Raw genomic sequence first — 143,742 nt, forward strand, 5'->3', positions numbered from 1 at the left:
AACACAGTTTTTGTCTGCCTTGATTCTTTTATGTTTTATCTAATGTTTGTCTAATATAAACTAGAAAACTAGATGGCAGCACATAGAACCTTTTTCTCTTAATTTATTCCTTTCTCTGTTTGTTGGCCTATGTGTGTCACATGCTGAGCTTGGTAAACGTACATAGCATAAATGCACCACTAAGTGGTGCCCTTCTGCCATTTCCTCCCTGGAGACAGACAGCGTTTTTCATGGTCTGTATATAGATTCCAAATCAAGGCAGTGTTTAAAAAAAACTATATCCAGCAGCAGTACTACTGATGAAATGCATCCTTAACAACAAATCTCAACAGGATATTAAAAGATCCAAGCCTTCAGTCAGTAGAGGAGGTCAAAGCAATCAAAGGATGGTTAGGGGCTAAGGGGTTAGGGGTTCAGGGGTTAGGGTTAGGGGTTAAGGGTTAGGGTCATGTAGCAGCTGCGATACAAAGAATTCAATCTGGACAAACAGGTAGAGATGATCTCTTGTTGTAAAATATCTATGATTTTATTCAATCGACAGCAGCTGTGTAAGAAGAATACATTTGTTGTTGTGTTTTTAAAAAATAATACTTTATAACTGTAAACAATAAAAACACCTAATACATTTAAATAACAAAAAGAGGATCAAAGTGCCAGGAAATTCAGACATAAAAAATGAGGGGGGTAGGGGGGATAGGCTATGTGCAAGAGATTTTAAAACATTCAGTAAAAGAAAAACAATACATAGGAGGAGGATTAACAAATTAAAGGACCCAGATTAATAACGTTACATTTTACTTTTCACTTTTTTTAAATTACACGAATCAACAATTGTATATGTTTTAAATGTAATTTGGGTATTTTCAGATTTTTTTTCTTTTTTCTTTAAATGTCAACGTTTCATACGTGATGACGTCGTCCAAGGATTAGCTGTCGATATCCGCAAAATCGAACAAGAACGGAAGTGAAGCATGAGAGAAAAAAAATTACATTTTCTGTGTGAAGTTAGTTAGCAAACGTTAACTTATATTATCCCTGTTAGAGCGGTTATTGGCTGAAGAACGTGTATCTGTTCGGTAGCCTACGGAATTAGACAGTCCTCCTGGACTAAGCCGTCACTTTCTCCGAGAACAGGAACAAAGTGTCAGGTAACGCTCACCAGGATAACGTTGAACAAATCGGCAAGCTAACGCTAACTAACTACGATATCTGTGTTATCCAAATATCCAATGTAGTCAGCAACGTTTGTAGATAACCTTAACCATGGCTGTTTTGCGGGTTTACATTATCACAGTAAAGCAACAACGCCAGGCGAACAATGCCGACGGTAACGTTACTGAACCGTGGCTAGTTACTTGCGACCAGGTGAACGAACTAGCTCATGTTTTGCTAATTTAGCTGAAACATTTTGGGGCAATTTAATCTCCAACGCCAGTTTATCGAGGTGCACCATCATTGGTGATCAGAGAATAATCACATGTGTTCTCTGTTGAGCTGCAGTTGCTGTTTGCTGGTCGAGTGGCACCAAAGGAGATTTCATTTTTAAATTGCTTTAAACCTTTTACAGTCAAGGCTGGGTTAAGTTTCCAACCGGTTAAAGCAGGCAACTACCCCGGAGAGCCTGACCCCTCGGGCCCCCTAAAGGCTCTGGTTGTCAGAGGGTTGTGTCTAGGAAAGGAACCCCTTTGTCAAAATACAGACCTTTTTTAAAAAAAAATATTTTAGTATTGTCCTCAGGTGGTTCATATTCTTTAAAAAGTATGTCTCAAATCATATTACAAAAGAACTGGTTAATATGAATAGAGCTCCCATGTGTAGTCTGCTGTGTGCGCTGTACTATGTTTACAGCATGACACCTATACAATGCACAGAGAGGGACCCTACACTTTAAAACGTTAGCATATTACACAACCATCTCAGCTTTTATTTTGTCTTATTCAGTTGTTGTTTATTTTTATTGTTGCTGTTTTTGATATATATGTTGTGCTCTGTCAGCCAGGATGGATCCAGCTCTACTGAGGGAGAGGGAGCTGTTCAAGAAAAGAGCTCTGTCCACTCCGGCTGTAGAGAAGAGACATGCTGCTTCAGACTCAGGGTCGCACAAGAAGAAGAAGTCCAAAGTTGACAAGGAGAGCTCATCAGGGTCCAAACACGGTGCGGGTAAGTGAAGAAGAGATTTTAAGAAATGAGTAACTGTTACAGTAAATGACCTCTTCCTGATGTTGTAGGAAGGAATACAATGTCTTTTAATCCATGATTCAGGTGCCCATCACCACTGTAGAAGTATTAGTACAGCTCTAAAAATAACCTTGTATTCAAATTCAAATGGCTTTATTGGCATAATGTAACACTGTACATTTTCAACTGCCAAATTGTTATATATTGGGCAATTTATATTATATTCTTAGCACTAATATTCAATATCTGATAACGGCCATAAATTGCATTGTTCGTCATTAATTTACCAGCTTATGTGAAGTTGGTCATTATTTTATCGCTTTAATACATGAGTGTTTTTCCAAACATTCCCACATACCTTGCATCTTTAGCAACCCGGCACTTTAATAATGCAGTTTACAGTGCTTGTAGACAGTTTGGGAATTGTGGTATTAACAATAACAAACACACAAAAGGAGATTTTAATGAAATGAATGAAATTTTTTAAATCATTTATGGATGTCATACAATGTGGTTTTAATATATTTCAGTATAGCTGGCTATATTTCATGTTTATACTGTACTAACACATAGGCTACTATAACTTCTCATAGATTGAGACCTACCAGACCCAAATTAGTCAGTACAGTAATCACAAATCAGGCACTTGCTTGTGGCAAAAGTGGCATCTCCAGCATTTTTCTGGGAGTTCCTCAGTTTCTGCCTCTTGATAGTATCTATCAGCTCCTGGAAGGTGGCATCTCTTTCCCCTTTTCCAGCCATGGCCACAACAACTTAAGGCCTAGCTTTTCCTGGAAAGTGCAATGCCTGTGAGATCTTCTGGCTTCCCAAGTTGGACATTTTCCCAAGAAAATTACTTGTATGTTAAAAGCAATAGGTTTGAAGCAACTATACAAGTTTCCCTCATCAATCATAACCTCTCGTTGGACCACTACTTGTCCCATTCAGAGCTCATGTCATCTGAGGTAGCTTTGTCATTCTCATGCTCCAATTCTGCTTTTAAAAAAAATTTGATTTATAAATGGCACAAAAATAAATTTCGCCTCATGAGCAGCGTCGGGTACATCTTCATTGCTGGAGCTACTCCAGGAGGGTTTTGATGTTTTACGTCATGAAAGAAAATGCTCTGCACTAAACCTGACATCTGGGTGCTTGCACCATCATGTTACTGTGACCGTAACCTAGTGTAAACAAACTTTATCATCATTGTGTTTGTATTTATTCATAGTAACAGTGAAATAACAGAGCCATCATGAGGCCAGTCACAGAAACACATTACCCACCATCACTTGCATCCAGCACACAGTGAATAAAAAAAGTAGCACTCGTACGGACAAAAAAACAATGCTTTTTATTTATTCAGGCATGGTTCTACCTTTCATATCCTTACTTTTCCTGTTCACTTTATTTGTCTGTTCTTTTAGCAGGAAAAAAACTCTTGTATGTAATTTAGTGACAATTTATTAGGCATTTTGTGGTAAGGCATATGAAATCATACACTGTGCTCAATATGACATGATAAATTACATCACTGTGCAGCAATCAAGTGTCACTTGTCATGAGATAATGTTGCAATGCTAAACATGTTGACAACACTGGCATACAATTTACTAAAGAACAGAGAAACACAGGCTTTATCCAAATGCAACGATGCTGTCCAAATAAGCTTGATCATATTTTTGTTGTTTGTTAGTTTCTGTTGGAAACGAGGATAAGTCTTTGGATTTGGACAGCTTTTTCTGTCTGTATACAACATTTTACATGTCTCATAGAAGCTCATTTGCATAAAGCAGGTCACAAGTACGTGCAGTAATAACAGGGCAGAGTCACTGAACAGGAATACTTGTTTTTTAAACAAGCTGTTATTGGGTCTGACTATTGTTTATTATGTTAACATGTTTCTCCGGCCACACTGTAAGTACTATTTCTAGTACTATTATCATTAGGCTACTTGAGAGCTCTGTCTTTCTTCTGGTAGTTTTTTTGGTGTAAAACGTGGCTTTCAGGGTCTGCCCTGTGTGTTAAGTGGTAGTGAAAGTAGATGTGTGAAGACTCCCTCCTAACTGAAATGAAAAGTTAATTAGACTCACTCCAAATCGGTGACAAACCGCCCTCTTCCTTTTTTACGTTGTTCTGTTAACTTATCTCGCCTCTTCCCTCCGTATCCTCCTAACTGTGAGTATTTGAGCCACTGTTGGGCAGATTTAGAAGTTCTTTTCTCAGGGCGTCAGGTTTAACGTTGTGGCATTGCCCATTTCAGCAATGAAACCCGAATGCTCTTCCTCATTTTCATCCTGGCAGACCCTATACCACCTCAGTGTGGGATTCTGGCTCCTTGCAAATGCTGGTCATGAGCTTGCTGCAGCTTCCCGGCCCCTCCTCCTGTAGCTGCTGATGTGTCTTCCCTTTAGCGCAGCACCCACAGTCCAGTAGCTCATAGAGCACAGCCAAAGCAGCCAGAGACAGGACAGTGAGGATGAAGAGCAGAAGGATGACGAAGCAGGCCACATTCCATCCGTCATGGAAAGGGTAGACCTCCTGGACCTGCAAGGAGACGTGGGAGAGAGGGGCCGCGTCTGGGTGCCATGGGAGATTACTTGGGTGTATAGTGGTGGTGATGTTGGCCATGATTTCTGGAGGAGGAGAGAGGAGAAAGACAGATTGTTAATGTTTGCGACAGTCTTTGGTCCACTGCTGAGAGGTGGTGACAGCTTTAGGGAGACCAAATTAGAGCATGATGGTTGTAAAACACTTGTTTCCATGGTGAGAGAAGGATTAGAAAGTGAAAGCAGTAAAAGAATTGCTCCTTAGGGCATAATATTTAGGAATCTGATGTACTAGGCTCCGTAGTGCCAGAATCTTAGAATAATAAATATTAAAAACAAAAGACTACAGACCATGTCCCTGAATTTCATTTTCACTTTTACGCAGCTAATGTATGACAAGGATAGAGCTTCACTAGAGACCACAGATGGAATGGGAAAGCCATTTCCTCTCCTGAAACCATCAGGGGTTCTCTTAGGTAATCTGCAGTAATGTGATTATGATAGTACAACATCGTTAACGGTCACAGAGGGTATCATGTTGTAAATGAGAAACTGTAATGCCAGTTTGTATACAAAATAAACCTTGGCAACAGACAGTGTTTTTAATTAAATAAGAAGACAATGAGTTATTAGAGGGAAGAGGTTACATTGCAAAAGAGCATAAACTCTACTGAGGCCATCTGCTCAGAACAAAAATAGACTTAAAAAGCCTGGTAGAAAAGGATAGCTGCACAATAAAATGTGGCACCTACACTTGGTTTGCAACTCTTCAGCTGTAACACCTGACAAAAAGAAAGAAAAAGAAGTTACAATCTAGTAATGAAATTAAAACCTGTTCTGCAGCACGCACATTGTCAAGCCATTTGTCTCTCTTCAGCTTCCCTTTCACATTTTCTGCTAAAGCCTACCATTTCAATTCCCCAGAGAACAGCATGCCAGTATCTCTGCCCACACACACACACACACACACACACACACACACACGTGCACATACTACATGATCTAAACACACACACACATATATTCCCAGACATTTTATATTACACACTGAGGCAGAGAAAGCTGACCCAGATTACTTGAGTGAACCACAGAAAAGAGTTGAGGAAAAGGGGCGAAAGTGCTTCTCTTAACACAAAGCTAAGCCTGTAAGGTTTCATTTATTTTGTGTGTATTTCTTTTAAGATCGTATTTAACTGGGTTTACTTTGTGTAAAGACAGATGCTTTCATGTATGTTTGTATGATAGATTTATGGCATCTTAGGGACCTGAGAGTGTATTTTAGTGCACTAGAAGAAATAGGTGACTACTCTTTGTGTGGTTGTAACTGTTTCCGTGTTACCTGAAACTGTAATGTGATAGAACCCGCTGTTGTAGTGGCTTCAATGCCTACGTTATAGTCTTGCTTTGGTGACCAGACTCAGCATAATACTGTATGCTATGGCTCCAATGATGTGGGAAAGGCCACTATCAATTGTAGCTTTGTGTGTGTATTGTTCTGTAATAATCTGCTTGGCATGAAGTTAAGTTTACCTTTTGTTTCAAAACATAATTAACAAACACTATTCCTGAAAATGCATTTGCTTTAGTCTGTTTTTGTGGCGTTGTTATTTAAAAAAGAAGAGAAGTAAAGGTTGGATTTGGTTTAGTCTCAAAACAGTATACATGTGTTTTATGTAATTGATGAATTTGTATAGTGTAGCTTCATAGCAGTATGATTTTATATTAGGTTAGTAAGCGGTCACACACAGTTAACTACATTTACTGTCAGCTGGTAATTGGTTAATGGAAGCAGACTGAAGCACATCTGTTTACAGTGTTTACAGAATATGGTGAGCATTTTGTGGTATTTTCTTCTCAGATGGTGCAACTTGACTCTCCGTTCCCTCTTTAGCATCCTCTAATCGCAGACCCAGCTCATAATATCAACTTCACTTCAACTCATTGCCATGACAACAACCTCTTTTACTAATTTGTCTCGCCTAATAGCACCCCCCCCCCCCTTTTCGTCCCACCTTTCTTTTGTAAGGGCAGTCACACACATGAGGACAGATTGGCTCCCTACAGCATCTGTTATCTCACCCAAAAAGAGCCCCACCCCAACCAAGCTCTTAAAGGTGTTGAAGGACCAGATATTGCTCTCTGGCTACACAGTGGCTGCCTCTCTCTCACACACGCAGACACACACGCAGACACACACACAAACACACACACACACACACACACACACACCAAACACATTTATACACTCCTAATGCCCCTGGCTGGCACCTCACAGCTGTCGGTCCCTTTATTGATTTTGTCTTGAGAGCTGCAGTTTGCACCGAGTCATGCAAGATGCACATGAGTACAAATACAGAGATAGAAAAAAACACACACACATAGTTTCTGGTGAATTTCGGTAATTAAGCTGGAAGAGTGCAGACAGCAGATCCATGTTTATTTAATCCGTTGCATCTTTGCTCCATCTTGGCCTAAATATTACAGTTAGCAAGATCTTTGCTCACATAGTATAAATGACATTTTACATACATAATTGCTAGATGTGGTGTGAACATCACCAGCTGTTTCTCTTATACATAATTAATTGGCTTCATATAAAGATCTGCTGCGTTTAGAAATGTGTGATTTATCCTGCTGGATCATTAAAAACCCCTTATAGTCATAGCTACACAGTGAGACCAAGAACAACCTACAGCCTGTAGCTTAAATTAATGCTGTGGATTGTTATGATCTGTTGATGCTGAACACACACACACACACACACGCACGTTATTCTGATGATGCTGTTAAGAAAAATCTGCAGACTCACCTGTGTGTCTAGGTTCAGTCTTCAGAAGATGCGAGTCAACAGATGCACTCTCCTCTTCTTGGTGCTCCACCTATTGCTCCGTCTTCCACTCTCTCCCTCCTCCGTGTTCACTCCTCGACCTGTTTTCCTTCTCGGTGCTCTCATGCACTCTCAGCCGTCGCTCGTGCACCAGCTCGCTCCCTCCGCCACTCCTTGCAGCTCTTCATGTCTTGGGTGAACAGCAAGGGCTCCTTCTCCGTCATTGGCTCTTTTCTTTTAGCCCTGCCTCTGCACCATTCGTTAACTGGCCTGTCACAATCCCAGTGTCCTGCCCACAGCGAAGCTCACGACAGCAGAAGCTCCCGCCCACACCATGAATCATTCATGAATCAGTGTCTGTTTTCAGCTTTGATTGGCGAGTGCCGAGTCCAGACCTCAGACAGTCTGCAGGGGGGGAGCAGCATTATTGGACTCCCACAGAGAATAGGAGCAGTATGCTGGACTTTAAGCCATTCTTCTCAGATTACTCTCTTAGTATCTCCTGCAGTATTTTTTGGTTATTTTTGTTGAAGGGTAAGGCTGGTGATTATTTTTCTTGTCAACAAATCCCACAAAACAGAAAATTTTATTCTGCGTTATTTAGATAGTCCGGCTACTTGTAGGCAAACTATCCTAATAAAGTGCTACCCTAAATTGGTCCAACTAACTAGTTTTGAGCTCCATTAAAAATGATTTTAAAACACATTAACGAGCAACATAGCGGCATTGGGTGACATGAAACCACTGTAATTTATTTTGAGTTAATCCCACTCTCACTGTCCTGCTGCCATAAACACTCACTAGCACACAAGTGTGTGTTAGTATGCAGTTGGAAATGGTCAACAACAAATAAACAAACATGACAGTTTGTGTATTTGTGGATCATGTACCTGTTTATTGAGATCATGTAATTTGTTTTAGTTCTTATTGTAGTTTTTCGACACCATCTGATGCGCTGATCATGTCCACTGATTTTAAACCATTTTATCAACAAAAAGCTATGGGTTCTGTCCGTCTATATAGTTCACTCACTCTTACATATAAATAATGTGACATTTAAATATTTTGCCTTAGCTGCTCTTTCTGTTTTTCTCCACAGAACCTGGTAATGGCAACTTTAACATCAAGACAAGCTCTGGGTACAAGTTTGGCTGCCTGGCCAAGATAGTCAATTATATGAAGGTAAGCCTCTGGAGACGTTTTTTCTTTACAGAAAAAAAAAGAACATTCTCCAGCAATTGAGAGGTGATTGTATTCATCCTTATTTTAGGTAAAGGTGTGTTTTAGTCTCATGGATATTGTTCGTTTCCAAGTTGATAAAAGCTGTCACAACAGCTTAATTACTAGGTTTTAAGTTTGTCGTCATCTCCATCAAAGCTCTTTAAAAGCTCGACTTATTGTCTGTTGTGTCAGTCCAGTGAGTCAGTTGTTTGTCATGCTGTGGCTCTGGAGAGCGGCAGCCAGGCCCTGTCACACTAGCTGTCTGACTCATCCCTCGCTGCAGAACTCGCACTCAATTTGACAGATTTTCTTTTAATGTGTGCATTTTTTGTGCCATCTGTTGAATACACAAAGGGGGAAAAAAAGTTCTGACAGTTGGATGCAAGGCATAAAATCACTATGGGCATTTAGCTATAACTGTGCTAAAGGTGTGGGGCTAAGAATTGCTGACACTCTAAAATAAGGAGGATTTTATACTTTGTTGATTCTGTATGTGTGTATGTTAATTTGTTTGCTTTTCTGTCCTTATCTCTCAGACAAGGCATCAGAATGGGGACACACATTTCCTGACCCTGGAAGAGATTCTGGATGAGACCAAACTTCTTGACATCAGCATGAAGCAGAAACAGTGGCTCATGACTGAGGTGTGTATACGTATTATATTACCTATTATTTATCATCAGGAGTACATTTGTCCATGTCCTACACCATTTCTTACACCATTGCCCAGAACAGTTACTTTCCCCGCAAGTCATCTGTAGGCTGCAACCACACCCTGTATGTTGCAAAAGGAGGAAGCCATTAATTAGAAGCTTGATAATTGGGTGAGATAACAGATGGATGATGATGCTGATAATAAACACACATTATACAACATTCGATACCTTGTGGAAGATACTCTTGTTAATAGTAGAGAACATGAAGCTAAGCAGAGTGACTATAGCTCAAAGCACAAAGTGTGCATGTTTCGGAAAGTGAACACAATATTTATCCTTTTTAATTTTAATGAGATAAAAGGCACAAAAAAGGTATTTCTTTTTGATTAATTATTTTTTCTTATTCACAGAACATCAAAGATTCATTTAACTGCGTATGCACATCTACTATCTGGTATCTGGTCACATACAAGAGACTTAAAACAGCTGCTCCTTCCCTTTCTGTGATTGTCAGGCCTTGGTCAGCAACCCAAAAATTGATGTCCGGGATGGGACGTACGGCTTCAAGCCTAAGTACAACCTGAAGGACAAGAAAGCCTTACTGAGGCTGCTGGACAAACATGACCAGCTGGGACTGGGGGGAGTGCTGCTGGACGACGTAGAGGAGGGGCTGCCTAACTCAGCCAAGGCCATCAAGGTGATACACGATAAATACAATTTATGCTAAAGCACACGAATGTCCGCGCAGCAGTGCAACCTAATGCATACAGTACATGATTGCTGATTTAATGGAAGGGACATACACCTCTGTCTCACACCCTTGTAACGCTGTGGTGACTGAACAGTATTAGCAGAGACGTGAGCTCTCGTGTGTTTTGCAGGCTTTGGGGGATCAGATCATCTTTGTGACAAGACCAGATAAGAAGAAGATCCTGTTCTACAACGACAAGCACTGCCAATTTATGGTAGATGAAGGTGAGCACAAGTCAGCTTTGTCAGTCAGCTGTGATACGGATCGCTCTGTCTCGCTCTCTGTGTCTGTCTTGGCTGTCTTTCTGATTGTTACTGACTCTGCATTTAAAAGATTTGGCTGCTGTAGGTTTTGATAATGAATGAATTATTTAAGTAAGTCATATAAAATGAGGTTTGAAACTGATTTCCATCAAGCACAGTCTGCATGCCCACTCAGCCCTCATCCCGCCTTCCTGTCATATCACAGTTGACAAAATGATTCCAACTTATAAATATTGTTCATGTCAACACCCAAGTTGTAATGATGACTGGGAAACCAGCTGTTGCTGAAGGTGATTAAACCCATATTGAATGGATATGGTGTTAAATTGACAGTGCACAGTATTTTAGACCCTAACTCAACCAACTCTTTAATCGTATAAACTGTTTTTAGCTTCAATGTGACGTAAACTTGTAAGTTGTGAACAAAGGAGTCTTTCCCATCTCTGCCATACATTACGTGTGACATGAATGTGGCATCAGACCAGGTCTGATCAAGCTAAATAAATGAAAACACTAGTCGGAGTGAGCCATAGAGGTGAAGAGCCTTTTCAAGTACATTTAAAAACAGAATGAGAAAGCTTCACAAAACTTCAGCTGGGTGCCAAGCATCATAATATATTGGTGTAATACAAAAATAATAACTCACTGCAGCCTGCTGTTGGCCGAGGACATACATCAATGTACCTGTCTCACATTTAACAGGATCAACAATCACTCAACACTGACTTTTAATCGTTGTAGGTTGGGCCATTTAACATTCTGGCATCAGACTGCAGATGAAAATCAGTCGACCTTTCCTTCTAGCATACCGACATTGTAATTAATGTTTATTAACTTGCTCTGTCCCTGACACATGAATAATTAACGTGAAAATCTGAGATATTTTGATATTAATTTTTTCCATTTCTTCCCGTTTGGTCTGTGTTATTTCATCATTGGTCAAAATCACCAAATAATTGTGTGCAGCTGTTTGATCAATGTGTTTCCATTGCAGAGTTCCAGAAACTGTGGAGGAGTGTTCCAGTTGATTCCATGGATGAAGAGAAGATTGAGGAGTACTTAAAGAGACAAGGCATCTCCTCCATGCAAGAAACAGGACCAAAGAAAGTGGTCAGTGTCCCCTGTCCTCCCACTTACTTGAAATCCATTCGAACTATTTAATGTACTTTTTACATGTACCTGCACTGAATTGTTTCACTAGAAATAAGGGCTATAATGTGCCAACACTGATTGTTCACATTTACACTTTATTAATCAAGCATGTTAATCAGTGCTGATTGTGTTTCTGTGCTCCCTGCAGTTACCGGTTCAAAAGAGGAAGAAGCAAGGTGGGCAGAGAAAGAGACACTTCAAGACTCACAACAACCATTTGGCAGGCGTCCTGGAAGACTATTCCGATGGTGTTCCTGCTAAGAAGTGAAATCCTTTCCCCAGTGGTTTCATGCCCTCAAAAGGAGTGATGTAGAATCTGTAAATCAGTCATGGCTGGAGACGGAGACCCTGGCCACACTACGATACAAAGCTAACAAACTAGCTTCTTTTCCTTTCTTTGCACTCCTCCCAGTGATCAGTGGTCTTGTCTTACATGGAGTGAATAGAAACAGTGTTGTAGAATCCTTTTTAGTTTGTTTATTGATCAGTGATAACTGAAGGAGGGGAAAGAGTAATGAGACCATTAAGGACGCTGACTGATGCAACCTTACTGTTGAGATGTAAATGAGGTTAAAGTGTGTAAATATGTTTTTCTTCATTTTATTTAGTATATTGCTAAGAGGTGTGTGTGTGCGTGTGTGTGAGAGAGAGGTTTTATTTGAAAGACCACCCATCTTTTCAATAGGAATTGCAAAAAACAGGATTGTGCTGTGCAGTCCATCTCATTGAGGTCTCTCATCAAGCATGAAACATCTCGGACATTACTTCTTGTGGAATTTCAAAATATTTAAATCCTCTCACTTTGCAGCACAGAGGCATAGTGGTTTAAAATATAAAAACTTTTGCAACTTATTTTAATAAATTACAGTGTTACAGTATACACGTTTGATGCTTGATTTACATGCACACTACTGCCAGTTCTATTAGTTGTCATTTTAAACGCTAACATTTAGGCGTTTATCAAATTCAATTTGAGAATCAATGAAAATACTTAAAATGTTACGTTTACTGTTGGTGTTTCTGTGTGGCTATACACTGAAAGCATTCTACTAATTCCTATGAGTCTCTTATTTTCAACCCAGTGTTGAAATTAGAGGGAACCACTGTGATCATAAATTACTATACAGTAATAATAATAATAATAATAATACATTAAATTATTAGAGGCGCCTCTCTGGGCACTCGAGGACACCGTACAACACACAAAAAAAACAACACACAATCAGCATTTTGAGGTTATTTAATTAATCATAGAAAACCTGACATCAGCTCAGCAAGATAAAGATGAAATGCTTAATCAGCTGTTGCAGCTCTAGTAGAAAATATTTATCAGCAAGTGAAAAAAAGTACTGATCAAGCTAGGTCCATATATTATAATTATATACATTCATGCTTCCTTCCAGCAAGATCCATGTAAATAAGGGTTTGGTAGCCATTTACAATCTGCCTTAAAATGTATTAAGTTAAACTTTAGCTAGCATTGTGGCCTGCTTTAACAGTTTTCTTCAGATGGTGGTAGTTTGGCAAAATCTTCATCAGGAAGTCGAGCTGAAGGGTCTGGGGCTGTAAGAATGACAAACATGTCAATAAGCTCAGGAAAGATAAGTGGTCTTTTCCAAAATGGTTTCAAAGTCAGACATTGGCTATGTTTAAAAATCTTGCACTAATACTTGAGACCACAGTTGGCTGGAAATGCCAAGATTTAAAGTGTTTGTTCTGAACCGGCTGAGTAGACTATGAATAAAAATACCCAGTTGAAATAAAAACAATTCAGAGCAGGGTTTACCCATTATGCACAGTGTTTATCTCCTAACAGTTATATTACGCATATTGACAGTCTGCGGTTATGTCTTTCAACAAAAATATAAATAAGCTTGACAAAAAAAAGGGTAACACATTTGACCTCTGTTCACAGTGTTGTGTCATTATCAGAATGATTATGTGCAGCCCAGAATTATGAAATGGACATTACCTTATCTATGAGATGCTATATACAAGAAGTGGATGCAATAGAACTGAAATCTGTACCAAACCTATGCAATCTACTAAAATACCTCCACAGACTGCAGCGAGTTACCATAGAGTAAACCTGTTAACAAGAAAATCTACATTCTAATGGTCCACCTGTAAGCAGAAATGAAATTGCAAAAGCTAAACACGAGCCTGTTTACACCCCAAACGTGTGCATCCATACCTGTGGTCTCTCTGTCTGAACCCGCCTCATACATCCAGAGCCAAAGATGACCGTGTTCTCAGGTATGACTTCACAGGTGTTGACCTGACAGAAGGCTCCAATGATACAGCCACTGGTGAGGATCACATTCCTACCGACGTCAGCTAGACGACAAAATAGAGGATATTTGATACAGTGAGTGACTTTGCTCATCTGCATATCCATCTTCTCTGCAGACACGTGAACACACCCTGAAAGCCAAACAAAGATGCACACATCCCACCTTTAGATTCAATCACGTTGTTGTCCCCAATTTTCAGGGCCTGTGATACTGTTAGTTGTCAGTTAAGGCTAAATGTATTTCTGATGGTTTAGACTCATAAAATGGTTACAATATGAAATCATTTGACTTATAGAGTGAGACTGGTCCAGCCACACTCAAAAGGATACCACAGCCAACTTCAAACACATTGTTCAAGCCAATGGTCATCGTCTTTGGTTCCACCTCAGAATCTGGTGTGATGTTTTCTGGATAACTGTAAAAAAAAAAGGTAAAACAAGCAAACTTAATAGTTATGATGATGCAAGTAAAGCTTGTTCGTGTAACAGTGATGTGCGTGTTATACACTGGAGGTACAAGGAATCTTAAATCACCCATTAATGATCAGAGCTTGCTCCTCGATCAAATTGCCTTCTCCGATAACGATGGGCCCTGCCTCTGCAATGATCCGAGCTTTTGGGTGGACTACTGTCCTAGGGCCTGAGAAAACACACAACATTTAAAAAGGTAAAGTAGATGTAGTGTTAGTCAAGCGTCTGATCGGATTTGAGGTACACAAATGTTCTGCCAAGTCAGCAGTATAAAGCAGTAACTTCTTGCAAGTGACCCAAAGCGAATTATCTTACCTATGGTGACATCTCCTCTAATTTCACTTTCAACACAAACGACGGCTCCGGCGGCTATTTTGACACTGCAAAAAATAAGTTGAACAGAGACAGAGGACTTTAGAGAAAACAGGGTGAAAATGTTAGCTAACGTTGCTAGCTAGCCATTTCACATAGTCGAGTCGTCTAAACTAGCGACATCGTTACTTCCTTGTCGCTTTCTGGTTTGTCATTTTGTTTATTAATAACTTGTGGGTGGCGGTTGAACTCGTCATTAACGGGCTAATATTAATATTACCTTTTCTGAGAACTTTGTTTATCTGCCATTGTGATAGATGGAGTCCGGTGGGAGGCGCCGTTCATTCACTCGATGATCGATTTTGAGTCCTTACTATGACTGTATATGCGCATGCGTCAGTGGACATTAAAAAACATGGCTCTGATGGCATTAGCGTGGTTATGAGGTTACAGAAGGGGGAACAGTTGAGCTCATTTGAAAAACTAGTCTGTAAAATAAAAATAATCAGGCAGACAAGCTTTTAAACCCTGAGGTAAAAAAAAAAAAAAAAAGTTAATTTATTGGGTTGGCTGGAAGTATGGACGTTACCATAGCAACAGACAGTGTGCGGACCCATTTAGGACCTGAGCAATCCATGTAGTGTGTCTGCCATGATCCCACATAGGTTTCCGTCCGGAAAGATAAAATGGTCTCAGGGGCGGAAAAATCCAACATGTCCGCTGCGGCTGGAGTCCGTCCATTGCCTTAGAGCTGGCTAAGGGGGGGTAAAAGTAACGTTTTAATTATTCCCCTAAGGTTGGCGAAAGGTATGGGACCAAAAGTACGGAGTCATAATTGGGGCAAACGTTACCATAGCAACAGAGTGTATAGAGACGAGACCTGCAAGAACGGTTGAACGTCATTACTTTGCGATTTCTTTCTTTCTTATGCGGCCAAAAGGGCGTCAGTCAAACTGGCAATTACAGCAAAAGTCCGGTTATCGTTCACCACACACCCCCGCCGAGGGCAACAAACAGGTAGCGTTCACCTTGTACTTTGTCCCTTATGGCTCCCCCTACAGTGTCAAAACAAGGAAGGGTCGGAAGTGGGAATTGCTATGGCAAAAGGGAAACTGAAGAAATCAAAACACTCAGCTTCTGTCGTGAAGTCAAGGCAGAAAGAAATGGCAGAAACAGATAAATATATGTTTTCCCTTGCTGCCATTGCTTTGGTTGTAGCTGTTTGCGTGGTGCCACTGACAGCTGAAATATCTACCTGTAAGTATAATGTAAAACACTTACAGGATTGTTGACAAGTGAAAAAGTAGTGGCAGGATAGCGCTTCGTACGTTAGCTAGGTTAGCTACAGCTAATTACCCAATGTCCAGCACAATTTATACATCACGTTCGACCCTTTAGGTGTTTAAAAACACCTTGCATCAATGGCACTGGCTTTCTCCAACCAGCAGAAGATTTGCCACGATATATATGTTGTTTAGGTATGTTATTTTAGGATTATGAAGTCGTAAAATCTGTTAGCTCGGGGCTAACTGCACATAAACGCAAAACAGCACCAACTCAAAGAAACAGCTGATGGTCCAACAATGAGCTCCAGTCGTTTGAACTTCCCTCCTGGGGGTAGTTTACGGATTAATTCAGCATGTGACCACGGGACTCTGCAGCCATAACTTCAGCCCTCTCACATGCTTTCCTCTCCCAGGCAGCAACGTTAGCTGACTGGCTGTAGCTCGCAGTCAGATCGGGCAGTTTATTGTTTTTTTTACTCTGGCTATCTGTCCAGCTACCACACACTTTGGTATGGAATAGGTTTCTCGTCCCTAGCGATAGCAGTGAACCATAGGATTGAGGTAAGTTACAGAAAGCTAGTTGCACAGCTGTAGCCTCTACGAAGGCATTCAAAAGCAAAGCCTCCTATATGATCTCTCTGGCTGGTATGTTAAGGTTGTCAACATGTAGCTGGGATTATTTTATCCATGTTGTACTCTAAAGTGCTGTAATTTAGCAAACAGTGTTATGGGTCTTTCTGATTACATGAACAATGGTCATAATGTGTGTTTCACTGAGCAGTGGCTTCACAGTTGGGTGTGGTCAGCTACACTGTTTGAGCATCTTTTCTTCATGCTTCCTCTTTGTGTACATCAGATTCATTTGCTAATGGGTTTCGACTGATCTGCACAATCGTGTACTGCTGATTCTTTCTCCAGCTGGCTTCCCTCATCATAAGCACATAGCCCTGAAGATGGATGAGGCATTACTGACAGTCAACAATGAGCTGGACTCTGAGGTGGTGGTGTCCTGGATGTCAGAGCGCTGCTACCAGGTAGGCTCACACATACCAAATAGTCTCCTCCAGTTGAGTCTGTGGCTGTATGACTTGTTTCAGGACAAGGATGCTGGTCTAATCTGGACCCTTGTTTTCCTTGTGTGCTAGTGTTTGTACCAGCAGCTCGGGGTGGTACCTGCAGGGTCCAGTCCTGGCCAGCCCGGTTCAGTAGACTTTGTTGTGAGCACACAGCATGAAATTACACTACAGCTCAACAGCACTCCTGTCAACCTGGAGCTCTGCACGTAAGTTTAAGAACATGGACATGTTTCATATACACCAGAAGTGGGAACATATATATAAACACATACAGTATAAATACAGGGGAATATTACCTTGAAAGCCACAATTACACATCTTTAGCTTTACCAGACAGACCTAGATATGTTTTACAAACACATTTCTTAGTTGTATATCTACCTAAATATTTCTCAAAAAAAATAAATAAATAAAATTAAAAAAATAAAAAAACAATAAATATATATATATATATATATATATATATAGTATATGTGTGTATATATATGTGTGTGTCTGGTTCGCTGTCTGGTTAGCATATCATTTTTCATTTCCAGGCTTCCATTCCACTTTGGGGAGCATGGGAACTACTCTGTGTGGGTGAAAAACCTGAATGACTCATCAGTGGTCAACTGCTCCCTAGTGACCCATGCAGACCCCGTCAACAGCTACATACGTGAGTCTCACTCACATAAACACAATCATAAGCTTGTATGACGTGGAAGTTTAAGTGTTTTGATAATTAAAAACAAAGAACATGCTACATTATAATAATGTGCCACTCTCTCCACACAGCGATCTTGGTAGCTTTTCTTATCTTTGCTGGACTGGCCGTGGTTTCTGCTATTGGGAAAACAATATTAGGGTAATGTAATTTTTTTTGTTCTTCGTTTTATACTAATCTAAACATCTTGTTTAAATGTAAAAACAAACTTAATCTACACATGTTACAGTGAAACAATAGCCTGATTTTCTTTTATTTGTTGCAGTGCTGTGGTATAAACATATCTTGCTAAGAGTACTTCCAAGCACAGACAGCCCCTGCTGCTGTATTCTTGTGTCTCAAGTGTGAACTGTGAGCTGAACTATATATATTACCGAATGACTCCTAAACTAGTTGGTTGCTTCTTGTCCAGGCTGGATGCCGTGAAGGGTATCCTCTTCCGAATTAGTGGCACCATGGAGACCGAGAGGCTCATCAACTCTGTGAGTGTTTGTGTACACAGCATTCTTCCTGTTTAACAAGCCTTTTGAAAACTTTTCAAAACAGATATTGAGTAGAAGCACAAAATTCATCTTAACCATTATTTGTATCTGTGTGCACAAAGTGAACTGTGATGATATGCAACTTTTATTATTCAGGAGCTGGGATCCCCGGGCAGGACAGGGGCACCACTTACTGACAACATCCTCCCTCCACCACCCAGCCCCAGCAAGAGGCTGCGATCTCTGGACACATTCAGAGGGTAGGCCCTCGTGCCCCCCCCCCCCACCACCACAGCAGCTAAGCTTGCTTAAAGAACGATATTAACTATACTGTATCATGTGATTCCCACTGCATTGTGACATTTTGGCATCTGACGCTGGAATTGCCACTCATTAATCAGGCCTTACTGATAATATTAACATGGATCTGGTGACTTGAAGGAGATTTTTTAACCATTTTAGCTGTATTTCTGTTACATTTTAACTTTGATGCATAATTTGAAAAAAATATTTCAGTGTACTTTTGCTTGTTTTGTTTGGCATAATCTCTTGCCTACAGTGCTCAATGCCTTTCAGTAATGAGAGATTTTCTGTGTTTCCTGTCAGTATCTCCTTGGTCATTATGGTGTTTGTGAACTATGGAGGGGGAAGATACTGGTTCTTTAGACACGAAAGTTGGAATGGTGAGCCGTACATTGTTCTGCTTTTAATTTTTAAATGTCCAATTATTCACAGATCTTTGGAAACTGCCTTTGTATTATTGTGAATATTTAAGCCTGTGCTTCCCCTTTGTCTCCTTATAGGCCTTACTGTTGCAGATCTAGTCTTCCCTTGGTAAGCTCAATTTCATTTTTCTTTCCTGACATTTATTTGTTGCAGATTAGTTGGCCCCACAGTTGATTTGGAAAGATATTTTAATACTTTATTATTATTATTATTATTATTAGTAGTAGTAGTAGTAGTAGTAGTAGTAGTTAATTTTTATTAGCTTATTCTGTCTGCAAAGTGAAATGTTCTTAAACAGCAGTTAAGGTTTAAACTTTCTTCATGGCAGTTGGACTCCATACTGAAACATACTCTGTCTCTAAAAAGAAAAGAAAATAATAAACCTTATCAGTTTTTTCCTTTGCAAAGCTTTCAGTCAAGAAGTATACAGCTAATGCTCATATTTTGAATGAAGCCTGTGTTTTGTACTCCTCTTTTTGTCCAACTTTTTCACACCTTGTATTTCCCTCCCCTACCAGGTTTGTGTTCATAATGGGGACATCCATCGCCCTGTCAATCAACGCCATGCTCCGTGCAGGCTCGACCCGCCGCTCATTGCTGGGGAAAATTCTTTGGAGGAGCCTGCAACTCTTCATCATTGGTGTCTTTATCATCAACCCAAACTACTGCCAGGGACCATGTAAGTATAAACAGATTAATTTATAGTTATAGATACTGGTTATAGATACTGGTCTTAAACTGGACTGTTCCTGCCTGCATATGTGCTCACACTCCTTAACCACTCCACAGTATTTTGGAACAACCTGCGGATCCCAGGAGTGTTGCAGCGGCTGGCCTGGTCATACCTAGCTGTAGCCTGCCTAGATCTGTTGGTGGCGAGAGGTCATCTTGATATCATTACAATGGTCAGCCAACAGCTCCATTTTACCCTCATTCTTTAAGTTTCTATTCAGTGTTCAACAGGTACAAGAGTTACCTAAAGTAAAATTGATAAATATTTCTGTCTCTGTTCTGACTGTAATCTCTTAATTATCTAAAGGGGAAAGTGTTTATATCTACGTTTTCCAGGATGCTTGGTGGTCTCCTGGTCTTGACGTCTTGCTGTACTGGCCGGCCTGGCTGTGTGTGCTTCTCTTAGAAATGATCTGGCTCTTCCTCACTTTCGCACTTCCTGTGCCAGGTTGCCCAACGTGAGTCGCATGGGTCATGTTTGTTTGTTTTTTTGTAATCATGCAATAAGGGCAATGTTCAACAACGAGCAAGGTTTTACACTTCTGAAAAGTATTTTGTACGTGTGTTTGGTCCTTATGTTTGTGTGAAGGCTCTGCTTTACCAGTGTCTATCAATACATTTTTTTATGTTCAGAGAATTGCACAGCCTTGGCAGAGATATGCACTCTAGGCAATGTGAGATGCTAAATGGCTGTGTATTAATGTCTTTTTTTCAGTATGATTGTTTTCCTAACAATCTATTGTAAAAGAATTGATAAAAGAATTAACAATTGAAAAAATAAGCAGAATCAAAACTTTGATTAAAAATCCCTTGCATGCTTACTTTTGTGTTTGTTTTCCAACCTTAATCTTGCTCCCAGTACCCTTTAACCTACAATAATTGATACCACTGATGTCACCCCACTCTCCTGAACAGCGGCTATCTGGGTCCAGGTGGGATTGGGGACATGGGCCTGTATGCTAACTGCACCGGTGGAGCGGCTGGTTTCCTTGATCGATGGCTGCTTGGAGAAAACCACATCTACCAGACACCCTCGTCACGGGTTAGTGACCAAGAAAACAACCCAAACATACTGACCGTAGTCACATTTAGTCTTTTTATCTCAATCTCATGGGCCCTGAACCCCAGCCATAGCTACTACAGGTGATGCCAAGGTAAACTATGTCAGAAATTATTCACCAAAATCCACTTTTGTGTCCATCTGAATTAAGGTGATCTATGCAACTCATATGCCATATGATCCAGAAGGTGTTCTTGGCAGCATCAACTCTATCCTAATGGCTTTCCTTGGATTACAGGTTTGTAATATCTATTTGTGTGGTTCTCTGCTGTTTATCTATATTTCTGATGTCAAAAATATATATATATATCTCATTGGAATAACCAAAAGGAACCCATTTCATATGTTTTAATTGTATTTAATTGTTCCCAGGCAGGAAAAATAATCTTACACTACAGAGATCTCCACACAAGTATAATGTCAAGATTCCTTATATGGGGTCTGGTATTGGTAAGCACATTAACTTGTTTGTGTATGAATTTGTTTGTTTTTGCTGAATAGGATCTCAATTTTATTACCCACATTTATTTCACGACATGTTTTTTTTCCTGAGCAAACAATAAAGTCTCATGTAACACACAGGGAGTCATATCAGCAGTTCTGACCAAGTGTTCCACAGACCAGGGCTTCATTCCTGTCAACAAGAATCTATGGTAAAGTTTGCTTTTCTGCACCTTCAGATGGAACAATGTTTGCTCAGCAATTGCTTTTTAGAATCTGTTGACTGAATATTGGGGAAGTTGCTGCAAGGAATAGAGTAGTTTAGTTTAAAAGGTTTTTTTTTTATGGTTGCGTACCAACCTGTCTGATATATTTGTGTTCACAGGTCTTTTGTTTTATGTGGTTTTTACTACTTTTGTGCTGGAATACTTTATTATATCTATGATACTGTTATTTTTTCTGCTGTATGGTGCGATTTGTTTGTGCCTACTTTTTTTATGTTTTGATGGACCAGTGACAATTTTCCAGACAATACATCCTGTAGTTCCTCCTTTCCTCACTTTGTTTTTAAATGTTTTAAAACCATGATATCACACTCATGTTGTATAAGTCACGTAATTTCAGTACTGTGCAGGTTTTACACATTGGTTTAATTTAACACACAACCATTTCACAAGAAAATACAGTCCAATATTGTAACTAGCTTAAATTTGAGTCACCATCCACGCTGGTGCATCGGATCATCGGCATATTTGTTAACCTTTAGCAAAAGCTCCTGTGAGTCACTTCAAATTACAGATGAGAAGTTGTTGTGCCATGTATCAAAGTAGTTTTGTGCAGTTAGACTAGAAAGCTCCCGTACACCTACAAGGATATCCTATGATGAATATTTGCAGTAGGATGTCTTTAACAATGCTGCATATGTTTGTTCATTTTACTTCTAGGTCTCTGTCCTATGTGACAACACTGGCCTGTTTTGCATATGTGCTGCTAGTGCTGGTCTACTACACAGTGGATGTGAAGAAGTGGTGGTCTGGAGCACCTTTCTACTACCCCGGTGAGATTTCTTGTTGTCAGCCATAAACTCAGGATTAGTAGACAATTTTAACAATAAGATTTCATTTCATTTCTGCCAATAGAGCCTTGTCAGTGATACTCACTGGACCTTTAACCAGCTGAACCTTCCATTTGTCAGTCAATCTGTTATTTGTTGAGGCGTAGTTCAATATTAGCACATACATGATTATTAAGTCTATATAATCACTGAACTTCTGGCACGATCTGCCTGTTAGGGTACAGAGAAATTACATCTAACAAGTTGACCACCTTTTGAGAGTATAGAGACTATTCGTTTGAACATCATTGTGGCCTTTGCTTCACTCTGACTTATGTGCTTGATTTCAGGTATGAACTCCATCCTTGTGTACGTGGGCCATGAAGTGTTTGAGGAGTACTTCCCCTTCCGCTGGCAAATGGCAAACAGCCAATCCCACACAGAGCACCTCACCCAGAACCTAGTGGCTACTTCCTGTTGGGTCTTTATCTCCTACGTACTCTACAGAAAGAAGATTTTCTGGAAAATTTAGAAGTGAGCCAGACAACAATACCAGAGGACATTGTTTACATCTGAATTGCTGGAGTTCTGAAATCACTTGGAAAGCGGGAAACAGGAGACTGATTTATTTTGTCAAAACTATGTTGATTCTCTGTCTCTGAACATCTATAGGTTTCTTCTTTCAAATAGCAGGTCTTTTTTGTTTTTCAGTGTTATCAATTTGTAGCTACTACTTTATAGGACCAAAGTGTTTAAAAGCTCAGATATGGAGCAACTGACCCCTGCCAAATATCTTAACTGACTCAGGAAGAACTTGTCCAAGAATAGTTTTAGCACTTGAGAACTATGAAGACTGACGTTGTCCATCTGTTGTTCGACTGTGTGTTATAGATGCTGGTTTTCATTCCGCATATTACAGCAGCGGGGTGTTGCAGTAGTGGTTTAATAAGCCCCTGTGGACTTCCCCTTGGGAGAATCCCTTACTGCCATCTTAAGCACTGTTTCATTACTCTGAAAAATGAAGTGGGTTTTTTTGTGAAATTGAGTCTTCAAGACCCACAGAGAAAAAGGCTACCAAGAATGATTGTGATCTTTCGTCATTTCGGAAGTGATATCTCAACAAGGGGAAACAATATGTTGGGGTTTTGAAATATGAAAGTTAAACTTCAATATATCAGTCCTCAATTGTCTGTGCAGACTTAACCATTGTTTATTATTCTCAGTGTGTAGGCTTGCTGAAGTGCAAGTGTTTTCCATTGGCAATCCACTGCCCCCCCCTCAGCAAGTGCCCACTTTGACATATGATGCTTCGTGTTACCAAGGGGAAGTGAAGAAGGTCATGTCAGATGACTATTGAAAGCAACTGGAGGTTGCTTGTTTGGCATTTGGTTAAATTCAAAGAATGCATGAATGTTTCTTTTTGATTAGGTTTTCAAAAACAGAAGTCACAGAACTGCCCTTTTCAGCACTGGCAGAAATTATTTGCCTTCTTTTGCCAAAAGCTGGTTATTTTTGGGTCGCCATTTTTTCACATTTTGTCAAATGTGTCATGAATTTAGAAAGAAATCTGTTCTACTGTATGTTGCCTGAGTACAGTAGTTTAATTGTAAGGAAAAAATGAGAAAATATATATTTGATGATGTCTTATCTCACCATAAAACTGTCGCCATTACACCCTAACTGTGCCCCTTCTACAATTGATGGTTAACATAAATAATACTTTTATTAACACATTTTGCGAAAATATGTGTTCAGTCTATAAGAATATCCGAATGCTGTTCGAGATTTTGGAGTAATTGCTCATCTAGTAATATCTAAATTGATGATATTCATATAGTTAAACTTTTATACATTTATTTTTTTATATTCACCATGTGATTTTGTTTATGTAATAAAACATATTCCAAAATCTTATTACTGTTCTTTAAGTTTTATTATAATGTTGTTCTAATCATTTCTTGTCTTTCAAATTCATGTCTTAAAGCCTTTAGAGCATACTGATTTATCTTAAAGAAAATAAATATTAGTCTTATAAAGGCCATGTGAAGAATTTATAAGTATATTTCTTTCTGTTCTAGTTCACGTAACCCTTGGTTATCTCACTGCTGTGTTTCTTAGCTCTTCTATGTAGAGAGGTGTAGTTTGCTTTATTGCTCAATAAGGCGTGGGAATCGAGTTACAGTGCGAGTGCCTTGAGAAGAAAAAAAGCAAGTTGTGAGGTTTCCTCCTCATCTCGCGATATAATCGGCCCATCTCCACTCATGTCTATTGTGAGAGTTTTTCCGTTCTCGCGCGACTTTGTAACTTTCCCACGCCTGTTGTTTTGGCGTCTGCCCTCTGCCCGTCGCCACTCCCTCCCCCTCTTCTCACCCCTTTGCCCCGTCACACCTCCCCCTCTTTCTCTCCCTGCTTTTCCTTCCAGTATTCCTCTGTTGTGCCGTTGGCTTTGGTTGAGGGGACTGGGGGAGGGATCTCGCGATTGTTGGACCTTTTCTTTTTTTTCTCTTTTTTTTCTTACGGGGGGGGAGAGTTATTTGGAAGATGGCGCCCGTTGTTACGGGGTAAGTGGTGAAATTCAAAGCATAATTTAATTTAAAAAGTTTTGTTATCTTGTGTTAAACCGTTGCCAGTTTGTACTGTTTATGAGTGATGTTTTATGTGTTCGCACTGTTGCCCTGGACTCAGTTAGCTCACCCCACACAGTGCTACTTGTGGCTGATGTGGGGTCACTTGTGCAAAACTATTCTTCGTAGGATCGCCTGCTTTCTCTGCCATTTGTTGAGCTGTCCTTGCGATATTGACTCTGTTTCAAACAAATTCCAAAACTTTCTGTCAGTCAGCAGTGTTGCGTTTTGGCTTAACTACTTCTTCTGTGCCTGTTTCATTTCTGTTTCAACAAGCCGAGTACAGCAACAATGTAATATTTTTTTTTTTTACAAACTACTCAGGCTGTTGTTGTTAACGTACATTACCGTCACAGCAGTTGCTTTCAGTAGTTATAGCAGATTATTGCAAGATTACTTTAATTTCCCTATCATTAAAACGTAGCTCAAATAGAGAGTGATCAGTTCATAATATGTTACAGTACTATTTATAGTTATGGCACTATTTACAGTGTATAATAGTGTAGTATTGTTTTACAGATGTACTTTTAAACTCTACATTATTACAATATTATATACTGTACAGTAGCTCCATTAAACTAAACAGTGTACACAAAACCGTGTACCATGTGTGGATCTGTGGTTTTACACCTTTATGTTTGTTCTTAACCAGCTGTGATAGTACAACCACCCTGGTTTAAAGATAGTACTGACATTATACACTCTGCCTCATTTTTTTCTCTTGCTTTTAGTCAAACTTGTTGTTTTAATCTTTGCTACACTAACTCAGCACTGAAACTACCCGTAAACACCTTGCACCCTGATGTTTTTGTTTTGCAGGAAGTTTGGTGAGCGACCTCAGCCTCAGCGTCTGACAAGGTAAGGAGAAGTTGATTAAAGTAGATGTTGAAACAATCTGTACTGTGCTGTCAAAGTGTTAACACGTGTTTCCCATTTTAGGGAGGCCATGAGGAATTACTTGAAGGGCAAAGATGATCAAACAGTGCTCATACTACATGCAAAAGTTGCACAAAAGTCATATGGCAATGAAAAAAGGTTTGTTAAAAAGCTGCATACCTTCAATTTGAAGGTGTTTGATGGAGAATTATATGCTGTTGAAAACACATGCTTCGGAATCCCTGTATGTTTTTTGACCTCTGCTTGTCTCAATTAGGTTTTTCTGCCCTCCACCATGTGTGTATCTGATGGGCAGTGGCTGGAAGAAGAAGTTGGAGATAATGGAGAAGGAGGGTTGCACAGAGCAGGAGGCCCAGCCATGTGCGTTCATTGGGATAGGCAACAGTGAGCAGGAGATGCAGCAACTCAATCTGGAGGGGAAGGTGAGTAGGAATTTATAATATAATGCCACAGTACTGCAGGAGTTTTAATTATATTTCCATGTGATAGTGATGGAAATCTTCACTGTTCACATACTCTTCCCATACCCGACTCGAATTTCGCAATATACAACGTACTTGTTCTGCCTCACTACTACCGTACAAAGTAACCACAACATGAAATAAACATCTGCTTCGCTTTGCAGTTTGACTATATCCTCTGTTTGTTGCTGCAATACCCTGTTTACAATGTTCATGCCTCATGCTTGTTTTCTTATTACATCAATGCCACTAATGAACTTCTTCTCAGAAGGGCACAAAGGGAAGTGAAAGGGGGACAAACAAACACACACACTCACACAAAATCCCCTAACCACTATCTCTTCCCTGCTTTAGCACTTCTGTACAGCTAAGACACTGTATATCAGCGACTCAGATAAAAGGAAACACTTCATGCTGTCTGTGAAGATGCTGTATGGAAACAGCGCCAACATAGGAGTTTTCCTCAGCAAGAGGATCAAGGTCATCTCCAAGCCCTCCAAGAAGAAACAGTCCTTGAAAAACGCAGATTGTGAGTTCGAGGATGTGCAACACACACAACACACACGTACACAGTAGCTCATGTAGTCGTTCGCTATCACTCACTCTTCCTGTCTTCATCTCCCCAGTGTGTATAGCTTCAGGGACCAAGGTGGCGTTGTTTAACCGCTTGCGTTCCCAGACGGTTAGTACCAGGTATCTTCATGTGGAGGGGGGAAACTTTCTCGCCAGCTCCCAACAATGGGGTGCCTTCTACATCCACCTCTGTAAGTCACACAGTATCTTCATTCCCATTGTATTTGATCCTGTGTGCCAGTTTCCTTTGTTTCTGTTTCTATTGATGTTAAACCTTACCTGCATAAAAGAGGATGCATACATTTTAATGGTGTAGTTATCTTATTTCATGTGTTTGTTGACTCTTTGCACTGACCTGTAGCACTTATTTAAAGGTACAGAAGGTTCTAGACATTTAATTCATTTTTGTGTTCTGTGTCTTTTTGTTTAGTGGACGATGAAGAGTCTGAAGGAGAGGAGTTTGCTGTGAGAGATGGCTATATTCACTATGGCCAGACGGTCAAATTGGTCTGTTCTGTTACTGGCATGGCCCTGCCGAGACTGGTATGAATATGTCTATAAGTCAGCAGACATGCTTGTAACTGTGCATATGTGTTTGTGTTAAATTGCACGTACATTATTTGTTTCTGTGTATTTATGTTGGCTGTGTTTGCCTCCAAAATTCCTCAGGTGATTCGCAAAGTGGACAAGCAGACAGCATTAATGGACGCAGATGACCCAGTGTCCCAGCTTCACAAGTGTTGCTTCTATCTGAAAGATACAGACAGAATGTATCTCTGTCTCTCACAGGAGAGGATCATCCAGTTCCAGGTGTGCTATCTCACACACTCAAACACACTCACATAGGTTTGAGTATAACGGGTTGTAGTTTGACAGGGTAGTAATTCTGCTTTTTGAGTCTGGTTCTTGTGAAATATCAGTTCCGTTTTTTCATATTGACAAAAAACAGTAGATGGTTTAGATCAGAAGTACGCAGTTTGTGGCTCCTGAGCTGCATGCAGCTCTTGAGCCAATCTCCAGTTGTTGCAGGCCTAAAGTGATTCTTACATTTTCCAGTTCTAAACATGTGTAGCAATCAAATTAAAAGAGAAAATGTAATCAACTAAAATGTGCTTCATACATTACGTCCTGACCTGGCACATTTTCCATTATATTTTGGCAAAAATGGATATTAAGGGTTGCCAATACTGTTGTTGCTGTGCACCTGTCTGTCTGTCTCTCGCTCTCTCTCTCTCTCTCTCTCTCTGCCTCTCTCTCTCTCTCTCTCTCTCTCTCTCTCTCTCTCTCTCTCTCACCCCAACTGGTCGAGACAGACGACCACCCACCTAGAGCCGGAGGATCTGTCCTAGGTTTCTGCCTTTTAACAGGCAGTTTTTCCTTGCCCTTGTCACCAAGTGCTTGCTCATGGTGGTACTGTTGGGTCGCTGTAATTAATGTTTTAAAGAGTTCGGTCTAGACCTACTCTATTTGAAGAGTGTCCTGAGATAACTTCTGTTATGAATTGGCGCTATACAAATACAATTGAATTGAATTGAATTGAATTGAATTGAATTAAATTGATCCCTGGTTAAGATTAAAATCTGAACCAAAGGTGCGAAGTGGGAGGAGCTGCTTGTTCCAGATTTACTCCCCCATTTTGTATTCCATTTTCAATTTTATTTTTTTTCGATAAACTTAATGCTACTTATTGGTATTGGAAACATGGGACTCTTCCAGATAATGTCATGTTGTCTCGGGTTTATGTTGTGGCTATCAGTTTTAGTTAATTCAACTTTGTTTCTGAGAAATCAAGTCAGATTTGCATGACAGACCTCTCTAAATCTAATACTCATGAAACTCAACCACTGTTGCTATGGAAAAGAAGCCTGCCAGAGGCACAAATCAGAGCTGTAGTATATTTTTCATTGCTCTTGGTAACAGATCACAGCATCATAGTTGCCACATTCATTCAAAATTTACCCAGAATTCGAACATAAATTGGTTTAAGCTGCAGATTGTATTATTAAGCTGCTGCTTCCGCCTGCTTTAAATGGTGTACGTAACACATTTTTGAGCTCGGTGACTTGACACTCTTGGTAGTGGTTTTAAGGCAACATAACCTGAATGACATAATGTCATTCCTGACTAGTTTAGAGAGTCAGTTCCATTTTTATGTTCCACCTGCTGAACAAGGTAGGTAGAGAGAACAAACTAGGAGTTTGAATCTGTACAAATCATCACCTTATTGCCCAAAGCAAAAATGCATTTTGGGAGTTGTAGTCATTGTACGTTTTTATGTAAACAAGCTTGTACCTTCAACTTTTTATCCAGATATTTTCTACCATAGTTGTTTATCTTGAAGGGTTTCATGCTGATTCATGCCAGGATAAGTGCTAAGTCACCTAACATTGTTTGTGGCGGAAATTAATTGAATTCCCACTTCACAGGTTTACGATGAAAATTCATGATAAAATCCACAAGATTAAACACATGCCAAAAAGGCACATTTTATGATCTGAAATGTGGCTCACTTTTTAATATTCAGCTTGTTTAAACTGTTTTTTGTAGAAAAGGAAATATGGAAAGTTAATATTGTTACAGGCAATTAAGAATGTATAAGCTTTCAGTATGAAACCTCTGTGATGTTTCTGTCGGTGGCTTTTTTCAAAAAAGTGTTATTGTGAGCTGGGATACTGCTACTGTTTCTGCCTGTTGACAACAGGATAATAACCTGTTTGCTGAGAGCATTGCCTACCAGCAAGTACGTGTTGTGAAATTAGTACTCACACAAGAGGTCTAGCCAATTGTTTTAATGAGCGTTCCAGGGCAAGAGAGGAGAAGTCTAATCTGTGTCCCTGTCATTGGCAAGCTCCTACCTGACACTATGCTAGCTAAAGAAAGAAGTGTTTTTCTCCCTGTTACATATAAATGTGGAAAATGTATTGCTATGTTTTTTTGTTGTTGTTTTCCAGGCCACAGCTTGCTCCAAAGAGACTAACAAGGAAATTATTAATGATGGGGCTTCCTGGACTATCATTAGCACTGACAAGGCAGAATACACCTTTTATGAGGGTATGGGCCCCGTCCTCACACCTGTCACACCTGTCCCTGTGGTGGAAAGTCTACAGGTACGCACACAGCCTATCCTTTGGAAAATATGCTTGTAATGTTTTTTTTTTATCAACAAACATGAGTGCCACTGATTACCAACTACTTCCTCTTTAAGTTTTTACTCAGCTTGTGGAGACCTTTTAAAGACACAAAACCTCTTCTCTATGTCTGTGTCAAGTTAAACGGTGGAGGCGATGTAGCAATGTTGGAGCTGACAGGGCAGAACTTCACCCCTAACCTCAGAGTGTGGTTCGGAGATGTGGAGGCTGACACCATGTACAGGTGAGGTGTTTATGTCCATGAGCGCAGATTAGTGCGTACTGGCTCGAGTACTGAAACCCTCGTCTCATCCGACTGTCCCCTTAGGTGTGGCGAGAGTGTCCTCTGCGTGGTGCCAGACATTTCTGCCTTCAGGGAGGGCTGGCGCTGGGTGAGACAGCCGGTTCAGGTTCCCGTCACACTGGTCCGCAATGATGGGATCATCTACGCCACCGCCCTCACCTTTACTTACACCCCTGAACCGGGGCCCCGGCCCCACTGCAGTGCCGCCGGAGCCATTCTGCGCTCACATAGCACCTCTTCATCGTCACCAGCATCTTCATCTTCACCGTCATCCTCGTTGGGCGGGCTCACGGACGGCCAAGGGGCTTACAACAGTAGTGACTCAGGCATGTCATCGGGGGCATCCAACATGTCAGCGCTGTCATTTGATTTGATTTGACTTTATTATCAGAATATTCTTCAGAAATTTGTCTTGTGTCACAGGGCATACACTGTTTCACATAAATAACAAAACACAAGATTTACCCAGACAGCAAAACAAATATTGCAACATATATTACATTAGATGTTACGAATAAGTGGCTGCAGTGCATCAATTTAATCACTCCCTTTAGCATACAGTGCTTTGTCCGCACAGGAACACAGAGGCCTACTCAGAAACCCAAACTCTGATGTAACAGTTTGACAGACGGAGAAACAAAAGAGTTCTGCAGTCTGTCCTGTTGAGCCTGTGGGATCCTAAATCTTCTGTTCGATGGCTGAAGCCGATATTCAAATAAAATACGAGAGAGGTCGGATGCATTACTCGCCAGAGACAACGTGCAGCTTAAAAACTTGACTCAAGCGTTTGACCCACAATCTTGAGCAGATACGTAGCAGTCTAGCCGGTCGAGCTTTAAACTGAACAGAGACAGCCGTACAGCGCACTGATTCCACACTGCATACCACTCTGTATTATAGATTGGGGGGAAAAAATAACAGAATCTGTTCGTTTGCTCCAAATGACCCTAGCCTCCTAAGAAAGTAAATGCGTCATTGTACCTTGCTACAAATATAATCTATATGTGCACTCCAGGAGTGATGGTAAGACTTATTCTGTATATGTGTTGTATGTATGCTTTGAATGACTGAGTGGGAAAATGTGTACATGTACTTTCCAAAGAGGCTCATGGACCTGTGAGTAATTGCACACACACTGCAGACTCAGAAACTCTTTGATCAGAGAGCAACTGTGATCAACAGGAATGCTAAAGAGAGATGGGGGGGGGAGGTTAAGGACAACACTTGACTGAATCCTCTCTTTAGCTCCCTCTCGTGGCTTGTTGTGGACATGTCAAAAGCCTCACTAAAAAGGACCTTGAGATCCAAGACCTTCATCTAAAAGAAGATGAATCTGCCGTCTAACTCTCACAACATGCCTGATTTGTACAATTTTTGTACTTTATTTTTTTTTTTATATATATATATACGCCTGTGGGTTTGGAAGCTATTTCACTATGCTGTCTTTCTACCAAGGTCATGTTTGTACTGAAGAGCTTGTTGATTTATCTGTTGTGTGCAAGGGAAAATTTGTTGTAAGAGTAACATAGTTTTTACGGACCAAGGAATATTATTATATTATTTTATTCATATTATATTTTATAAGCTTTTGCCGAGGTACATTTTGACATTTTTGTATGATACTGCATAGTAAGGTTCACTTTTGTTACCAAATAGAATTTTTGTCATGTTGACTCCTATTTGAGTTTTGCCTCATTGGGGTGGTAGAGGTGGAAATGGCCTGTTAGTACGTCTCTTAATAGTCCGACTGCAGCTCTTCTGTTTTTCTCATCTTTCTTTGATCTTCACTCGTGTTTTGGAACTAGATTTCCAAATTACTTAACAGTCATTACAGCAATTTTACATGGTGTATAACAATGGAAAAAGAAATGACTGAACTACAGTTGTTGGGAGACTCATCAGACATTTAAGATGTGGATATGTGCCCGCAGTTATTGACATAGCTACCTTAGCTGATCAGTCACAAAATACTTTTTATATCAAATCACATTTTTAATGAGTGTAGTGTATGTGTGGGATATTATGTAATACACTTATCAGTGTATTCTGGGAGATCAAGGCCTGTGTTTTCTAATCAGCATGCTTTTTTTGTGCCTAAACTCAAATCTAAACATAATCACTACCTATTTTACCATAGCTATGTACACAGCAGTGCAGTTTATGTAGAAATCACTGCTAAGTCGAGGGACAAAGAGAGAAAGTTAAAACTAATATCTTGTCTAGTCATGTTCAAGACATCAGTCCGTGCAAGGGGCTTTACATTTCCTTTTTGAGTTTGAGCTTTTTTGTTTGAGGAAGAGCTTTAATAACATTGTCTCTGCCTTTTAGCTCGTAGCACTGTCCTCACAGTCCACCTACGCTCAGTAACGTCAGATACTTTGGATTTAATCTTGGTCAATCTTGTTTTGTCAAACGTGCCATCTGACTGCAATTACAGTAGAACTCACTGTAATACAACCAGCAGTGGTTGTGCTTTGGGTCTTATGCAATAAGGTGATGATTTGTACAGATTCAAACTCCTAGTTTGTTCTCTCTACCTACCTTGTTCAGCAGGTGGAACATAAAAATGGAACTGACTCACTAAACTAGTCAGGAATGACATTATGTCATTCAGGTTATGTTGCCTTAAAACCACTACCAAGAGTATCTGACTGAAAACTTCAGATGTCTCCTGATCCTGATTTCCATCATGCTTTTTGTATCATACTGTATATCATGTTTCAAGATTGAGTTTTGAGTAAATTTGCCAGGTGGATGCGTTCATGATGATGATGTATATCACTTAATTTCTTGTGTTTTCAGCATGTCTAGGAGTAGATTTATGGTCGTATGGCTAAAGTATTTACATCACAACAAACCAGCGACACCTCTTTGTGGTACCATTGCGTCCCATCTGAACAAGCTTTGTGTCCATTTACAGTGCACAACAGTGAAATGCATGCATCATCTCCAGATTTAATTCAGTGTTTATTACATCTGATTCTGCAGAGGTGGAGGGAAGTGGCATTTTGGTCACCTGGAAAAATCCCAAATTGTACTGTAACTGTATCTACAACTGTGCAGCAACTGTGCCTTACTTTGATGTTTTGGTCAGTCATTATGTACCACTCACAATATCTACAAGGACATGTGTGACGCACATTAGAACTGTCATAAGGTCAACTGTGAGCTAGCACGCTAATTCAGCCTCATGTTGTCATACCGGCAGCTTAATGGGCATTTTCATTGCTCTTCAGTGTTTATGAAGTGTCTTTATTCTCATATCCTGCCTTTAGTTTCTCACTGCTCTTTCCCTATATGATGCCAGTCTTCCATCTTTTCAGTCTTGTTCATTGCTTTTGAAGTTTTATCTGCCAAGGTTCTTCAGTGTCATGAAGGTCATTAATAAAAACAAGTTGAAGTTGAATATCACTTGTGTTCTGGTGGCTGTTTGTTTCATCGAGTTTGGCATTTTCTTCTTCTCCTTTCTCTGTCTCATAATCACCAATGAGGTTGGATGCAATCCTGTAAAATGCACATATATTGTATCCTCACTCGGATACTGCCGAGGCCTTTTTGGACACTCGCCACTTGGGCATGCTCCACTGGGTAGAGGTCAAATCTGCCCCACTATTTTTAAACTGTGAGCCGAATTGCTGGAATGAAAGCTGACACTTGGTTACTGTTTAAGTCTGTGTGTGTGTGTGTGTGTGTGTGTGTGTGTGTGTATTATGTGTCCCTCACTCCTCACGTTTTAATAATTTAGTTTAATTTAGTTAAAAGAGGCATACTGTGTGTCTGCGTTTGCAAGTGTGATGAAGAAACCGACACCCACACCAGAACCCCCCATGAACAGGTGCACAAACATTTACTAAGTCCCACCATGGTTTGAAGATCTGTGAACAAGGATACAACTGTCAGACCCAGACAGCCCGGCCATATGACATGCTATTCCTGGCATGATAGTCTAGATCTCAAGCAACACAGTGAGGCCTGAGGGGCTTTAATTGATCCCCCCCACCCAAACCAGAATCAGCAAAGCCACAAAACCAGAAAGGGTAGCAAAAATCAAGTGGGAGAGACTGTTTGGTTCCAGTATTGCGCACTCTGAGCAGTTGCTCAGCTCTGTTACAAATGGTCGGCCAAACGTATCCAAAAACTGCATATCGAGGTCACTGGATCAACGCCGTAGCAAAAAGGAATGTTTGATCCCCCGTGCGCTGGGGTTGGGGAGTGGGTTAGGAAACATAATAACGTGTTGGGGGGCCCTGTGGTTAGAGAGAGACAGGGGGAGAGAAAGGGTACGGGTGGGGGAGAGACAGCGGACAGTTCCGAGTAAGAACGTCACATCTCGACGTCTCTGTTGGGAAACCGGTAACAGAAGAGAGAACAGCGCGCTAGACCAGTGCGATTAGCTGGTTTATAAAGAGACCAGAAGGCGACACAACACAGACTCCAGCTGGAAAAAGAGGAACAGAGGAGCAGTGCGAGCCCTCAGCGGGATTATGGGCCTGTGTTGCCTTCAGTTAAACACCAAACGGTCCTAAATAGGGTGTTTCCATGCGCCCTTAAAACGCTGAGATCTGCTGTGCGTAACACTGGATTGTATTAATGATGGATGACCTTTTATCCTAACTTTTTATTTGTTTATTTTTTACTAGTATGGATTTCTAACAGTAATTTTTTTGCCGGAATACCATTACCCACGTTTGGAGTATTTTTACGCACAGCCCTCTTGTGTTCGGATGCCTCTGCAAATCATTTCCCAAGTCTATTGGGACTTTCTGCGCACTACAATCCAGTTTATCTGATTTCTCAAGTGAATCATCGGTATCACATCTCGCTTCTGGCTGTACCCGTAATAGCAACAGATCACTTAACACAGACTGACACTGGTGCCTCCTGAACGGGGGTTGGTACATGTTATTTCTCCATCTGTTGTGAAGAGTTTCTCAACTCTGGACGACAACATAGTCTGCCACCTGAAATGCTCCCTCTGTCCCCTCTGTTGCTCCTCGTTTTCCCCGCTGCGCTCTTTGTGGCCGCGCAAGGCGCCGGGGACCTCCAGGGTTTCACCTTCCGCGCTGGGAACGCAGGTTTCGACCCAACAGGTATGTGCTGAATGATGCGTCGAGCCAACAACAGAGAGACTGAATCTGAAAATAGGAAAGCTGGACATCACTTCTCACACAGTTATCACTTATGCTTGATAAAGTGTTTGCATCGTTGAATGACAATCTGTTTGTTGACATTTGCTTTCCAAATTAATGTATCATGATTTGTGGTTGACTTTTTGCATTCTAATGATACAAACTGAAACTACAACTTTTAATCTCTCCTTTTTTTAAAAGTGTTTTTAAAGAATAACCTTGTTTTTTAGCCCAGTTTGATTATAATAAAAATTTAGAGTTTAAAGCACAATTATTCCACAGGAATAAGAACAGCTTAAATAATCAGAACCCTTGTTGGTACATTTTTATTAATCTTGCATATGCCTCCAAAAATAAATTTAGGAAAAACAAGAAGAACAAGGACTTTTCTTTCTTGTTACATTTAATTTAAAAAAAAATAAATAAATGCTTCTGCTTTTGTGGTCCAGTCTTGTGTGCTCAGGACTCAAACAGCTTCAGCTCACCTGTGGAAAGGGTTAAACTCAGGTCATATGTGGAGTTCCCACACACACCCACACACAGGCCTGCCTATGCATACACCATTTATATTTGATATCCCATCAACCTCAATGATGAGAAATGTAAGTTTCATCAACAACCAGGGGATTGATGTCTTTGCTTTCTCTACAGTGATCTCCTGGCTGTGGAACTGTTCTCGCTCTAACATGGATCGTTTTATAGATAATTACTCTTAAATGTCTGAATATTTCAGGATGGCCGTACTGACTGTCTCGAGTGAAGCATGAGATTGTCAGGACTATTTTTTTTTATTATTTTGAAAGAACAGCTCACACCTGTCATGTATCCGATGCATACATCAATCAAAGAAATGATGAATCATTTTAAGCAATTTCGTCCCCAAGTGTTCAGTTTGGGTTGTTCTTGCTGTATCTATAGAAACTTTCTCCAAGCAAGCACACCTGATGCTTATAGAGCCCTATGTCAGCGGATAATCTTGCACTAGCATACCCCAATGGTCCTGCATTGACTTGCTGAACATGGACAAATTGTAAGAGGGGTTGCCCCACATGAAAAAATACTATTACTAACGTCAGAAAATAATTAACTTTTTTCCCAGAAGTCTCTGGCTTTACATACATCTTAATGGAGAGCATCTAGTGTTACTGGAGCTTGTTTTGATAGTGGATTTTACCAGCAGACCTTTGACCCCCAGTCCCTTCAGCTCCTTGAAGCATCAACTCTAGAGTCACAGGGACAAAAATGGGCTCTGACTCAATATGACAGATGACGGAAAGCTGTGTGTCATCATCTCATGCATTTGTGTTCCAGTATTTAACTTAAGCCTGGAACATACTGTAAGATTTAAAGCCTAATTACAACAGTTGTTTTGTCCATGATGCAAACACTGAACCTGAAACTTGTTTGTTAAACCAGTCGAAACTGCTACAGTTGTTTTATTTTAAAACATGTTTTATTTTTATGACATTAAACTGGACCATTCTGGATGGCATTCTGCAGCTTGAGCTGATTACTGACAAGAATACAGTGTAAAAACAGTGTTTCTCATTGACAATATGTGTTGCCAGTTCACAATTGGTTAAAATTGTAACAGTCTACTTTAGTACCCATAAGACATAGATAATTAGTTTTATTGTGCACTGTCCCTGCTCAAATAAAATAAATAATAATAATAAATAGATAAGATTCCTTTATGTGTCCCACAATGGGGAAATTCCAATAGGGGCATCCAAAAGGGCCCCTTTATGCCAATCTTCTTCTCGGTTGTTGTTTTTACCTCAAAAAAGTGCAAGGTCCATATAGTGGCTACCTAGTGCTTCTTGAGGTGAGATTGTCAACAAATGCATTATACACTTAATTTATTGTCCATATTTCCCTAATGTAGTAAATGTAGATTGTAATTGTCATATTTCCATAATGGAGGAATTTAAAGCGTCATTGACACAGACAGACAGAACACATAGGGAGATGAAGGGGGATACAATGTTACAAAGGTCCCTGTCTAGAATCAAATTAGGGAGGCTGAGATTATATGTGTCTTATTATATTGAATATTGAGTCTTAGCCACTAGTATAATTAATTTTGATAAACGTGAAATTATTTATTATTAATATATTATGATAAAAATTAAATAATTTATGAGGATCTATTGGCAGAAATTGAATATAATATATATAATATTCATAGGTATGTTTTAGCCTACAGTAGCTGAGAATGGACAAACCAAACACTGGCTGTAGAAAGAGCCTTTTGCCTTTTTCACAGATTTTGTGGCCAGCGGAGTTTCTCTTACACACTTCACAACCCTTTCTCATTCCCAGGTCCTTAAATACAGACGACAGTAGTGTTCAGTTAGTTACAATCTGAAACTTCATTGCTAGATGCCACTAAATCCTACACACTGAACTTATAATAATTGCTGGCCCAAAAATTGTTTGAAACCATGGCAGTTAGACAATAGACAAACAGAGGAAAAGGTAAATCAATGGAATGATTCATTGTGCATTTATTTTATAAGCCAAAAGAGTAACAATCTCTCAGCACTGCAAATATTAGATGATCTTTCCTTGTATCTCCACTGTATGTTGAGCAGTCATCATACAGTGTTCGGCTAATTAAGTGAGCAGAAATAATAAATAAATGAAAGGTACTCCCTGGATATAGTAATTTGATTGAAATAATGATTAATATAATGTCATCCCCCTCCTGACCCATGTAGACCCCTGCATGGTGGTGTCTCCACCATGTATGAGCGAGGCGGATCGCTACAGCCTGGAGGCTCTGCGGAGCATCCATCACATGATGGATGATGACCAAGATGGAGGGATTGAGGTGGAGGAGAGTGTGGAGGTACAAAACTCACTCTTCATGAAATGTTTACACCATTTTCTTAGCTGTTTTGAATCCTTGTTAGGAGGGTATGTTCTTGCATGCAAGAGACAGACCGGCTAAAGCAATGCAACAACAGCTGTCTTGGCTGGTGGAAGAGTCAAATGCTACTTCAAGGATAGCAACGGTATAACTTTGTTTTTGGCTCAGTGACAAAATTGGTTTGCACTAATAGAATACTGTAACACTGGTGACCTTCATATTTATACTTAAGGGTATAACTCCTCTGACTGTTTCCTGACTCCAGCTCTCCTTATACTTCAGCCAGTTTGTTATGGCTGTTACAACAACTTGAAGTGATATGCTGCCTCTCTTAGTAGAGTGATATATTATCCAAAACCAAAAGAGGAAATATTTCAAGTTGATGAAACTTCAGTTATTTGTTAATCACATTCATTTCTTTTTAGTAGTAGTAAGTAAAAAATGAATACATGTTAATGGTGAAATTAATTCCTAAATGTAACAAAATTAGTTTTCAAAGAAAGGTTTGACATATTTATTTGCCGCTTTTCTTTTGTAGACGTTTGATATATTACCAGTATTCCCTGGAGAAAGATATCTTGTATCTCAGTGGGACCTTAACAGGGCTAAATAAGAATAGTAGACCCAAAAGTAGAGGCAAACATTTTTGTTATGAGCCAAAAACAAAACACATGTTTCATTTTGTCAAGTAAAAAAGTCTTTCATCTCTGCACGTGTGTGAAAACATATTTATTAGATGTACATGCATGTTTGTGATTTTGTATATTCTGTTGCACATGTTTTTTGGTATTCAGTTTAAATTTCAGAATAAATCACATCCAGAGTGAGTAAAGAGGCTATTTTGTCCAAGGAGTGTGTGTGTGTGTGTGTGTGTGTGTGTGTGTGTCTGTGTGTCTTGGTTGTATGTGACATTGGTAGTAAATCCTGAATTCTAGAATGCATTTGCCTTCCAGAATGCAGTTCAGGGATACAGTATCCAGGGGCTCGGGTTGCGGTTGCCATAGAGATGTCAGGGGAGGGGCCTAGGCTCATAAGAACACAGCCTCAAAATTCCTCTAGCCATCATATGAAGCTCCAGTTTACAGCCAAGGGCACATTCCAAGACACACACACACACACACACACACACACACACACACACACCTCTCATAATCCTTGAAGTTTGCAATACACACTCATGCTGCTGCATTCATTCTAAATAAAAACAGTCTCAAAACACCCACTCCTTATTCCTAAATTTAAATACAAGTACATAACACACTGCTACACCCACTTAATTTACTTTAGACAGAGACATGGAGAATTCGTGCTCAGCTAATGTTATGCTCTTGTTACACCTAAATTTGCTCTTGAAAAAGTCTGTATTTTCACTTCTTCTTTCCATCCCTCTCTGTCTTTTCAGTTCATCATTGAAGACATGAAGCAGCAGCAGACCAACAAACACAGCAACCTGCACAGAGAAGACCAGCACATCACAATTGAGGAGCTCTGGAGGGGCTGGAAGTCGTCTGAAGGTGTGTGTGTGTGTGTGTGTGTGTGTGTGTGTGTGTGTGTGTGTGTGTGTGTGTGTGTGTGTGTGTGTTTGTGTCCAACGATGTCCAGCTCTACTTTGTCTTTCCATGTATATTTGTCTCACGTTTTGTCTCACTTTGCTTTTTTTTCCTTGTCTCACTAATCAGTACATAATTGGACTCAAGATGAGGTGCTTCGCTGGCTGAAGGAGTTTGTTGAGTTGCCACAGTATGAGAGGAATTTTAAAGACTTTAGGGTCAATGGAAACACACTCCCCAGGTGAGAATATCCAATGACAACGCTTTAGACAACCAACACTGCCTCACTTGTGTGCTCTTGGTCAAGCACATCACTGTAAAAACAAGTCAGTTGTTGTTAAGAGTCATATCAACACGCTGAACTGCCTATGACATATTCGCGCAGGATTGCAGCTAATGAGCCTTCATTCCTGAGTGGCCATCTGAGGGTTCAGGACCAGAGAGACAAACAGAAGCTCAATATCAAAGCTCTGGATGTCGTCCTGTTTGGACCACCTACACGTAAGAATAAGTCCTCTCCCTCTTTCCCCTCCCTACTCTTATTTCTCTTTAATGTATCTATTCCTTTTGTTTGTGCATACCACCAAACTTTTCCAGTTTCCTCAGGTTTTTCCTGTATTTGAAGGAAAACTATTGACATGTTCACATTAAAGCTCCTGTTTGTGTTTTTGGTTTACTCCATTTTGCTAACTTTATGTTTAATTAAAATAGCTCTTTATAATCCCATCATTTATGATGTATTTACTATCCATGCACAATTAATAACTGTTTTCAATCCACCATAGGTCCCCCTCACAACTACATGAAGGACCTCCTGCTAATTGTATCAGTGGTGATGGGAGTTGGAGGCTGTTGGTTTGCTCAGGCCCAAAACAAAGCCAGTAAAGTTCACATAGGCAAGATGATGAAAGATTTGGAAAGTCTGCAGAGGGCTGAACAGAGCCTCATAGAGCTGCAGGAACAGTGAGTATTCACTCTTTAGTGTCTCTACCTCACAGTACATTTTTGAATTGACTTTGTTTTGTTTGATTGCACTAAAAACATTTCACTTTCTCAGACTGGAGCGAGCCCAGGAAGAAAAACGAAATGTTGCGGAGGAGAAACAGAATCTCGAGGAGAAGATGAGGGATGAGATCATTGGGGCACAGGAGGAGGCTCACCGTCTGCACAAGCTGAGGCAGGGAGCTGTCAGTGAGCTCAGCCGCCTCCGATATGCAGAGGAAGAACTGGAGCAGGTAGACACACTGCGTACCATACACAAGAGGACACAACTTTGCAAATGCTGCACTAGATGCATGTCATTCTTGCTATAGTTTGGAGGATTTTAGGGAAAAGCTTTAACTACAGTTTTCTCTCTTCTGCACACTGAACTGAACATTTGACTGATGCTATCCACTCAGGTTCTTGGAGCACTGAAGCAGGCAGAGGAGGAAATGCATGCTAGCTGGACTGCCTCAGAGGCCCTCCAGCAGTGGCTGCAGCTGACGCATGAGGTAGAGGTCCAGTACTACAATGTCAAGAAGCAGAGTGCTGTACTACAGCTTGTCTCTGCCAAGGAAGAGGTAATTCAAGAAAAAAGGGAGACACAAATGAACAGTGGTCAAGAGTATATTTAGAATGACATGATGCATAATTGCAAAAAAAAAAGGCAAGGGGAATGTTTAGACACAGGTCTATAAATGCAGCATTTTTTTTATTAACTGACCTGCACTTCCTTGCAGGCAGAGAGGATCAAGAAGAAGAGAAGTTCTGTATTGGGGACTCTCCATGTTGCCCACAGCTCCTCTCTAGACCAAGTTGACCACAAAATCCTGGAGGCAAAGTGAGTCACAAAATTACCTGTGCAAGATTTGTTAGTGTAATGTGTGACATATGTCACAAAGGTCTTTGTATCTCCCAAAGGAATTCTCTGTCTGAAGTAACAGCCTGCCTTCGGGAACGCCTCCATCGCTGGCAGCAGATTGAGCGCCTCTGTGGGTTCCCCATCATTAGGAATCCTGGCCTAGCAAACCTCACTGCTCAGCTCTACTCAGATTCAGTTGCTCTTGGATTGCCCCGAGTGCCCCAGCCTTCTTATTCATGCCACAGCTCCGTCCATGGATCTATAGAGGATCTGTTAGAAGAGTCTGCTTCTCCAATCTTACCACAGATGCCAGGTAGGTAACAGGAAAAATTAGGTTAGGTTGAGTCTTTATTTGCATCCCCATGAGTGTCCATAAAGTGATCAGTCAGGTTCAGACCTGGTAACTGTGTAAGACAAGGCAGGTGATTTGTATCAAACCATTTAGTGATTCCATGTCTTGTATGGAATGATCTGCAACTGTTGTGTTTCTCCACTCATAACAGAACTTTATTTACATTTTTCATTCATCTGTATGTTCAATGCATATCCAAGGGATATGTGGTATCGGTCAATACAAAGGAGTAAATTCAGCAAATTTAGTGTTGATGCATATTTAAAATCAATGTTGCAGTACTGTGGTCTTGGTAGATGCAGCTCAGACATGGCACACTATTTTTTTTGTTTTAAATTCTCAGATATTCTTAATGTCACAGTAAATTGAAAACAGAAATGTAAGGGATTGTCTCAAGTACCCCTGTCTTTTGGTGTTGATCTACTGTATTTGTGACAGCACCATACCCAGTTCAGTAAGGCAAAGTATACATAACTAAATAGCTCCTAAAAAGCTGCTCTAGTATCATTAAGGCCTAATAACACCAGCATCTAAAATAGCAATCCGGTTAATGATTAATCCATACCTACACATTTAATTGCATTTAGTTCAACTTTGACATGTTAAACTTGTACCACTGACCAACTGAAAGCTATCTTGACAATGCTGACCATTGAAGGAATGGAGAGCCAGAGATTCCAAAATGGTGGAAGTTATTAAGGCTTATTAGCTGTGTTGTCCCAGTATAAACTGCTCCACAGAAGAAACATGGTTTTCAGACAGTTATGAACCAGAAGTCAATGGCACAAATACATCTTTAACAAAAAACTTTAGCTTATTATTCATTGGCCGAGCTAAGCTTGCAAACTTAAACTTAGCTAAGAGAGCTTATTTTCCTTATTCAACAACTCTTTATAGGGTACAGAAACAGTACAGAAAATAGGAAGAAGCTTGAAAGTCTACTGTGACTGTAGCACTAACATGTTCCCAGGCAGTGAGCATTTCAGTGGTTAGCTCACTAACTACAGTAGTTGGCCAACAAGCCCTGTTCATAGTGTCTACATCACCAAGCTACTAGCGAGGAAGCATGGTCAAATATTGCTGTGACAGTTTCTGGTGTTATTAGGCCTTTAAGGTTGAAAACTAGGGGTACATATTTATTGCTACAACCATATCACTGTCTGTTATGTATGGATTGATCAGTTTTACTGGTTCATATTTGGCCTTCCTTCATTTCCAGTTCCACCAATGAAGCGCTCTCCTCAAACACGGGGATCCACCTTATGTCGGGCACGTCGTCCTGGCGTCATTAATCAGCCACAGGCTGGCATAATCTCCCAGGACCCAGACCTTCTCATCCCCATCCGAGCCCCATACCCTTGCTTTGATGAGGAAGAGGAGCTCTTCCTGAAAACTTTAAAGAAACAGTATGTCTCCCTGTCCACAGCTTTTAGAGACCAATTTGTTTTAACACACTGCTCATGTTTAACTACTGTGTTTCAGCAACACCATTGTTAATGCAGTCATTGATCATTCCTTTCTTCTTGTCCCTTCCTTCCCTTAATCTTCCTATCCCTCACTAATAGAGACTCCCAAGAGATGTTTTCAGACACAGAATATTCGGCTTCACCTCCTCTCAGCAAAATGTTCTCATGTCCCACTGTTGACACTTCTTCTCAAAAGCTCTATGATGATGAAACTGAGCTGCTTTCAGACAGCTCCATTACAAGGCATTTGAGTAAAGAAGCGGAAGCTGCGGTTGAATCTCCAGTTCGCAAAATTTCTGTACAAGAACTTGAATCTTCAGTAGATGTTTCCTGCAGGATGATGGCAAAAGAAAAAGTGCTGCATAGTTCTCTTGAAAACCCTTCTCTGAAGATGTCCAAAGAAGAACAGTCTTTCATGGAGGCTACATCAAGGATGATATCCAGAGACAGGAGTGAAGTTCCCATGAATATTGCAGTTAAAAAGGGGCATTCCAATGAGTTGGATGCAGACTCTCCAGCCAGGAAAGTAGAGAGAGATACAATAGGGGATTTGATGGACAGTGCTTCAAGGAATATATACAGAGAAAGAGGTGATTTACCTCTGGATGTGAGAAAGATGCTTTGGAATGAATTAGAAGCAACAACAGATGTGGCACATAGGAAGATATCAAGAGATATGATGGGGGCTTCAATGGACACTGCCTCAAGAAGGATGATACGAGATGATGAGCGTCAGTTTGACTCAGTATCAATAAGGATTGCAAGAGATTCAATGGGAATGTCCCTAGACACAGGTTCTAGAAAGCCTCCATGGAATAAAGGAGAATGCCAGCTTGATTCCTCTATGAGGGCATTGGCAATGGACAAAATGGCTGAGACCACTAGAACACCACAAAGAAAGATATCTAGAGATGAGCTGGAATATTGTACGGATACTGCTTCTATAAGGATGCTACCCAGAGAGAAATTTGAAGCACTAATGGATACCTCATCCTCTACAGAGAAGCAAGAGTTTGGTTTAGACCCATCAACAAGTAGGAGGATACAGAGAGATGAACTTGAAATGTCTTCTGGTTCTCTCAGACGGAGAATACCAAGAATGCTAAGAGATGAGATGGACAGTTCCATAGACACTCCCACAGGAAAAATCCCCAGGGATAGAGTTGATCTTCCAATGGAAATACCTAAACAATCAATAATGAGGGAGGAGTTGGGATCATCCGAATCAAGTTCATCTCCAGGTCGAATTGGACAGCCAGACCTTATGGTAACCTCACAGGGGTCATGGAAGTCATCATCAGACTTTTATGCTGTTGGTCCCTTGAGCCAGCTTGTGTACGATGGAATTCTTGAGAAGTCCTGCAACTCCATGGCTACGACCGCAACCAGCCTCTCTGCCTCAACACCCAACCTTCCCCAGGGCAGGCTGCTAGCAGAGGTAGAGCCACAAATGTCACCACCAAGGATTCCCTTATCATCTCCTCCATCACCCGGTGACAGGCACAAGAATAAGGAAAAGAGCAAGAAATCATTAAAGCTTAAAAATCTTTTTAAAAAGAAAAGTGAGTCAACTCCAGATAAGCTTCAAAGTGGTCTTCAGAAACTCTGACAATTAACTTTTTTTTATTGATAACATTTTATTGAATACGAGAAAAGTAGTTAGACCTCATTGAAGAATTGAAGATATTTTTTAGTGAAAAGTTTTAGAAAGCATAATCTTACCAAAAGCTGGACATTTACAGCCAGCGGTGTCTAGAATGACAAAACAGAGTAAGAGAAACAAAAAACATATTAATGTTTCCATTCTTTGAGTTTGATTTTAAAGGCACGGACAGAATCACAATACATACTTGAAAGTCAAGAAAATACAGTACATTCGGACACATAAGTTAGTTGCATAATGTGAGATCAATATGACTGTCAGTCGAAATATTTGAAGTTGATTTTTTTTAATGTATCTAAGTCTTATGTAAACATATGGTTGATACCATATTTTATTTTAGATGTATTTTTTTTTAGACTTTAGTAGAAAACTAATGTATTCTTTTCTGAGAGAAATGTAGCTTAATTTAGGAATGTCCCAATCATACCTCCCCCATTCCCAATTTGAGGCCTGTGGTATTGAGTATGAAACAGTCTATCCTGATATTGTTGTTATTTCTTCCATACTCACAGCTTGTGCACAGTGTACACATCAAAATTTGTAAGACAATTTAAAGGATCTGAAAAACCTATTTTGTCAATAAGCTTCTGTGAATAACACGGCCCTACATTTAAACACTATTTACTGCCAGAGTAAGAACACTCACTGGTTTTAACTGTGTGGGGGACATCTGGAAAAATATGATGTCACGTATACCCAAGGGTTCAATCAGGATTTAGCATTTCACATTTACATCAGAATCTGAGAACAGTTGTGGGTAGTTTGATCCTAAAGTGATTAAACAACACCTACACAGCCTTGATGAAGCAGATTGGAGTTTTTAGGCTCAGACTCTTAATAAATAATACCTAAGGATTTTTTTTTTGCTTAACTTTATATTTGGGAGCTGCTTACTTTGTCTAGACTATTAATTGTTACTAAGGATTGATTTAGGATTTGAAACCAAGTTTTCAGGGGCCTTAAATATGTGTGACAGTTTAATAGGTCTGCACTAGGAAAATATAGCCTGTCCAATAATGTTTTGTATATTCATGTAGAGGTGTGTCAGAGTGGATCTATTGTAGCAGGAAGCTTCAGATCTAAATTTCTAGAACTATTAAAAGTTCAAATGCCATTTTTAAACATCAGCACTTTTAAGATGTTGCTGAAGTAGACACAATATATATATAAATGACCGTGTTCCCTGATTCACATGTTTCGTAACTGAGACTGCTAGCTACTTTCTATTTATATTGTGCACTCTACCATTCACATGTCGGTACCTCGATCACAGCTGTGGGCATTTTTAACACAAGGAACAAACAAATAACCCACAGGTTTGGAAATGTGTTAAACTTAATATAGCCAATATTGATCCATTTAAAAAAGGATCTGTCCTGATCTTGATCCTATGGATCGGGACATCCCAAGTTTAATAAAAAACTTATTGCCAAATGCTCATGAACAGTTTGTTTGCAAACTGTTTTTTATTTATTTATTTATGGGGAAATAAGAAGTGTTTGCATTTAAATGCATATTTTGAATGCTTGAATTGTTGATGTTTGTGGAGGATTTACTTATATTGTTTACAGGCATACTGTCAGTACCTTAAGTAGTTTATTTGAATTAAAATAATTCAGAAGTTTTTACTTGATTTAAAAAATTGCTTATTGGGATTTTTTCACGTGATTAATGTATTTGTTTCAGTGTTAAGTAAGGAATCTATGGCTAAAATGTTTTCCCTTGTCTTAGACAAGAACAAGCACTGAGTGATACAATGAATGTAATATTAACTGATGATATAGGAAAATAAACATGGTGAAGTTTTGAAAAAGGAAATATTGTGCAGTGTTCTACAATAAAGAACTTAACATTGACAACATAAATTCTCTCAATCCTTTGTGAAAGAAACTTAAAACTTAAAAAACTCTTGAATATGATCTGAATGCATTATAAATTATCCCGTGTATGATATATGATTTATAGCCTGCAATAATGCAAAACTAAATGCAAAAATGGCAAGAATTAGTTAGAATAAGTTAGAAATAGGCTACCACAAAACACTTACCACAGTCAAATGATAAATCTTGTTTTTAAGGTTCTCCAGCACTAAAAGGGGTGGCTGGCATTTTATTATAATGCCTTTACTCAAGCAGGCTATATCCCAATATAAATCCCAGCAGCCACCTTTCCTCTCCTCGCAGTTAATGTTTGAGGGTTACTGTCCTATCTGAAGTTTGAGATGAATTGAACCTTCCTGTACAGTAATTAAACTTGATGGGTAATGTTCTTACATTTAAAAAGAACTGATTTAGAGCCCTTAAATATTCAATAAGCAGTGCTGACTAAGACATCTTTCATATACCATATATTTCTTATTTAAAATAACATAAGCAGTTATTTTTAAGTTAATGAGTAACATTTAGAAGAAGCCCATTACAAATTGCATTTCATTAATTAGGTTGTCACAAATAACACAATAATGTGGTTTGGACTGTTGGAGTCTCCGCTACGGGTGTTTACGCAGCATGTCCACTAGAGGTCAGGAGAGTTGCCAACTGCAGCTTCAATCTACAGTCATATGAGGGGCTGTCTGTCACTTTGGGTTTCCTGTAAGCTTTACTGATCACATAAAGCACATGGTGTGGTTGGAATTAGCTTCATTGTGCACTCTGTTATCCTTCTGTAACTTTTTGGAATCATAGCATAAATAGATAAAGAGCAGAAATATGTAAAAAAAAAGAACAAGCATTTATAACCACTGTGGTTCATGTTGTTAACAGTGTGGACACTGTTCACATTAAAGGTTATCTGTTGCCTGCTTTCAGATTTGATCAGCAGTGAGTAAGTCATTCACCCACATTATTCTTTCCTGATAAAATGTCTGTTAATGGATTTATGGTCAATAAAGCTTTTTCTCCTGACATGCTGTGGATCTTTCTGGATCTTTATGCTGTGGAAACTGAACTGCTATAAATGTTATCACAGAGAATCTCTCTTTGCCAAGGGGAATATCTGATATATATGTATAAATACATTTAGCACACAGCTTAAAAATGAGAATTCAGCAAGTGTGTGGTACTAAAATATAATAATGACAAGAGGCAATTATATTTAGAAATCTGTGTAAAACATTTAATACTTTCTATGTGTAAAACAGTATAACTCACTCTTGTTACTATATATACTCAAAATTTTTATTTACTCAAAATAAAAACAAGATGTAATTAAGCTTGAACACAGGCCTAACATGATGAGAACGTTACTATAAGAAAAGTATGTTTCAAGCAGCCTGTGAAAATGTATATATAAGGCAGAAAAATAGATTGCTGTTGCTGGTTGATAACAAACCACATGTGCACACAAGCCACAAATCACTCACTTGCAGCAGTGTCTTAAACCACAGGACATTACCTACATAAAAAAACAAGAAGAAAGGACAACTGGTCCTGAATTTGAACAATTTGAATTTTAACTCATTTCATTCTGTGTGGTTTCTGCATGAATAAAGCTAATGTGCCTGTGCGCTCCATTCTCTGTCGTTGTGTTTATTCTTCCTTAGCCCGAAACACAACTTGTGTTGAATACACATCTTCATCCTGAGAGACAATGTGACATATATTATTTATACATTAATTTAGAATTATTATAATGAAATGTGTATTGCTCCGCTATTGTATTGTGACTGTGATACATTAAGACCGCGGTTCTCAAAGTGTGGGGCGCGCCCCACTGGTGGGGCATAGAGACGTGACAGGTGGGGCGCGCCAAATGGGAGGACATTTTTCTTTTTATGCCTTTATATCTTTATCCAGACATCCCAACTGTCCCGGAAGTTCCGGGAGTCTCCCGCATATTGATAGCGGCTCCTTGACGCCCGCAAATTAGATCCAATCTCCTGGAATCTGGAGCAAGACCGCGCACTAGACTAGAGAGTGACTGCGCACGTGTGTGTGTGTGTTTGTGTGACTATAAATGCAGCGCATGTGAGAGCAAACCGTTCTTATAGCTGTCTGTAGGGCTGGGCAATATGGCTTAAATATTAAAATCTCCGATTTTTTCACACCAAACCCGATTCACGATTAGACTGTTTTTTAGCGGGTGTTTGTGGGCTGCTATATCTCGCAGAGAGCAACATTTCTCCCACTCGGCTGCATGCCTCTGCTTGAGGTGCTAGAATAAATTGGTCGTACTGCTACCTTTGGTTGCAACAGCTTTCAAGAGAAAACCGATTTTAACTAAAAATAAATCGTGTTTAACTACGAATTCAAATTAATCGTTAAAATCGATTTATCGCCTAGCCCTAGCTGTGTGTTGCCGCTTATTAGACCAATCACCCCCAGGGGGGGGGCCCAAGTGTCATACATGAAAATCACTCACCTTTCGGAGAGGTTGAAGATCGGCAACATTTCCGTTTAATCTTTTGTTTACACTGTAGTTTATTTTGAGTCAATCCGTTATACATCGTTCTTCTGCTGCAAATACTCACTAGCTCACCAAATCCGTAGCTGAAAGTCGTCCCATTACAAATACACTGTTTATTTCTGTTTCTGTTTCTCTTTTGCCAGAAACTACAGTGCCCAGCTGTTTTAGGAGTAGTATAGTATAGTATATTTTCATGACCTGTTTTCATGACCTTACCACATTGTGCCTCATATACTGTAAATGTTAGACCCAGTGACAGGCTGGCATGAAATGGCTTGCATAATACTTAGTAAGGAGGCCATAATATTTTTGACTCATGGCTGAAGTTAAGTTTCTCCAGCTCTCCCCAGGTTGGCAATAAATGCACCTCAAAATGCATCGGATTGATGCTTTAAAATATGGAATATTCAAAATGTTATACCCCCTAGAGGGGTCTCACCTTTTTCACCCCTGACCCGTTTTCATGCCTGAAGTGTAACAGGAATTTATTTTATTTTTGAACTTGCTGTTATTTGATGTAGATAGTTTGTTTGTATTTAGATACAACTTGTTACTATACTGGTACTACTTATTACTTCAATAAATTGGAACATTTTAAGCCTGTTGCGTATTTCATTAGCATTGTGTTGGGGCGATGGGGGCAGGTGGGGCTTGAAAATTCCCCCCTTGTCCAACCACTGCATTAAGACAACTACAAAGAAGAAGAAATAGCAGCTAAAAGTGTGAAATGTGGATAAAAACATATGTACATGATATGAAATTCCCAAATTCCAACTTATTACCTTATTCCAACTTGTTTGTGCCCAGGCGTCAGGTCTTTTCTGGAGAATTTGACGTTCCTTGTCTGCAAAAATGAATGCAGCATCATCACAAAGTAGCACCCAACTGCACACAAGCAAATATAGTGATAATGACAGCTTCCATAAATGTTTGAATAATTGTAAAGTAAAACATGGAAAAAATATTAAGTAAGCAACACTAGGTACCTGCTTTCTGACAGAAGTGATGAATCAGAATAAAGGAGAGGAAGGAGGAGAGGATCATGAGGGCTGGAGTGAACACCATCACCCAGGACACAGAAGGCACAAGACTTGAGATGCACCCACTGGAGTCAAGGCTGGAATCTGTATTAATTATGCATATAAAATGATAATATTAATGTATAGGGTTCCAGTGTCTCTCTCTCTCTTTCTCTGTGTGCTGTGTTAACCGAGATACAGAAAAAAGAAAAGGCAGACAAGTACATATTGGGCAGGAATACAACAAGAGTAAAATTAAAAGAAAGACAATAAATAAATGAAACAAAAAATAAGGAAAGGAAGGAGTCAGGAGAGAAAGTGAAGAAAAAAAGGAGGATGCACTGCATGATGCCCCATGTCTATCTTTTTATTGTTATTATTATTTTATTTTTCGCTGTATTTTATTCTAATTTATTTTACTGTGGTTGTTTTCTTTTGGTGTAGTGACAGCTTGAGCATTGATGTTTCCTCCGTGAACTCTTGATAACACATACCATCAGTTGAGCTGTTACCATTTACATGGTAACATTGAGTCTGGCAATAGCTGTATTTTCCTTGCAGTCTATACAGTATATTTGGTCATTTTTATACAATGTAGGGCTGCATCCATGTCTTACAATTAAGACAGAAGACTTGAAAAATAGAGTCCACTCTTGTCTTGTATCAATTACGCATATAATATGATAATATTAGTGCTGGACAATGATAAATAATTTTAATCGCAGTTACGCAAAATTCAATAATGAATTAAAAAGTAGTGCATTGCGCACTTTTATTTTAAAAGTACTGCTATATGAACAAAAGTGCAATAACATTTGGTTTGCACTTATACACAACTTTACACTTTAAACAAATAAGTTGCTTTTTAATAGCAGTATTCCCTTCCATGTGAATGCAGCTCCCACTGTCCATCAATATAATGCACTTCAACTCGGAGGTAACTATGGTTACCCAGCGATGTCCAGTAGTCTCCAGTGAGAGCAACAGTTGGTACACGTTGTAACGCCGTCGCTTTTGTAGTCCTCTCCTTTTCACACAACTTGTGCATTCTTCTTGTGATGGTGCGTCTTGAGGGGGTCTCATACATGCCGTCATTCGTTGTGATCCTATCTTCCACCATACTAATCGGCCTGCAGTTTGACCCATGGTTGTCTGTGTATTCAGAGCCAGTGAGCAACGGACTTTCAAAATAATAATAATGGTTAAAAAAAAAAAACTGTTATCGCGAGATAAAATAATTGTCGGTGTTAATTAATTAATACGTTAACCCGATAATAACGCTTTAACTTGCCCAGCCCTAGATAATACATTTTGTTTTCTTCAGCTTTTCTCGCAGGTTTGGCTTCTTTTCCTTTCACATTCACTGAAAAAAACAATCGTATATGTTTTAGGGACAAAGTCAATTCAGACCACAATACTTACCTAATATGATTATTGGGTGCACACAACAGATAAACTAGGGTCCCGTATTTGGCATGCATTATGTATAAAAAATGATATACACTTCATTGATGCACATACAATATGTTGTATGTATGCTGTTGTGTGGTAGACTTTATGATGGTTCATCTATTTGATCATTATTAGCAATATTCATTATTATATAGTCAAATGATTAAATTCACTGTAACCACAGTCACACAGATATCTCGGGCACGAAGATAATTCAGACAAGCATACTTACTGACTATGATCCCGATCCTTGTTGTGACGTTGCCATATCTGTAATCATATCTGGGAGTGATGAATTCTTTGTCCTCCACCTTGATCTGTTTAGTTCCACAGTAGTAGAGACCCTCATCTGCATCAGTGACGTTCATGATCAAGAGGTCATAGGAGGCAGAGGAATAGTTTCTCACAAATTGAAAACCAGGGAGAACGGTGAACACATGTGAATTAGCTTTTAATTCAAGGACAAGAGAAGGCTGGTTCTCGTGAGAGCAGTTTCTGTACCACACTATGTATACTCCACTTGATAATTTGCAGTCACAGTAGAGAGTGATGTTGTCTCCTGGTCTTACTGTCACCTCCAACACTGGTCCAGAAATCCAACCATGACTGTAAGAAACAACTCCTGGAATACAAACACCATTGTAAAAGCAGATTGAAATGTGCTCAGTGTTACAGGATTTCACATTACAGCAGATCCAGTTTTCTACTCAACACAACAGCGATGAGAACGTAGGTACAAAAAAAAATTATTACCTAAGAGAACGACCAGAAACATGCGTAGCCCCTCCATGTGTGATGATGACCGGGGAATAAAAGACAGTGAAGCTGTTCGTACTCACAGATATCATGCAGACTTTTCCATTAAAGGAAGTTGATTGGTGATTGGCTAATCAGGTACCACCTTTTCTTCTGTGGTTGTTGTCTTTCTTGTTGTTTTTTTTATTTTGCGAGATTAGACACAGACAAGTGAAACAAGACATGTCAGACCTTACGCATTGTGTGACCAACCCCCCCCAAAAAAGTCTCTCTCTCTCTCTCTCTCAGGACAGAAGACGTTCATTGCAGCTATGTAGCTTGTTGCCATTTTGAAAGATGGAACAGAACATATTTTCAGAAGCAGCTGTTGTAGTGTTGCTCTTGTTACCAAACTCAACTTCGACGGCCCTTGATGATTGTACATTTGTTCTTTGTGTCTACTGTGGTGAGAGCAGTAAGTTATTTTTATACAAATTACAATATAAGAGCAATTATACATTTATATACATTATTATTATTCAATATAGCTTATTGTAACTGTGTCACTTTCATTATCTCAGGACAAGCATCTTCAGTTTTACGTTTTTGAATAATCACCTTGAACCACTCCACACATGTCACTGGTCAGACGATAACACCAAAAAACCCCAGAAAGATTTAGTACAATAATGACAATGCATTTTGAGCAACATCCAATCACTAGACAAAACTAGAACAAATTGAATTGAAACATCACAAACACCACAGTGTTGTCATACATTACATCCATTCTATAACCCAAAAAGGGACAAAAGTTTAAATTAGTCAAAAACAAGAAAGAATGCATACAACAACATCCATATAATAGTCACATTCTAAAATCTATTAACAAGTAATAATATATTAATAGTAATAAGTATTGCAGGGGACCACTAGAGTTAATCAGTACATATGTAAGTCCACAAACACTGATTGGCTTACCCTGACATTCTCACCCTAACCCTAACCAACCTCCTCATCGTGGCTCATTTTGTATGACTGTATGACTGTTAGGGCTGTATGTGTTTTCTGCAATAATATTAGGAAATGTGGTGTTATGCTGAACACAGATTATATGGAAATGGTCGAGACATATTACCTTCAAAAGAGTTTGAGAGCATTTTTGTATTTTGTTATTGTTCATTTTGAGCAACTTAAACATAGAAGCAGAAAACATTGTGTAACCATTGTCAACCTAGCAACATTTTTATTTGAAGAAAATCTTTATTAAATGTGTACCACCAGATTGAGTCTGCTTGACATCATTCTGTGCACTACTGTACTTGTCAGTCATAAACATGGGAAGCTTTGTCCACTCTACCATCCATCCCATATGACATGAGTATTTTCATGCAGAATATATCAGGTTTCTCAGTGACTATGTGTGCATTTATTTTGTTATTCTGCTGCTGTGTTTTGTTTCAGATGTTATCTGACAATTTTCAGCATTGCAGTTTTCAGCTCAAGCATCTCTGCAACATCAAAGGATCGACTTGGGCCTTCAGAAACCACAGCTAGGGGCCTGTACTAAAAGGTGTTAATCTGTTCATGCATGTGTGTGTACGCGTTTATTTTGGCAACTAACCAAACAGGAAACTGTATTCAGGCCTCCAGGGAAGTGTGAACATTTAGACATTTGTTTGACACATGTAAGTTATTGCCTGCAGAATCTGTCTGTAATGATGTTGGCTTTATTATTGTGCAATTATTTATTTTATTATAATTTTTTATAGGGGGGGCTTTCTTTAATTGATAATGACAGCTGAAGAGTGGAAAGCAGGAGAGAGAGGGGTAAACACAGCAAAGGGCCACAGGTCAGAGTCTAACCCATGGTTGTGCAGCAAGGATTGGTCAGAAGTAATACAGGGAGATAGATCTCATTTCATTCATTCATTTTGACTGCTTTTTTTTCTTGTGTTATCACAACCAGATACAGGTATGCATCACCTCTATCACCACCCTGAACACCAGCGTCCCACAGGACTGTGTGCTGAGCCCCCTCCTCTACTCCCTCTTCACCCACGACTGCACACCTGTACATGGTTCCATCATCAAGTTTGCGGACACCCAACGGTGATTGGGATCATCTGTGACAATGATGAGTCAGATTACAGGGAGGAGGTCCAGCACCTGGCGACCTGGTGAGCCAACAACAACCTGGCCATCAACACCAAGAAGACCAAAGAGATCATTGTGGACTTCAAAAACACAAACAAATGGTTTGCCCTCCTGCCCTGGAGGTGCTACAGGTCTCTCCGTTCCTGAACTAGCAGGCTCAGGAACAGCTTTTTCCCATTAGCTGTCAGCCTGCTAAACTCTGCATCGAGGAGACCCCCCCTTCCCCCTGAACTCCCACTGAACTGTCTTTCTTTCTGTGTTTTTCATATTTACCCATAGTGTATAAATAACCACCTATAGTATAATCACATCTAGCTGTCTGTATATATATACACTTATATTTAATTACTTGTACTTACATCCGCACTATATATTCCACTGCTAATCTGTTCATACTGTAAATATCAAAACTTAATAGCTGTATATATCTTAGTGTATTCACCTCACTCGGTTCATTCTGTTAATACTGTTCATACTGTAAATACCCTGCTAGTAATTTCATATATATATCTATAAAGTTATTTTTACATATTTTTATATACATGCACATTACTCTGCACTTTTCTGCTTTGCACTTCTGGTTAGATGCTTAACTGCATTTTGTTGCCTAGTACCTGTGCCCGTGCAATGACAATAAAGTGGAATCTAATCTAATCTAATCTAATTTGGGATCAGTCTTCTTGCAACAACCATAGAAATCTTTAATTTTCAGTGGGACATAACATATTATACTGATGCAGCCTGTTACTGTAGCATGTATGAGTATTACTATGCAGGTTACGTGCAAATGTTTGAGGTGTGATTTGCTGGGAAACCACCGACTATTTAAAAAAAGGTCTCTGCTAACCACTGATGGGAACTGTTGGGTATCTGTAAATAATTTTATAAGGAGTTCGGTCTAGGCCTGTTCTATTTGAAAAGTGTCCTGGGATAACTTCTGTTATGAATTGGCACGATACAAATAAAATTGCATTGAATTGAATTTAATTGTTGCATCACACCTTCTTTACAGAGTTTGCGGTGCCTGAATGAGAGCAAAATATATCTTCAATGAACAAAAGCTGGTTTTGTTTCTGCTTTTGGTTTGGTAAAGAACAATTCTTCTTGGTCAGTCCGCTGCCAAGGTTTGACATAATATGACACTTTCCATACACAACTGACAAAGTCATCTGTCATAAATCATTGCAAACCCATGGACCATTTTCAGATGGAATTCAAAAGATTCAAGCAAATATGTGTTGAACCATTCATGTTTTTAAATCACAAGCCTGCATGCATAGACCTGGCCTCTGAGGCCACTTCCAGGAAGTTATACATGTCAGCCTTTCCTTACCCTCAAAACAATTACAGAGATATGATAAATGTTACTTAAAATATGAACTTTTCACTTCACATAATATTTTATTTGGTAATTTTTTTTTTTTTTTACATTATAACAAATACATTTCAATACATTTCAATAACTGATACTCCCTCCCATGGGGAAGTGCCCCTCACTGTTGGAAACTGTTGACACAGATCCCCCTCCTTCACAACCATCTGCTTTCTCTGTCCAATAAGTATGAATACTTTTCTGGTCTCAAAATCTTATATTTTAGATGTAACTAGACTGAGTATTGACTGTCTAATACACAGGTCTGCAATACTCTCTGCACTGGACTTTGTTTATTAATTTGCTTGTCTTATGTTTGGGTTTATGGTCTTGACGCTGGACAACCTTTTATCTCATTGTGGTGCTAAGTTTGAAAAAAAAGCAGGGAAGCTGTGTTTGTTAAAGTTCCTCCTGAGTTTCTCAAATGTATGTAAGGCCTATGTTGCACCTATTCTTCCTGTAGCTGTTTTTACAAAGGCACAGTTGGGTAGCCACAAGCTTTTTCCTTTGGTGTCCATTCACCTCAGTACCTGTATCAAGGCATCTGTCCTCTTTGATTTGCACTTCTCAGTCTAAACCCTTATATTGTCTCTGTCTCTGATGTCTTCCCATTTAAACTTGATGTTGCTGTCTATGCATACATGTATAAGTTTGTAAAAGCTTGCACTTCTCAAGCTTATATTTTTGACCCAATGACTACATGTTGTCTCATAGAAGGAGCTGTGCTTCTGTCTGTACCATTATTTTATCTAAAGTAGGTGGTGTTTATAGAGTAAGTTAATATTCCAGGCTGAAAAGCAGTGTTTTACTACCCTCTCTGGTTGAACGTTTCAGTTGGACCTCTGGCCACACCCAGCACAGCTGTGCATCTCCCTTTATCAGCGAGCAAGATGGTGATATTCTGGTCCTTCCTCATTGATGTCAGCAGTGATGCAAATGAGACTTTCACCCAATTCTGCCACTGTTTCTAGTAAGCTGTTTTTGATGACTGGTCACCAATATGTCTAGAAGATTCTCAGTTATGCTGTTAGTTAAATCATGGGATGCTGAGAAACATACTATACTTTATTTATATAGCACTTTTCTTAACAATGTTACAAAGTGCTGTACAAAAAAATAAATAATCAAAACCAAACAATGCAGATAAAATGAAAATAAGGAACATGAACCCAATAAAACAACAGAATGAGCAAGGACAAATTGGGGTTAGGGGGCCTTGCAGGTGGCCAGGAGGTCGAACTGGCACCTCTCTAGCTACCAGTCCACACACCATACTGCCAGCCCTGCATCATAAGATAATTCTCAAGTAACGAAAGTGAAGGCATGCATAAAAACAGTATAACACCACTAATCTGCTGCATCAGTCCGCCTGCATGATGTGCTGTTTTGCAATATGGGTTTCCTGTGGGCCTGATCACAATGGCGACACCTTGCGGCTCCTGTAACTTCATTGTCACTCTGTATTGGGTTGTAACTTCTTTGAGTAATAAGTTTAAAGTGTAGCAATCTTGCGATGAGTTTAATTCTCATTCAGTTTCAAAATAACAAAATATTAATTATTTAATTGAATAGTTATATATATATATATATATATATTCCTATATAGATCTTTCAACACAGGCGTATTTCAGAAGTTTCACCTAACACATTGTTGGAGGCCCTTCTCTCTATGGGCCCCCACAGGCAACTGCACTGTCTATATTTTTGCCCCTGCACACAAAATCTAAATCACTCTCAAATCAAATCCTGTCTTTGTTTTCGTTTGCCACTCTTTATCTTCCTTCCCACTAGTAACACTGGTGGCTTCATTAACTACTAAATACTGTAAAATGTATATTTGTTCTCAATTAACAAAGACAAAAGAGTTTATGATCAACTTTTCAAACACATCACTGCTTTTTAAAAAAAAAACCAACCTTAACTGTATGCCATGTTTTCATACTGTATATACCATCAGTGTTATTGGTTGTTGCTGTGGTTTGCAAGGGAAACTAAATTACAGAAACATCAGCTCTAATGAATTCATGTTTGTGTAAATTGTTAGGCTCTTTACATCCTACAGGCTATTGATGGCAGAATACGTGGTGGAGTCAGAAATCTGTGTTTTCTTCTTCTTTGGTCTTCTGATTTCCAGTGCAGCATAACACACATCTTCATCCTAAAATTTGACATATACATTGACATATATTGTTCTGAATCATAAACATGTACTCTATTGATGTAACACTGTGATTTACTACAATTCACTATTAAATGCTTTTGTATAAGTAATGTGTCTAATCTGTGCTGTGTGTGTCAAGCTGAAAAAATGGAAAGATGGCTGTAGTAAGAGATAAATGGAAACGTGGCAACTGACTGACATTTCCTATCATCGACATTTGGTCAAGGAAAAGCACAGGCGTAACTCGTAACTATTGCTGTCGTCCTGCAATCCGGACTTGAGACATTTTTTCTATTGTCTTGGACTTGTTGTGGACTCCCAAGACTTTGCACATGGCCATTGGTCTTGCCAAATATTCTCGTTGTCTCGACCAAGTCCAGCAATATATGTTTTTTTTCTGAGGTAACTTCCTCCTTCAAAGCAAAACCACTGATGAAGCAAGCTTGTTCAGAAAATGGGTATTGGTTTAATTCAAAATCCATCTAGAATGGGCATTGACACTGGCCACCTGGTACCATTACTAATCAATGTTACTTGATTACTGATGACTCAATTACTGTACATTGAGGTGTGCCAGTAAGCTATGTCAGTGAGACAACATGCACAATACCAAGTTGCAGCAATTACAAATACTTTTAGTTACACTTTTGTCTGATAATTCAAAATGTGTGCCATGTCTATACATAAAATACAAAGAATGATGTAACCTTCTTCTGTAAATTACCTCCTTCTCTCTTGTTTGGCCTCTGTTTTGGGGTCTTTGGGTCTCCGTTTTAGGTTCCTTAGCTGCTGACATGAATAAAACATCAGTGACACCCAACATCCCAAAGTACCGTAAAAGAAGCACTGGGTGACAAATTAAGCTAAAAAAGATAAAAGAAACAACAGATATTCTTGACACTAGAATAATAGAATTAACTGAATAAAGAGGGACTGAGTGGATTAAAGTGATACAACTGGTACCTTTTTTGTGACACAGGTGATAAACCAGAAGAACTGAAAGGAGTGAGGAGAGAACAGCAACAGTTGGACACAGAGAGAACAGCAGCATCCAGCACAAGGCACAGTCTTGTGTAATCAGGCATTGAGGCTCACTGGAGTCTGGATAAAACATAAAAGTTGGGTAAAAGTTGTGTCAATTAACCTGGTGTATTGTCTTAAAAATATAAGGAAAATTAAAAAAAACACACACATTTTTTTTTAATATTACTTGTAAAAGGTCCAGTAAACAAGAAACCCAGCTATCTGCAGGAACAAATACTTGTATTAAGATAATTCTGTTGGGTTCTGATGGACTTCTTCTACATTGGATTTTCACTCGGCTGCATTTCCATTACTATCTGAGTTTAGTATTGATGTTGGATAAAAAGTCCTGCAACCAGGTTCCAAACATTTGTGGAAAGCATTCTCAGAAGAGTGGAGACTATTATAATATGAATGCCCATGTTATGGGAATGAGATATGCAGGTGTAATATTGCCCATGTAATGTAACCAACGCAAAAAGAGAAGTCAGACCACAATAGGCTACCTACTGAATGTGATCCTTGTTGCAATGTTACCATATCTGTAATCATATCTTGTCGTAATGTATTTATCCTCCGCCACTATTTTCCGTTCAGTTCCACAGTAGTAAAGACCCTCATCAGAGTTAGTGGTGTTCATGATCAGCAGGTCATGGGAGTCAGAGGAACTGTTCCACACAAAGTGGAAATGAGCAAGAGGATTCAGAAAGCCTGAAGGGTGAGTGGTTTGTTTCCATGCATCACAATTTAGTTTGAGGACAAGAGAAGGCTGGTTCTCATGAGAGCAGTTTCTGTACCACACTATGTATACTCCACTTGATATTTTGCAGTCACAGTAGAGAGTGATGTTGTCTCCTGGTCTGACTGTCGCCTCCAACACTGGTCCAGAAATCCAACCATGACTATAAGAGACAACTCCTGGAATACAAACACAACCGTAAAAGCAGATTGAAAAACAGCCACAAAGCAGGTTGAAACGTTTCCAAAGTAAGTGTTTAACTAAAACGCAGGTTGCTGCTCAGTACGACAGCACTGAGAGTGTAGGTATGTAGATGTATTCATTGTCTAAATAGTATGAATATAATAATTTAATCCTCAATAATGTTTCTAAAACATACCCAGGAGAACGACGAGAAAAATATGTAGCCCATCCATATTGTGTGATGATGACCTGATGTAGAAAGACAGTGAAACAGGTCTTATACTAGTGGATGTCATGACCTGTGCAGAATTTTCCATTCAAGGAAATCTAAGTTGTGATTGGCTTGTTGAATGGAAAATTTTCTTCTGTGGTTGTTTTCTATTGGTGTGATGCTAACTGATGGTCTGAAGTGTAAAGCTTAAACATGGTTTCTTCAGATGACACTATCTTTCAATGGGGACTGAATCCTTACCATGCTTATGTACAGTATAATTGGTCTGTGTTATTACAGACGTGACTCGATGAATATAAACCAAACACAGACAACTTTCCAAAAATAGGGATAAGATAAAAGCATTTTTGTACAGTGGAGAGCAGCATACTTTTCTACGGAGCCCCCGAGGTGACATGAGAAAAAAAAAAAAAAAAAGTGACGAGAAAAAAAAAAAAAAAAATTCAAATTGAAAAAAAAAAAAAAAATTAAGAAAAAAAAAAAAAAAAAAGATCTCGACTTTGTAACTCACGATCTCGACTTTCTAACAGGAGAAAAAAATTAAAAAAAAAATAAAAAAAAATAAACAAAGCATTGCGAGACCTTGGCTTTGTAAGTCGAGATCTCGAGTTCAAACTTTCATTGCGCCACGGGGTTTGCTGCACCCTCTGACTCCCGCGTGCGTTATGTGGCGAGTATACCAGGCGCGTTAGACTCCTTGGTCCGTGTTTCAGGATGGGTCGGGTGGGTTGCCGACCTCGCCGCAGACCCCTGACCAGTGGTGAGTATTATCTGCAGAAGCAATAAAGCAACATTATGTAACTTTTTCTACTTTAAAATAACATCTTTAAAATCCTTTGTCATTCGCACTCTGTTCTTGCACCAACCTCATCACTGATTTGGGTGGAACTGGATCATATTTCATGGAGAAAGTGAGGAAGAAACCCACTTCTCCGCCTCAACACTTTTCAGTGTTTCTTCATGTTGCTGCTCTTAGATAGTTGCTTTAGCAGTCCTGGCCTGGACGCCTGGGAGTTCTGGTACATTGGTACTGGTACTTTGGAGGAGGACGTTTTCAGGCCCGGGGATGGAGGAAATGCTGACAGAGAGCTGTACCGGCATCATGCCAGAACTGGGTAATGTAAATGGGCTCAGCAGCTTCTATGGACATAGCTAATGGCAGAGGCAAAGACACCTAACAGGAAGGCCGAGGAAGCTAAGAAGAGGAAAGGAGAGAGGACATGAGTAAAGCGTAAAATTAAGGGCTGCATACAGACGTTGTCAGCTTGCGAACCTGATGTGTGTGTAAAGCGATACAGATCTTACTGTATTTATCTCACTAAAGACCCATATGCAAGGAAATGTGTTGAATCCTTGATGAATTGTTTTTAACCAAATTAATCTGAAATATTCAACTAAACTACTGAAAAGTTCATATTTTGGAAATGTGATGCTGCCATCAGACCATGACAATGAAAAACAATGCATCTTTGCCTTGACCTTGTCTTTCACCTCATAGAATATGTACTTGAAGAGTTAAGATGTTTCTTCTGATGTCAAACCTCCATGGTGATAACTTCTAAAAACTAATTTCTAATTTCTTCTCAAGAGGAAAAAGGAATAAAAATTCAGTGTGCATCTGAGGTTGTGAACACGAGTATGCATATTTGAAGGTGTGATCTGCTCGGCAACCACTGTTGCTCTGTCTGTTTGCTAACCACGTTTACACAGTTCAGTGTGACAGTTTGTGTCTGAATGAGAAAAAAATAATCTGATAATAGGAATGTGGATTATTTCTGTGTTTGCTCTGACAGAGAGCATTACTGTAAGGTGTTTTTATAATATGTTACTTGTAAAGGTACACCAAGGTAGATTTTTAGAAACTTTTAAAAAACCTTTTTAGGCCGTTTTTTTTTTTTTTTTTTTTAAATGGATTGGTATGGAATTTGGTAAAACTACTGAAAACTGAATAAATACTTTTGGCTCGCTGGTCATAAGCAGTACTTCATGATTAATGGCCATTCCAGCAGCTATACATATGCTACATAACCCAAAACAATTTGGTTTGTGACTGTCTGACAGATCCGTCTGCATGTTGAGCAGACAAACTGAATTGCAGTCCTGTGAAGTGCTGTTTGTCAGCGTTTCCTGTGACCCTCACTGATCACATGAGCTAAAGTACATGATGGCTACAATTCTGGGTTGTGCTATGACTTCTGGCAAATTGAGTGGCAGCATCCGGCATGTAAACGATGAAAAAAATAAACTAAGAAAGATTTTTATTCAGTTGAAAGTTTTGTGTGATATTTTTAATTATATTTAAAAAACATAATTTATATGTGAAATGCAGAAAAAGCTGCCAGTGAAGGATATATAGTATATGCTAGTGGTTAATTTGAGATGAAAACAGGACACTGCCTGAAATCAGTTCCATACAGACATAATACTAATAATAATAATAATAATAATAATAATAATAATAATTAATAATAATTATGGAGCACTCTTAAAAATCCGATTAGAAAGTGCTTCACACACTGTAATAAACAAAAAGGAAAAATAACATTGGGAATTCTAAGAGCTGTCGGATAACCCTTCAGGAAACTGAACACTTTCCATCTATAACATTATGTAAAGTTAATCTTTTGGGTGAGCGAAAACACATGCACCTGTCATATCTACTCTGCTTTAAATGCATAAGAAGAAAAGAACAAGAGTAAGTCCATATGCGGTTCGTACCACTGACAATGTGGACAATCAATAAATGACAACAGCAAGATATCTAATGCCTTCTGTCTGATTGGCAGTAAATTATTCCCTGCATCATTCATTTCAGTGAGAAAGCCTCTGTTGCATACTAATGGCCAATAAAGTCGTGATGTGTTTTTTGACAGAATGTTGCCTTTCTGACGTGATTGCTCAAACACTGAAATTGACCTGATGCTGTATGTGTGTTTCACATTTTTGTCATTGTTAACTGATACAAATCAATCAATAAAACTAAAATTATGAAGTAACTAATATGGTCATACTTATTAATCAGATGTGCTTTTACACTATGAACCCTCTGGAACCCTTTTCGGGTAATGACCTTTAAATCACCCCCAAAGCCAGAACAAAGACCCATGGTGAGGCATCTTTTTATCACTATGGGCCTCGTCTCTGGAAATTCCTTATTGTGTTTATATATTTTAATCATTTTCCTTTTTATAACTCTGTTTATTTTGTCTATTTATTTATTCATACATGTTAATCTGTTTTATTACTTTGTTCAGGTATTGTGCATCTGGATCAGTTTTATTTGGTATGTCCTTTTCTTTACCTTAGTTTTCATCTTTTTCTTGTTCTGCCTCCAGTGTTTCCTCACTGCAACTGGATGAGATAGCGTTTCCTCAGTTAATGTTTTTATTTAGTGTTTTACTGTTCACAAAACACTTATTACTTTTCCCTGTGTGTGTGTGTGTGTGTGTGTGTGTGTGTGTGTGTGTGTGTGTGTGTGTGCGTGTGCGTGTGCGTGTGTGTGTATGAGTGGGAGGTTTTTTAATGTGTGAAGCACTTGTGCACACTGTGGTACATTTTGTGCTATACAGACACTGGTGTGACGTAGATTCAGAAATAAACTACATGCATGTAGCTGAGGTGGATTTAGAGTTCTGCTGAATACTAAACAACATTAACATTAAAAACATCTAATCTCAGGCTTATGTCATCTCTCGGCAAAAGTGCTCGAGAGGGCTTTTAGGATGATCAACTTACTTGCATTGAGGTGATAATGTTTCCAAAGAACAATGAAGCTGTGCAGTACACTGTAGCTTCAGTCTGTTTGCATGTTAGGCTCTGCAGGTGAATGAGGGGCTTGTATCAAACTCTACTGGTGAAGGTGTCGGGGCTGATGGCTGACGTGAGATGAAAACAGGAAACTGCTATTATGATTGTTACAGAGAAGCAGCCATCACAACCATTATGAAAAGTGACAGAGCTATTTTATTTTAAAAAAAAACAACAGCTCATAAATGTTTATATAAATAAATAAAGAAATAAGATACATGAGATATATATACACACATCTATTTTGTGAAGAATGGATGAAACAATGAAAAACAGTGGGTGTGGAATTAACTGATGCTCAGAATAAAACTCTTTGTCACCCTTTCCAACAACAAACTGTGTATAGTGTTTGTCAGGCAGGCCACAAAGTCAAGCTCAGCTCACAATCCCTGCTACATCAGCTGATTCCCTTCAAGCATACAATTGGAAAAAGTAATTCAAGGCACCTTATTTACGCTGCTTTAGCCTGCCTACCCTTGCTGCTTCCTCTGCAAGACACTTTGCAACCAGCCTTCATCACAGCTCTTTCTTTTACACTGTGTCTGATTTTATCATTGGTGCCTGCTCTGTTCTGTATGGAAACGTATTGCATTCACTTTAAAATTATTTTTGGGGTTTTTCAGAGTAATTTTTTCAGATTTTCTGAATAATTATTTCTTCTGTTTTTCTGAGTTTAGAGAGCATTTGAAACAATAGACACATTCATTCCTTTATTGAGAGCTTGATTTAACAGAAACAAACATGACCGGCTTGTTTAGTTCAATCAAGTTTTACTTTGATCTGGGTTTAAGACACTGGGAGATAGTCCTGTCTTTAAGTCATATAGATGGTATTATCATTAGTTTGTCGACTCTAAGCAGGCACCTGAGGACTTTGTAGTCAGGGAGTCACTTGCAGGTTGGAGGTTCTCGCGGGAGTTCGAAGGATCTCGGTAATTCAGAAAAAAAATTACTCCGAAAAACAGGGGGAAAAAATTTGTCAGAAAAACAAGTGAATACAATATGTAGTTCTGTACCCTTTGCTGCTGCTGTCCTTGCCTTAAGCTTTCCTTGTATGCACATGGAAGAACTTGAAGATGTGCTCTGGTGGCATGGCTCTGTTCTGGTACCACCCTGCCCCTCCACTTGCATAGGTGGAAAGACACCTGGTTCACACCGCCAACCTGAGCAGAGTGCGATTGGCTACACCGCTGCATAGCTGTGTCTGCAGTGTTCCATCAACAGCGTGTCAGCTGTGGAGCTGCTGCTGCCAGCCCAATCTTTCTATGAATACTGAATTTTCCTTTCATAAATACCATACAATACAAGCCTTGTTAACATATGAATGGATTCTGTCAACAAAAATGCCAGAGAGCTTTTAATCTCACACAGACACAGGAGGTGTTGAGTTTAAAAAATAGGCTACATTCTTTTCCATGTCTGTGACATATTCTACACATATAGACAAACAGTAGTGAAAGGTGAAGGCTATCTGTTCCAGGTATATTGTCGATATGACTATGAACAGACCCTTTTCACTTTCTTTTGCTGGGAACCACGCATGGCACATGAAAAAATAGGTGAGACCTCGACTTTCTAGTGAAGCGTTGCTGCAGCCGCAGCCGAGACGTGTGAAACGCCCGCAGTGTGACTGCTCTAATCTCTTAACGTGGGTGTAGATGCCTCACCCACACGCTGCTCAGGTAGGTAGTGTGAACGAGCTAAATTAGATGTATCCTCAGAGGAGGATTGACACAACAGTTTAGTATCTACTTTTCCAAAAACATCATTGCTTTTTTCACCTTAAAACACACAGAAAACATTGTACATTTACATTATGCATTAAATTTTTTCATATATATGTTGTAAATAACAATGACTGTTATCATTAGCTTTAAATGGAGACAGAATGGTCTATATGAATTCTAGGATTAATTATCAATCACCATTACGCATTTCAATTTTTTGTACTTGTTTGTTTTAGACCCCCTACATCCTAGAAGTCTTGATGGCAGAATACATGCTGAAGTCTTCTTCTTTCGTTTTCTTCTTCTTTGGTCTTTGTGATGGTTGACGGATATCCAGTGCGGCATAACACACATCTTCATCCTACAATTTGACATTTGTTGTTTAGAATCATGCTCATGTAGAAATTTAAGGCCATGATTTATTATACTTTACTGTTACACCTACCTGATTCAGTCTTGTTTGACCTCTAGTTTCAGGTTTTTGTTGATCAACTTGACGTTCTTTAGCTGCAGACGTAAACACAACATCATGGTACACCAAATCTCACAAAACACACTGTATACAAAAGAGGAGAATTAACTGAAACTAGCTTTCTTTTTCATTAACACATTAAGCTTAATAAGTGAGATATGTGAGTTACCTTTTTTCTGACAGATGTGATAAACCACGAGTGAGGAGAGGAGAGAGGAGAGGACAGCAAAAGCTGGACACAGAGAGAACAGCAGCATCCAGCACACACTACAGTCTTGTGGAGTCTCCGTGTGATGAGGCTCGCTGGAGTCTGAATCACAAACAAAGTTGTGTCAATTAGCTTCTTTAAACTCTGATCTTACAAAAAGTTTGTTTTTCATTTTCCTGCAAACATTTTTAAGTGTAGGTGGACATAAGTGTGGTTGTTCCATAACAACAGGTACCCAAGAAAAATACTGTTTAAATCAAATATAGAGGAGTTTGTAGAAAATTTAAGTTTTGATTTAGCAGAAAAAAAAAGTTCTTTATTGCTATTCTTATTTGTTCTACCTAGACCTATGCTCAGACCCTGCCTCAGTGAAAGACGTTTCTCAACATCCATTTCAGAATTACCCTCGAAGCTCGAAGCTCATTCTTGCAAAAAGCACGTTTATCTTTAACCATGTTTGAACCTGTTCTCTCAGATTTCAAAAAATTATCCCAAAAGACACACAAACAATATTGGGTGCACACAACAGATAAACTAGGTCCCGTATTTGGCATGCATTATGTATAAAAAATGATATACACTTCATTGATGCACATACAATATGTTGTATGTATGCTGTTGTGTGGTAGACTTTATGATGGTTCATCTATTTGATCATTATTAGCAATATTCATTATTATGTAGTCAAATGATTAAATTCACTGTAACCACAGTCACACAGATATCTCTCTATCTCGGGACAAGACAATTCAGACAAGCGCACTTACTGACTATGATCCCGATCCTTGTTGTGACGTTGCCATATCTGTAATCATATCTGGGAGTGATGAATTCTTTGTCCTCCACCTTGATCTGTTTAGTTCCACAGTAGTAGAGACCCTCATCTGCATCAGTGACGTTCATGATCAACAAGTCATAGGAGGCAGAGGAATGGTTTCTCACAAATTGAAAACCAGGGAGAACGGTTAACACATATAATTCAAGTTTTGATTCAAGGACAAGAGAAGGCTGGTTCTCATGAGAGCAGTTTCTGTACCACACTATGTATACTCCACTTGATAATTTGCAGTCACAGTAGAGAGTGATGTTGTCTCCTGGTCTGACTGTCACCTCCAACACTGGTCCAGAAATCCAACCATGACTGTAAGAAACAACTCCTGGAATACAAACACAATCGTAACAGCAGATTGAAATGTGCTCAGTGTTACAGGATTTCACATTACAGCAGGTCCAGTTTTCTGCTCAACCCAACAGCAATGAAGTAACATAGGTGTGAATTATTCTCAAAACTGAATGTAATAATAACAATTTTTAATAAAAAGAATTACCTAAGAGAACAACCAGACAAATTTGCAACCTGTCCATGTCTGACGATAGCCAAGGGTTAAAAGACAGTCAAACAGTTCGTTCTCACAGATGTCATGCAGACTTTTCCATTCAAGGAAGTTTAGGCTGTGATTGGCCAGTCAGGTGGAAGATTTTTTTGTGTGGTTTTTTTCAGTTGGTTTATGGCTATGTGACATTCTGGGCACTGATGTTTCCTCTGTGAATTAAAAAGTCAACTCATAATGTTGTTACATTGTAAATTGTTGAATTATTGTAACTATGATGCCTGTCACCATTTTGAAAAATGAAACAGGACTAGATTTCAGTAGCAGCTCTTGGTGAGACAAAAGATATATATATATATATATAGAACATATAATCACATGGGCTGCAACTTTCAATTCCTTATCTTAGAGTAGGCCAAGTATCAATGCTTACCAAAATGACGTACAGTACATGACAGTTCCAGTTACTCACATGAACATTTTCTGATCTGCCAAACTCAACATACAAACCCAAACCTGTTTGAAAGAGATTTTAAGATTTGAACATATAAGAAACATATGTTTGTCCACACTTCCACTAGACATCGCTCATATTACATTACGGAATATCTGAGCCACGAGGTCAAAGTGTCAAAGCTTCATTAACTTGTAACGTGTATGTGCACGTGTATACATCTGGACTGATGTCTGCATTTCAAGGTGTGATTCTACACTGATATAAGCTGTTTAGAGGGTTGGAGTGTCTGAACGAGAACAAAATCTGCCCTTGATGATGGTAAATTTGTATATATAAAAATATTCCATATTTGCAATATATTTGAACATATTCTCTATTTTATATTTTTTCTATATTTTTATACTAATCTACAATATCGCATCTTTTACTTTGGCTATTCGCCTTTTTTGTTACCAGGTCATTCTGCGTACACAGCACATTAACATGGACACACACTGTTTTTCTCCGCTTTGAGAAAAGAAAATATATTAAACAAAGATCCTCAGAAACAATTGATTGTTGATTTTAATGTATTCATCCCTTCTTTGGAAGGACCAAATCGGATAATCAATTTAAGATAAACAATGACGAAGTGTTTCTAAAGGCGTTTACTTCAGTTCAACAGCCTTCATTAAGTCTAATTTAAGGCTCAATAAGTATGTTTTTGACAAAATTTAAGGTAGAGTCATGTGAGATATTTGCATAATAAAACATATGTATAGGGTTTGCTATACTGGGTGTGGAAAAAACCTTTGTCTGCAGGTTTTAGAATATTCTATCTAATATGAGGAACACACTGAGCATTAGTCATTCACTCAAAATTAAAATAAATAATCAATAAACTGGTGATGCACCCACTGTAAGTAAGAGCACCCTTTGCGCTTTTGGATTAAATTTTAGTACCTCAAGCCTGGGAGGTGATTAGCAGAGTGTGGACAGTGGTCACTGCAGAATTATTTACAAAGAAACAGCCTCTGCCCAAAATAAGGACCAATACAAATAGTGACACATGTACTAATCAGGAAGGATGACACCCAGAATAACAAACTCATAAAAAGAGGGAGCAGACTGTGCTCGGGGGTTGCTGATCCAGCAGAGCTTTCGGGTGAAGCAGATCTGACTCACAGCTGTGTTGTTTTATATATTCTCTCAAATAAAAGAAGTTGAGGATTAAACTTCCTTTAAGGTCCTATCTCAAACAAAGAACACAACAGTCACATACATAGTTGAAGAGCTTTAGCTATAAATTGTATGTAAGTATGTGAGCCAATCATACTAAAATATTGGCTAGTTTTTTGTTTTGACTTTTGCTGGTGAGGTGCCCATTTTCACTTACCATGCTGATAATGACACTTCAGTAGCAAGGACCACACCACCAGCAAGATATGTTTAAATGATTTATTAACAAAATGAAAAGATTGTGAATGAAGCTTAAATTATTGTACTACTTATTGAGGCCCTTTTGGTTTCTTCTTATCATCTCCACAAGAGGTCAGAAGAATTTCACCTGGCGCTGGTGTGGTTAACTGTTCAGACATTACACCATCAGCCTTCTTCACCCCTCTCTGTTTTTCCCAGAAACACTTTTGTGTTCTAGAAGTCGTGTTTTTCACCATACTGACCCTCACTGAAAGTTATTGTAAATTGTATATGACTATATGTATATGGGTAAACATCTAGATGAATATAAATATTTGAATAAGTCAAAAAATTATCATCCATTATACATTTAAAAATGCCACAAGATGTTATTTAGATACAAGGATGCAGACAAACAGCATATTTTTAGTATAACCCCACTCTGACCATGATATCTGTGTATAAAACCACATTCTGCATTTGTCTGTGAACAAGTACCACTCGCACAAAGCGCAACCAGAGCTGACCTCATTTTACCTCACGAAGTTGGGATGTGGTCACTGATATGACGTAGATTCAGAAATCGACTGTATATGTAGCTGAGGTGGCTGCAGAGTTCTGCTGAAGGTTTGGCCTGACTGTACTTCCAAATGTCAAAATCTTTCCAATGAGCCAGTTGAGACAAACAATTTGTAGCATTTTTTTCTAAGAACCTAAAATATTTCAATGTGTACAGGATTTAAGTGACAGTATGTGTAACCTTTATGTGCACGTTAAGTTATCTTAAGTTAGTTGAAACAACTGTATCACAATCACAATTCTATTTACAGGGTATTGTTATTATTAATATTACTACTAATACTATTACTGCTATTATTATTAGGGCCCGAGCACTGACTGTGCCCTGAACATGTCTATGTGATAATATTCAGTAATAGTGAGAGCGCCACCTACTGGCAACAGGAAGTAAGCGCTGCGTGGCGATTTTGATCAGATTTACGTGAAATTTTCATGTTGTGGTCCGCACGTTCTAGGGCCCGTTCGAGGGCCCTCTTATTACTGCTTGAAGTTTAAATTATTATTATTATTATTTGTTTGTAAGGTTTACAAGGGAACATTTTAATATCTCAGTTCAACATTTTAAATAATAAGAAAAAATAAGTCTTTGTCACCCTTTTCTTTATAGACCATTAACACTGATGGCTCCATAAATTACAGAAAAATGACGAAAAACAACACAAGTATAAACTATAACTACTAATAAATTCAACATACAATTTCTTATGTGAAATTGTCCGGTTCATCACATGAAACAAATGTTGATGGCAGAATAGGTGCTGAAGTCAGGACTCTGTTTTCTTCTTCTTTGGTCTCTGTGATGCCTGACAGATGTCCAGGAAGGAACACACCTTCATTTTAAGATTGTTTACTGATGGAATAGTATGATTTGTTTTAAGTTACTGCAAACACTTATATATTTTCTTTGTATATAACAAAAAAACTCACCTTCTTGTTATTCATATATAATGATGCGAAGAAAGAGAGTATCTTTATCATCACCTCATAACGCCATCTCTGTATGAAACACCCACACTGAGTAGGTATACACATATATTTTGTGTTATGGTCACTGATACGATGTCAGAAATAAACTGCACATCCAAATGCAGCTGTGGTGGCTGCAGAGTTGCTAAATTCTGGCTTTGTTGTATACTGTATGCTTTAACACTTCGAGCTAACAGTCAGTGAAGATGTACTGTTCACAGTTAACTCTGAACAATGAAGCTGTGCACTACCCTGCAGCTTGAGTGTGTTTGCATGTTAAGCTCTGCAGTCGAATGAGGGGCTGTTTGTCTCTGTGGGTTTCCTGTTAACCTTAATGATAACACGGTGGGCGAGGTTACTGTCAACTCTGTATTGTCATGTAACTTCTCGGACACACTTTTTCAGTGAAGTGGTCCGATGGCTAACTTGTGATAAAAACAGGAAATGGCCTTAAAATAAATTGAAGCTGAACTGTAACAATAAAAACACAGTTTTCTGGAAGTTGTTTTTGTTATTTTTTTAGTTTTAGAGCACATCATGTAATATGCTATTTATTTTTTAACATACATACATGAAATATATATACACACATTTATACAAAAATATTCTGGGAAGAATGGATGAATTCACATAGACTGTGGATTATGACACAGTGTGGATAGAACAATATGAAACAATGTAAAACGGCAGTGTTTAACAGCAATTACATATAATATATATATACATACATATATATAAAAAAGAATAAGTAACGGATAACATCCTGAATTCACTGATGCAAAGAATAAAACTCTTTGTACATACCATTTATCTCATGTATAATGTCATAGATAACAGTGATTGTTGCTCAGCTTTAAGTTTTTAGTAGATAACTGACAGAATGGTCATGTTTTTGTTTTTTGCACTTGTTTGTTTTAGACCCTCTACACCCTAGAAGTCTTGATGGCAGAATACGTGCTGAAGTCAGAACTCTGGGTTTTCTTCTTCCTTGGTCTTCGTGATGGCTGACGGATTTCCAGTGCAGCATAACACACATCTTCATCCTACAATTTGACATTTGTTGTTTAGAATCATGATCATGTAGAGATTTAATGCCATGATGTATTATATGTTACTGTTACACCTACCTGATTCAGTCTTGTTTGACCTCTAGTTTCAGGTTTTTGTTGATCAACTCGACGTTCTTTAGCTGCAGACGTAAACACAACATCATGGTACACCAAATCTCACTAAATACATTAAAAGAGGAGACTTAATTGAATCTAGCTTTCTTTGTAATTTAAATGAATTCAGTATATTCATTATTAAGTCTACTTCTGACATTAACACATTAATTTTAATAAGTGAGATATGTGAGTTACCTTTTTTCTGACAGATGTGATAAACCAAGAGTGAGGAGAGGAGAGAGGAGAGAACAGCAAAAGCTGGACACAGAGAGAACAGAAGCATCCAGCACACACTACAGTCTTGTGGAGTCTCCGTGTGATGAGGCCTGCTGGAGTCTGAATCAGAAATTAAGCATAGCGTTAGTTCAGGCAGGCCACAAAGTCAGGCTCAGCTCTCAATTCCTGCTATATCAGATGATCACAGCTAGTCGTAAACACACATCAGCTAATGGCTCAGATGATTCCTCCTAAGCTTCCTACTGGAAACCATACACAGTCAGCTGACAGCTCAGCTGATTCCCTCAAGCATCCAATTGGCAAATATCATTCATCGCTCCTTATTTAAGCTGCTTTAGCCTGCCTATCTTTGCTGCTTCCTCTACAAGCCTTTTTGCAACCCACCTCTACCCCAGCTCCTCCTTTTTATGTTGTATCTAATTAATCAATGTCATTTTCTGATTGCCATTGACGCTTGCTCTGTTCTGTACCCTGGGGGGTCTCTGCTGCCGCACTCCTTGTTTTAAACTTTTCCATGTATGCACATGGAAGGGCAGGGAGGTGTGCTCTCCCTGCCTTAAGGTTTTCCACAGAGGCACTTGGAAGGGCAAGGAGGTCCCAGAACAAAGCCATACCGCCAAATGTAATATTTAGCTTTGGAATAAAAGTGACTGAAATAAAGTTGTGTCAAGCATTTTCATTAAACTCTGAAAAGTACACAATGAAAACATGTTTGGTTTTAGATTTTCCATTTCAGAATTACCTTAAAGGAAATATCCATTCTCACTGGAATAACATTTATTAGATTTTACACTCATTCAAATACAGTGTGCCATGTTTGAGCCTGTTTTCTCAGACTTCATCTGTAAAATTATTCTAAAATTCACTATGCATAAAAATACATATAAGAATATTGGGTGCATGTTTAAAAATAACTTACAAAATAAGAGATACACAACCTCTCGGATTTGGTAAGAATTATTTGTAAAACCAATTATACACTACAGTCTTCACATACAGTAAGTTCTGTACTAGACTTCATGATGGTTCACCTATTTGATCTTTAATATAATTTTCCCACTGTATGATGAACATTCAAACAAATTATTACATTTAGTATAAAGACAATCATAGATGTTTTAGGAACAAAGACAATTCAGACCACAATACTTACCTAATATGATCCTGGTTGTGACGTTGCCATATCCGTAATCATATCTGTGAGTACTGTATTCTGTTTTCTCCACTTTTTGCTTTTCAGTTCCACAGTAGTAGAGACCCTCATCTGAATCAGTGATGTTCATGATCAGCAGGTCATAGGAGGCAGAGGAATCGTTTCTCACAAACTGAAAATGATGGAATATTCTCAGATTCTTAGTTGGGCCCACAAATGAACGAATGTTAAGGACAAGAGAAGGCTGGTTCTCATGAGAGCAGTTTCTGTACCACACTATGTATACTCCACTTGATAATTTGCAGTCACAGTGGACAGTGATGTTGTCTCCTGGTCTGACTGTCACCTCCAACACTGGTCCAGAAATCCAACCATGACTGTAAGAAACAACTCCTGGAATACAAACACCATTGTAAAAAAGCAGATTGAAATGTGCTCAGTGTTACAGGATTTCACATTACAGCAGGTCCAGTTTTCTGCTCAACACATTAATGAGAATGTGGGTATGAATTTTTCTCAAAACTGAACCTAATAATTGTAATGAAATCATAAAAATTTTTAGAGTTACCTAAGAGAACGACTGTAAGAATTTGCAACCCATCCATGTGTGACGATGACCGGCAGATAAAAGACAGTGAAGCTGTTCGTACACACAGATATCATGCAGACTTTTTCATTAAAGGAAGTTTAACCTGTCATTGGCCAATCAGGTGGAACATTTTTTTCTGTGGTTTTTTTCAGTTGGTTCACGGCTATGTGACGTTTCCTCCGTGAACTCTTAATAACACATTCCATCAGATAAGGTGTTAGCATTTACATGGTAACGTTCAGGTAGAGTAGCCTATAGGTAGAGAATCTCACAGACAACTTAAGCGTTAACTCATAATGTTGTTACATTGTAAATTGTTGAATTATTGTTACTAAGAAGCCTGTTACCGTTTTGAAAAATTAAACAGGACTAGTTTTGAGTAGCAGGTCTTGGTGAGACAAGAGATATTGTGGTTGTTGCTATCAGATATAGTCACATGGGCTGTAACTTTCCCTTCTAACAAGTACACATCTAAGAGTAGGTCAAGTATCAATGCTAAAAAAAATGACGTAAAGTACATGGCAGTTCCAGTTACTTACGTGACCATTTCCTGATCTGCCAAACTCAACTTCCAAAACCAAACGTTCCCTAGAGACTTCAAGATTTTAACATATATAAAAAATATGTTTGTCCACACTTCCACTGTTTCCGATCGCTCATATTATATTATAGAATATATGAGCCACAAGGTCAAAGTGTCAAAGCTTCATGGTGGTAACAACCAAATACTCTTTTCACTGGGGCAGAAACATAATACAGTAAGGGCATTTGTATGTACATGTATATACAGTTAGATTGATACTGTTCAGCTACACTGATGTTCTGTTATTTTACAAACAATGCTCACCACATATCAGCTGTTTAGAGGGTTGGTGTGTCTGAATGAGAACAGAATCTGCCCTTGATGATAGCATCTTTTGCTTTGGCTATTAGCCTCTCTTTTTTCCAGGTCATTTTGCTGCCAGTCTGACAGTCTTAAGCTTGAATTCTTGAACCACTTTACTCCTTATTGAGGCCCTTTTGATTTACTACTTATCATCTCCACTAGAGGTCAGAAGAATTTCACATTTGTTTTCTACCATAGTAATTCTAACTGCAAGTTATTATAAATTGTGTATGACTATATGTATAAATCTCGATGAATATAAATATTTGGTTAAGTCAAAAAATAATCATCCCTTATACATTCAAAAATGCCACAAGATGTTATTTAGATACAAGGATGCAGGAAAACAGCATCTTTTTAGTATAACCCCACTCTGACTATGATATCTGTGTATAAAACATTCAACACATTCTGCATTTGTCTGCAGACAAGTAACACTCCCACAAAGTGCAACCAGAGCTGACCTCATTTTATCTTAAAAGTTAGGATGTGGTCACTGATATGACATGAAACCATAATCGACTGTATATGTAGCTGAGGTGGCTGCAGAGTTCTGCTCAATACTAAACCGGGTTTGGCCTGACTGTAGTTCCAAATGTTTAAACAAAATCTAACTAAATGACTGTTTTCAATGAGCCAGTTTAGAATATGCAAACAATTTGTAGCACTTTTTAAATAATCTAAGATATTTCCTTGAATAAAACAAAATTCCACTTCAGCAGGCCACTAATCTGCAGCTTCAGTCTGTTTGCATGTTAAGCTCTGCTGTATGATGGGCTCTCTGTCACTGAGAGTCTCACCTTCCTTACTTGGATTTCTGTGAGATTCCTGTCAAAGGGTATGTGAGCCGGTGGCTAACGTAAGATAAAAACAGGAAATTGTTTGAAAACCGCTTTTGTGTCTTGTTAAAGGGAGACACAATCATCACTAACATTATGGAATGTTACAGATCGATTTTAATCAAAAATGTGAACCTGAAGCTGAATTGAAATCAACAACATAAAACACGTTTTCTATCTGGAGGTTAATGTGTACATCTGATCAATTTTAAAATTGTTATTTAAGTGTTAGAATGAAATAAAACACACACCTACTGTGTGAAGAATGAAGGAGGGAATTTAGTCGTAACATTTTTTCTGAACCAACAGTATGTGTAACCTGTGTGCACAAACCAAATGATGCTTAGCGTGAGTTCAAGCAGGAAGACCTTCTCATTCAGCCTCACTCATTCACAATTGTCTCAGTCTTCTTTCTATTCAGCTTTGGGCGTTTACTCTTTCAGTTAATCCAATCAGATTCAGCCACAATCTCCTCCAGCCAATCATGTTGCTGCCATCAAACTTTAAATCTGTTCTCGTTTCTGCTGCTTTCAGCTGTCTTTTCAGTGCTAAATTGTTCAGACCCTCCTCCACCACATAACACCTCCAGTTCATCCTATCCAGTGGCCAGGTTGAGCTCATTGGAAGTCCACTACTCATCACATCTGGGTCTTCAGCATTCATTCCTTCACCACCACCACCAGCACCACCAGTGTCTAGACTCCATTAGGGGATTGCGTACACTAATCACGGCTTCACCAACCCCTTCCAATACGATGATGTATGATGGGGTCTAATCGCCAAAGACTTTTCAAAAGTTGAGCTCCACACAAAGAAGGCTGGTTCTCATGAGAGCAGTTTCTGTACCACACTATTTGTACTCCTTTTGATAATTTGCAGTCACAGTAGAGAGTGATGTTGTCTCCTGGTCTGACTGTCACCTCCAACACTGGTCCAGAAATCCAACGATGACTATAAGAGACAAATCCTGGAATACAAACACAATCGTAACAGCAGATTGAAATGTGCTCAGTGTTACAGGATTTCACATTACAGCAGATCCAGTTTTCTACTCAACACAACAGTGATGAGAATGTAGGTATGAATTATTTTCAAAATTGAACCTCACAATTGTAATTAAATCATCACATTTTTTTAATCAAAAGAGTTACCTAAGAGAACGACCAGACAAATGTGCAGCCATGCCATGTCCCATGTGGGACAGTGGCCGAAGGTTAAAAGACAGTGAAACTGTTCATACTCACAGATAACATGCAGACTTTTCCATTAAAGGAAGTTTAGCCAGTGATTGGCCAGTCAGGTGGAACATTTTCCTCTGTGGTTGTTATCTATTGGTGTAAGTCTATGTGACATTCTGGGCACTGATGTTTCCTCCGTGAACTCTTGATCACATATACAATCAGATGAGGTCTTAGCATGGTAACATTCATTTAAAGTATAGGTAGAGAATCTCACAAGATCTAAAGAGTCAACTCATAATTTTTTTAGGCTCTAATTTGTAATTTAAAATGTTTTTAAATGAATCTTTGTTGAGTTTGAGTGGGAATGTTCTAGGTTAAAGCCTCAATAGGTAAGTTTAGTTCGTTTTTGACCACATAAATTTATGGTAGAATCACATAAATAGTTGAAGAGCTTCAGCTATAGATTAAAAATCTGAATTTTGTGTGTATGTCAACCAATCATACTACCAAAAAAATAAACTTTTTATGTTTTGAATTGCGGTGTCCGTTTTCAAGTGCCATGCTGATAATGACACTTCACTAACACACGCCTCATGCAATAACACATGACTCAGAAATGAATTGAGAATATGTCATGGATATTCTTTACAGAAATTAAGTTAATCAATTAACTGTTTGGGAGCAGGGCCACACCTCAACCCCACCTATAATCACCTGACAATCTACTTGTACCCCATCCTGCCCTGTTTTCTTCAGTTCTCTCGACCCATCCTCCCTTCCCTTCATCTATTCACCTCATCCCTACCTCATCCCTCCCTGGACTCATCCCCACCCACTTACTTTCACCCTCTCTTCCCTCATCCCTTGCTTTTTAATCAGATGCTTCCACATCTCATCCTAGGTACCGTCTGGGGGCCTATAAGAAGCTCAGGTGGAAAACATACCAGAAATAAAACCCCGACAATCTGTGTGACTTCCTCCCTCTGCCAAACCTTCAACACATCCTCCCAGACCAACCTAAGAGATGACAACTTCTGCTACCTTCTCTCCTCTACATCCACATCAATTCATCCATCTTCAACGACATCAAAACCTGAATTTCTATTGAAACCTTCAAATGAAATACTGTTGTGGCGTGGTCCTTGCTAGTGAATTTTGGAAGTTTGCAATGGTCTTGAAAGAATCCAGTGGTGGACTTTGAAGTAAAAGACGGTTGGTTTGATTGGTTTTGGTTCACTACAAGTAGAACACCATTGTGTCGTCTGAGAAATAAGAAAAGTCTAAAATGAAGGGTATTGGTTTAGGTGAAACTGAAGGGTAGAGGCAATGAATTCTGAGCATCTGAGAGCACATAAGCAAGAACATGGTTTCTAAACGTTGAGCAACATGAGGGATGCTGTATTCAAAATGGATGATGTAGATGCAGACTAACAGCAACTCTTTGGTAAGAGGAAGGTGGAGAGGATTTTGAGCTGTCTTTTGACATAGATGTCTTTTGAGAAGTAAAGTTATCTGTGGATGGTTAGAGGCCTTGCCAGGGCTGCTGAGTTAGGAGTTTGGCAGCTAAGGCAAACTTTGATAGTATGCGTCTTAATAGATATCACTTAATGGAAATTGGAACAACAGGACTGTGTGTTATACTGGTCGTGAAAGTGGCGGACACTCTTCCAAGCTGATCGGTAAGACAAGAGGCGTGAGGCTTGAGCTTCTGAACTTTTGGAATAAGAAATGAAAAAGAAAATCATTGATGGTGTTGGCATTACTGGGAAGATGACCTGCACAAAGAACCTGTTGTGGATAAAGGAGTGCAAGGTTAGGCAGCACATGAATATCATGAAGGATGGCGTGTGGACCTTTGTTGATGATGACTACAACTGCAATGTGGTCGGAGTATATGAGGATCAGAATTGCTGTGCTGCTATATTGGGGTATTCCAGTGCCAAAAGCCCCTACTAAAGCCAGCTGCTGTGGTTGGTGGATGTAGGCCTCCTGGTGCCAGGTTCCCCCGCTAAGGCCAGCTGAAGTAGTTGCTGAAGCTGGGTGGCAGGGGCAGCATAATCCTCACAAGACCGACTCTGCAATCATAACTGTCTTGAGTTGTCTGTTGTGGGAATCTTCCTCCTCTCTACCATCCATCCCATATGTGAGCGGGGCAATAAATACTGAAAAATGAAATGCTGTCATGTGTTTTGTATGCTCAACCGTCCACCCTGATGATCCACCCCAGTAGAGTACAAAAACTTGAACACTTCATGGACAGGAAAAAACATTGCCAGTGAACGTAGTATATAATCAGCCATTAAAGTTGCAGCATGTACAATATGTCTTGTGCTGTGATTATGGATCCATACTTCATAGGCAAAGGTCACCTATTTCCCTTTTAAGAGTTTTCTTTTGATTGACTAAATCTATTGTATCATTCATAGAGTCTACTCTGATCTAGTGATCTACATTAGTGGATTTGATTCAAATACATCTGCTGACCAAACATGAGGCCTCACAAAACTGGGACACACAGATGACACTATTGGCCACACTCCAAACACAAATGCCTTTAATGAGGCCTCTCTGTTAACATAATAGACAACTGGGTATATGGATTAACAAAGTCAATGGTTTGCAGTTGAACATAAAAGCATACCAGAATTATTTAATATTTTATGGATCTGGAAACCAAAGACTTTTTGACTTTTGGTTACACCTGGGCTCCCTGGAATAAAGGATGGTACAAAAAAAATAAAGGAATGGATCAGCTCAAAACAAAGAATATGGATATTTGATTTCTGAAATACAGTGCCCTGCGTTGGCTGCTGGAAACCTGAAACCAAATGTTTTTGGGGGTTTTTTTGTGCATCTTTTAAATGACAATAGTCATATTCAAGCTAGTTGTTGATGTTCAGTGTCAGAAGCTATGTATATTCAGAATTTTCTCCACCTCTGCCATCCAAAAAAGCTCCACTATGATTACACTGTTGGTGTCCTGCTCACAACATTATTTCGGATAAAATAATTTGTGGATATCTCAATGATATTTGAAATTGGTGGTTGACTTACAGTCAGAAGTATCATTATGCTGACTGTGTTTTCCCAAAAATTAGACTTGAACTGCAGTCCAGGGAGAGTAGTAAACAGAAATGGTGTGTGACAAAGTGGTGCCTGAAGACTTATTAGATGATGCTGATTAAAATGAACTAAACTGGGCTGAAACATTAAGAGAACTGAAATGCAAGGAAGGCTGGAAAGCAAGCTTTTCAAAATTGCTTAGATTTCTCAGTGTCTGTGTGTGTGTTGGGTCTGACTGCGTGTCTCTGCAAGCGTACTGTATGTGCATTTATTTTCACAATACTCTTGTTATGTGTGCTGGTGCAGATGTTATCAAGAGGATTTTCAGCTTTGCTGTTTTTCAGCTCAAGCCCCTCTGCAGCATCGAGGGAGGGGCCAGGGCCGGCAGAAACCACAACTGTTTCCATCCACTTGTCAAACGTCAACTGCTTGATCACCCACTGCAGCCCTGTGTTAGTCCATGCATACACACGTGTGAGTGTGTGTCTGTGCGCATATATGTGTTTTAGATTGGCTTCTGCAACTACAACTACACAGGAAACAGTGTGCTCAGACCTCCGGTGCAATGTGAACATTTAGATATTTGTCTGAGATCTGTAAATCATTAACGACAGAATGATGTCTTGTCACTGTAATGTTGCTGGCTTTGTGATTGTGGTCTTTATTCCTTTATTTTATTTGGGTGGTCTCTTGAGACTTCTTTGAGATAGTCTTGGACAAAAGAGCATCACAATTGTTTTATGAAGCAACATTTACACAAAGACTATAAATAAGGAAGTGGGGGGGACAAAGAATATTAAAAGTGTTCCATTTCCTTATTAAACTACTCATTCAAAATACAGATAAAGTAAAGCACTTGCCCATTTCAGTCATTAGAAAAAGTCTCTGAGGTTATGTTTAAAAGCATTTGAGGGCACTAGTGTCTCTAATTTATTTTTTTTGCAGTTCACTCAAAGAAAAGGGAGCCGCCCACATGAGAGCTCTTTTACAGCACAATCTCCATATGAAGCCTTGGTCGAGACAAAAGCAGAGTCCTGGGAGCACAAGCTGTGGTCAGTGTAAGAGATATTATGGAAGGTACTAAGAAATACCCATAATGGAGAAATAATAGAGGTGGATTTGGCTGTGTATTGTTAAAGATGGTCAGCACATATTTTTAAATATAAAACAAATTTAAATTTAAAATAAAAACTCAGATATAAGTTTGGTTTAATTAACAGACTGCAAATGTGAGCCTACAACACTGTCATTCATTAGCATGCAATTTTAATTAAATTTGATTTTGCATTCTGTTTTTTAAGGGCAAGTGTTTTATATGCATGCCTTCATGTTCTGAGCTTTATGCAATATGCCTGCATATAAGTCTGCAGGTACCATTTGAGTATTTGTCTTTGTATAAGTATGATATTATGGACAACAGCTGCATTTCTTCCTTTGCGCACTGACTCACTTTTATGTGGATATGTGGAATCTGTGTGTGTGATCTGTGCATTTGTTTGGACACCTTTCTTGTGTGCAGAATACCTGAATTGATATTTATATGCCCAATGACATACACAAGGTCAGCACAATCCTGCACTAAAGCAGCTGATAATGTAACTTCAACTGCCAGCTTTCGGGGTTGTGTTTCCTTGCAGTGTCACTAGATGGTGATGTGGCTGTTTGTTGAGGCCATTAGAGACAAACTGCCTGTTTAGTACATCTATTATATAGACTCACTGGGTTTATCTCCATTTAGCACTGTATGGTGTTATTTGCAGCCCTATAGCCATTGGTGTATATTAATTGTATTTGAGTGGTGAAATTTTGATTTGTGCAACAAGAAAAATACTAGTATTTCGGGGTGGTATAAAAATTACACTCAACACATTTTCACCACATTGTGGCAAAAAAGGCAGGCTTGATTATAGCCTTTACTTTGTATTTTCTACTTTGTGATTGCACACACTCTGTCTATGCATACACTCTCTCAACTTTGCGATTGCCCACGCTCTGTATTCTCTTGTGAATATACTGATAATTTAGAGAATTCAACTGAAAATATGACGCTTGCAGTAATAATTTGTACACCACACGGAAATGTTCACCTCTTCAATTATAGCAGACTGGAAACCAGTGTCCTATTATCCGTGATCCACTATGTGACAACCTCGAAACACAGAGAAAGAATCTTGGGTTTGAATACCAGGGACGGACATAATAACATGCACACCTGCGCAATGCGGTGCAGTCCCTGCAGTTTCTGAAGCTTTAATCACCCAATTTTTGTTGATTCTTTTAGAGGTGTTGATTCCAAGGGCTCTGAAGGGAGACAAAAGAACTAGAAGCCCTTACAATACAACATAATCACAACATCAACTTCACAAGCTTCGGCCTTAAAAATGATCATAGGTTTGAACCAGGCTTTTTCAGCATTTTGGCTTGTCATAACAGGAAAAGCTCAGGTGTAACAAATTTTGATAACAATCGCTCAGTTCCATGAGGAGTCCCTGTAAGCCATGCCAGTAAGTCAGCATGCATAATACAAGGACCCTGGAACAAGCTTACCTCAATGATATGCAGTCATTTTTAATGTTATCAATTGCATCTGTGCACTTCTTGCTATGACATGTCAAATGTTTTCCAAAAAAAGGTCTATTATGACAGGAGCAAAGGAGGAAGTCAGGTGACATTAATACAGAGTGACAATGTCTGTGTAGGGGGGTTGGGTCGGGATGGATAGGCCAATAAAACATCAGACTTAAACACAGGAGACCATTTCCAGTCAGTGTTGTTTTTTTTTAAGCAAGACCACAATTGTTCTATAGCCTTAACCACAAGTTTATTATTTTAACCATGACAACAAAGGTCACCTAATCTTAACAGAGCCCTTATTTTAACCCAAACCCTGGCCTTTCCCTAAACCTAACCAAGTATTTTTTTGTGCACAAACCAAACCAAACCTTAACCATAATGTTGTCATATCATAGAACTGACTATCATTTCAACAGTGGTTTGAAAGCACAGACAAATATCTTTTATGCTCCATGGACAAATAATGTATTTTGTCATTTAATTTGGAGGACTTGTTGCGTTAAATAAAAAATAGAAATAGGGTGGACATAATAACAATGTGTTGCAATCGAATACAACATCCCTGCTATTTCTGAAGCTTTAATCATCCAATTTTTGTTGATTCTTTTCGAGGTGTTGACTCCAAGGGCTCTGAAGGGACACAAAAGAACCAGAACCCCTTACAATACAACATAACATAACATAATCAACATCACAAGAGCCTTAGAAATGATAACAGGTTTGAATAGAACTTTTTCACAGCAGACAATCTGAATTATTATTGCAGGAAAAGCACAGGTGTAAAAAATGTCCCTAACAGTGGGTCTGTTTCTTTAAGTCTCAGTAAGCCATGCCAGTGAGCATGCACAATGCTTTTTGTTTTTAATGTTACTAATTACACCTTTGTTTTCCTGCTATGAAATGCCAAAATGTTTGCTTCAAAAAGGTCCATTATGAGAAATACAGGTGACATTATTGCATAGGGGGTCTGGGTATATGGATGGGCGATCAAAACATCAGACTTTAACCCAGGAGACACCTGTTTTTTTCCCTTATCAAACATTCAGTCAGTATATTTGGAGCTAAATCCTCTTCTTATCACATTGATGTATGTTCAAGTGTTCCTTTTTTATACATTTGTTTTAATTTGTTATTCGATGCTATACATAGGGGGGTTTACATCATGATTGACAAGGGAGCCCTGCTCGCTATTGAGTCAACTGGGTGTATGGACAGGACCATGATACAGCGGCTCCCTACGGCCAGAGTCCTGCTCTAAATGACATCAACAGGGCAAGATGGCATTGCCCGTATTTGGGGAATTTTGTCTTTATTTTTGTACAGTGAAGAAATGGAGACGCGTCACCTTTAAGTTCCCTTAATGCTACTCACAAATATATATGTATATATACAAATAAATAAAATACAGTTGTAATTGATTAGTCATAAAGTCATAAAAATAAAAATAGGATGAGGCATTAAGTAGTCTCACAGCCTGAGGGAAGAAGCTGTTCTTAAGTCTGGTGTTATAGCAGTGGAAGGTTCTGTACCTATTCCCAGCAGGCTGAACAGGCTGTCAATGGGTGGGTACTGTCTTTCAGGCATCTCACCTCACCTGCCTCTTCGAGCTTGTGCACCATATATCTGAGTCCTTGCTGTAGCAGCCCAGGGTTTGAATCCGTCCTGAGGCCCTTTGCTGCATGTCCTCCCCTCTCTCTCTCCTCCATTTCCTGTCACTATCAATTAAAGGCAATACAATCCCAAATATATACATATATATGTTTTTTATACATATAAAGAAATACATCTGTTTCTAGGCTTTCTTAAAACAGGGTGGAGATCTGATATGTCCAATCAACCAACATCATAGAGAACCTGACGTTTACTGACAAATTAGGGGTGTGAATCTTTGCTTCTGTTTTCATAAAATTATGGTTTTGCTGACATTGAGAGGTAGGTTGTTTTCTGTGCACTACTCTGCAAGACTGTTGATTTCTTCCCAATATGTAGTCTCATTGTTGTTTGAAATTCAGCTTTTGGTGTTAACCAAAACTTCATAGCACAGTTGGCTCCATGTCAGGGGATGCAGTTATGGATGTACAGCATGGTCAGGAGGGGACTGAGCACACAGCCCTGTGGGGCACATGAGGTGTGGCCACAAATCCAAACTCTAAGGAAATCCGATATCGATGTAGTCCGAGTGTGGTACCCAGATTGCAGGGTTAGCTAGTTTCACAGGGGAGATTGTGATGAATGCTGAGTTGTTTAGACTAGACACTACAGACCTTTTAGGTACAGGGACAATGGTGGCTGTCCTAAATACTCTCTTGTGACAGTGATATATGATTAAAAGTGTCACAAATAAACTAATTTAATCAACTAGCTGATTGGCATATGTGTTTAGTACATGTGGCACATCTGTTGTGTGTGTGACAGTGGTTGTTCCTCTGGAGGCGGAGATTACTTTACAGCTGACTCTTGCTTATGATGTTCTGGTCATATATATTTGCTGTTGTTGGTATTGAGGTTGTCTCTGCCATGCTATACAGTGTATGATCCAAATAGGGAGAAGAGTAAAATTCCTTCAGATGCAAGTTGAGATTTTGAGATGGAAAAAAATATATACACATAGGTATGACATCAGTGCCATTATGTATGAGAGTGCCATAATGATCATGGCCATGACTAAATGCAGATATAGGAAAGCTCCCTCTGTGGGCATAAATGTTCATTGTCCTTTGAAGCATATCTGGCCATAAATCTGTACTTTCATGTCTTCTCTCATCACTGATTATCAATTAATTAAAACCCATATCAGTGCAATCTACTACAATAATAAAATATAAAGTATGTGCAATCACTGAGATAATACAGTACAGCCCACCTTTTCTTATTACATATATAATTTACTGTCTCTTCCCCCACACCCACCACCACACTTCACTGTTGTGCAAAATTAAAGAAAAGGTTTAATAAGGTAACAATGGCTCCACCATGTATTCAGGCAAACACGCACGGCGAGCCCAAATGAACATCTAAATTTAGATAGAAGTGCATCCCAGGTCCACATATTCTGTGTCAAGAACTGTCAATGTCTCAGTGGTTTTATGATGCAGTGAAAAGTTGGAGTTCTTGCGACCTGCAATTCCCTCCTGTTTTCCCTGAAAGTGTACACACAATTATTTTCTCATTAAAGATCTGTATTCAGAATTTTCTAACTTCTAGTTTTGCCAAGGAATGACATTAACAATCACATGTTTTTCTCTTTACAAATCTTTCAGCAACCCAGCTGGGCAACATCAGCCACATGTAGGCTTTCATCTACTTTGATTCTGAGGCAATTTTATGGACAAATCTGCAGTTTACTGGTCACTTATGTCTTCACTGATGTCTTCTATCTGATTCATTATGGTTGAATCAAACAGCTGTACTACCTTATTTGCCTTACAATTGTATTTTTGTTGAAAAAACAGACTTTTACTATTTGTGTTTCAGAGGCGGAGGTTGTTCTGTGAATGATTTTTTATGCTTACAAAGCATAGCAAATTGCTTCTCGGTTTTGATGCTCTTGAACTTACTTACCCGAGTGGATAAGTATCAGTGAATTTGGTGTGCATGATTTGGCCATGGCATTCCAAGTTTCTTGAAACCTAACAATTTTCCTTTTGTATATTAAACACAGGGTTGAATCAGAAAAATCAATCACATTTTGTGTCTCTGCTCAAGTATTTGAGATGGTACAATACAATAAGACGGCAATATTTTCTAAAGTAGTTACAGTCATTTTTTTTCTAGGGGACAGGGCTGCACATCAGGCAATGTCATGAGTTCCTCACACTGGGTATTTTTAATTGTCCCAGGTAAAGTAAAGGTGCCATCTAATGGATGAAAAGAGAGCTGCTTTAAAATATGTGGCAGTTGTATTCCAGTTGTATATAAACATACTGGACACAGGGTTGAGGACTAACAACGCTATAGGAATGATTATAGGAAATACAGTGTATAAGAACACATGATTACAATTTTCAGAAAAAGTTCAAAAATGATAAAGCAAGGCACTACAGGAAAGATAAAGAAAAGGGCCAAAACCCCTCTCCTCTCACCACGACATCTCATCAAGGTCAATTTGTGGAGCTTTCACCACTCGCCTCAAGTGCACTGCATGCTTCATCTCGTGAATACACATTTTAACAACGGGGAATCCATCTGTCAGTAAGACACATTCAGTCCTCATGGCCCACCCGCTTGGCGGTCCGGAGAAGAGGATAGAAGAGCTCTGCAGCAGCTACGTCACTGTGGAGCTGCAGACACATGAGACAAATTGCCCAAAATCATTCTCCGGGTGACTCCCACTTAGCTCCTTTCACACAGAGCCAATTCTGAACAAACACACACACGTACAATCATACACACATAGACCCATGAAATGCACACAAGCATCCACCCACACACAAACACACACACATAAACACTCATACTGATAACTCACACGGCATGCCAAAACCGGGGTCACAACCACTCGTGGCGAACTAGTGCCAAACAGACTTGAGCAGATGAAGAGATGAGGGGAGCCCAAACACACACTATCTCTCTCCTCTCTCTCCCTCTATCAGTGCCTCCCTTTGTGTGTGCCCAACCATGTCTGTTTGTCTCAGTGCTTCAGCCTAAACTGACGCTGCTTTTCACCCATTAGCCTTATTAATCTTTTTAATCAGCGGAGTGTTCACACTCGTTAGCGTCAGGGTTAGCCGCATGGAGCCCCAGTGGGGATTAACATTCAGCAGGTTAGTCATAATGTCAACCGCAGCCTCAGAAGCTAAACACGTCCCATTAGCAGCCAATAGGTGACTTGTTCTCAATTACTGACCAATACAAGATAATCACACTTAGTGACAATTCGGAAAGGTACATACACACAGATGCTGAAATGCCTGCACGAGCACACACACACACACACACACAGACACACAAATATAAAGTGAAGAAGTAGAGCAGGTTAAATGAAGCGAGGGAGACAAGGAGGGATGAGTTAAATGAAGGAGAGAAGAGGAGCTTTCCCCTCCACCTCATTCTAATCTGTTGTGATTGTATCCATAGTCAGGTCTGTCCATGGCCAGATGGTCCACACACACACACACACACACACACACACACACACACACACACACACACACACACACACACAAATATGCCCAGAAGCCTAAATTCTCACAGGACAGCAATCTGAAATACAGTAAATCTGCTAAACCTCTCAACGCACCATATCACTTTTCCACTAACAGCAAATTGGTGAAAAGAAAAGAAAATACTAGAAAAGGCTAAAAGATATTCAATTATACAAGGGAAAATTAAAGATAAAAGAGAAGAAAAAACAGAGAAAGGGCAGTAAAGACAGAGTAGAGGGAAAATAAAGGACAAAATAAGACTCCTTTTTTATCTCCTCTTGTGTTGTTGCAGCATGTGACTGTTTCGACCCGCTGGCAAAAGGGTTTGTGTTCAATCACACTTTCCTCTGAGACGGAAATTAGAGTGCTCTCTTTTGAGCCTCATGGCGCACACATTCACACACATGCACAAAGCCTCGGACTTGCACACATACATACACACACACGCACATTTGTGCCCTTAGCACATGAACTCACATGCATCCACACACACTGTGCTTGTCTTTGAATAACCAGAAAATGCCTGGCTGCCTAGCTGGCTGGCTGGATGCTCAGGGGCAAGTCTGACATGAATCCCGTCTGATGCCTGTTTTTGCACTCCGATAATTCAATTAGGAGGGAGAATGGCCCGTGCGCTGCTGCATACACCGGTCAGAAGTTGTGCCAAAACCCCAGGCTATGGGGTAATAGTAAGAGAAGGGATATATTACATGATGTTACCTGCATGCTCTGACAAGAAGAGACAAGGCGTGACCTATGGGGCATCTTAGCCGGCTCAATGGCAATATGACCAGACCAACTCCGCAGCAAGGCTGCTTAGATCCACTAAACAATGGACACACACACACGCACAACACATTTTATATGCAGAAAATATGGGTGTGATGGCTGAAAACATTTTGCATACATAAAGTATTTCCAGTGCACACACTACCAAACACCCCCACCCCCAACTCCTAACCTATGTACCCCATGTATCTCATCTTCAACCTACAGACGTACACATATGCACACCATCCTCCCTTTCACTCCCATGTTGGTCCCTACTAGGTTTGAATTGATCTTGGATGCATATCAATTCTCAACAAAGCTAAAGTACAACTTGCTTACATTAATACACCTTAAAATCGGCACAATCGGCTGAACAATTCAGAAAAAATGTCAATGGAATGCAGTATCTGTATTGTCCACACACACACACACACACACACACACACACAAGGAAAGCTCACAGCTCACACAGTAAAAACACAAGCACTTACACAAGCGGAACACATATGGTCATCTCCATTGAAAGAGAGAAACAGAGAAAACTCACTCACCCATAAAAATCACATCCCCCCCCACTACCACCACACACACGCAATGCCTTGCCTTTCTTGCCCTCCTTCTACTCCACTGCTCCACTAATGTCATTCTTGACATGACACCAATGTTTTTTCCTTCTTATACATGTTGAGGAGCAGTGAACATCGTGTCCTCTTAACTAGGGCAAGCAGAAGGCCAGTGTGGATGATCATGTTTTTCATGTGTGTGGGTCGGAATTGTGCTAGTGTGTTGTTCTTGGTATCTTTAAAAGGGAGCACTATTGTTGGAGGGGAGATTGTGCCTCTGAAAGCTAAATTCACTCAGGAAGCATTTGTTCTGGGAGGAGATGAGTAAGGAGATGAGTTGTTTTTCATACATATAGACACACACACACATTCAAACACACTCTGACCACACAAATACACACACACGGCACATGCACTGACTACAAGCTCTAACACACATTTATACACTTACCCCTCCTGGGCAGAGAGAGGGGAGATAAGTTGATGGAGGGTTGCAGGTAGTGGATGATATTAAGGGTGTCTTATTTTTAGGGGGAGAAAGGATGCAGAGAGCTTAGACTGCATCCCTTTCACAGATGAAAACTACACAAGAGGCATGAAAAATAGATGAATGGAAAGCCTTCCTTCCTGAATCATGAAGAGGCCGAGATACAGAAAGACAACAAAGGGGTAATGACTGAAGATGAAGAGGTTATGTATCCTTCCTCTGAGTGGTTCCACTGTGACCCCCCACAGGGCACTTTACCTTCTAGCCCAACTAAATGCACGCACACACACAAACACGCACATAGTGGTTCACAAGTTCAACAGGACCCCTTTAACATGTGAAGTGATCACATATGGTGCTCTTTACAAGGTCAGGCACGCACAGTGTAAACCTGTGGCCTTTTATTTAGCAGGGTATCCCCACTGAGATAGAAGGAAAGCCAAGCTGAGAACATAGCAGCACATACAGATCATGCAAAGCCATATAATCCATCTAGGAAGACAACACAAAAATGAATCAATGATAAAAGTGAGGAAAAGCAAGCATGTGAAAGACAAAGTGAGAGACGGCAAGAGAGAGATGGGGGGGGGTAGTACAATCTAAATGCCATACAGACAGAAACTAATTCAAAGCCTTTACAAGTCCCAATAGAATCATCTTTCATAGTTGTATCAACTGCTTTGAACTCAGTGAGAAGAAGGTTCTTTAAATCTGAAATCTTCCTGCAGGCTGTTCCTCACTGTGAGGGCAGACATCGAGATGGATTTCTAGCCCATATTTGTTGACAAAGCTTTTGGGACAGTCAGCAGAAGAGAATCTTGGGAACTCCTGCTGTAGCCACCTCTACAGTCTTCTGTAATCTAAATACATAAATAAGGGGAGTACAGACAGAATGAATTCATGAATAAATATAAGATACCACAGTGACTGAGCATTCACATGGACAAGAAAAATGTTCAGTTCTGGGGGTGGGGGGGTTGTATTTTCTTTCCTAACAAATCTCAGAACACTATGATAAATAGTGTCTAACATGCAGAGACAATGAGCGAATGTGCATATCCAACCGGATCATATAATCAATGTGCTCACAGCCTTCCTCCAAATGCAAAAACAGTTTTCATCAAAATGAACTCTGTCAACCTTTAACCTCAACTTTAAGAGATGATGATCATCAGAATCACCCATGTTTTTCTTTTTTTTCTTTTACTTTTTAATTACCTCTAAAATTGCCTTTTTGGCAGAGTGAGTTTTCTATTTTCTAAACAACTTTTAAAATAGCAAACATTATCTCTAAAACCAAAGCAATTTAAAAGGGAAAAAAGCCTTTCAAAAGCCTGTTTGAGTGAATATGTACAGCAATGGATATAGAGAACGCACACATAATTCAAAAGCGATTAAAAATAGATTAGTTTAGATATATAGAGAAGAGCAGCATGTTTGTCTGAGTGCTGATCTAACTCCAGAGTTTGCAGATTAATAAATAACTGCATCATCGGCATAAAAATGATTTTGCCTCAAAGTGAGTAAAGTAAAAAAAGTCAGCCCCAACATTGAATCTGAGATCTCATTTTCACTTTGACAAATTTCAAGCAAGTCACTTGAAAGTGTGCCTATTGATCTGTTGTCATTTGCTCCATATACATTTAAAGACAAATAGGTGGCCTGTATTGGGTAAGTTTTCACAGTGCCTCCTCATTGATCTCATATGTGAGCTGTGTGTTACGGAAATTGAAAAACGCTTTTTGTTCATAAAGTAAAGACGCACAAAATTTTCTTTTCTCGAGGCCCGATCAAATTCCTTGAAAACGTTCTGTTTTATGGTGTCTGGGTTTCATTTAACATGAACTGAAGATCTATGCACTGGGCATACAATACTATTTCTATATATATTAATCTGTTTTGTGTGCAGGCACACATGCTTGTTCACAATGGCTGTGTGCATCACTGTACACTGTAAGTGTGTCTGTGTTTGTGTGTGTGTGTGTGTGTGTGTGTGTGTGTGTGTGTGTGTGTGTGTGTGTGTGTGTTTGTAGAGGTAAATGCAGTTTGTGTGTGTGTCATCTGGCCTGTGTTAGCACTTTGATGTGATCTGATCACTTGTGATCTGTGCTTTTGGGGCCTCAGTGGCCTGTGGGATAAAAAACACCATGGTGTCATCGTGTTTTAAATCTCTCTCTTCTGCTCTGCTAATTGGTAAGAGCCACAGGCCCTACTACAAGACAAACGCAGCGCCATCAGGCCCACAGAGACTCTGGTGTGTGTGCAAGTGTGTGTGTGTGTGTGTGTGTGTGTGTGTGTGTGTGTGTGTGTGTGTGTGTGTGTGTGTTTGATTGTAAGTGGGCGGCTGATTAGGTATTCAGGAGCGGATGTGTATGGGCGGATGTGTTCTCTGTGAGAATGATGATGACTTTTTCTAATATGAAACGTATGCACGATTATTTTGTACGTACGCGTAAACCTTGTCATGTCTCTGGTTGTGGGCTATTATCTGTCATATCCTTTTACCGATTATAATTTGTGATTTTCTTTCTTGCCTGTGTGTATATAACTGAGCATGTTAGTACAACTGAATCTATGTGCTTATGCTTTTGTCACTGCCCAGGACTTTCTCTGTCTGCCCCCTGCTCAACCTTATCCAGACTACAACTCTTGACAGCATGCTTGAGGTGGACAAGGTCAAACCTCTCCAGTGTGTCTAAACAACAATTCATTCTTTACACAGCCCCCTCTGCGAGTTCTGTGTTGTCCGCCAGCCGCCATCTTGTGCCCTGAGCCGCCAGTTTCTTTCTGACAAGTTCAATGGCTGCCTGGCTGTGGGTCATGCCTGAACACGTGGGGCTGTATCTTGTCAGAACCCTGATGGCTCTACACTGGGGCTGCTTATCTCATAGACAGCCTCACTAGCGGCACTGCGGCAGGTGTAAGAGAGGGAGCAAGGGGAGGGAGAAATAAAGAGGGAAGAGAGAGTCGAGAGGAGGGAATGGGAGCGGGCAATGAGAAAAGTGGGCAGGGAAAGTGTGAGCAACTGAAGTTATGGTCGGGGGGGGGGCAACTAAATAAAGAAGAGAGGAAAAGGAGGGCAAAGTTTGGAAGGGATAGTAGAGCTGAGGGAGAGATGAAGCGGAAGGAGAAAAGGGAGGATTTGAGCGGGACTAAATGGACGATGAAAGGAGAGATTTAAGAAGGAAATGGAGGATTTAAGAGGATGGGATGAGGTGAGGTGGACAGAGAGAAGGAAAGATGTGAGAGGGAATGAAATTCCGAGTAATATGATGGGAAAGAGGAGAGGAAGGGAACAGCGGGGAGAGAATAAGACCAGTGAAAGAGGCAAAAGGTTGATGAGCTAAACTAAAAAAGGCTATAACACGAAGATGATGGGGAGAAATGTTGATGACTTTGAACAAAAAGAAAAAGTACTGCAACACAGGAGATCTTAACAGGAACCACAGAGTGAAGGCAGATAAGAAAATAGAGAAAAGACGTGCTGATAAACCTCCTTTGGGTCTTGAGGGTGAAAGGAGGGGTGGAAGGGGAGAGGGAAAGCAGCTGAACCAGCAAGACAGATGTGAAGACAGGTTAGCCACTTATGCATCCAGGCATCAGAGATACAAGGCCGATAGAGTGGAGAGATACAGATAGGTCAGAGGCAACAGCTACCAGCAAGGCCTGATGCTCATTTCACTTTTTTCCTCTCCATTTGGAGAGAAAATCAAATTTTTTTCAGTGTACAAGGGCAATCACACCAGACTTACATAGACACATACAGCCTGTGTGTGGGTAAAGCCATGTGAACACCGCATATATAGAAAAAAACGATATAATAGAACAGACACTGGTTGACAAAACCACTGAGGCAAGCAAAAAAACTTTCAGCCTGGTTTGTACAGTACAGCTGTGTGTTCATAACGGACAACCACAGCTGCATATGCATCACAGGTGACCTTTTAAAGCTGGATGGTGTGACTTTAAAATCTCACCTCCTCATCGTCTCCTCCCCCCACTCTCCCCTCCTCATCTTTCCCCTCTTTTCTATAATAGAGGCAATTACCTCTCATCTTTTCATCTTATCTCAAGCCTCCTCCTCCCATTCTCTCTCTTTCTCTCTTTCCTTTTCTTTATCACTTTTTCTTCTACCACGCCCCTTAACTGTCAAAAGCCTTTTTTTTCCTACAAAAATGAAGTCTATTTCCTTAAAAGCTGACAGGGAGGTTCTGATGGTGATTTGGCAGCGTGTCATTGCGGGTAATGGCGTTTGGAGTTCCCAGCTTTATTGGACTACATTATAAAGTGTTTGATCTATACGCACCCTTCTTAGCACTCTTCTCCTTTTTTTCACCGTAGAGATCTTTGACAGGCGTAGAAATGAGATGGAAGACACTAAGAGACTTTTCAATCTCTTCTGAAAGGAAATTGGAGCACAGGGGCTGGTGGGAATGGACAAAATCTCATATTTTTCAGGAGTTTTCCTAAGTTTTTTTCAATGCAGAATCGTAGTTTTAATATTTCAACTCCCCGATTGAGGTATTATGGTTCTGCACTGCATTAGAGATTCTACACAGCTTCCCCTTGTGCAAGTGATATCCCTCTCCAAAGCAGCGAATACATTTAGAACTGAAACCTATTTCTGTGTTGAAGTGGGGTTTGAGTGTTTTGTGTGGAATATGTGCTATACCAGTATCTGATAATAGTGCTTCCTTCTAGAAAAAGAGAAAATGATACGCAGCCCATACAGCAGTTTCAGGTCTTGTGTCTTAACTGAATGGATTGATTGTTGAGGCTTTGTGTCAGCAAGCAATGGGGACCATGGTGAGAAAAGAAAGGCTGGAGAAAGTTTGATTGAGAGGAATAGACAGATAGGAAGAGGAGCCTTCAGATGAGTTAACCTATCATGCTGTAATGAATGCGTGCCATCTGTCTCTGCACCTCTATTAAAAACTCCTTCAGAGAAACCACAATCACATTACATACATACACACTCACACACTCTCACAGCACCTCTAATTGCTGCGTGGGCAGCCACCTTTGACATCCTCAATCAAAGGACCTTCACACTTACGCGTGCAGACGCACGTCCCATGTGTCCGCATATTGCTCACAGAGATACACACACCCAGGCCCACATAAACATATACAAAGATGCACCCATACAGTACAAAATCTCAAGTAACGTAATGAGAATAAGGTCAATTTCCTACATTTCAAAATCCCTCCCCTGCAACGTTGTGTAAAAGTCACACATGTCTAGTGAGAAAGCAATCATATACAGTGTGTTTGTGGAGCTGGGAGTGTTGGATCAAGCTAATGAAGTTAAGAAAGAGGTTTGAGGATGCGTGGGTGGATGTCTCGCTAGCAATCTTAATAAACATCACATCCACTTTTAATTAACAACATTTTCCTGTGACGACAAGGTACTAACAACCAACATCACTCCATCATGCCTGAGGAAGAGTGTTTGCACGTGTATCAATGTGTGTGCGTGCGTGGGTGTCTGTGAACATGTGGAGGTGTGTGTGTGTGTGTGTGTGTGTGTGTGTGTGTGTGTGTCTGTGATGCACAGCACCTCCCCCTCTTCATACTCAGTTCCTGTGTGTCAAGAATTAGTGGAGAGTCATAATTGCATGAAAACTAATTTCATCTCTGAAAACCCTATTTAATGGCTGCGACTTTATTGCCTCATCCTCTGTGGCTATAAATTATGTGAATTACTGTTCTTTTTTTCGTATAAGTACATGCAAAATTTAAGCTTCTCAGTGGATAATAGATCCAGTTTGAATAATGGTGTCTTGTAATACATTATAGTCTATCTGCTAGTCAACAATAGACCCTGCAAAACAACTTTCAACAGTAGTTTATATCTTAAAACAGAATCTGGTTCATATCCGCGAGGCTGATTAATTTCAGTATGCATTTTTAAAGCTTGGAAGAGTTCTGATACTTCATAAATTCCCATTAATCTCAATCTAAACACTAGTCTAACAGAGCAAACTGAGACTGTGAGTGCAGCTCAAAGTCCTGTCCAGGTCCAACATGTGAATTTATTTGAGTGTTTGGTGGAGAACGATCCTGTCATCCCTTCTGAGATACAGCACACGAAGGGCCTGAAATTTAAGCTCCAATCTATGAAATTACTACTAGCCCCATAGGCAAGTCATACTAGGCAGCAGATTCCAAACCGATGCATTATTGACACATCCTTCTTACCTCTAGAGGTATCTGGCCATGAGCTAGTTTTGGTTTTATGCACATTGATTCAGATATCTGTTTGTGAGATTGCTGCTTCCACCACATTACAGTTACTCTGGATAATCCTCACTGTGAACAGTTATAAAATGCAGATGATTGTTCACCTGGTGCCCCCATGCCCTCTTGGATGTTCCTACGGTAGATAAAACATGATGAAGGGCACACTAGGATGCCCTTCCGGTGGAGAAAACACAACACAGTGCCTGTAGACAACCCTACGTGCTAGAAAATGGAAAACAGTTTCACCATACATGGAACACAACTTACATGCTTACTGCTTGTTTTGTTTTTTATTTTTTATTTTAAAGTGGTACCCAAACTTTTCACAGTGGGAAAAAGTGTAAATGTATATATAACCAAACAACCAAACACTGAGCGGAATCTACAGTATGCATTACAAAGCTCTCACGTAAACACTGCCAGCCATAAACCATAAATCCACAGTTTGTTTTCAACACTGACTATATAATACTGTCATATGGATGATAATGTAATTATGTGAATGTACAGCAGACTTTAGTATTACTGTGAAAACTGAGTGATGCAGAGACATGGAGAGGTTCCAAGTTTGACTGATGTGTGGTGGGCAGGCGTGGAGGACACATGCAACGCATCATCTTCCAACCGGTGACTAAGAGTTATCTCAGAGGAAAATAACTTAAGTGACCAGGATTTTTCTGTATCACGTCCCAATTTGCACCAGGAAGGTAGAAATATATGCAATAAACTGTCACACGGTCATGTTTTTGTTTAAATATTAGCTGTTTGAATTAAAATAACACTATTGATCTGATATCTGCGTAGCTTTGATGCAGTGATATTGTTTATTTTGTAATTAGTATATTAATACACAATGCCCAATTATTTCGATCTGTAGTCAACAGTCACTTCATTACAATTATGTATAAATTCATCAGTATTAGAGTTCCTCCTTTCACCAGCAGTCCAGCTCCACATTTACTAGACACAGAGGTTTGCATGATAACTCTGTTCCTGTTACAAAATCCAAAGTATTCCCACGATGAATGTTTTTTTTGAGGAGGAGGGGGGGTAAAGTCCCTCCCTCTCAGATCTGTTTTGTTCGAGTGACATGTCGCTGAAAAGCTGCTGAGCCACATTTGAATTGTTGTAAGTTAATGTCTCGCCCCCTGCTGAGTGCCTCTGTGTGTGTTTGTGTGAGTCAGAGGAGAAAGGGGAAGGGGAAAGAGAACAGGGAAGAAGAATTTCTGAGAAACAATCAGCCAGACAAGTCACGTTGAACACATAATTATATGAATTGATAATATGCAAAGAGTTGATATTTGGCGTCTAGGCTCTGACATCATCACCCCCTGCAAGAATACATTAAGCTCAGCACAGCAGACAATTATTCACTGACATACATATTTAAAATCACATATTTGCTTGGAGACGACAGTCTCTTCTTATCAAATGTTATGTAGCGTGACAAGATGATGACGACCATTAGTACATGGATGTAAGCTTAATGGCAGTAAGTGTAGCAGAGTGTAGCAGTGGCATTAACTGTAAAAATGGAGCTCAGCAGTTTGAATGTCATTCATATAAAGACTACAAATCCATTGCCTTTGAGTTTTAATGTTTCTTTAACTTATATGGGGATAAGAACTGTGTGGAGAAAGTTTGGTTGTGTCGGTCTTATGTGAGAAAGCCACAGTGGATATGCTATGAGGCCAATATTACAGGTAAATCACAGAAGGGGCTGTGAGCAAATTATGTTTACATACCTTAAGCTGATTATTTCACTACTAAATCAACAGTATTAAAGCATTACAAATACATGCCGTTTAACAAAAAAGCCACTGCAAGTGTTGATTCATGATTAACATTACATCAGTAGATGGCAGCAGCGGAAGAGCAAAACTAGCAGAGGCAGACTCCAAGACATCAGCACAGCTTTCAGCAAAGACATTGATTCACAATATGCATGTCAGCACAAGAAATATGTAGCTTGTGAAGAAAAGCAGTTATCCTCATGTATTCTACCAGAGGATAGGCGGTTGATACAAGTCAGTCCTGAGTCATTTAAGTTTCCTTGCAGAAATAAAAGAATAACAGACTTTGTTGGCGCCAGCATCTGATGTGGTGATACATAGGAAAGCACCTCTTTTTGCTAACTGAAGCAACATGAGCAGAAGCATAAACCTCAACAAAGAAACAAAATGTACCACCTCTGCTACCATCTATAAAATGGGAGGCAGCATAGAGAATAAGGGTGTTTGTGGAGAGATGAGGGACTAGACTACATACAGATAAACTCACTATGTCTTGGTATTCAGCTATGACACCCACAACCCAATAGGGAGTGGGGAGATCAAGAACATTTGCCTTCTGAAACTTCAATTTTGTATGATCTGTTGGAGGACGCAAATTCATGATTTATGTGGGATGAACTACTAAAATGATTCAGATAAACTGTCATTTTGGACTACCACCAAGATAAGTTGTGATGGTGGAATTCACACAGAAAGTGAAGCGAATCTTTGTGATGAGATGATAATTGACAAGTCAATGCAAAGACACAAATAGATGCAAATTCATGCCAGGTAACGGCTTTTGCAGTGTTGTGTGGGGAGGACTAGAGAGACAGAGCTGCTGCTTGGCGACTGACAGCTGCTTGAGCCGTTTTGTGTGAACACACCATAACGGCATTAACTCACATTCTTCTTCTGAGCCAATAAATCAGTCTTGCTTCAACAAAAGTGAGAGAGTATTGATCACCCCGAACATTCATATGTGATTCATTACGAAGTGAGAACATTCTGTTAACTTGTGTTCTTTAGTTGGGGAATGCAGGGAAACCAATTATCAGAGTTCACTGTGTGTTTACTTTAAACCAGACTCATTTGCATTGTAAAGTCTCAGTAAGAATCAGTTAACTTAAATAAAATCTTCTTTCAGTATTAAGTCACTGTAATTATATACTTTCAGAGTTCAGTTTTGTAACTAAATAATGAGTTGGCAAAATGTTATGTAAATGTAAAATGTTATGTTATTTAGAAATATTGTTATCTTATTAGAGTAGAATTCCCAGCATACATTGCATTAAGCGGCAGGAGGTAACTTTTATAAAAATAACTTTTTCTCATTTGCTGTTGGTGGATTGTTGATAAAGCCATTAGGAGCACTGGGAGGAGCCAGAGGAACCACTTTTTTTTTTCTTTCACAGATTATCTTTTTCTTGAACTACTGTTAGGATGTAGTAAAAGTTTCAGCAAATATGACAAAAAGTTATCTAGTGCAGCTTTAAAGTCACATTTGTCCAGAAATCCTTATTTTTTTCTAACATGAAGAAAATTACATGATTGAGGCTGTCTCTTTTTATGTGTGTGTGTGTGTGTGTGTGTGTGTGTGTGTGTGTGTGTGTGTGTGTGTGTGTGTGTGTGTGTGTGTGTGTGTGTGTGTGTGTGTGTGTGCGAGAGAGAGAGTGAGATGGTCTCGCTGATCAAAATGGAAACAATGCTAACTATGACGAAGATATCCAAAGTATCCACTTCAGGACACCTGTAGTTTGTGAATGGTAACAGCTGTAATGAATAGAAAATGATGTCAAATTTCCAAATTCAAAATTGTATTAAAGTATGCCTTGAAATGTGTACTCACCTTTTTATCTTTTTAACTGTGTATTAATAATAACATGAGCATTAAAGACATTAGCAGTTGCTGTAGCAACAGTGCACATGCTTGTCTTTATTGATGGTATTTAGTAAGATGTTTTAAACTTAGGTTATAAATGATCTTTATTTGTTAACTGCTATCAGAGCAAATTATGAAAAACATGAAATCATTGCAAAGTATGCAAGTGACATGTGATATGTGCACAATCCCACACAACCACAGTCTTTGAATCTGTCACGACATCTGCTTACTCTGCAAGCATAATTGTCAAGGGAGAATGTCACATCAAAGTAAAGTAGGAGAGAGGAAGAAAAAGCTTTAACAAAAATGTTTCAAAGGCTGTGACTTTGACTGTGACTTGTTTCTTTGTGTGCATATGTTTGTGTAAGTCTGTGTGTGTGTGTGTGTGTGTGTGTGTGTGTTTGTGTGTGTGTGTTGTATACTTAGACTCGCAACTGCGCTTTTGATATTATTGTTTAAATCTGTGTGATATACTTAGATCCATCTCTCTCCCAGCAGACACTGCTCCCTGTGGGTGTTCAGGGCTCAAGTTTAAAAGTCGAATGTTTTGGTAATCTGTTAAATGTTTGTGTGTGCGTGTGTGTGTGTGTGTGTGCGCATGTGTGTGCGCGCGCGTGTGTGTGTGTGTGCGCGTGTGTGTGTGTGTGTGTGTGTGTGTGTGCGTGTGTGTGTGTGTGTGTGTGTGTGTGTGTGTGTGTGTGTGTGTCCACTCTGCCAAATAATTCAGGCTGGCCATTGTGTTGTGCTCCACATTCGTTCTTGTTCATTATAAATAAGAAATATTGTCTACAGTATGTAACTGTAAACTATAAACCTACAGTCCTTTTTTATCACTATTGACATTATGTTTTACAATATCGTCCAACCACTATATACTTCACCCAATCCTCAAGTCAATAAATAAAACCGCAATGTGCTTTATTATTAACCACTGTGTACAATGGAAGGTCTTTGACAGCACATTATTCCTTGCATTTTGTCCCTTTTCTTTTAAAATGCTTTATATCTATGACAGATTTCTAATGGGGAATCTCACACGATAGTGGCATTGAATCAATCTCCGACTGTAGTTTTACCATTAAAAGCCTTGCAGAAAGATAAAACGTGTAACTGTGAACTGCCTCATGGAGCCAGGGGCAACAAAATATACATATCAATCTCATGGGAATGCATTCATTATTGTATCATAGACACAGCTGAAGAAACATTTCAGTAGCAGGTGTTTAAATGTTTAAAGTCTGGTAGAACTTTAACACCTAAAAGAATGAACCTCCTTTATCTATTGTTACATTGGCCACCAGGGGTTTAAAACATAGATACTAGTTTAAGCTGTTTAATATCCTGTACTAATCGTTATGATATAGTGAAGATATCCAGTTCTGCTGATGAGGCCATTTATCAAGAAAGTTAAAGTATTAATTAGCACATGTTAACACACTTGTCTTCACATGCAACCTCAATATGAATCCTGTGCAATATGTCAGTAAATCAATTAACCTGACTAACATGCAAATGTATGCTACTCATAATCCAATATCAATTGATGCAGCTTCTACAATGAATTGCTCTTAGACACAAGCTACTGTGTTCAAGTGTTTATACCCAGACAGATGTAATGTTGATACAATGTCCTGAATTAAGTGTATGGGGCATCAGCATCATAAACACAGACTGACAATGTGGATAATGGCAACTTCACGGCCAAATGTAGGCAATTTGGCTTGATGAGTCTGTGTATCTTTGCCCAGGGATGAAAAACAGCTACATTGTTAAAATAAGCAATAACAATATAGAAAACACACACAGGACAAGATGTTAAATGTAACAGAGAACTTTCAGCAGATGCATTATGTTTTTTTTATTTTTATTTTTCTTATTTAACCAAGTCAATTGAGAACCAATTCTCATTTACAATGACAACTTGGCAGCAGCAAGAGGCAAGCCAATACAACAATAGAAACATACATATAGGTAATGTGAAAAACAATACAGTTAAACAAAGTTAAAACAGCACAATATATACAGTATGTACACAACAGAGACCAAAGTACTGTGTTCCAGAGAAGTAGATTTAAAAGCAGGTGCAATGATCAGAAACTAATGCATGTACTGAGTTATTGAAGGAGGATAATGGAATAAGGGTGTGTAGTTTTAGCAACTTTTGCAGCTGGTTCCAGTCACTGGGAGTGGCAGACTGAAAGGGGTGATCCTTTAAATGTTTCTGAGATGATGAAATGAGTTATTGAATGGGACTGAGGGCCAAGACTGTGATATTTGAGTATTTGCACAATCTTGCCCTGTGATCAATATCTCCGTCTTATCAATTTAGTAGCTGGAACTATTGTGACATCCAATTATGAGGGCAGTTTAGAAGGTTGACAGTGTTGTGATAGTGATTTACAGGGTTAGAGTGTAGGTAGATCTGAGCATTGACTGCATAAAAATGGAAAAAGAAGTACGAGGTGGCCAAGAGGGAGCGTGCAAATGGAAACGAGGTGTAGGCCCAGCACAGAGCCTTGCAAAAACAATCTGGCAAGGAACTACTGTAGTCATGAGGAATGAGCTGCAGGTGGGGAGATGAGCAGGGAACACCAGGTGAATGGAATGAGGTAATCAGCCTGGCCTGAGGGAGTGACAGGATCAGGAATGACAGGAGAATAGTCTTGGGGCATCTGGTGGACAGGCAAAGAATAATGCTGACGATTGGGACAAAGAGGGAGACATTGTGACAGAAGTTGCATGTATCACAGTGAATAAGTGCTTTATTTAATAAAATAAATCCTGAACCCCTAAAATGGTTGTTCCCCAGTATTTTTGGCATTTTGGCAACAGAGTTGGCAACATGCACATTCAGATGATTTCTTTCAACATATAAACGGTGACTGCTGTGTTTCTTCAACCATATAGAAACCTTTCTGACCATAACTCAATATAAATTAATAACTTTTGCTATCAAATCTTGTTTCTCTTTTCATCCAGCTCCCATGCATAGAAGTCCTTGCACAAGTGAGTCTATCTTCACCATTCTGTGTGAGAATTGTAGCATCTCAAACACAGCCCAGTTTTTGTTACATATTATTTTACACCAGTCCCCAGGAAGTTCAGGCAGACATATTTAGTTTTGACTCCAAGCAGGCAGCTCAGATCACTTTGGGCATTCAGATCACTACCAGCCAATTTGCAGAGCTTGATTGTGGTAAAGTAACTATTATGAACTTGCTACCTGAAGTGCTAGTGGTGATGATGCAGCATCAGGCACATTTTATATGTTTTGCCAAAATGCTGACCAAAAGTAAAGCTGCAGGCATCTTTCCCCCTCGCTTTCAAACAGGCAATCCATGGCCACCGCTTTTGAGCTTGTCTCATGTGTTCAGCTGTCTGAAATGGATGCTCACTGCAGTGTCAACACACAGTCAAACTGCCTCATCCAAGTCATCTGGAGCCTTTTTCACAGAAATGTTTGCTTGAACAGAAAGCAGGAGTTTGCATCCCTGAGGTGCTCCAAATGTAACAAACCAAATGTGAACAGAAAAGTATATAAACACCATGAAAACGACCTGAACACAGCTGGTACTGGCATTGAATAAAAATGTTTATCCTGCAACAAAACCAATTGTCTGGGGTTTGAACAAGCCAGCTGTGTTTTTATTTAACTTTATTGTGTGTGCCTCCGTGTGTGTCTGGTTTTGTTTGCTGCATGATGGCCTGTAGTGACGAAATGACATTTTGTACCAATTCAGAGAATTTTCCCTAGGGTGATGGCGATAATACACACATGCGCACACACACACACACACACACACATACACACATAGACACAGCGACGCACACATTCAAAACGACCCGTATGCACACAAACACAAACGTGAAGCCTGACTTTGGACAAGTTTGACTGAGGGGAAATGAGATACTATTTCTGCTCACTCAGACAATAGTGTTCCTTTTAACTCTGTGGCAGAGACTATCTCAGCAATCACCTTGAGATGGAGCCTGCAGATAAGGCCAGATTAGATGGGCATGGAGATGTGGGAGAGATAAAAGTCTTTAACAGACAGCGAAGGATCTAATTAGCACAATGAAGATTTCTACCGTCTGGCTGAGTCAGCCGCAGTGTCATCAACCTTTTGTGTCGGTGGAGGAAAAGTATTGTCAGGGATAAAAAAATGTGGTGTTTTTAAGGAAGTTGCAGTGGGAGGTAGAAAATCTGTGTGTGTGCATATGAGTGTGTGTTCGACACAACCATTCACCCAAATACTGTATACAAATGTTTTCTATTGTTAACAATACCTTTCGCCCACATATAGTATATGCAAGGTTTTGTCTGTGTGTTTGCTAGCATTTCTATTCTAATGAAGACCATATTCCCAGAGGATGCAAGAAATTAACATTTTTTTTAGGGAGAATTCAACCTATCTATAGAACAATAAGAGCTTACAATGATGCTTGCACATCGGTTACACCTCAATAACTGCTGAGTGACAGTATCTGGCAAGTATTTCCAAAGCAGGCAGAACTTTTAGTGAATAAAAAAAAAAAGAGAGTTTAGGTCAGGTTTGGGTTATGTTTTGGCATCTAGTAGAAAAGCACAATACAGCCATCACTTCAAATTATAGCTTATATCCTCCTTAAATTTAGCATTGTATTTGCCAAAAAACAACAACATATTTTAGGCTATTAAAACTGACTGTCCTACCAAACCAAAATGCCCAAATAAAACACCAAGTTTAAAAGGTGACATTTGTGAGGGATTATTTTGTGGCGAACATACATTTCTTTCTGTGACTGTGGTGATTGACAGTAAGCACAGCGTAGGTGTGAAATAATATGAAGAAAAAAAAAAACTCAACCCCCAGTGAAACAACAATAACACAGTAACTATAACAAAACCAAATTAAAGCTTCCTGTTTATTGTGATGGATTACCAAGCACAAGTAATTTTCAGTTTTTCTGTGGAAGTTGTTTTTCAAACAGCACGAAAAATGAATGCCATTAATTTTTTTCCATACCTTTCTTTGAAATTAAACTGATATCTTAACTGTGTCTACACACCAACAGAATTGAGCAGAAAGAAAAAGGAGCCACCAAGATAATTGGCAGACGCTTACAAAAATACACTTTAAAACTGAGGTACAAGGTTTGGGAATAAATGCACCTAAAAAGGATCCAGTCAGCTATGCTTTAACGCTCTATAAGAATAGACAATCCCAAAAAGATCTTACTTTTACACCTGTTATAATCCCTATAAACAGTGCAATGTGCATGTTTTAAAACTAAAATGAGAACAGGGGAATTGAATGCTCGAACTGAACTTGAAAAAGAGCAAGAATCACAACCACAGGCAGGGCTGCAGGGCAGTATTATATACTGTATGATGATAAGCCATATCATCAGCTTATTGTGATGTATAGCACAAGCATCTTCAATAAATTTAAACATTTGATTCATTGCCTATAGCTGCATTATGGGGTAGCACAGGACACTGCATTCAATATAAGACAATAACTCATTTGCTCTGCATTTAATCATGGTCAACTGACATTTTAATCCTTCTTCAGTGTATCAGGAAATAGTGCAGGAAAGACAAAAGCCAGCAGAGATGGTACAATAGATTGAACTAAACTAAACTAAATTGCCAATTTGTTTTGCTTCATTCCTTCATAAAAGAAAACACATAAACATCTTCAGTTCCTATCGTCCATATTCTGTTCCTCATCTCCTAACTATCAAATGAAGGACAAACATCCAAAAAGTATTTTAAAAAATGAATCTCAATCTAAGATCTCAGCTGAAATTTGTCTAATTAAGTTACAATCATTTGTCTCTGTTACCGTCTTCTTGTTCACAATGGGAAACAACTTAAGAGAAGCATATCACATGAGAGTGGTCACAAAGTGATCAAGCAGAATTTTTAAGCTCCATCCCTCTTAAGTGAGAGAAAAAAAGACTCTCTGAACACAAGATTATTCCTCTGAGGCTCACTCAGGTAAATATGAGTTCTTAATTATTATTAGATTAGTATTTGTGGATTTTGCCTTTATAGTCGCCCTGTGGTGTTTTCTTGTAAACAACCAAATGGTATATTCAGGGCTGCTGGCCAATAGAGGGCGATGAGACATTGCCCCCCTTAAAAAAATAATGACAATAATAAATCATCAATAATCAAATCATTTTGTTTTGTATTTCTATTAAATTATACAAATTTTCAAGACCATTTGTCCTGCCTCTGAATATCATAGTCCAATTTGCCATAGTGCCAAGTCATGTTCTGTGGTGAATGCCTACTGACCCTTTTGGGCGATTACAGTCTGGTTGAAAATCGTCCGGATTGCACTCATAGGCGTTGATGTTAAGGCTTTCTTTTCTAATTCCAGGAGCTGCAGTGCAACCTCTACGGGTTCAGGTTGGGCTAATGCGTTCTGGTCATATGTAACCTGGTGCATTCACATGCTCCTTGGAGGGTCCTGTTTCCCGAGTAGGGTGAAAACAACAGAGACACTACAAAGAAGATGTATTCTACTTTACTGATGTTTCCACTAAAATTATGCTTTATGGTTGAAAACTAATTTTTCGGATTATTCTGATTCCACATGAGGCAGTGCCAGCAGACACATTCAAGGTCAACATGGATAAAAAGTTTAAACATCAAGCAAGATCAAGCAAGTCACTACAAAGTTTGGCACAAATGGATAATCAATGGATGGATAATCAGTCAAGCTAGCCAAATGGAAGCTAGGAAGAGTGAACGTGGCCATGATTGTAGTAAGGAAACACAATGAGGAGGTGGATAAAAACAGGCACATTTTATCCAAAATAATCGATTGTGTGAAGTTTTGTGGAGCTTTTGACTTGGCCTTATGACAAGACTGACTCCTCGGACAACCCTGGCATTTTGCAGGGGATGTCAAAGACGATACAAAATGTGCTGTTGGTCTGCATGCTGTCATTGCGAAAGGATTACATTCTGGAGGAGGTAAAGTGCGCTGATTTTTATCACCATTCAAGCAGATGAGACGACTGACATTTCCACCCACTGCCAGCTAGTGCGTATGCTCCTCTACACCGAGTCCACCAGTGGTTTTTCGAGTCCATTGCCATCCAGAACCCAACCACTGACACCATTGCTACAGCACTTCTGGAGCAGCTAAGACAAGTAAATTAGCAGTGAAAGCTCCTCATAGCTGCTTTAAATGTCCTGTGTGTAACATTTAGGAGGACCTATTGCTAGAAATGGAATATAATATGTATAACTATGTTTTCATTAGTGTATAATCACCTGAAAATAAGAAATGTCATGTTTTTGTGACTGGATTATGAGCCTTTCATGTCTACAGACGCCACAGGTTGACTTACATGGATGTGTTGTTCGGCTTCCGTTACCAGGTTGTGCTTTTTAAGTAGGAGAGAGTTCTGAAACAGAAGTTTACTGGAGTTTACTATCTCTACACCTCAAACCTCTTGACCCCCATGCTTATGTCCATACACTGTCTGAATAGCATTAACTTAACACCATTAATTTTGAATTTACCTCGATACCTCCAAATGATCTCAATAAATACACATTTTCTATTTTTTATTATATTTTTTACATTATTAAATTTGCATGCATGGGTGACAAAAATAATATGTTGTGATGTGTTTGTCATTGTGTTATTTACGGCTTTATCTCATGTTGGAATTAATAATTATTCTGCAATGTAGTCATGCATTTTTGATACCTTCATTTTTTTGCATTGAATCATTTTGGGATGATTGTTGAAATTGACTAGATTTTCCACTAGCAGCCACTCGTTATATTTACGTTCTGTGCAACTCACCAAAACACGTGTGAATCCTTGAGGTCGACAAACGTGTAGAATATAACCCTTACTCATAAAATATTTTCAAAGCAAACAACACTCACATAACAACATTGTTGGCAGCATGTGGCATGTTGTATTGAAGTTCTTAATTTTAGAGTTTAGAGTGAGAAAGAAAGTTGGAGCTAGCAGGCAGCCAATGTCCATATCGGTATAGCTGTTGTCACAGACACAGACACACACACACACACACACACACACACACACACACACACACACTCACTCCCCACTCAGTTCCCCTCGAAGTCTAGTCAAGGATTTCGCCCTTGAATCAATCCCAAATGTATCATTAAGCAGTTCACATTTCTGTTAACAACATTAATCTAACTAGAACCATCAAGAATAATGTTTGCTTTTTGGGGTTTTCCTGGTGCTGTAGTGTGTTATACAAATTTTATGTGCATGTGAAAGGTTTGAAAAGTGACAGAACCCAAAGTCCGCACCAAAGGTCACTTACTGTCTTCCATAGAAAACCCTGCTCCTGCACTGCCTGACATGCCTTGTTTGTATTCAGTCTTTTCTTCCATTCCATTTCATCATGTCAAACACAGCAGCACCTATAGGTTAAGTGACAGTCCGGTCCTGCCCACTGACACAGAGTGAATCTACCTCACTCATTGTTGTTTCCCCGCTAATGTGACTCTGGTAACACCAAGATGTGAAAGGTACAAGCAAAGCACGGAAATTTACCAGGAGTGAAGACCTAACGGGAGCTAATGGGAACTGCTCTGTTTTTGGCTGCGCAGACAAGCACAAAGTCTTGTGTCCTCCATCTAAAGATGACAAGACCCAGCATAATCAATTTATTTCCAGTTGAAATGTTACGGAAATGTCCTCACAGTGATGGAAAAACTGCAGTTGTTTGTGCATTTTACTCCAATGCACAAATGCTAATGTTAATTAGTCATAGAAGAAGATGTTTACTCCCTAGTCAGCAGCAGAGGTTGAGTGAAAATGTGCAAATACTACTGGCCCCTTTCTGGCTGAACTAAAGGGCATTTATCCTTTGCTGGATGGGCCGCTTGGGGCATAAATTAAGGGTATACCCACTTATTCAGGCACCACTACACCACTGCCAGCAGGTACAGTTTACCACTATAGAGAACATTCTGAGAACTGTAGGCGTACTGAGCACTCAGTAGTTTTATTTAGTAGATAGTTTTTATTTAGTTTGGATTCCACAAGTTGTCATATAGACCACCTTAAATGTATTAAACTTGTCAATGGCAGACAATGTTGAATTTGCATTTCAGGAAAAAAGCCAGACATGACAAGACAAGAGCGGTTATGGCTACTGAAAAGGTTGCATTCAGTTAGTCTAACTGTATAATCCAGGAAGCTGTATAAAACATCTTCCAGGTGTACAGAAAAGCACAGAAGGTCAATTACTGTCAGATACTGGTGACGCATCAGTGGGTTAAAATAATTAACAAATGTGGCCATGATGTACCAGCAGTGTGTAGATTATGCGCCGTGCAGTACAGTGCCCTTTGCCATTAGCCTTTTTCTGTGCTCTGTAAAACATTATATGAATTTAATCGAATCAATTAATCTTTTATCATTAATATAATGTAAATGTTTAAGTTCATTCAACTTAACTTTTAGTATCCTATTTTCTTACATCGTTCAATGTAACATTAGCCTGAAAACCAGGCAAATCTGCGAGCTCCTGCTTTATTTGCTTTTTTATTTATTTGCTATTTGACTTGGGTATCGTTGGGCCAATCACAACTGTTTATCTTAGGGTTAGGCACAGAGGTTTTAAATGTGAAACTATACTGCTAGATGCCATTAAATCCTACATGATGGTCCTTTATTTTTGTAATATGTTATTTTGGGGGGCTTTTCCCTTTATTAGATAGGACAGCTGAAAATAGACAAGAAGAAGGGTATTGAGAGGGGGGGGATGACATGCAGTAAATGGCCAAAGGTCAGCCTTTGTACACCAGCTCTACCAGGTAAACTATCATAGCACACCAGAATTTAGTACATTTTGGTGCTCTGACTGGAAGTTGGTCTATCCAATTGCGTCCAAAGGCATTTTGGTCTGGGCCCATTGAAAATTTCAAATTAACTGAGCGCTTCAGCCTATGCCAAGGTAATGTAACATTGCTGTCTCAGTAAAACCATTTATCACGAAATTACGTGATTTTGAATTTTTAAAATCAACTTATTCTCCTACTTCTTAAGGTACATAAACCATTGGATCATCTGGCAAATTTCTTATGGATGGAGGGAGTAGGAAAAAAAACCCCAACATCATGAAGACAAGAACACCAAGCAAAACAGACTGTGTGAATGAAACATTTTGTTCAAAAAGAAAGAAAGGTTTGATAAACTGAAAACTGGCACCCTGCACCGCCTTATTTGGCGCTTGCTCATTTAAGATCATCAAATATCACAGGCTGTGCCTTCATCCATCTAATGTTCTCGCTCCTTTTGCCTCATCAGTCTCACTGTGTGAACCATTTATTACTAATATGGATTGATTATACTTGGAAATATTACTATTTTAAAGCAGGCAGAACATATTTCTATGATGTTTTGGGTCCTACTTCACTTTTGTCTCTAATGAAACAAACTCTGGCCATAAATAGTCAGAGTGGTGCTGTATTAAAAGGAGCATATGATTTAGTCTGTATCCTTCTCACATGCTACCTTCAAGGACAAGTCTAGGCAAAAGGTCCAATCATAACTCATTAACATTTGGGTCTGATTCAGTCTGTTGTTGTTAGACAAAATGAGTTGTTAATGATGTTGAGTAAATATTTATTGGACAACACTGATCTTCAAACTGCCTCCTTGGCATTTTCAACAAAATGTGACTCACATTAATAGACTTTTTGCAATCAACTTCAATCATCCCAAGTGACAAACAAACAGAAGAGGCTCACACATAAACACAAACACGCAGACAGACACAATTTGTCCCCAGGCATCTCATTGAAAACCTTTCCACAAAACTTTCTCTTTTGCTTTTTTCTTTGTCACTCAAGTTCACTAAAAAGGTGTTGGGCAACTTCTTCAACCAATGGTTTGACAGCTTTCAGGTCACATGACTTCCTCTCTTCCAATTACCCTTCAGTTTCTAAATAAATTAAAATAAAAGCCCTCTACTGAGCAGATAAGACAACAGCTGCAGGGGGAGATCAGAAGGCAATGGCGTACTTCTTCTGAAGTGCAACATTTAACAGTTTACTGAGCACAGCTCTGTGATTTCATTAAGCGTATTTAATCCAAAATTAATAAGGGTGGTTATTAACCTTTTCCACCCTCGTTCCTTATTAGAGTTTTATTTCACTGATGTTTAGAGAAGCGTAATGAGGCTGCAGGATGCATTTTGCCCACACCAGCAGATTGTATACGTGCTCATATGTGTGTACATGTATTTGCGTTGTGTGCATCTGTACCTCGATGTGCGTCACCTTAACATGACAAAGAGAACGTGCAGCTTTTAATAAGAGGGTATGTGTTGCTCAGCGCAATCCTGTCATTACTGTCATTGTGGATCCAAGCGGTACTTCTTTGTGTGCAGCTGGCAATCATGGAGGGCAAGATCTTACTTCAGAGCTCCACACCCCGCCAGTACAGCACACTGCTTATTTTAACACAGGTTCTTTGTATTGTGCATACTGTCAGTTTTTTTCTGTACAAGTACATATCTCTCCCTCTTTTCCTGACTTTGTACATGTTTGTGATGATCTACACACCTGCTGTCTCTCTTTGTTGTTTTCTCTGATGTTTCTCTACATTGCTGTCCATAGATAAGTGACAGTCTGTTTCTCCTCCTTCAATGTGTTAATGCATAAATGATTTGCACATGTTGTTTCTCCTGTTACTAAAATCAAAAAGTTGTATAATGGTTGTGGAAGGGCAATTAAAGCAGCTTCTCTTGATGTTAAAAGTGCAGTGTTTCTTGAAAACACACAGTTATGTTTACATCCAATATTTTCTAAGTGCTAAGTGTAATATTAATGTTTATACTCGCTAGCAGTCTTCACCATCCACACCTTCTTGATGGTTACATTTTGCTCGAAGGGATGGTGTGAATAAGAAATACTGATAAAACATCGTAAAAACACATTGCTCCATAGCACCACCAGAGGTCAAAAACTCCACACAGTAACTTTGTTATTTTCATACTTCATTTAAAAACTGGTGATTGGAAAATAAAAAAAATGCTGGCAGAGAGGAGGTGACAAAATGATCCTGGCTCAGTTTATCTCAGTAAAACCCACTAACTAATCTACATGGTATATACATAGACTATGTGTTTAAATTAATTAATTTGAATGAGTAAGTGAATAGCTTTCTAGAACTATGTGGTACTTTGCATAGAAATGAAATACAAATAAAGTGTTTCCAGACATCTTGAGTCGCTCAGGTTGTCAGACTTAAAGGGAAATGAAACAGCAAATCCACCCTCCCTTACAACTTAAAAGCTGTTACAAGCCACCAAAATATTTCTGTCCTCCTGTTACCTCTTCACCTTTTTCTAGTCATAGCTCTTTCACATAAATTCCTCCGTGGTGGGAGGATTTCTCATTCATTTTCTGCACAAACCGTGTGTCTGTTTCAACAAACTTTGAGTAGATGAAACTCATCTATCTGGAGACAACAGTGTTTTTTCATGAACGTTTTGTCTCATATTAGTATCTATCTGCCCCATTTATTAGTATCTTTCACATACTGTACTGTTCAATTTTCAGTTCCACATGGCGACACACTTTTTCATTATGTTTTTTGTCCTTTTCCTTTTTAATTCTGCCCTGTCCTGATCTTTCTTTTCATTTTTTTCTTCATCTTACTCATTCTTCTTGGTCCCTTAACAGCACAACCTAATTATAACAAATTTTTAATCTTTCGCTCACTTTTTGCTCATACCTTATCATCTCCCCTCACCTTCCTTCGTGTGCCTTCCATCTCCCTCAGTGCCTCCTTCAGTGCAGACCAGAATTACAGACCATCCTGGATAAGGTCGTGTTTTTGTCACTGTGACGGTAATGCCTGGTACAGACTAATTATGTAGGAAGCGGTCCTTGTCTCCACACTGGGGGCGAGGGTGCCAGAATTCAAGGGGTTATGAACAAATTGGTTCCGGTGGGAGACGGAGGACAGGAAGCGGTCTTTGATGAATGAATGAGCCAATGAGATACAGCTGCTCGAGAAATGGATTGGAGTCCACCGTCTGTATGAATCTGGCTGTTCAGCTGACTAATATATGGTGTCGGTGATTCTTGTAAGAGAAGAGTTTATTCAAAATAGAGAGAACAATGTGTGGTACACAGTGGTTGCATTTCACCTATATGGTCAATCTCTGTATTTCATCATTCTGAAGGCTGTTTGAGACTTTTATTACTCAATTCTTCTTCTCTGAGTCGGGCTTCTGGGGCTCACATGTGCAGGCGTGAGTTTGATTTGTGTCAGTGCATGTGTTTAGATGTAAAGGATTGTAGCCTTAGGGCTGTGTATTATGTGTATTGGATTATTTTTTTAATTTACTTTGGCTTTTTCAGTGTTTCTTTTTCTTTTGTTAGACTTTTTTAGAATCTAAAATGCCAAAAAACAATACCAGTTACAGAACTAAAAAATACAATTCCAAGCTTCCTCCAACCTAGATATCTCTTACATGATATTAGTTTTAAGGGACTTTTTACCAGGTCGTCAAGTGTAAGGTCCAAAATCTAAAATATTTAAAACAAACACCTCTACAATATTGCAAAAACAGCATGCTATAGGTTCCACTCAAATAATATCCTGAACATGGTGGTTTTTGAAGTTCCAAGTAACTGACTGCTAAAGCTTCTGTCCATTGAGAAGCTAGTGATAAACCACAACCTTCATTGAACGTATCAGTAAGTGCATTTTCATTCACCTGTTTCATTTTCAGTTTGCTCATAGAAACACAGTGGAAACACCAGTAACAGGTGGAGTAAATAAAAGCTGTTTGATAAAAGCAAACTGTGTCAAGTTTCAGTGGAAACAGATTTACTGAAGAATCACAACATACATGAAACATGGGACTTAAACATCCACTGATGAAAGATAGGAGTCCATTTTTTCAGTGGTATTGCTGTAAAAAAAAAAAAAAAAAAAACACCAGTGACAGCTGACATCATAGAGAAATAGAGGTGCCTAGCCATGATACATGGGCTATGAAGCTACCAATGTTATTTTATGTAATCTCAGCATTGTATGGTCAACACTGTCAGGTGTAGGACAAGGCTGTCTCTTGTCCCCTGTCTCTTGTTCCTTTTAGTAAATAGTCATGGTAATCATTGATCATTTCATTAATCAAGACATACATTTAGCTTGCTTTCAGTTATCATCCCAGTACCAACGCAACAAAGTTTTTAGATTTTATATGAGTTAGACTCATATAGAACAGTTGTATGCGCTGTTTGGACCTGCAACTGCTCTCATAAGTTACGAAAACTCAGGGTAAATGAGTGCCAGTGATTTAATATGTGTAGGAGAGTTTGTACTGTCCTAAGAATTAAGAGCTTCATAAGCTGTTAATTGCTATCACTCAAAACACCCTATAGGGTTTTATCTGATGAAAAGGTTTAGGAGAACTAATTCCAAGTTATTTTTTTGGCATCATTCTCAATAACTAAACTTCCTGCTCCCAACAGTGACCTATTCGCAGCGACCTGCTAAGGCTTATGGGTAAGCAAATTCAGCAGATCTTAACACCTTCTCCGCATTGCACCTGATCGAGGGGGGAGAAAAATCCCCAGCACACGCACTTTTCCAATCCTCCTGCACCCCCTCTAATCCTCCCTTCCCTCTCTGCTTTCATCCATCCCTTTAACTCTCCATCCTCTCTCTCTCTCTCTCTCTCTCTCTCTCTCTCTCTCTCTCTCTCTCTCTCTCTCTCTCTCTCTCTCTACCCAGCAGGCTGGAGCAAGATTCATTCAGAGCACAATCAGCACGAGACATGAATACAGAGCAGAGCTGCGTCACACCCACACACACACACACACACACACACACACACACACACACACACACACACACACACACACACACAAAATGTCTCTTCAACCTCTGAAAGTGATGATGAGCTAGCTGTGAGAGGGCTGTACACACGCGCATACACACATGCATAACCACATGCACACGCACACACACACTCACTGACACACACTATCTTTAACCTCTGGAAGTGATGATGAGAAGACAGAGTGCAGAGAGCTCTATAACACTCTGTGCTGCTTCTGCAAACTATATTTAAACTGCTATTTTACTTTATTTCTTTGTGTATCCCATTCCCATTGTGTATGCACCTGCATGTGGGCATATGTGCAATCCATGAATGTGTGCATGTAGTGCTGGCAGGTATCTTTCCTTCAAATCCCTTCACTGTAACTGCTGGAGCCATCGCAGCAGTATGGATTTTCGTCTGTTTTATCATTTACCCTTCAATGCTGAGATCACATTTAATTAATTTATAATGTATATTTACATTGATAATTAATAGTTCAGTGTGAGTCCGTTGGCAGAACTTGGAAGGGCTTAAAGCTTCAAAAAGGTAGAGGCTTTGACTGAGAATATAATATAGATTTTCTCTGGCAGGCGTCCTCATGGTTTATGTGGTAATGTGTTTTTATGAGCATGTGTTTAAGGGCAAAGAATACATTCGTGATTCCATCCTGGGGTAAGGCTTACGGTCAAGGCTTTCACATGCTGTATGAGCTGAACTGATACATTGTCTGGCAGTGTAGCTCTATGGATGGAAATGTCATTCTGTCAGTTGATTGTTTTGTTTTTCAGTCCACCAGTTTGATTCCGACTGCAATATCTCTACAATTCTTGAAGCCTTGAATATTGGATGAATTGCCATTACATTTAGCACAGACATCCATGGCACCCTCAGGATGATTTGTGATAACTTTAGTGATACCTTAACATTCCACCTACTGCCATTATCAAGTTTTTATTTCATAAACATATACCTGCCAAACTAATGACATTCCTGTCCTCAGCTGTACTGCACTAATTACCAAATATTAGTATGCCAAACTAAGGTGATGAACATGGTAGACATTAAATTTGCTAAACATCAGGATGTTAGCAGTGTCATGGTAATGTTAGCGTTTAGCAGCGGTCAAAAGAATAAAATGTCCTCCTCAGTAGCCCATCCTATTGTTTTTAATAACCAATGTTAAGGGATAATTAAATGTTTATTTTATGTTTAAAAACCAAGTGTTGACAAATATTTTGCTATTGGATTTTCTGTACTGTCAGGCATCATGTTTCCAGCCTCAAAACTCTAATGCAAAATAAACAGCTGACTGATCTTGTTTGTGATTCCTTTACAAGCCAGTCGTATTAACTTGCAAATGTACATCTGCTTTCCTGTCAAACAATAGTCTAATTAGGCACTTTGCCTGAGTCTCCCTGCAGGTGTTACAATGACCAAGACATGAGACCTTCGGCATCCTGTCACATTTGCTTATCATTGGATACATTTATGACTCATGAATTTTAGTTACCGAGATTTGTGTGTTTAGGAATATCATAAACACACACACAAACAGAAGAGCCGTCGACACGGTACTTCATGTCTTATCAGAGATCAATATTTCATTTGCTCTCCTCCTTTGCTTAGATGCTGACTGGCATCCCTTCCTAAGGGGACAGCTCAGGGACATACACACACGCGCACTCATACACTCTCCACACACCCAACACACACACTAACACTGCTCAGGGCCATGGTTTGCTTTGACTGACGCTTCCGCCGTCCTGTGCTGACACTTCTCTGACACTCTATCCCTTTCAGATGCACATCACTGTTTACCAACTACTTTGAGCCAAACGCCACGTTTTCAATGTGTATGTGTCTTTGTGTACGTGTGTGTCCTCTTCCGGCCTGTCATCATTACACACTTGCCCCGTTTCACTTTTACATCACTGTTTACACATTTAATCAAAGCCAAACTGTGTGTGTTCCCCCGCCTTTGTGTTTGCATGCGTGTGCATGCATGCTCCGTGCGTGCAGTCTCTTTGGTGGTTTTTTTTTTTTTTTTTGGATGGTTGTTTGCTGTTGTGCTCAGACTAGATCAGGGGAGCGGCGGTGTTATTGTAACCCAGTGAATAGGCACAGTGTTTAAATGCAAATTCACAGCGCTGCAGTGACAGGGACAGGGAATAGAGGATTGGCAGAGCAGGGAAGGGCAGAGACAGGTTGAGGTGACGGGGAGGGAATGAGGGATTTAGAGAGAAGGGAGTTGAAAGATGGGGAAAGGGAGATGAGGCGATAAAGGGGGATTTCGTAGGAGCTGGGAGGCAAGAGGTCAGGAAGTAAAGAGGACAGGACGGAGTGAATGGGTATTTTAGAGAGAAGGAAAGAAGAGAGAAAAGAGAATGGAGTAAGAGTTAGAGTAATTGAAAGCCATCACCACAGTAGCTGGCTGAGGAACTAGGAGTGCATGACCGAGCTATGACTGAACCATCACTGATTGCTCTGCAGTGTCACTGTGTGTGTGTGTGTGTGTGTGTGTGTGTGTGTGTGTGTGTGTTAGTGAGTGTGCATTTGTGTGAGTATTAGTTAGATTATGTTATCACGTCCTTGCCTGTGTGTTTGTGTGCGTAGACCTTGGCATGTGTTGCTTGTGAAAGCTCATTTAACCAATGAGACATGTCTCTCTCCATTTGATGAGGGTTTTTTTTTATTCATCTGAGGTGTGACTTGTGTGTGTGTGTGTGTGTGTGTGTGTGTGTGTGTGTGTGTGTGTGTGTGTGTGTGTGCATATTTCTCTGTGTTGCCTGTAGCCTGTAGTTCTACATTACCCTCAGCTAAAGTATTTATTGAAATTGCAGACCATTTCAGTGTCATGCCTACTGCAGTTGTGGGAAGTCAGGTATTTTAATGCCTCACTTATAGTGCTAAAGCAGTGGAGGTTGGTTTTACAAATTGCACCACTATAACAACAATTTACATATGTTTCTCCTCTGACATTGAACGGTTCAACCAATATTTGCAAAACCTCGTGTCTCTCAACATTGGAATCAACAGAGCCACGGTGACAATTTGGGATGCCAATGTTGAGATGCATACTGGAGCCACTCCATTAACAACAGATGGAAAGCCAACTTTTAAAATGTGTATATGAGCTTTTTCCTTTTTTTATTTTTTTTAAACACAGTTGAGCCTTGTTCCATAATGCCACTAATAGCTCTGACTCAGAAAATATGCCCAGAAAATCAGGATGGATGCCATCTTATCTATTCTCCAATCAATAATCCACTCCAGAGTTCTTCATTTAATGAAAAAACAAAAACAAACCAAAAAAAGTGACCTTGAGAAATTGCAACTACGTGTGACTGTTCAACATCTCGGTGTGTTTGTTTGTCTTTGTGTTTATTTCTGTACATGTTTCATGTGTCATCCGCTTGTTCTAATAAAGGTCATAGGTGATGCATGTGTCAGATTTTTGCTGCCACTGTGGCTGTGCCATTAACCCACAGCTATGACAAATGACACCCCTCCTAAACACATCTCCCGCCTACACACAGTGATGTTAGTGCCATCCATCGCTCGGCTGAAGCTATGACTTCTATCAAGCTTGCTATTGTCAGCTTTTCTTTAGGATGGAGAAAAGAGGTCTATCTCTCAGCTGATGTATGGCCCACCCATACAGGCACTTGACTATGGCCATCTGTATCAAAGTGCCTCTCTAAATGGATTTGCTGTGTATCACATACTGTACTATATATATATATATATATATATATATATATATATATATATGTGTAATGGGGAGCTATATCACTGCCGTCGGTGTATGAGCTCATGTGAGTGTCATTGTCAGCTAGCTTGGAAATGAGACACTCATTTCCCAGCCCACACACAATGTAGTGGTGTTTTTGTAAATGCATTCCATACAGGCCAGATTTATGTGCATCGCATATTTATGCATAGAATATAGAATAGGATATTTTGTATATATCAGCTTCCCACTTTCAGTATAAATATTAGCTTACATCTGGTTGAAGTAGTGCTTCTTTGACACAAGCGTGAGTGCTGTTGTGCTTTCACATGAGTTGATAAGTGGCTTGACTTATTTCATGCCCTTGGTTTATTTTTTCCTGGTTCCAGAGTTGTCATATACCCCTAACAGAGCTGTCTTTTTATATGCTTACTAATGAACTTGTGAACTCCATATTATATATAGATCTGGGATAATGAGAAAAGCAGAATTGTATTGCAGGTGGTATTTTTATTTTTTTTTTTTTTGTAGGTTTTATCCAGTTCAACAAGCCTGTGTGGCCCATCATGCAGTGCCTTCAATTTTAAAATACAACAGAATAGTACATTTAGATCTTTTTTTTTATGTTAAGTATGTTCTTTGATTACTTTTTTGTTTAACTTCTTTAAAAAAAAAAACATATTTTATGGATATTACAGTAAGGTCACACTGAGGACAGTTTGCTTAGTGTCAAATGCATTACATACATACTCAAAAGCATATTGTGCTGGACCAAATAAACATGCACATACCAATGTGCAAGAAGAACCAATGCACATTTAATAGGGTTTTCCTCGCTTGCAACACCTTTTCACCAAGTTTCATGAAAATCAGGCCAGTAGTTTTTCCATAGACAAACAAACGGCACTGAAAAAATATCCTCCTTGCCATCAGGTTTGAAAGAAATACTGATATACCAAATCGTTATGAAGGATGTCCTCTTACCAGCAGTAACATTAATGATAAACTTTCTTACAGTACAGCATTTTTGCCACATTATCTGGCCTTAGTCTCCACTTTATATTCATTATATGTCATCATCAAATTGACGCAATATTTTCTATATTGTCTCAAATTGCCTACATACAATATCTCTGAGGTTATGATAGAACACTAGTATTTAAATACCACTAGTGCTTTGTGGTCTACATGCTTTCATAATATCCTATTTCCAGTGAGAGCACTGCAGTAGCGAGTGGAGGGTCTATTTTAAGTGCAGTCAGATAGCTATATGGCAGTGTGGTTATATTTAATAAAAGTCTCCCAAACACTGCACCAATCTCTCTCCCCGGGGCTATCTGGATTTGACTGGCCATGTCTGCTCCCATTTAATGTGAAGTGGCAGACAGAAGACGTGTCAATCTCTTTCCCTCTCTCTTTCCTGGGGTCTTGTTAATGGATGGAGGAAACAAGGGAAGAAAGAGGAAACGTATTTTAATATCTATTTTAATATCTATTTCTTGGCCTGTTTCATTTTTGTTTTTGTTTTACCTTTTTAAAATCTTTTGACCTGTGCAAATCCGGTTTCCTGACTCTCCCTGTCCTTGTCACACCCATTGTTCCCCCTCATTCATCTTAATGAGCGCCTCTCATTAAGTGCTTAATGTTTGTGTGTACATATATTGGAAACGAATAAATACTGTGCTGCAAGGTCCATTTCTTAATGAAACATCATACATTAGTTCTTAATCAATCTTTTCTCAGTAGCTTAGTTTTATCTCTTGATCTCCTGCTAGGTTTTTTAGTATTCATTTTTTTGGATGTGCAGCCGGTTTTTAAGCACCTTGGTAGGTGGGATGCTCATCACACCATCAACCTCAGCTTTTTATTTTGGTCTTATTGCTGCATAACTATTTCTAAGCCCAACTCCTTCCTCCTCAGCCTTCCACCCCAAGGCTATAGTCATGGCGTAGTGGTGTATATAGTGCAGTATAGTATACTGCAGGGCAGGGCAAAGCAGGTGACTCAGTTCTAGTAGCTACAGCACAGGCGAGCCCAATATACATATATATATACAGTACACTGTGGATCAGCACAGCATGGGTGTGACTCCAACTGTGCAGCTTTGGTCTGCCTACCTACAACTGTGTAATGTGGTCCGGTGCCGCTCTACAACATGAAATATCCATGAGTCAGGTTGGGCGTACAGATGCCACTGTACCTGCTGAGCCCCTTAACAGGGGGGATGTGTGTGTGTGTGTGTGTGTGTGTGTGTGTGTGTGTGTGTGTGTGTGTGTGTGTGTGTGTGTGTGTGTGTTGAAGGGGGGAGCTAAGCAACAGAGAGAGAGAGGGGTGAGGGGAAAGTACATCTGTCATTTTGCACCCCTGCAGAGTGAGGTGTGTTTGGATGTGTGCATTTGTGTGTGTGTGTGTGTGTGTGTGTGTGTGTGTGTGTGTGTGTGTGTGTGTGTGTGTCTGTCTGTGTTTGCAATGTGAGAGTACTTGTGTGAGTTCGTGCATAAACCTTTTTGTACATCATTAGGGTTTTAATCAGGTATCAGAGCTGCAGTATAGGAAAGAGAATCAACAAGGCAGCAAAGTAGGAAGAAGACAGAAGGATAGGTGGCGAGTACAAGGAGTGCATCTGTCAACCTATTGGTTTCCCTGCATGTGTGGGTGTTTGTGTGGTAGGAAGTGTATAGCACCAAAGAACAGAGTCAATATGTCTTATATTACATGCTGGAGGAGGACAGTAGAAGAGGGAGATCTGAGGACAGCAGAAGGATAGATAAGGAGAAGGAGGGAGGAGCAAGAAGAGATAGATGCCTTGGCAGTATTGGCAGGAAGAAAGTGGCAGGAGGTGGCGCGTGAGAGAGAGAGAGAGAGTTGGTTTTGCAAGAAACGTAGAGATGAGGGGGGAAGTAAGGGCTCGGATATGGGGAGGGAGGAGTGCAGAAGGAGAGGAGGTCAGAGGGGAGAGCAGCAGGTAGGTTGTACATCTGTCACCTTCTGCTCCTCCAGGCCAAGAATGCCCAGGAGGAACAGGGGAGGAGGAAGAGGAGCAGGAGGAGGAGGCAAGTGGGGGCACAATGCCACTAGCACGAGGAGCATCACTAAACAGGCCTATATTTATTTTCAAGCTGAACTCAAGAAATTTCTAAGCACTCCTTATATAGCTCTGAAATGCTGAAAAGCGTGCCTCTGAGTGGAGTGTAATCCATTTTATTTGGTATCTCAAAAATGCATATGGTAGCTGAGTATTTTCTCTTTGAAATGTTAGCCTATTGTAAGGAAAGACAGGGCACAGAAAGAGGTAAGAGAGAAAAGGACCTGAGGAGAAGAGGTGACGCTGAGAGGAGAGAGGAAGCGGCATCGGTGGGAATGGGAGCCGCACCGGCACCGTGTTCTCAACTCTTCTGAGGTTGACATTGTCCCAGAAACTTATGAATAACATCCCTGTGTGTCAGCTGGTCTCTAAGCGTGTGTGTGTGTGTGTGTGATGAGGCAGAAGAAGTCATGGTCTTAGCCACTGTCTATCGTGCAGGGCCTCGTCTCTGTTAAGTCCACCGGGATTGTGAGCAAAACAGAAATGACCCAGAAAGACAGGACACACAGCTGTACGGACGTCAGGATATCAAGGAAGCAACTCAGTTCACATCGGTCTCTACACAGCTTGACTCTATCTACAAAAGTAATTTAAACATTCAGTACATTAAAGAGGGCCGACAAGCAGTCATTTAACATTTGTCGTATGAATTAGCTGTACTTTCTTTATCTATATATTTTTTTTTTTTTTTTTTTTTTTTTTTTTTATGTATATATGTATACACATTACATGTACAACTTCTCCACTACTATTTGTTTTTTTGACCTGGCTGAAGACTTTTCAATCTTTTATTCTCTTAAACTTTTATAAACAGATTTTATTCTATATAAAAATTCATTTAAAATGTCCATGATGAAGCATTTGTGATGCTCGTATACACTCTTCCATAATACAGTGTCAATACGAATTTAATATTGTTCCACTCTAATAACAGATGCTAGGTTTACATTGGAAATAAACACATTTAACAACATTGCAGGCATTTAATAAAATAAGCTGCTATGTGAGTTGATATATTGCACCCAGTTCAAGTGTTTTTCTCTCTTTCAAAGTCACCATCAATACAGCATGTCTCTTTAATTCAGTCAAGTGTGACAGAAGTGAATGGCTGTGCGAGGTTATTGGGGGATGGGACAGCAATACCATCTGTGTTCAAATATGTTTGCTCGTGTCTAGCATAAGGTGTTTAAGATGCATGTGTAGCAATGTGTACATAATCTGTTACACACCATTAGGTGAAAGAGGTATGCATGTTTAAGGGAGAAAGCTAAAGTGAAATGAAGTGACTATAGTCTAATTGCGCGTTCACTCAAAATGTTGAATGATGAAGTTAGGCTTCAGTTCTCCCACAGTCTCATCGGTGTATTGATTGACACATCCTTAAAAAAAACTGGAACAAAGGATTAATAAAACACACATTTGAAATTATCTTTATTGGTATTAATAAATTCTCTTCTATTTGTTCTTTTCACTGTGGTTCTCTGCATATATTTGCTGGCACCCTTTTTGTTCATTTCTGTCATTTCTACAAGCATTCATTCTAACTAACTTCGGAAAACCCTAACCCTAACCAAATGATGCAAGGAAAAGCAATGTATTGGTTTCAGTCTCAGTGGAATGTGGCTCAACAGATCAATACGCCAACTGGTTAATTGATGACAGAGGTACAGATTCACATCACTAATATTTCATAGCCCAATAATCAAGAGGCTTGAAAAACATGGAAAATCCAGAGTTGTCAGTGCTGTCAGTTTACTAATTAATCAGATCATATTAATATATATATTTGCCAACGTTACTTGGCACCCATACTTCAGATTGACATACACATTGATTTGGGGATGGGATATGTAACTCAGCGCTAATTTCTAATAGCATTAGAACTCAGTCTTAGCACCACCTGCTTTGCAATGCAATCCTGTCTGACAAAATGCTTATAAGCATCCGATACACACTGACACGTCTGGGAAAAACCTAAAATCAATATGATGGTTAATTGGTAGTGTGTGTGTGTGCACAGAAGAGTACGTGAAATTCTGCATAGGGAAATTGTGATCTATTGATAGATGTACATACCCAATAAGAGATAACGGCCACAGTGCTTGTAAGGAGTATTTAGAAATGCATATTGAAAGATAAATGTGCATGTGAGTGTGTCTGTGTGTGCATGCACATTATTTTTGTTTTGTGTAAAGAATTGTCCATGTGTGCATGTGTGTGTGCATGTGTGTATCTGTGTATGTGTCAGGCTCACTTGATAAAAGGCCTAATTGAATACCTCAATATCTCATTGATTCAGCTGTGGGTCACATTCCATTCTATAACTTAGAGTCCCTCTTGTGTTGCAGGAATGAGCAGTGTTCTTAGAATAGTAGTATAGAATAGAATAGAATAGAATGGTAAATGGTAAATGGACCTGTACTTGCATAGCGCCTTTCTAGTCTGGGTCATGGATGAACGTCCCACATCTTACCTGGGTATTGTTTACAATTGCCTCCTGTGAGCAATAACTATGGTTATTCGCTGTGCAGCACCTAATTGCTTTACTAGAAGGACCAAAGAGATAAAAGAGGCTGGCATCACTTTCCATACATCAGTATTTCGAAGAGTAAAGTGATATTTATTTTTACATATGGGTCAACTAAAATATAAAAAATGTAGTGAACTAGATAACTTTACTATTAGCTACCAAGTTAAGGACCAGCTGAGTTCTAAGACAAAGTTATTGTTGATTGCTAGCTCTCATCAGCATTGATCTGTTAGCTATGAGTTGTATATAATGTTTTAATGTTAGCTATAACTTAGAGTTCAAAGTTAACATTTAAAATTAACATTATAACAAAGTTATTTAGTTATTATTAAGATTTAGGTTGCACTTACAATTGCATGTTCACCACATCTAACTAACGCAAAATTAGCTGCCTTGAATTCTGCAATCAGTCACAGTTTTATTTTGAAAGTAAGCCTTTCAAAATATAACTTTACAAGTGATATAGTATTTGCCTTTGAGTTAGTCAGTTAGTCTGTGTGTGTGTGCGTGTGTGTGTGTGTGTGTGTGTGTGTGTGTGTGTGTGTGTGTGACCAAAGGAGATAAATGTATCTTTCCTTATGAACAATTTATGACAATAAATAAATAAATATTATATATTACAGTTATTGTACAAACACAAGTTACTGTGTTTCACTCTTGTGTTTCTGACTGTAATTTCCTATTATAATACTGAATCATGTTAGGATTTCTATATAAAATAATGCTTGATGTAATATATTAGCCATTCAGGGTACCAACCAAGTTGCAACCAGCTGAAAGCATGACTCTGTGAGAAAGGGCCCTGTCCTTCTGTAGATAAAAATAGGTTAAAAAAAAACACAATTTATAAAATTTTAGCCCATCTTAAATGTTACACACTGGACATTTAAGAGATCATTTTCATGATTGAAAGCCTGATTTATTCTCTCAGAGCTATAATCATCAAAATTCTACCAGAATCTTCTTTTCAGGTTCATTCCCGAGAGGCACAGTTGCTTTATGCTCACGGCTTTGAAAAGAAAACAGTCTGTGCATTGGTAAGTATTTTAAAGACAACAAAAGCCTCTTTCACTATTGGTTTCAATTACAGCAAGTTTAAAACTGGACCCAGGTAAGATGGCTGTCATATGGGTCCATCCTGGAATGGCAAGTCATCATGACAAGTGTTTTATATCTATGTGTGTGTAGCTCATCAATTCATTCCCCACGAAGATCATGAAAAATTTAAGATTAAAAAAAGATCAGATCTTTGAAGTTAAATGTAAAAAAGTAAAATACCAATATCACTTGAAATAAAAGATCTCCTAAAAACAAGGATGACAGTTGCACAGTGCTTTGTTCATAGTTCTGACACTGCAGTGAGACGCCAGTTCATTAGTTCCAGCTTTACCATCTAATGCAATATAATACAGTTGTCATATTCTGTCACCATGATGTGTGTAAATGAGGGCGGGCAAAATGTTTTGCTTTCTGCTCTGCGGCACGGTGGTTAGCACTGTTGCATCACAGCATGAAGGTGCTGGATTTGAAGGTGCCGGCCAGCTGGAACCTTTCTATAGAGTTTGCATGTTCTCCCTTTGTCTGCGTGGTTTCCTTCGGCTGTTCCAACTTCCTCTTACAGCTCACAGACACACAGGTTAGGTAAATTGGTGACTCTAAATTGCCTGTAGGTGTGAATGTGAGCATGAATGGTGGTCCAGGGTGTACAGGCCTCTTCTCCAATGTCAGATCAGCTCCGGCCCCCTGTGACCTTCCAAAGGATATGCTGTTAAAGATAATGGATAATAATGGATTAAGTTTGGTTGGTTTCACATGAGTCAAGCACACAACATTTTAAATCAAGCATGTGCACATTTGCATTTGTTAATTGGTCAAATGATATGAGTGTCTCCCCAGAGGTCAGGATTTGAAAATGAATGTTGTACATGCAGTATACATGCAATACAGCGCTGATGTGCAAGCTGTTCTTTCAGATTATTTCTTTTGTCCTCTGCTATCTTGGTTATGCATCGCCACATTAAAAATGACTCTTAACTCTTTAAAAAGTAATGTTTTTAACCTCTATTTCCATTGTGTATTTTAGAAAGTCACTATGATATTTTTGTGTCATTTGCATAGACAGTTGGCTCAGCCAGAGAAACACTCTTCAAGAGAATAGGTTTTGGGCTTTCACTGCTGGGCAAGCAACTTTCACTGGAATTAATGAGCCGCAATAATTAGATACCTCAATTGTTCAATACATGATAGGCACTGAAATTACTAACTCTTAATATCTCATTATATTGCAATTAAAACAGAGACTTATATGTACTCTCTCTGTTTGCAATATTCACCTCACCTAACCCACAATCCATCGCCCTCATTCCCTGAAGGTTCCCCATGGTCCAGATCATTGTGACACTGCACCAGAAACAAACTGCACCACTGTTTTACAGTAAAAAGACTCTCACTGAGTTTCCTTGTTTGGTGCACATTTTCACCATATTTAAACCTATCAGCACTTCCAACAGGCTGAAGAGACACTTCAATTCCCATTTAATGATTAAAATCCAATATGTCTCAAAGCTATAACCTTTTTCAAATAGTCTTTTAAACATATGGCTGTAGAAAATAACTCAATTGTGCAAAACAAAACAAAGAAGCAATTCTCATCAGAGAGTATGGGCAGCATGTATACGTTATTTTTTTTTTACTGCTTGGTTGGCAAAAAATGCAGGTGGTGATGCTATTGCTACTGTAGATATCTTATTCTATACGTTTACTAGTGCTTTATCATTTTTCGCTGCTGTCTTATATTACATATTACCCCTGCAACCAATGTTTCTTTTGTGTAGTGTGTAGCATCAATTAAAGAAGGACTTTGGTTTCATGCCATACCTGTGATATTTAAGATTAATCCAATGCACATGCCTTGTTAGAATATCTGCTAATTTATTAAATGTAAATTATACCAGGATAACTTTTGATTTATTAGATTTTCTGTAAAAGTTTTAAGAGTTATATCATGAGACGGATGTAAATATTGTCACTGTAAGATGGCTCCCAGGGTGCAGGCAAGGTAATGTGTAGCTAACAAACTACTGCCTGGAGCGATCACCTCTTTCCTGCTGGTTTGTGTCCTTGTCTGCAGCAACATAAATACGTGTGTGTTTGTGTGTGTGTGTGTGTGTGTGTGTGTGTGTGTGTGTGTGTGTGTGTGTGTGTGTGTGTGTGTGTGTGTGTGTGTGTGAAGTATCTACAGTACATGAATCTCCAGCAGCCTGTCACAAGAGAGGAGGAAGAGAGGGAAGGATTAGCAGGGAGGAGCGGAGAAGGTTAGAAGGAAAGGAGGCAGAGGGATGCAGGAAGTAATTGTGTTTGTGTGTGTGTGTGTTTGGTGAGGAACAGGGTATTATAAGATGAGAGATACAAGGAACAACACAGGAAATTTCCACCACTTGAAACTCAACGACAAGACCATGTGCTCAAAAAACTTTCCAGGGTTCTTTCTGACTTTTTGGAAGCTTGTTTGTTGTCATCCAGGAACATTCAGACACAGCTAGCAGTGCTGTCATGGTCAACTTAATGTATGATAATACCCATAAACAAGAGCCATCTTTATCATGCTTTACTAGTAAAATCACCATTTAACCACTAAAATAATTTAAATCGTCAATCAAAGGACTGGAAAGACGAAGTTGAACATACTCATACCAGAGGCTGGGAGTTGGTACAATCCTTTGCTCCAAGTTCCTACGCCAACCATGTTATGTTATGACCGATTCTATTCTGATTTTGTTCCGCTTGTCTACCATTTCTGTTACGCAAACTAAAAATAATAAGAAAAATTAAAGTTTTATTGTAAGTTACTTAATTTTCCAAGTTATGGGATCTCTACACATTATCGGCGACAGAATCACTGTCTACTGGCAAGAGCTATTGTTTTCTCATGGGCAGCGATGATGCTGAACTTTTCAATGGCACTACCATTGTGCACCCTCCACATTTTATGCCTCATCGTTGAACTCAAAATGTCAACTTTGACCTCGTTTGTCTGTGGCTTTTAGTCTGCATCTACTATATCTGTCTGTGACGTAGGCTCCAAACTGTTCAATTTGGTTCAGTTCAAAAGGCTTTATTGGCATGATATTTATGTGTTGCCAAAAAACAATTATGATCATAACAATGTTAAATAATAAAATTAATTAAATCAATGTGGATAACAACAGTTAAGAAAAACCAATATAATAGATACATGTAATTAAATAATATATGTATACAGTATATGAGTAATTATTCAAATCAAATCAAGTCATTATAAGTAACATTTCAATGTGACAACAGAAGAAAAGCAAACAAATGGAGATGGTAGAGTCGAATATAATACGTATATTCATAAATGTCTGTCTATGTATCTACCACTCTTTGTCTCTTTTTTGTGGCAGGAAGTGACATATTTTGAGCCAACACTGCACATTCTTTCTTTTCCTTCAGAATGAGAGGTAATCTTTCCTTCATTGTCCCTGTTGGCATATGATGTTAATACAGATGGGTGTAAAACCATCTCTGCTCAAAATGAGCTTGTATTTGTCTGTTTGGATTTGAAAGCTTGGTTCAGCCAAATTCTCTCTCTAACAGTGACAAAATAGGCAAGCTTCCATGATACATTTCGTATGTTGACCCCCCCAGACAGTAGCTGCCATGCCAAATATAACAAGCAGACTGCCTAATATAGCTCCAACTATACGTAATAAAAGTAATAGTTCAACTAAAATTTATATTTACAAAGTGATTCAAGTAGATAAAAAACCTTTTTGCCATTTTTTGCAAGGAGTAACATACATACATACATTTTAGTTACAGGAAAGGAATTATTTTTCAAATGTATTTATTTATTTTATGCTTGCTTCTCTACTGTAATTAAACTCCCTTTGACCAGTCTTGTGCCCTTTTTCTTTCATCCTGACCGCTGCGAGCATGCCCAGACAATGGATTCACCCGACGGCCAGCACCACACCTTTGACCTTTTGCAAAAGGGCTGCACACAGCAACACCATCAACATGAATAAACCTCCCAAATCTCAGCCTGAGGAAGAATCACCATTGCCATACTTAAGCAAACACATGACACTAGCTCCCCCAAGGTTTTCTGTTTAAGTATGACCTGTGAACGAGTGGGAACTGTTTGCAGTAAACGCTATATTGAGTCGCTATATTTTGTCATATAATTTTGTATCACATGTACATTGTCACTTTGATCACTTTTTTAACAAATTACTTTTAACTACTTTGCCTATAGTTTTAGTAAACCAGTCTAGACTAATCCCTAGGGTAGCTTTTAGTAGCTGTAGTTCAATTTCTTCCAGTGCAAAATAATTGGTAGCTTTTCAAATCACATTTGAAAGTGTGATTTTAAACTGTTTAAACTTTTAACCTTAATATATATATATTTATATATGGTCTTAATATATTATATGTCTATTACATCTGGAGTATGTAACAAAAGTAATTTCCCCCTGGGATTATTAAAGTATTTCTGATTCTGGTTCTGATACTGATTCTGAAGCTACGTATGCTTTCATAGTAGCTTCGCCAACATTGCCAGTTTGTGCTTTTCTGACATACTGTAGCTCCTAGTTGCATTAGCATTAGCAAGCCTGACAAGCGCCAGTATATGAACAAGATTTATAGAAGCAAACACAAGACACTGGCCCCGCCAATAACTGTACTATATCTTAACAAAATATTAAGGACTGGCAAGCAGCAATGTTAACCACAACAGTGGGGCCACAGCTCCCCCATAAATGAAGTACAGTGCTAGCTCTGTGAGCTACTACAGTATAGTTGCTCCCTCACTGCACTGTTGCATTTTTTAAATATGCTGGGAGTTCTGGCAGAATTTGAGATTGTGGTTACCCTTTAAAATTATTCTACAGTCTTGGCAGCAAGACTAAAGCGTGGCAGAATGTCAGCAGGCAGACCAGGGCAAGGGGGCGTATCTATGTTCCCAGGGTCCTAAGTTCCCCCATCCCCTCACCCAGTAACTCTAACTGGTAACTGTATATATGTAACGTTCCCATTATGTACAATATAAATCTGGGATCATAGAACCCTGGGAACATAAAAGGTACCCATGCAGGTCTATTTACTATACAGTCTTCGGGCTCATCGATTCGATTTAGAAATTTCCCAGTGCTTCTCCACTACATAGCACACATGAGTGACATAAACCTTTTCCACTGACCACAACTATACCACTGATCCACTGATCATGTGTAGAGAACCTGAAATGGTAAAAAAAAAAAAAAAAAAAAAAAAAAACACTTAGATAGGAGGTAGCCATGAAAGGAAAAGGCAGAAAACAAGGAGACAGACCACGTAGAGACAGACAGATGGAGACAGAGTGGTGGGCTGGGTATGTTGGTGATTGATGAGACTACAGGGGAGAGTTAGACTCCTGACGTGGTGTGATTCTACAGATTTATATTTAAGGGAGTGCTCTATCACTCTCAGAGGGGTGAAGGAAAGAGGAGAGGGGGAGTGAGGTGAAAGTGAGGACATTAGATCGCTCTGTCAGTCAGATGGGTTGTTCTTTAGAGAGCAGGCTTATCTGTCCTGTGTCCTGTGTTTGCATGTGAGGACTTGGGTTGAAATGTTCTATATTTATAATAGCAGTTGCTGTTGGATTTCTGTTTGTACCTGTATTTTGTGCCACTGTGTGTGTGTGTGTGTGTGTGTGTGTGTGTGTGTGAGTGTAGGCTTGTGTGTCACATGTGTTAGTGCGTATGATGTTCTTCTGCATCTGAATGACAGTAAATAACCACTGTTTATCTTTCTTTGTTGTGTTTTTTGTTATCAGTATGTGTGTGTGTGTGTGTGTGTGTGTGTGTGTGTGTGTGTGTGTGTGTGTGTGTGTGTGTGTACGTGGGCGGGGAGGTGTTTGGTGTGAAAACAAACTGGATAAAAAAAGAACTGACTCTGGCGCTGAACTTTTCAAAGGTACACAGGGTGGTACAGTAGCAGAGCCTACACACACACACACACAAATACACATATAAACTCCTTGTGGCCAAAATACACATGCGTTAAACCCTTCAAGCAATTAAAGCACTTCAGCAATATCTCCGTATCCAATCACAAGACTTAAGATTACGGCCGTGACCAATGAGGATAAAACGCTTTAACTCTGTGTATCTGTCACATATTCAAACACTCATGTTTGGCTAACAGGGCATGAAAATCGCAAATCTCCATAACCAATCGCAAAGCATTCAGGTAAATAAAATGTAAGTAATTTGCTCAGACACAAACTGACTCACTAATTATATAATGTTTAAATCCATAATTCATTTATATTCAGTATTGGTAAAATAACAGAACTCTGTGTGGGGATTAAATACACAACTGTGTAAACCTGATGACAAAATACACAGAGATAAAAAAAAAAATATTCATTTTGCTAAATAATGAAATAAAACCAAAGCAACAAAAGTAATTAGTGCGCAGCAACTGGCATTGACAACAGTTGGTATTAACAGAGATAAGCTCCTAGTTACCAGTCTGTTTCGCTGGTTTGGCTGGAATAAATTAGAAGATGATTTGATCACATCATGTTGCTTTTATGAACAATTTTATGACACAAACTATTGTCAAGGGCTATATTTCACCAAAGACATTTATGATACAGGTCATGTGTATCAGTCACACCCAACACACACACACACACACACACACACACACACAACACAAGAAACAGGCCAGAGTGGCAGATATTGAAACATGAACACGGACACACATACACACACACACGCACACACACACACACACACACACACACACACACACACACACACACACACACACACATACACACACACACAGCAGACATCAAACAAAGAGCTGCAGACAAAGGCAAAGGCACATGTACTGTAGAGATGCACACAAGGGAACCAAGCTGTGATCATGACTGGGGTAATAGCGAAGCCTCAGAAGGGAGTTGCCCCGGGCTCACCTTAACATGTGTGTTGGGATCAGATAGAATATATGCATGTTGTATACAAAACAACAACAAAAATAAGAACATGTTGAAAAAACATGCACAAGCGCAACACACATGCATGAAGCCATGCATATGTATCCAATGCACTGTGTGAGTATCTGCGTGCATGGTTTGTGTATGCATCTTTTTGTATGACTGGCTATGTGTCTCAGACTGTGAATGTTTTCTCTACTGTACAGTATGGCCAATGCAGGTCAATTAATAATGCAACACTTGCAGAGGTAAAGGCGGCCTGTGTGTCTATTGGAAGAATAGGGAGGGGTGGGGTGGTGGGAGGGTGGCGGGACACAGTGGGAAACAAAGAGAATGAGGCGATGGGCAAATGGAGGGGACAAACCACTAGGGAGCCGGTAACATGATCTAGAGGGATGAAATAAAGAAACAAATGTATGACTTTGTCTCTATTATTGTTATTTTTTTCCGCAGTTAAAATAAATTTAAGACAACTAAACAGCTTTGTTTTATAGCAAGTGAGCATAAAGCAGATCAATGCCTTGCTCCAGGGCTCTTCACTGTAGGCCTTTTGTGGATTTGAACTTTGACCTTTTGGGTTTCCTGCCTTTAATCCCCCCTCTCCTCACCCAACTTGTCTATGTTCATGTTCATATATAAAAAAGCATGCATGTCCAACACATGTTCATATGTTTACATGCAGATGGGACAATATAAAGGAAAAAAACAACAACACAACAACAATCCTCTGGAACCCTTTCCATTCTCCCATACGTGTGCGGATGATCATTTTCATTCTCATCAAACCATTCAATGACCTTGTGTCCTGCATTTGTCATATTTCTCCACTCGTTCATTCAGGTTTGTCCTTTAATTTGTCACCCATCTGTATATTTACCTCATGTGTGTACTCTTCCTCCTGCCAGAACAACACAGACACAGAACTATTAATTGGAAACAGGGAGCTGCTTGTGGTTTATTAATGTGTTCGTCATGTTTCCAGGAAATTATTCACTCACCGTGAAAATAAATAAAGGAGGATAATTAACTAAAAACAAGCTCTAAGTCAGCTTATCATTACAGAGGCCTCGGAAAAGAAAAGTGAGAATGATTGGATATATTTTGCAGGGAAGGAGGATGGGTGGAAGTAAATAAGGGACAGGCAATGTCAGCCTCAGGGATTTGCAATGGTTGAGGAGCTGATTTGAGGCTGACTGTTAGAAGAAAAGAGTCACAGTTGGTAGGTAGGTTAATATGCTATACCCAGTAATACAATTTTCTTTCAAAACCATTCTAGAAAAATGTGTTATTAAACTGCAGCCATTGTGTATAGGCTGATGTGTTTGGGGTGAGTTGGGAATAGAGAAAGAGAGCCATGGGTACAGACGGGATGGATGAGATTAAAGAGGTCAAGTGGGGGGTGGGGGGGCTGTTTGTGGAGATGCAAGAAGAATGGGTGGATGTGATGCGAGGAGGAGGTGGTAGAGGTGGTCAGGGGGAAAAGGGAGGAAGGAGGCATGAAGGTAGAAAAAGTGTTTCGAGAGATAAGAACTGAGCATTGGAGGGGTACATCAGCACATGACTGCATCACTGGAGACGCAGTGTAACTAGTGGCCCGGGAAGAAGTGTGGTGTGTATCCAAAGAGGAAGAGGTGGAGAGAACTTGTCAGTGTGTGGCTCTGTGTGTGTGTGTGTGTGTGTGTGTGTGTGTGTGTGTGTGTGTGTGTGTGTGTGTGTGCATGAAGCCAATACAGGGGAAGGTGTGGGTACCGAGGTGCGAAAGGGAAGTGATGAGGATGAATGTGAGTGGGTGCACGCACGGCAACGGGTGGTGGTGCAGAGTGAGAATAATAAGGAGGTGTATTCTTTTCTGCAGACAATAGGGCCAAGGGTGGGTGGGTAAGGTCTCGGGGGAGGTGGGTGACACTTGAGAGGCCGAAGAATGGTTGGGGTGAGCATCAGAGGACTGAAATGGGGTGTGGGGGTTGTGAGGGCGAGGTGTGGGAGAGGACAGCTGGATGTACAGTAAAAAAAAACCATTCTGATTGAGGAGGAGGATAATAGAGGGGCAGGGGAAAAGAGTGGGGGGATGATAAGGAGGGGGGGATAGAGTGGGGGCATGTGAGGCAACGTAAGGCAGAGGAGGAGAGTGAGAAAGGGTGGGTGGGTGAGACAGACAGGAAAAAGGGAGGGAGAAAAAAATGAGTAAGTCGCTGCAGTAGAGCTCCTCACCCACAAAGGAACCCCATGCAGCCTAAGCCACCGAGCCAGAACCACTGCAGCTGCGAGTGCTGAGAGTTAGTGTGTGTGTGTGTGTGTGTGTGTGTGTGTGCGTGAGTGCGCAAGTTTGCGACCAAGTTAAAGAGTGTGTGTGTGTGTGTGTGTGTGTGTGTGTGTGTGTGTGTGTGTGTGTGTGTGTGTGTGTGTGTGTGTTTATTTGAACCTGTGGTGAGTACTGCGGCTTTGAAACCTCGACCACATGCAAGACTGAGGTCTGAATCTCTGCAACACTGCAGAGTGGCAGTGCAGAAGTGGGTTAGAGAGAGAGAGAGAGAAAGAGGATGAGAGAGACCTGCGAGAGAGAGAGTGAAAGAGAAATAGAGACGGACAAGGGAGAGCGAAAGAGTGAAAGAGCAAGAGATCGAAAGTGCCAGAGAGACAGAGAATAAGAGACTAAAAGATTGAGAAAAACAAAGATTAAACAAAGAGAAGATTAGGTCAAAAGGAGGAAGAAAAGAGGGAGGAAATATGGATACGTGGTGGGAGGGAGTGAGTGAGCCAGTCATGATGGAGACAAAGAGTGATAAAGGGCGGGGGGAGCGCATTGGAGAGCAGAGTTGGGAGATGTAAAGTGAAAGAAATAGATGGAGTATCTGTGAGCAAGGGAAAAGGATAGGAGAGTTGGATTAATGAAATAAATGCAGAGGAGGGCTCTGGAGAGAAAAGAGGAGATAGGAGAAAAGGGGAGGCAGCAGGAGAAGAGGGGAGAGATAGAAAGAGGCAGCTGAGGGGGGGCAGAGGCAGAGGAAGAGATTAATAGTTTTGTAGATCTGGTCCTGTGTTGCTACCTCAAGAGTAATGCATTTTTTTCTCCAATCCTTTCTTCCATCCTCCTAGATTCCCTTTTTAAAAGGGCTTTTTGAAATAGACAGAGACGCAGTCGCACACACACATAAGCACACGCATGTACACAGATGCACACACAATGAATATCTGCTGTGATTCATGTAAGCTGCCTCCATTCCAGTGAGCATTTGCCAGCTCACTAATAGGAGAAATTCTTTAATACTGTGCCACTGTGGATTTCAAAGCCACTTACTGTAGTTCACATGTCTCCGAACACATTCAAAGGCCTGGGCCCTCAATCTACTGCCATAAATAACCCACAATGAGGAGCAGGTTGGTGCATCCGGAGGGGATATTTGTAGAAGTGTGTGCTTGTGCGTGTGTGTGCAGGTGAACACGTGTGTGCTTGCATGCTTGTAACAGCGTGATCACGCAAGCAAAACATTAAGTGGTCCCATCTGCAAGAGTTTCTAGAGAGGAACTTTGATCTTGGTGCTTATGATTAATTACTTCAGCACTGTATCTGTCAGTGCCACAGAGGCTCCCGGGCCATTCAGCTCAATATCCACCATGTACAACATCAGCATGTTCAAAGCTTATACTGGAACCATTGTCTGTGGTTTGCCTCACCGTGTAAAAAAAAGAGGAGAGAATGGGGATAAAATACCGCAATTTACGACTTTATTGTAAAATCCGCAATGATTAAGCAAGCTTCCTTCTCTAAATTACCCTGGCAAGACTTTCAGTACCACCCACCCTGCGCAGACAAAAAGCCTCCATCAAATTATGTTAATGATGGTGTAAAACATTTATGGCTTATAGTTCTTAGCGCTGCAAACTCTGCATTTCTATTCCTCTGACTCTGTCTTTCGGGCCTCACCTGCAGTCGCACAGTGTTCCTGCGGCTGAAGTTGAGCTCTGGCGTCATTAATATTTAGCTCTAGAATGCTAATGATCTCTCTGAATCATATCATCACGCCTCAACCTCCAATTAACCTCTCCAGGACTCTATCGTTCTCTCGCGTCTCCCTCCACTCCTCCTTCCCCGCCGTTTCTCTTTCCCTCCCCTCTCGTACTACCTCACAGACTTTCTGTGTCTTTCTCTATACTGTGTCTTTCCTCCTCACTCTCAATCTCTCTCTGGGACTCGCTGCCTTTGCTTTCCTCACCTCTTTTTCATCTCTAACTCTCTTTGGCACATTTTGCCTCTCAAAGAATGTATGCTGAGACAGTTTTCTCTCTCTCGTGCCTTTGTGTGTGTGTGTGTGTGTGTGTGTGTGTGTGTGTGTGTGTGTGTGTGTGTGTGTGTGTGTGTGCACCCTGGGTCTTTACTGTCCAAACCTGAAAGACAGCTCCTGCCTTTCAGAGTTCATCTGGTCTCCCGAGAGGTCCTCCATTTGTCCTTGGTACATTTTTAATAAAGCTAATCGGAGATTGGTGGATGAACCTCGTCACCTGCCTGTCACTATTTCACTTTTCACTCTCTCTCCAATACATTTTCTGTGTGAGAGGCAGAGAAAGAGAACTCTCTCAGGAGTGGATGCGGTTGACTAAAAAGAGGTGGGGGGCGTCTAAATCTTGTGGAGTTACGAACTTCCTCCACAATTATGTGTCCTCATAAAGTTGAGTACAGGTATGAAGAGCTTGCCTGATGTGTGCACATGAACGCACACATGAATTCTCAATCATTTTAAACTTACCTATACATCATAACAGCCACACAATGAGTCATTCTGGTGTTTTGTTAGGAACAGTATGATTACTATCAGTGAAGGCAAGAAGCAAACAGTTTTTGACTGTGCTTGGATGTTTGGCTTTTTGTTTTAACATTGTGTGGAAAAGTTACTGGAACTGACGAACACAAAATAAATGCTTAATGATATAAAGTATTGGTAAATGCTGAATATAGTTTGTTCGAGTACATGTCTAAATAATTCAGCCAAACTCTGTACCATCTCCCTTCACTGAATCACCACAAAATACAACACAATTGTAGTAGCACTTATTCAGATTTCAGTAGCTATCTACACAATTCCTATTACCCTAAAACGGGCAAATAATCTTCAAATTGCACCATCCACAAAAAGTAATTTTTTCAATAAACACATCACCTCAACAAAATCAGAAACCGTACAATTTGTAATGCTCTTCCATCTTTGTTGCAGTTATGTAACCACCAACAACTTCCCCTTGTTTGCTCCAGTGTTCTGTCAGCTGATTATTCTTATGCACTTGAACCTTGACTAAAATCATTGATGTTTGCACAAAAAAAAAAACACACAACAAGAATGCAGCACAATGCAACTATTACTGTATGTTTTATCTGGCCAAGTTCACATCTAGATATAAAGCCCCATTAAGTATTATTTTCTATATATAATATAATATGTGAAAGGGCTGCTAATACTGCTGATCCAACTGAGAATCATCACCTGCAGCTTTTTGACACTAGAACTCAAAGTTAAGTGCTAAGAGTTCTCACTGTCACTAATTTCCTACACACATCTGTGGTGCAAAAATGCTATTATCCAAGAGAGAAGCATTAACACTTCATTCAGCTTAGTCATACAGAAGTGCAGTGGATTATGTTACTTAGCGACAGTTTAATGTATAGTTGCATACAAACACATTAACTAATAAGAAAAAAATTATGAAATGTATGTATATCGAGGCAAATATTTCTGTCCCCAAAACTATAGTGTAAAATTTAACATTACAGATTGTCTTATTTCTTCTTTGTAAGTTTGCAATTATGTCTTAGGCCTGGCCATTGTTTCCACAAAACATTTCAAGCCTAAAAGCATCGTGAAGCATCCTCTCACTGCATCACAACCAAGGACACTAAATTAACATGCCTCTTAATCATTAGTAGAAGATTAAGAGTGCCTTAACAGCTGCAGGAGGAACATGTTTTATTTCAAGTCTTTTTGTTTTGTTTGCTAAATTTTATATTTTAGCCTATACCTAATGTTCTCTGTGATTAAATGTGTGACTTTCTGCTATAGCTATACAACATCATAAACAAAATAAAACATATATAAAGAGTCCTATGACGGTCATTGTGGGGTGGTTTTAAATTAGTGCAGATTAGTGTTTATACAGTATTCTACCATGATTAAACCGGTAGAATACTGTATTTGTATTTTTTCTTTCTTTAATTTGTGTGCTGCTTGTTAAACCAAAACCAAAAGTCATGCTACTTAAGCGTACATATTGACTTTAAACTGACAAGTAGGTGCATTTGCCTTATGTGTTTATCATATATGTTAAATATACATTGATAGTCACTGTGACTTCTTTTGTGCCCTTAAAAAGGCTTAGCATACTACTTCCCTCTGCAAAGCAAAATTAAATATAATAAGAGCGAGCCCCCCAAGCCCCCGCTAATTTTTGCGCAGCCTTTTATATACTTACTCCAGTCTTGCTAATGTATTGCAGTACATAGTCTTGCTCTCTTGTGCATCTCCCGCGTTCATTTTTCTCCCTCCCTCTCTTTTGTAGCAGTGATTGTGATGAATTGAGTCATCTTAAGTGTTTCCTCTCTTTGTTCATCCCGGGAGGATTTCAATCCCCCTCTATTTCCCCCCCACTGAATCCCCTCACTTTCTGTGCACTCATCTCCCAATCTTTTACCTTGTTGCAGTTGTTCTCTATCTCTCCCTCCATGTTTTATGCCTGTCTTTCTCTCCCTCTCCCCATCTCTGCCCCTGTTCCTTCCTTTATTCAGAAAGCATTACTGAAATCACAACCTTGCTCTCAGAGCCCTCCACTACCACCACCACCCTGCAGTAAATAGATAAATAGCAGAATGGAGAGTGAATGGATATTAATAGTAGCAAGCTATGAATTGTACTGCATATCAAATGAAAGCCACGGCAGTCTGTGAGGATGCTTTTCATGTGTGCACAACGGCACACACGCTTTCACACAGCGAACAGTGATACGCATACACACAACAAATCCACATCTACTTCCACAGCACTGCAGTCCTCCGCCAAGGTCATGACCTCCAGTTGTTCTGCATCATAACAACAGCGTTGGCAACACTTGAGTCATCTACGGAGTGAAAATCAGGGCAGAGTTTTAATCAACTGCTGAGATATGGTGCAGTGTGCCATCAATGAAATGGTGTCAGTGCCACTGATGCATGACAACTTAGTAATATATCATGCTCTAGAAAGTGAAGGAAAATCTTGATGGCTCTTTTGACTTCAAGAGGAGTAATATTTGGGGTCATCACACTAGCAAGGACTAGATTTATATACTATCACTCTGTTCCTAGTTGAACATATTTTTATGTAAATAATATGACAAAATATTTTCTCAATACATCATCAGCCCTAAGGAGCCTCTCTATCAAAATATTCCCATCAGGCTGTCTAAAGACATAAATGCTCCAGCCGTGTGTTTGAAATGTCTTGGAAAACTAGCAGTTGCCAAGACATCAGACTTTAGACATGTATGGGAATTAAATAAATAAAACAAATTCTCTGAGTTCTCAGTAGAGAACCGTCAGTCACATCCCCAAGCCCCGTTATAAAATTTTTGTCACACCCTTGCCTAGTGGGGTTTTCTCATAATACAGGAGAGAACTTCCGTATGAAATGTATCTGCAGTACAGCAGTTGGCGGTAGATGCCTTTGATTTGCCAATCAAGATGGTGACTTTTGAACGACCGCCACTGTATGGCAGAGACAGCCAGCCACAGGGCTGTCAGTGTTCAAAGCCAAGGGCCCTCTCAGTTTAACAGTCTCAGTGTGTCACTACTCCCACACTTCAAGAGACAGCACATCAAGAAGGTGTTGGTGTTGGATTGTATACATCTACACACACACACTAGATTATACATACTGAGTAGGATATACCTTAAGAAAGACATATGCACAGTCACAAATACTGTACATACTCCTGTGGATGCGCGCGCACACACACAAAGCACACACAAAGCACATAGTACAATGCACCTCTCTGGGCTGGATGTGTTGGCAGATGAGACTGTTTAACACTGTCTCATCTGCTCTCTGCTTTGCCAGCACTGCTATGGGACCCAGCCAGGTGCAGGGAGAGACAGAGCAAAAAAAAAAGAGAAAGAGGGAGACAGACAGACAGAGAGAGAGAGAGTGAGAGAGAGAGAGAGAGAGAGAGAGAGAGAGAGAGAGAGAGATGTGAAACGGGGTGAAGTCGTAGCTTGTGGCATCACACCAGGGTTGGAAGAACGAGAACGACAAAGTGTTGGTGCAAATGAGGAACAGCAGAATAAAAGTGAAAGTAAAAAAAAGGGCAACAAAGACTGATATAGAAAGTGAGAGAAAAAATAAAGAGAACAGCATGGGGTGATATAAAATGTCAAAAGTGGAAGAAGAACTTGCGGCACTGCTCCAGTAAGCAGGTGTTGATGACTGTGAATCACTGCCACTTCAACTGTTCAAACAAGGTGGCGTCACCAGCAGCAGCACTATTTTAAAGTACAGCAGAGAAAGAACAAGAAAAAGGATAAAGAGAAAAGGCTACAAGAGAGGAAAAACATGGTCAGGTCAGAAAGTGAGTTATGGCAGAATAAATGGGAGAGAGAGAGTAAAGAGCCAGAACATGTGAATGGAAATAAAGACAGAAGGAAAGGAACAGACATAGAAACATTTAACTGTGATTATAGTAATGTTCTTCAGTGTTTCCTGGGTTTGAATGAACATTTAGGCATAGCTTGTTCAGCTACACTAGCCGGTCAACAAGGGAAAGGGTGAGCAAAATCGGTGGCTTCTATGCTAGCATGTTTTATTATTTTTGCAATTATTGAGTGTGCAATGTAATGCAATGTACTGTAATGCAATGCAATGCAGTAATATTTCCACATGATATTGCATGATCCATGTACAATACACTGTTAATGAATGGCTATTTTTTCAGTGGATGGGAAGGATCAGTTGAAACAATGAACATTTCCACTCTGCCAAGTTGCTATCACTGACAGATTCACCAGCTTATTTTAGTAACCATGGACACAGCAAATAAAGGTGTTATTTCAAGATCTAGAGTCAGTTGATTTAAAAAATGCTAATTAACCGCATGGTTGTCACGAATTCCACCAACTCTTAGTCTGTTTTCATCTGTTTTTTTTTTTCATGGCATATCACTAACTCTCCCATCGTTTCAAATCCCACCACTCTGTCATGCCATGCAATCTACTCATTCTGCTCACCTGCTTTTCACTGCCCACCTCCTTAACGCTCATTCCCTCATTAGTCCCTATATACCAGGCCACTTTCACTTGCTACCTGCCAGATTGGCTTTTGTGTTTTCACCAAGATTGCCAGTATTCTCTGTTCTGTTTTGCCTGATCTGCCTGTTCTCACCCTGCTTGCCTGTTTTTGGACCTTGTATATCTCTCCTATCCATCTTCATATTTGTGAGCCTGTGTGACTGATCTCTCGGTTTTTGATCTTGCCTGAAAACTGTTCAGTAAGCGTAACTTTCCTCGTAACTTCTTGTTTTTGGGTTCAAATCAGTACCAGTGGACATTACAAAGCTTTTATGTGATGAATCATGAAACACTACAATACTTTATAAGAATATCTGTTATAAAAGATGTGAATAAATGTGACACTGAATAACAATGAATGCAGCATCAACATAAATTAAGTATCACATTCAGTACTGTTTTACTGTACTTTGGAACATAAATAGCACAGTGGATAGGATTAAAAACAGAAATGCCTCCAGTCTGGATTTAAAAGTTGGATGTTAGGGTTAAGTCTTTTGGAAGCTTGATCCAACAAAGTTTGTGTCACTTAGTAATTAAATGCTATTAACAATGTTCTGTTTGAACTCCAAAAATAATTGCAAAGTTTTAGATGACCTTCATGGTCTGAAGGGTACATATTGTATAATGAATTCAGAGTAATAAACCGCTTGCCATGTGTTCATTGTGGCTGTTTCTTTTTTTCTTCTATTTTTGAGGAATGAAAGATCGACCAGTGACACGGAGGTGCCCGAGTGCCAACGGCTCTTGCAACTGAGGAAATAGAATCTGTAGTTTAACAAAATCTCTGCACTCTACTGGATGAAATGTCTTATGGAGGCTGGCGGTGCTTTTTTCGAGCCTATGAGGTTGAACTCTTGGGATATAAATTTGTTAGATTTTCCTCCTGACAATAAAAATTTGCAAAATGCCCCTTTAAATATGCACTGATCAACACCTGTGCAAACCTATGTAAAACCTTTCACCTTTTTCTCTGCTGCCTCATATCACTCCACTACACCCCTCCCACCCAACCCACAAGTTGGAACGGCAGCAGAAGGAGTCGGTTGGCTGTGCGAAAACAGCTAATGGGAACTCTCTCTCTGAAATGACCTCAGATTGGCCAAAATCTCCTATCAAGAACTAGATTTCCTAAATTATGAAAACAGAGCCAAGAGGAGGTGCAGAAGTCTAGTTTTCTCTCCGACCACTTAAATTACAATATGCTGAAAGGTTATTATGGCATTTATGGCAAAAATAGCTGCCTACCCCAGCTTTAAACCCAAAGCACACATTGAATAATAAATGACTTATTGCAATAGGAGGCTGTTCCTGCTTGTTATCTATTGAGGGATGGAGAGGAAATGAGAAGAGAGCATGAGCACAGAGCAGCACAGTCAAAGTGAATATAAGAAGATTCTCAAAGTATATTTTTCAAATCTTAATTACTGAACTTTCTCAACATCTATTCATTATATAACATTTATACAGGGATTCGTGGTCCACAGAGGATGAATCCTGCTGACTTTGGTGACCCGACTTTTCCTTTAGCACCAGTATGGGGTTCACTTTTGTGGTTTTTAGTTAAACATTGCAAATATTTACCTCATGATCCCCCCTGATTAGTGAGGAAAGCAAAAAAAAGCATGAGACTGTCTTTGACAGTGTAACAGCTAACGTAAAAGCTAAAAGCTTGTAGTTAATATTTAAAGACAGTAGAGGATTTTTAGTGTGTCTGACACAACAGGTTACAATTGCCTTCCATTGTGCATTTGGGGAAACATGTTTACATTTAGATTCTTCTTGTTATTCATCTCGTTGGAAGAATCCAACACTCAAAACCTAAGTACACAAAAAGTCAGAAGAAAAAGTGCTGGATTGGGCGACATCCACAAAAACAGAGGGATTCGGCTAGAAGAAGAAAGTCTACGAGGCAAAACCAAGCTCAAGAGGATTCATTTTTAGTATGGATAAAACCAGCAGGCATTTATGTGTTTTGTTCTGGTTTTGTGTTCTGTTCTTCATGTGCCAACAGAGCTGGCAGTCGTTAAAGGAGCTGTGCTGCGCTTGTCTGAGAAAATACTGATGCATAGTACTCCAAGTAGGATGAAGAAAAACCACTGACTTTATCCTTGATACCTTGTTTTATGTCTTCATCTTTGCCCATTATCTTTTAAAATGAATTGTTTGGTGAAG

The 143,742-nt window shown here is 39.5% G+C and overlaps 8 protein-coding genes and 3 long non-coding RNA genes across 18 annotated transcripts; 5 read left to right on the forward strand and 6 right to left on the reverse strand.

Moving 5' to 3' along the window:
• Positions 1-929: 929 nt before the first annotated feature.
• Positions 930-12,472, forward strand: gtf2e2 (general transcription factor IIE, polypeptide 2, beta). Of its 2 annotated transcripts, none has more exons than XM_051385296.1 (8): positions 930-1,148; positions 1,996-2,160; positions 8,651-8,733; positions 9,309-9,416; positions 9,943-10,125; positions 10,310-10,403; positions 11,437-11,552; positions 11,743-12,472. In XM_051385296.1, the coding sequence occupies exons 2-8, from the start codon at positions 2,001-2,003 to the stop codon at positions 11,860-11,862; spliced, it is 864 nt and encodes a 287-aa protein (XP_051241256.1). In that variant the 5' UTR covers positions 930-1,148; positions 1,996-2,000; the 3' UTR covers positions 11,863-12,472. The 2 variants fall into 2 exon arrangements, with proteins under 2 accessions (XP_051241256.1, XP_051241257.1); XM_051385297.1 differs by having other exon boundaries at positions 2,000-2,160.
• On the reverse strand, positions 3,507-7,751 carry smim18 (small integral membrane protein 18). Of its 2 annotated transcripts, XM_051385304.1 has the most exons (3): positions 7,534-7,751; positions 5,477-5,506; positions 3,507-4,811 (listed from the first exon to the last, which is right to left on the reverse strand). In XM_051385304.1, the coding sequence occupies exon 3, from the start codon at positions 4,804-4,806 to the stop codon at positions 4,483-4,485; it is 324 nt and encodes a 107-aa protein (XP_051241264.1). In that variant the 5' UTR covers positions 4,807-4,811; positions 5,477-5,506; positions 7,534-7,751; the 3' UTR covers positions 3,507-4,482. The 2 variants fall into 2 exon arrangements, with proteins under 2 accessions (XP_051241264.1, XP_051241263.1); XM_051385303.1 differs by lacking the exon at positions 5,477-5,506 and having other exon boundaries at positions 7,534-7,749.
• A 344-nt stretch (positions 12,473-12,816) lies between the features above and the next one.
• Positions 12,817-15,149, reverse strand: LOC127354923 (dynactin subunit 6). The gene is made up of 7 exons (XM_051385301.1): positions 14,951-15,149; positions 14,674-14,738; positions 14,422-14,527; positions 14,218-14,303; positions 14,051-14,098; positions 13,789-13,931; positions 12,817-13,157 (listed from the first exon to the last, which is right to left on the reverse strand). Exons 1-7 carry the CDS (start codon positions 15,013-15,015, stop codon positions 13,065-13,067), a joined length of 606 nt encoding a protein of 201 aa, XP_051241261.1. The 5' UTR covers positions 15,016-15,149; the 3' UTR covers positions 12,817-13,064.
• Positions 15,150-15,539: 390 nt separating this feature from the next.
• On the forward strand, positions 15,540-24,144 carry hgsnat (heparan-alpha-glucosaminide N-acetyltransferase). 4 transcript variants are annotated; one of them, XM_051385293.1, is made up of 18 exons: positions 15,540-15,687; positions 16,875-16,990; positions 17,102-17,238; positions 17,569-17,687; positions 17,807-17,876; positions 18,148-18,217; positions 18,374-18,477; positions 18,824-18,900; positions 19,021-19,051; positions 19,462-19,622; positions 19,733-19,848; positions 20,012-20,133; positions 20,591-20,717; positions 20,887-20,973; positions 21,108-21,185; positions 21,318-21,388; positions 22,121-22,233; positions 22,581-24,144. In XM_051385293.1, exons 2-18 carry the CDS (start codon positions 16,910-16,912, stop codon positions 22,760-22,762), a joined length of 1,746 nt encoding a protein of 581 aa, XP_051241253.1. In that variant the 5' UTR covers positions 15,540-15,687; positions 16,875-16,909; the 3' UTR covers positions 22,763-24,144. The 4 variants fall into 4 exon arrangements, with proteins under 4 accessions (XP_051241253.1, XP_051241249.1, XP_051241251.1 ...); XM_051385289.1 differs by lacking the exon at positions 15,540-15,687 and adding an exon at positions 15,706-15,927; XM_051385291.1 differs by lacking the exon at positions 15,540-15,687 and adding an exon at positions 15,778-15,927 and having other exon boundaries at positions 16,813-16,990.
• Positions 24,145-24,578: 434 nt separating this feature from the next.
• Positions 24,579-33,623, forward strand: LOC127354918 (recombining binding protein suppressor of hairless). The gene is made up of 11 exons (XM_051385295.1): positions 24,579-24,791; positions 25,674-25,712; positions 25,794-25,889; positions 26,008-26,173; positions 26,567-26,741; positions 26,839-26,976; positions 27,216-27,328; positions 27,455-27,595; positions 29,737-29,892; positions 30,054-30,157; positions 30,242-33,623. The coding sequence occupies exons 1-11, from the start codon at positions 24,772-24,774 to the stop codon at positions 30,594-30,596; spliced, it is 1,503 nt and encodes a 500-aa protein (XP_051241255.1). The 5' UTR covers positions 24,579-24,771; the 3' UTR covers positions 30,597-33,623.
• A 984-nt stretch (positions 33,624-34,607) lies between these two features.
• On the forward strand, positions 34,608-47,995 carry LOC127354914 (stromal interaction molecule 2-like). Its single transcript, XM_051385287.1, has 12 exons — positions 34,608-35,307; positions 38,067-38,197; positions 39,621-39,732; positions 39,898-40,009; positions 40,154-40,269; positions 40,554-40,731; positions 40,826-41,003; positions 41,169-41,330; positions 41,490-41,590; positions 41,671-41,924; positions 43,183-43,369; positions 43,529-47,995. Exons 1-12 carry the CDS (start codon positions 35,184-35,186, stop codon positions 45,036-45,038), a joined length of 3,165 nt encoding a protein of 1,054 aa, XP_051241247.1. The 5' UTR covers positions 34,608-35,183; the 3' UTR covers positions 45,039-47,995.
• A 184-nt stretch (positions 47,996-48,179) lies between these two features.
• Positions 48,180-52,801, reverse strand: LOC127354921 (uncharacterized). Its single transcript, XM_051385300.1, has 5 exons — positions 52,721-52,801; positions 52,200-52,589; positions 50,483-50,620; positions 50,279-50,340; positions 48,180-48,670 (listed from the first exon to the last, which is right to left on the reverse strand). Exons 1-5 carry the CDS (start codon positions 52,755-52,757, stop codon positions 48,620-48,622), a joined length of 678 nt encoding a protein of 225 aa, XP_051241260.1. The 5' UTR covers positions 52,758-52,801; the 3' UTR covers positions 48,180-48,619.
• A 219-nt stretch (positions 52,802-53,020) lies between these two features.
• LOC127354925 (uncharacterized) lies at positions 53,021-55,513 on the forward strand. Of its 2 annotated transcripts, XR_007881647.1 has the most exons (3): positions 53,021-53,177; positions 54,167-54,275; positions 54,672-55,513. It is a non-coding gene; the product is annotated as an uncharacterized LOC127354925 (long non-coding RNA). The 2 variants fall into 2 exon arrangements; XR_007881646.1 differs by lacking the exon at positions 53,021-53,177 and having other exon boundaries at positions 53,188-54,275.
• A 1,827-nt stretch (positions 55,514-57,340) lies between these two features.
• Positions 57,341-60,012, reverse strand: LOC127354926 (uncharacterized). Its single transcript, XR_007881648.1, has 3 exons — positions 59,356-60,012; positions 59,117-59,178; positions 57,341-58,389 (listed from the first exon to the last, which is right to left on the reverse strand). It is a non-coding gene; the product is annotated as an uncharacterized LOC127354926 (long non-coding RNA).
• A 1,127-nt stretch (positions 60,013-61,139) lies between these two features.
• On the reverse strand, positions 61,140-64,365 carry LOC127354927 (uncharacterized). Its single transcript, XR_007881649.1, has 4 exons — positions 64,305-64,365; positions 63,871-63,920; positions 61,436-61,764; positions 61,140-61,340 (listed from the first exon to the last, which is right to left on the reverse strand). It is a non-coding gene; the product is annotated as an uncharacterized LOC127354927 (long non-coding RNA).
• Positions 64,366-65,071: 706 nt separating this feature from the next.
• On the reverse strand, positions 65,072-77,567 carry LOC127354920 (uncharacterized). 2 transcript variants are annotated; one of them, XM_051385299.1, is made up of 5 exons: positions 77,535-77,567; positions 67,550-67,939; positions 66,744-66,884; positions 66,548-66,609; positions 65,072-66,463 (listed from the first exon to the last, which is right to left on the reverse strand). In XM_051385299.1, exons 2-5 carry the CDS (start codon positions 67,683-67,685, stop codon positions 66,344-66,346), a joined length of 459 nt encoding a protein of 152 aa, XP_051241259.1. In that variant the 5' UTR covers positions 67,686-67,939; positions 77,535-77,567; the 3' UTR covers positions 65,072-66,343. The 2 variants fall into 2 exon arrangements, with proteins under 2 accessions (XP_051241259.1, XP_051241258.1); XM_051385298.1 differs by lacking the exon at positions 77,535-77,567 and adding an exon at positions 68,111-68,167.
• Positions 77,568-143,742: the final 66,175 nt, after the last annotated feature.

Source organism: Dicentrarchus labrax, unplaced genomic scaffold (genome assembly GCF_905237075.1).
Source record: "Dicentrarchus labrax unplaced genomic scaffold, dlabrax2021, whole genome shotgun sequence".
Classification (NCBI taxonomy): domain Eukaryota; kingdom Metazoa; phylum Chordata; class Actinopteri; family Moronidae; genus Dicentrarchus; species Dicentrarchus labrax.

Excerpts from the sequence above, each read along its gene's own strand:
- hgsnat (XM_051385289.1), top strand. The coding sequence starts at position 15,768 with ATGGCAAAAGGGAAACTGAAGAAATCAAAACACTCAGCTTCTGTCGTG. Across the intron at positions 18,478-18,823 it reads TCTCTGGACACATTCAGAGG|TATCTCCTTGGTCATTATGG; the intron begins GTAGGCCCTCGT and ends GTTTCCTGTCAG. Across the intron at positions 19,849-20,011 it reads ATCTTGATATCATTACAATG|GATGCTTGGTGGTCTCCTGG; the intron begins GTCAGCCAACAG and ends TACGTTTTCCAG.
- LOC127354918 (XM_051385295.1), top strand. The coding sequence starts at position 24,772 with ATGGCGCCCGTTGTTACGGG. Across the intron at positions 26,742-26,838 it reads GTCCTTGAAAAACGCAGATT|TGTGTATAGCTTCAGGGACC; the intron begins GTGAGTTCGAGG and ends TCATCTCCCCAG. Across the intron at positions 27,329-27,454 it reads GCATGGCCCTGCCGAGACTG|GTGATTCGCAAAGTGGACAA; the intron begins GTATGAATATGT and ends AAAATTCCTCAG.
- gtf2e2 (XM_051385296.1), top strand. The coding sequence starts at position 2,001 with ATGGATCCAGCTCTACTGAGGGAGAGGGAGCTGTTCAAGAAAAGAGCT. Across the intron at positions 9,417-9,942 it reads AACAGTGGCTCATGACTGAG|GCCTTGGTCAGCAACCCAAA; the intron begins GTGTGTATACGT and ends TGTGATTGTCAG. Across the intron at positions 11,553-11,742 it reads AAACAGGACCAAAGAAAGTG|TTACCGGTTCAAAAGAGGAA; the intron begins GTCAGTGTCCCC and ends TGCTCCCTGCAG.
- LOC127354921 (XM_051385300.1), bottom strand. The coding sequence starts at position 52,757 with ATGGAGGGGCTACGCATGTTTCTGGTCGTTCTCTTAG. Across the intron at positions 50,621-52,199 it reads AAGGATCGGGATCATAGTCA|ATTCCAGCCTTGACTCCAGT; the intron begins GTAAGTATGCTT and ends TAATTAATACAG. Across the intron at positions 48,671-50,278 it reads CACAAACAAGTTGGAATAAG|GATGAAGATGTGTATTCAAC; the intron begins GTAATAAGTTGG and ends ATTGTCTCTCAG.
- smim18 (XM_051385304.1), bottom strand. The coding sequence starts at position 4,806 with ATGGCCAACATCACCACCACTATACACCCAAGTAATCTCCCATGGCAC.
- LOC127354920 (XM_051385298.1), bottom strand. The coding sequence starts at position 68,147 with ATGGACAGGTTGCAAATTTGTCTGGTTGTTCTCTTAG. Across the intron at positions 67,940-68,110 it reads TTGTCTGGTTGTTCTCTTAG|GAGTTGTTTCTTACAGTCAT; the intron begins GTAATTCTTTTT and ends TTTGTATTCCAG. Across the intron at positions 66,610-66,743 it reads TCACATCTGTCAGAAAAAAG|CTAAAGAACGTCAAGTTGAT; the intron begins GTAACTCACATA and ends TTACGTCTGCAG.
- LOC127354923 (XM_051385301.1), bottom strand. The coding sequence starts at position 15,015 with ATGAACGGCGCCTCCCACCGGACTCCATCTATCACAATGGCAGATAAA. Across the intron at positions 14,099-14,217 it reads TGTGTTTGAAGTTGGCTGTG|TATCACAGGCCCTGAAAATT; the intron begins GTATCCTTTTGA and ends GACAACTAACAG. Across the intron at positions 13,932-14,050 it reads CAACGTGATTGAATCTAAAG|CTGACGTCGGTAGGAATGTG; the intron begins GTGGGATGTGTG and ends TTTGTCGTCTAG.
- LOC127354914 (XM_051385287.1), top strand. The coding sequence starts at position 35,184 with ATGCTCCCTCTGTCCCCTCTGTTGCTCCTCGTTTTCCCCGCTGCGCTC. Across the intron at positions 35,308-38,066 it reads CGCAGGTTTCGACCCAACAG|ACCCCTGCATGGTGGTGTCT; the intron begins GTATGTGCTGAA and ends TGACCCATGTAG. Across the intron at positions 41,591-41,670 it reads CACAAAATCCTGGAGGCAAA|GAATTCTCTGTCTGAAGTAA; the intron begins GTGAGTCACAAA and ends TATCTCCCAAAG.